General features: G+C 46.3%; 4 protein-coding genes across 5 annotated transcripts; 2 read left to right on the forward strand and 2 right to left on the reverse strand.

The window, feature by feature from the left end:
• Positions 1–2,707: 2,707 nt before the first annotated feature.
• On the forward strand, positions 2,708–3,560 carry LOC121168050 (coiled-coil domain-containing protein 70-like). The gene has a single exon (XM_040997822.1). It carries the CDS (start codon positions 2,729–2,731, stop codon positions 3,440–3,442), a length of 714 nt encoding a protein of 237 aa, XP_040853756.1. The 5' UTR covers positions 2,708–2,728; the 3' UTR covers positions 3,443–3,560.
• Positions 3,561–13,164: 9,604 nt separating this feature from the next.
• Positions 13,165–74,520, reverse strand: LOC121168038 (copper-transporting ATPase 2-like). Its single transcript, XM_040997805.1, has 22 exons — positions 74,073–74,520; positions 73,745–73,851; positions 52,719–53,964; positions 43,380–43,625; positions 41,261–41,424; positions 36,246–36,407; positions 35,301–35,377; positions 33,732–33,906; positions 32,364–32,597; positions 31,813–31,904; positions 27,886–28,013; positions 27,621–27,775; positions 27,295–27,429; positions 24,414–24,608; positions 22,581–22,763; positions 21,365–21,533; positions 20,107–20,250; positions 17,590–17,732; positions 16,218–16,421; positions 16,016–16,133; positions 14,025–14,127; positions 13,165–13,530 (listed from the first exon to the last, which is right to left on the reverse strand). Exons 1-22 carry the CDS (start codon positions 74,518–74,520, stop codon positions 13,254–13,256), a joined length of 4,905 nt encoding a protein of 1,634 aa, XP_040853739.1. The 3' UTR covers positions 13,165–13,253.
• Positions 74,521–74,757: 237 nt separating this feature from the next.
• On the forward strand, positions 74,758–85,597 carry LOC121168045 (GDP-Man:Man(3)GlcNAc(2)-PP-Dol alpha-1,2-mannosyltransferase). 2 transcript variants are annotated; one of them, XM_040997814.1, is made up of 4 exons: positions 74,758–74,827; positions 77,393–77,620; positions 79,913–80,844; positions 85,214–85,597. In XM_040997814.1, exons 1-4 carry the CDS (start codon positions 74,784–74,786, stop codon positions 85,483–85,485), a joined length of 1,476 nt encoding a protein of 491 aa, XP_040853748.1. In that variant the 5' UTR covers positions 74,758–74,783; the 3' UTR covers positions 85,486–85,597. The 2 variants fall into 2 exon arrangements, with proteins under 2 accessions (XP_040853748.1, XP_040853749.1); XM_040997815.1 differs by having other exon boundaries at positions 80,039–80,844.
• A 3,597-nt stretch (positions 85,598–89,194) lies between these two features.
• On the reverse strand, positions 89,195–109,109 carry LOC121168043 (serine/threonine-protein kinase Nek3-like). The gene is made up of 15 exons (XM_040997809.1): positions 108,958–109,109; positions 107,066–107,159; positions 106,889–106,986; positions 105,260–105,343; positions 104,403–104,470; positions 104,213–104,299; positions 102,464–102,518; positions 98,230–98,430; positions 97,384–97,453; positions 96,389–96,435; positions 94,305–94,407; positions 92,917–93,066; positions 92,245–92,390; positions 89,937–90,064; positions 89,195–89,495 (listed from the first exon to the last, which is right to left on the reverse strand). The coding sequence occupies exons 1-15, from the start codon at positions 109,072–109,074 to the stop codon at positions 89,369–89,371; spliced, it is 1,575 nt and encodes a 524-aa protein (XP_040853743.1). The 5' UTR covers positions 109,075–109,109; the 3' UTR covers positions 89,195–89,368.
• Between the last annotated feature and the right edge of the window lie 417 nt (positions 109,110–109,526).

A 109,526-nucleotide genomic window follows, 5' to 3' on the forward strand; every position in this document is an offset into this window, starting at 1 on the left:
TCTTCTTATTAATAATATGTCCTGGGATCTCTCTAAATTTGCATAAAGGAACCTGTTTTGTACTCCTGCTCCCTACCCCCTCCACCACACCGTTCATTCGCATAATACTGCTGTTGAACCTGCCATCATTTAGTTCATTCAAGCAGCACCTGGGTTAAGTGTTTGCTTGCAATGCTGGCACTCCGTATCAGTGTTGCTTTGAGTTCCTGATGCTTGTGATCCAGCTCCCAGATAACCAGCTGCGGAAGCATCAGGTGACGGCCCGAGTGCATGGGCTCCTGCCTCTCCTGTGGGAGAACTGGATGGAGTGGCACAGTGACAGTTGTTAAGCCACTGTTAAGGATCCCTGCATCCCATGGCAGGTTGCTAGGTTTGAGACCTCTTCCACTGCCAGTACAGCTTCCTGCTCATATGTACCCCTGCACTCTCGTGGGAGGGCAGCAAATGATGGCTCATGCACTTGGGACACTGTCACCCATATGGGAGACCCAGACGGAGTTCCTGGCTCCTGGCTCCTAGCTACGGCCTGGCCTAACCCAGTAAAACAGAGAGTGGTAGTAAAACAGAGAGTGGATGATCTTTCTCTTTCTCTCTCAACCTTAAATAACAACAAAAACTAACAGCCAAAGGCAAGCAGAGATATTTGATAGGAGGAAAGGACGTCTCTGACATGTGACCCCCAGGGTTCACAGAGACAATCCAGATGGAATCTGAGGTCACAGTCATTTGTGAGTCATCAACAGCCCAACCCTTTGAGTGACGTCAAGGATTGAAGATGGCTGAGGGTCTTGAAGCTTCCCAGCACTCTCTTCTTTCCTAAGTCTTTTGTCTGTCAGAGTTTCTTGTCTGGGGCCCCATCTGGGCCCTCCCCATCCTGAGAGCGAGAATCAAGAGGGCCCTAAGTGGTCACTGGCAGCAGTGCAGTGGTGGGATAAATCTGTGAAAAAGCATCCCTGGAGGAATTTGACCGACAATGCCTGCCTGTTGCTGGAGGGCTACTGCTGTCCCTCTGGGAGACAACTAAGCAGTAAGTAACTGTGGGCTGTAGAGGATACTGTGTTTATTCTAAGCAGCAAGCCATTTAGGACATTTCCCTGGAACAATTAAGTTCCACCTCTTAAAGTCATCAACAAGATGAGGGGTGTTTTTTTTTAAGGCAAGCTTTTATATCTAATAGGTTCACATCTACACTTTTATATTATGCTTTATACCAAAATACACATCCACCTGTCTGATATGGTGGTATCTTGATTTGTTTCACAAAGATAATGCAATAGAAACTGGAGGAGGAGAACCTGGCAATGAATTTTACCCAACATTCTAAACCAGAAAGCTGCCACCTATTCCATCGACATCTTCTGACCATCTGCTATGGGTGCCGGATATTGTGTTGTATACAGAGACACAAGATGAGGTGTTCCTGGTGGGGCAGGAGAGCCAGACACGCAGGTGAGGGGATTAGAACAGGCTGCTTGGAGGAGGTAACTTCTTAGCTGAGGCTGCAGGGCTCTCCACACTAACTAACCTAAGAGTAAGCAAAGCTGTCCAGAGAGAGACCAACACAGCATGGAAGGGAGCTTGGGAGATTGGAAAGTCCTCTCCAGACAGAGAGCCATAATACAACATAGAAAATCAAAGTTCCAAAATTCAGTTAACCAGCTTATCTAAATCCTCCCTCTGTGTCTAGCTTCCTACTAAGAGGTAGCAAGGGAAATATGGCCACACCCATTTTGTCAGGCTGACAAGTAACAATAGGAATGTGAAGAGACAGTAGCCTTGGGGACATGGTGAGAAACTCTGCAGCTTCTGAATAGCTCCCACTGGGGAGGGGATGGGCAGGAATTCCAGCACACAACAGGAAGAAGAGGTAAGGGGCAAGGGGACTCCTGGTTGTCTGTTAGGAAGCTCAGATCTGGAGTGGACTGGTGACTAAGTGGGGAAGTTCAGGGAGAGGCAAGCAGGGGTCAGGCACAGAGGACCTTGTGAAGGTCTTCGGCTCCAATCTCAGAGCTTCGGGGTCTGAAAGGTCTGAAAACAGAAGTAATGTCATATGAAACACAGTCTGGGAAGCTTCCCTGGGGCTACAGTGAAAGGAGTGGATGGAGGGGTCAGAACAATGCCAGGGAATCAGGTGGATGGTTACTGGCATCCTGGCCAGAACTGGCTGTGGCCAGAGATGCAGTATGGACATGGTTAAAAGAAGTCTTAAGGACCTTGCTGCTGGGTCTGATGGTTGATGAAGTTTGGTGAGGGTGAGGAAGGTGTCAAGGATGAGCCCCCAGGTTCCTGATTTTCTGACCTTATGGGTGGGAACGCAGCCAGCTGCCATTGTGTAGTTCCTGACACCTCATGGGATCCCCTAAATGCACACACACACACACACACACACACAGCAGCTAAGTGTCTTCCTTCTTCCCCACCCCCTGTTCCCACAAGGTAAGCCAAGAAAATCTCCCTCAGAGGCTTGGTGAGGGCCCTGAGCGGGGCCAGAAAGCACAGAGGGGAAACCAATGCCCTTCCCATGTGCCCCAAGCCAGGGCAGCCCACCATGTCCCAAAGCTTGTCCCTCATTAACACCATGGGGTTGGGGCATTGATGGAAAGGGGTAACCACCAAGAGAGATACGATCAGGTCCTCCCCTGACACATGGCACTCACGGCCGTCTTCTCTCTGGTGTCCCACAGGGTTGGCCCAGCTAACCTGGACTTGGCCGACAGCCCTGGCCTCCATGACAGCTGCCCGCTCCTGGCCCTCCCCATTCTGGCTCTTCAGGAAGATGTTTCCCTTCAAGGTGGGCAAGGTGGCCCTTGCTCGCTTCTGCCCACTGGCGGCCTCCTCTGCCAGTGTTCACAGGAAGAAGCTAATCCGCAAGCTTCAGGAGGAAAAGGCTTTCCTGGCTGAGATGAAACTGTTCCATGAGAAAATTCAAGACTTCAGGGAGCAGATGTGGAGTTTCCGGGGCAAGATCCGTGCTTTCCAGGGTCAAATCTTGGGCTTCTGGGAAGAGGAGAAACCTTTCTGGGAAGAGGAGAAAACCTTCTGGAAAGAAGAGAAAAACTTCTGGGAAGTGGAGAAATCTTTCCGGGAAGAGGAGAAGACCTTTTGGAGAAAGTATCACACTTTCTGGAAGGAGGACAAGGTCTTCTGGAAAGAGGACAATGCCTTGTGGGAAAGAGACCGGAACTTGCTCCAGGAGGATAAAGCCCTATGGGAGGAGGAGAAGGCGCTGTGGGTGGAGGAGAGCGAGCTACTGGAGGAGGAGAAAGCCCTCTGGGAAGACAAGAAATCCCTCTGGGAGGAGGAGAACGCGCTGTGGGAGCAAGAAAGGGCCTTCTGGGTGGAAGGTGGTGGCCAGGGGGCCGGGGCGCAGATGCTGGGTGAAGAGCTTCCTGACGGCAATGGTGGGCAACAATTGCTCAAGGTCTCTAGGGCGAGGGCATAGCAGGGCCAGAGCCGGAGCACACACACACCCTTCCGGCTAGTCCTAAAGCCCAGGGTGGCCCCATGCACCGGAGGGGTAGACAGGCGCTGGGCTCCTTGCTTGGAACAATCTAATAAAGTCCTGAGAAGAGGCTAGGGAAACCAACTCTTCAAGGGAGGTGGGCTGCTGTGGTTCCCCACTGTCGGTCAGTGGGTGGATGGGTCAGGGTTGGGTTGAGCACCTGCATAGTCACTGTGGTTCTTTGCATGTGAACCCTTACACAGATGGGCACACAGAGAACTGGAGAAGCAGAGACTGCACATGGCCCAGCTAGGAGCAAATGGAAGGAAGGGCTAGGACTGGAACCCTATAGGCTGCACCTAACATGACCCAGGTAGAGGGCCCACAGGGGACACAGGGGACAGTCCCTTGCCTGATCATGGCAGCAACCCTGGAGGAGCTTTAAAAAGGTTTGGGATTTCCCTGTGAGTTGTGGTGGTGGAGAGATGGTAAGAACAAGGGACTCTACAAAGCTCCCTCGATTAGGAGACCATTCCTGGCACCCAACCCTGTAGCAGTGAAGTCTAGATGACACCAGGCCCTGCCAGGCCTCTGGGTTTCAGAGGCATGGGAGCCTAGAGCTGTGGGAACAGTATGATCCTTGGTCACAGGCCCAGCTCCCCAGGGTTTCCAGGTCAAGACTTCCATAATCATGAGGAGTGCCAGACCTGGGGTTGAGCATCAAGTCCCACAGAGAATGCCTGGCCCACCCTCAAGATCTGTCCAACAGGGGGCGCTCTAATGGAAGGTGTCTGTACAGGAGAAGCAGCTGACTCCACAGGCGTAGGGGGTCCTGCCGGAGACAAAATCACATGACCCACAAGTGTCCTCAAGATCAAAGAAATAACCCCAGCTAGGGCAGGAGCTGGGAATGTGCAGTGGATCAAAGCGGTCCCCTTAACAGCATCTGAAAGGATGCCCCAGAAACACAGCCACCCCTTGATGGTGGGTTCGAGGTGCTGCCCAGAAGAGAGGCATCCCTCCCTGCATCCTTCCCTGGCAAACAGCTGTGGACATTCTCAGGTCCTCTTAGGTGCAGGTGAGAAGATGGCAGGTGAACAGGTGCACTGCGAGGCAGTGATGGAGGAGACAGAGCCATAGTGTTCGTTGGTGCCTTTTAGCCCCCACTGTGAGCCAAGGGTGAGTGGAGAGGGATCTGGTGAGGTTTCCTGGAGGCGGCACTGGGTAGAGGAACCTAACAGGACTGAGAGATTAGAAGGCAGGCAGAGGGAACAATGTAGACAAGCGATGGGGAAAGCTGCAGACACGACGGGACTGTTGAGGGGGATACAACGTGCTGGGCTCCTGGCAGAAGCCACAGGGACCCACAATGGAGTGTCAAGGGAGGGAGTGGCAGCTTTAAGCTTTAGGAACATCATCTGGTTGCTCCCCATGATCGACAGATTAACAGCACTGGCCTTAGCATTGAGCCTGCCAGAGCTCAACACAGGCCCCACTCTGCTCTGTGGAATCAGGCCCTGTGTGTTGACAAGGTCTCCAAGAGACTTGTTGGGCCTTGGGGGTGGAGATGCATGTCTGCAAAGTGAGTGGGTACAGGAGCCGGCAGGGGAGACACAGATCATTCAGCAGGTGATGGAAGAGTCTGGGTGCCCTCCCCTGGGAAGCAGTGAGATGCTTGGGACGAGGAGTCCCGGGGGCTGGCAGAGGCCATTGGCAGGGGATGGACTGGACATGAGCCATGCAGGAAAGGCAGGTGGCTCAGTGACAAGTAGGTGCATTCCAACACAATGAGGGGGTGGCTATGCCTGTCACCAAGAGAAAGCCAAGAAACAGGAAGAGGAGGAGGGTTTGGGGGAGAAGTGACAAGTATAGTCTGGGATATGCAAGACTATAAACACCCCTTCTCTGCTAAGGTGAACAGGTCCTCTGAGCTCAGCCAAGGTTGCTCCTCGTGCACTGCCATCCAGCAAGAAGCCACACCCTGCACACACACTGGTTACGTCATTTATTCAGCAATTATGTCATCACCCATGTATTCATCCATCTGCCACAGTGCCTTGCTGAGACTATGGAAGTCTGGAAGTCAGTTGTTTCCTGGCTCTGTGAAACTTACAGAACAGCAGGGGGTGGAGATCATATCAGCAAAACTGGCCAAATGCTAGGGAGGCAGAGGTGTCTGGCGGGAAGACCCCTGGGAGAGCAGCAGGTGGGACACCACGATGGAACACGATGCCTACTGATGAAGACGTCACCTAGGGACATCCCAGCTGGGCACAGCAGCCACAGGGAGTCCCTAGATGCCAGGGGTGGGCTCCTAGACACAGGGGAGGAGGCAGGTCATGGCCGAAGGGTCTTCTACTTCCTGCGTTAATCCTGCAACCAATGTGAGCTGGAGAGTTAATGTCACTGATAATGTCTTGGTGAGTGGGCCTTTGACAATTTACACACAGGAGCACAATTAAGCCCATGCCATTTCTGGACACCTTATTGGGTACTTAACCATTGCCTCAGAATCTGGCCCAGACATGTAGCACACCTTCTGGGAAAGGGCTTGATAAATATCCTAAATATTAATGCAAGTGATGGGAGTGAGAGCTGAAACTGCTATGGCAATAAACATAGTTACTGTGGTTCCAAAGGCTAGCCTGTCTTTGCAGTTTCTTTGGAGCCACTTTCATAATTTTTAGCTAGAGGAATTAAGGATGCTTTTATTAAAGAAATATGCTTTTAATTATTGATTGTTTATGGGGTTGTAGAGCCTATAGTTGTAGGGGGAATTTAACATTTGAAACTTTTGTCTTGGATTTTTATGTTTTTTCCTTGTGACATATTTTTCCCATTAAATGATGGGTAAATTGTAGAAATAGAAATGTGGTAGGAATGTATTACTGATTAGCAGGTAATCACATGTGCCTTGGCCTTGGAGTCCTGGCTGTCGCTCCACGACTACTACTGAAGAATGAATAATGGCTTGCTTTGAAGAATATGAATACAGTATTTTGCAGAATTATCTTTAGGGGCACCTGCTTAGCCCTGAAGTACAGACAGAATGACCAAATGTCTGTGCATGCCCCCTTAGTCTTGAAGTAAAAATAGAACAATTAGTTGTTTGTGTAGAAGCTTGTGATGTGTCTGAGTAAATAAAAAAGGACAGCTTCTTGAGCTGTTGCGAGAGGGCACCAAGTGACAGTGTCCATGTCTTTCTTTATCACCAACTCCACGCACCCTTCCTGAGCTCCGAACTCGGCTGGAGCTGGTCTCTGGCACTGGTTCATGTTACCACTGCTCCACTTCCAATTCAGCTCTCTGCTTGTGGCCTGGGAAAGCAGTGGAAGATGGTCCAAAGCCCTGGGACCCTGTACCCACAAGGGACATCCAGAAGAATCTCCTGGCTTTCAATCAGCTCAGCATTGGCCACTGCAGCCATGTGGGAAGTGAACTAGTGGATTGGAAATATTTCTCTGTGTCTCTTCTTCTCTCTGTAAATCTGCCTTTCCAATAAAAATAAGCAAATCTTTAAACAAAACCTCGGACCCTTGCAGGATGTACTCGTATAGATAAATCAGTTGTGAGGGGCCCTGGAAGGCTGGGGCACAGGTAGGCATGTGCATGGATTATAAAATGCTTTATGTCCAAGTCAGCTTACCTTTAAATTCCTTTCCAAGAACTTCCTGAAGTAGCCTGGGACAGGTATTAGGCACAGAGGCATCCACAGGCCAGGACCAGCCTTCAGGTTCTCTTCCCCTTCTTAGTGCTCTCACAATCACATGCATTTGCATCTCTAGATGCAAGAGAACCTGGCAGAGAGAAACTGGGCTCAGCTGGGAAGTTGTCTTGGTCAGGGATACTTGGTGGCTCATGAAACAAACCACATGGTCCTGTTGGAGGCCCCCTGTGCTGCCCCTTCTATGGGGGGCCCAACACATGTCAGGAGCTGAGCCTCTTCTGGCCAGGGGTGCCAGGAAGCCACTTTGGGAGCACAAGATGAGGATGTGCTTTGGGGGTGGAGCCATGTGGATCTGAAAGCCCCAGCAGTTGGCTCGGTGACCCCAGGGCCTGGCTTAGGAAATGGGAAAGCATGCCATAACAGCTGCACAGGACATGTAAGGTGAGAGAGGGAGGCAGCCACACCTCATGGCAACCCGGCAGTTGAATGTTGCATCACATGATCTCGCTGGACTCAGGGCCATCAGTTCACAGCAGGTGCATCCTGGGACTCAGTTGTGGGGACAGCAAGGTTTTCTCCATGTCCTGAGATGGTTCCTCCACCAGGGGGTGCCCTGCCACAGTCATGCTGGCAGGAGGGGAGGGAGACTCCCTTGAGGTTGCCATGGGACACTACAGGGGTGCATCTGCCTACCCTATTTCTGTATGTTTAACATTTTAAAAGTCGTTACGATGTTGAGGTTAAGACTTCACAGCCAATTCCAATTCAGAAAAAAAGATGAGCTTCCATCAACTCTTGTTTTCATGGTAGTCCTTAGGTGTTTTTACATCTGTTTATTCATCTTTCCTGAATAGAATGAAAGCAGCTCTGGGATTTCACAGCACTACTTAACCTTCTCATATTCTATCCTGTAATTTCAACCGCCATCATTGTCCTCACACAAAGCGAAAACAGCGGACGGGCAGACATCTCCTTTCTGGAATGGAGTCAAACAGTGGTGTTGATGTCCCTGCCCAAGCTGAGTTCAGGAATGAATAAAGCGGGGTGGCTTCATTCCTAGAGCCACCCAGGATTTCTCAATAGCAACTCCCCTTTCCCACACGCCTGGGGAACCTGGGAACAGGCCTGGCCGAAAGACACAACTGACAACACGGTGCAGGAAACTCAAAACTGTTTTAGCTCAAGAATTCATAAACATTATAGAATCCAGTTACCAAGATACTGACATAAATTTTTTGAAGGAAAAAAAAAATCTTCCTGTGGTTCAATCTTTCCCTTTAATTAGACTATTTGGCTGGTTTTGATCTATGCTGGGTTTTCTTAAAATAAAAGTCACCTTTATTAATTTCAGCTCCTTAGTGAACTTGCAGAATGACTTGGAGAGCTATGCTTTTTGGACATGTCAACTTCCAGTGCCATTTAAAAAAAATAACTAGAATCACCATCATTTTTCAAGATGTGTTTTATTTATTGGAAAGGCAGTTACAGAGAGAGTGAGTGAGAGAGAGAGAGAGAGAGAGAGAGAGAGAGAGAGAGAGAGAAGTCTTCATCCACTGGTTCACACCCCAATAGCTAGAACTGGGCCGGTCAAAAGCCAGGAACCAAGAGCTTCTTTTGGGTGTCCCACGTAGGTGCAGGGGCCCAAGGACTCAGACTATCTTCTGCTGCTTTCCCAGGCACATTAGTAGAGAGCTGGATCAGAAGTGGAACAGCCGGGACATGAGCCAGTGCCCATATGGGATGCTGGCACTGTAGGTAGCAGCTTATGCCACTATACCACAGCGCTGGCCCCAGAATTAGTTTTTGCTTAAGATTAGTTATTTATCTGAAAGGCAGAGTTAGAGAGAGAGGGAAAGAAAGAAAGGCGAGGTGATGTCAATAAACCATATTCGTTCCCCGTACTGTGTAGTCTGACAACAAGGAGCTGCGTATTCTCTCCCCTCCCCATCTCCCCTCTCCCCTCCCCCACCGCTGTCAACTGCAGGCACATCTCTCTCCCCTCCTCCCATCCCTGCCAGAGGTCCACGTGGGTCTGCAATCCCCATTTCCCACCTCTGTAATGATCATTTTAAAAAAAACAACAGTTAAAAATAAATTTTAAAAAAGAGGAAAGGGCTTTTCCATCCACTGGTTCATCCCCAAATGGCTACAATGGCTAGTTCTGGTCCAGGCTGAAGCCAGAAGCCTGGAACTCCATCCAGGGTCTCCCATGTTGGTGGCAGTTGGTTGGCTCAGGACTTGAGCCATCTTCTGCTGCTTTCCCAGGCATATCACCAGGGAACTGGTTCAGAAGTGGTGCAGCCAGGCCTAAACCAGTGCTCACATGAGATGCTGGCACTGCAGGAGGCGGCTTAACTTGCTGTGCCACAGTGCTTGACCCCAAAAATCAGAATCATGTTCATTTATTAAAACAGTAACCTCATCATAGTCCTTTATTAAGGTCTTAAAGAGTGGGGAAAAAATGCATCAGTAACAGATAGATGGGAACCCTAGCAAGGGGATGGGCAGCTTTCTCCTGAAGAAACCAAATCTCAGACATTGCACTACAGCCGGCTAAGCTGCTGCCTGCGGCTGGGATCCTATTTCAGTGTCAGTCCAACCGACTTTCGACCCAACTTCCTACTACCGAGTTTGAAAGGAGAGCAGCAGCAGGTGGCCTCTGCCACGTATGTGGGAGACAACGATGGAGCTCCTGGTTTTGGCCTGGCCCACACCTCATTGTTGTGGCCATTTATGGAGACAGACAAGGTGGATGGATGCTCACTTGCTAGCTCTGTTGCTTTGCCTTTCAAATAAATAACTTTTTAATGATTTATTTACTTTTATTGGAAAGCCAAATCAGATTTATACAGAGAAGAGCAAAGACAGAGAGAAAGATCTTCTGTCCACTGATTCACTCCCCAAGTGGCTGCAATGGCTGGAGCTGAGACAATCCAAAGCCAGGAGCCAGGAGCCTTTTCTGGGTCTCCCACGCAGGTGCAGGGTTCCAAGGCTTTGGGCCATCCTCTGCTGCTTTCGCAGGCCACAAGCAGGGAAGTGGAGCAGCTGGGACACAAACCGGCACCCATATGGAATCCCAGCATGTACAAGGTGAGAATTTAGCCATTGAGCCATTGCATCATGCCCTCAAAATAAATAATGTTTTAAAAAAAGATTCTCCTGTGAGGTCTGTCAACCCTTCCTTCCCTGAGGCACAGGAAGAGAGCATCCCTGGGCCCGTGATCCCCTGAGGCAGACACTGCACTGCCCCCTGTATGTGGCACAAGCCAGGGCTGGCCAAGGGGTCACACCAAACCCGAGAGCATCACTTCAACACTTCAACAAAGGCTGCTGTCAGGACACAAATGTATCATAATGCAACTGATGAGTGCTTCTGCAAGCTTGTCTGCAGGTGACAATTGGGGCCAAATCCTCCAGTAGATAATTCGTTTTAAAGATGACTTCACACCATCTGCCTTGTTAAGGAAGATGCCCACATGTGCGAGCTTGCCTAGGAAGCCCTGGCTCAGACCAGCTGTCCAGGCCCAGCTAGTAACAGCGCCTCTTTGTTCTCTTGGATGACAAATCACACTGTCACTTGCTTAGGGCCCCCTGCTTCCTCAAGATGCTCTGAAAACTTTCCCCAGGGAGCACCTTGGTCTAGATCTTTGCATTTACCTCACCACTCCTCTGGGTCGAGGAATCCAGAAGAGGCATCCTGGGGAAGGAGTGTCTGAGAACAGCCTTGTACAGACAGAGGCCCTCATGCAGAGGATGAGCAGTGTCGCCCTTGCGTTGGCTCTAGCACCCTTTCCCAGCTACCAACACTGGAGGATGGCCAAGGCTCTTACTCAGATAGCACACCATTGGCATTTACCTTCGTGCCTTTCAATCACCTCTTGGTTATTTATAATGCCCAATCAGTGCCTACACAACACTTCACACACACACACACACACACACACACACACACACACACACGTCAGATAAGTTAGTACACAGCACATTCACATCTTGCTTCTTGCAACTTCCTGGAATGTTTTTTCCCCTGGAATTATTTCTAATCTGAGGTTGAGTGACTCTATAATGTACAAGCTGCAGACACAGATGACTGATTGCAACTGGTGTAATTCAAGCCAGCCAGCATGGTGGGGCAGTTCTCTCTTCTCAGGGCACCACAGAGGTGGGCCACAGCGAGGCAAGCCGCTGGAGCCAGTGCTGGGGAGGCCATTCACCTGGGCGCAGGACACCCTCACGTCCCCTGCTCTGCAAGGCCCGTGCCCACTGGCTGCTTCACAAGGCACTGGGCTAAGCCAGAGCTTGGCTCTCCACTCACAGACAGAGCCCCCAGAGGCAGCCTTTCAGATGAAGAAAAATAAACTTTTATTCTAATATCATATGGAAAGTGTTTGAAGTAGAAATTGTTACAACCAAAAAAAATATCTTTTATTTTGAACATCTATAAAAGGTTATTTTCTGTACAGTTATATAAATATTTCAACATCTATATAGGAACATGATGCCTATGGTCCTAAAAGCTTTAAAAAAAAATCATTACGATTAGATGTTTAAGACAATGATTGGCCTTGTGGAAAACCAATGTTCTCTGAGGCTAAAACGAAGGGAGGACTGGACTGGGGACACACAGCAGGAAGGGCCTGGGACAGGGCTGAAAACAGTGAAAACACAACAGAGACCCTGCGCTTGGACTGCGGGAGATAGACCTTGGCTATGACCACCTCACACGTGAGAGGAAGGAGGGATGGCCACTGACGAAGTGCTCTTGAAGCTGACATAACTGACACCTGCACGTCACCCATCACATCTGTTCCTCGGGGAGAAAGACCTTTTCCTTGCTTACTCTCCCCAGGTGCGGGTCTGAGCACAGGACTAAGCCAGGCCCTCGGAGGTGACAGCCATGATACACTCAACACTAGCAGATAGGTTTGTTTCCCTGCCTGGGAAATGAGATCAAAAAGGCTGGCTTGCTGGGCGGTCAGAGCTATCTGCTGTAAGCGCTAATACCACCCTTGACGAACTGCTGACCCTTAATAACAAACTAGAATCGTCTGGTGTGTGACACGGGGCTGCACCCAGGACTCGGCTAGCTTTTCCTAGGCTGCTCCCCAGTGGTCTGTCACAGAATCTCTCATCCTGGAGGCATTTCTGTCCCTCTGATGACACATACTCACAGGCAGGGACACACAGCCTTTGGGAAACTGCAGCCATTCCTGTCCTAAGGGGCCTGATCAATGTGCAGAGAGCAGGTTCACAAAGTATGGTGCCCTCCTGGTACTGGGCAACCCCATTCCCTCCAACCACATGTTGCCAGGCAGCCCCGGGCATGGACTTTCTACTGGACTCTGAACTGCCGGGCACACAAAGACCATGCGAGTGAAGCTCCAAGGCCCACGTGGGGAGGTCCCTGGCAGGGGGCACCTGCTTCAAAGCACCGTAAGTTGGGTAGGGACACACAAAATTGCATGTCTGTAGGACTGCCCGAGAGAGAGAACAAGCTGATTCCAGAGGATACACACATGGGCAAGTTTGTAGAACTGCCCGAGAGCTGTGGCTACAGGGACCATGAAGACACAAGTCCTGCCCTAGAGATAATGGCTGAGGTGGGACTTTGGGGTGCACCCTTATGCCAAGTACACAGAACATAAAGGACAGACACTGAGCCACAGGAAACAACAGGTGCCCTTGAGGTAAGCCGGGGTGTCAGAAATGGAGACAGGAAAAGGGCTCAGGAGCACGTTTATGGAAGTTCCTGGGAGGGCCCCAGCTGGGTTTTTTGGGTTTTTTGTTCCTGATGAGCTTGTTTTTCAACAGCAGCAGTCATGCCTGAGAGCAGAGGCCACGTCTGTGAGGAGGATGGACTCTGCCCTGTCTCGAGTCCAGGCCAATCACCCAACAAAGCCCCCGGCCCAGCGGGACCCAGGCAGGGTGATCCTATCCAGGTGGACGCTCAGCCTCAGCTGTGCAAGGCCATGTGATGCAAGGTGAGATGGCTAGAAAAGCCATCCAAGGCCACAGGCAAGCTTGGCCCACCCTGATGCTGCCTACTGGTGCTATGTCTGTTTAGGTCAACCACAGCGAGGGGCCATGAGTCCCCGTGGAGACTCGCCCAGGCCCCAAGGAGCTGGAGCCCTCTGCCCGGGGCTGTCAGATGTACTGCTCCTCATCCCCGTCGTTTAGGAGCAGAGACCACTTGTCCCCACCAGCGTCCACTGTGGGGTTGTGCCGAGACAGCCTATCAGATGTCAAGGAGGACAGAGACACCTGGCTGACATAGCTGACCTGGTCCCAGGATGTGGGCTTGGGTGAGTCGCCGCGCCGCCGGTCATCCATGCCGACGTGCACACTGACCTGGGATGCACTCAGGGGCTTCATGCGCCCATGGGCCTGGGCCTCATACCTCTCTAGGTCAGGCTTCTTGTAGCTGCAAAGCAAGGGTTTCAGAGCAGCTCAGTCATTGCAGATCTTAGCCTTGAGTGCTCGAAGCCCAGCGGAGCCGCTTACCTCGGTCCACCAATGGCACGCAGGGGCAGTCCCCAAACCCTCACCCCAGGCTGATAGGGAAAGAGCAGCACACTGCTGGGTGTTAGGGCAGGTTCACCCTGTTGGGAGACTTTCTGTGTACACTGAACAGGCTGCCGTGCTGCCAAGTGGATGCACAAATAAGAGCAGCCTTATCAAGAAGCCAGCCTGATCCGGCACAGGGACCTGGGTTTGTGTGACATCACAGAAACGGCCCTTGAGTGAAGCCGGCCAGGGCATGGTGACTATCAGGCAGAACATGCCTTGTTAGTGTTCTGACATTCCCGAGACACTCCCTCAGGAGTGTAGATAGGGAGCAGGCATGCACATCTGTACCCCAGGAAAGGCACCAGTGTCTCAAGTGTGGGGAGAGGGAATGGGCCTGGGGGGGCTCACCACTTGAGCTGCAGAGAAGAGAGCACCACAGACACGGAGGAGGCCGCCATGGCTGCCGAGCCCATCCACGGCTGCAGCACGATGCCGATGGGCATGAAGATACCTGGAAGGGAGGACACATAATCACAACACTACCTGGGGTGGAGCCAGGGGAGGCCCTGGGCCAAGGCCAGCAGCCCCAGCTCCCCTATAGACTCTGCCTCGGGGTGTTCAGACAACTTCGTGCTGTGGGTAGCTAAGCTGTCCCGGAAGGCTGCACTGTGGCGAGGTCCTGGCTTTCCCCTGCCCTCTCTGCCGTTCTCACAACAGTACACATGAGCGTCCCCATCACCCATTCTGGGGAGAGCTGCAAAGAAGCAGGCACCCACAGGCAAAGAGGGGCAGGCCAGGGGGAGAGGCAGTGCAGCAGCAGGCCCTGGAGCTGGCTGGCCTGCAGCTACAGTCCCACTGAGGTCAGCACTCTATTGCACATATCATCCGGCCTCCACAACTTCATGGCACCTTCTCCAAGGGAGATCAATCAGATGCCAGGAGAGAGTCAGGAGATGCCAGCCTGGGATGGGCAACTCTCAGAGGGGCGGGCACTCAGCCTGTGAGTTGGCCCTGGGCAAAGAAAGCGGCCTGCATAATTCACTGGGCACAGAAAGTTACAGGGGACTTGTCAATTGCTGTTGGACGAGTCACTATAAAGCCCTCGGACACACATGACAGAGGAAAGATGCCATATCCAACAACTTCAGGGCGGGGCAGGTATCTGGCCTAGTGGATGCTAGTGGATGCCCTAGAGATGCTGGGGGCGGGGGGAGCCTGCATTCCACTTCAGCCTGTGTTTGAGCCCTCGGTCTACTCCGAGGCCCAGTTTCCTGCTAACATACCCCTGGGGAGGCAGCAGCCAGACGTCAGTAATTGGATCTCCAACATTCACATGGTGACCTAAATTTTGCCCCAGGATCTTGGCCACTGTGAGCATCTGATGTGTGACTCTGCAGAAGACGGACTCTGTCCATCTCTCTGTCTCATTGCTTCTCAAATAGGTAAACATTTAAAACATTCTTTCAGTGGAAAATAAAATGTCAAGTCTCCTTAGCCCATGGAGGAATGCTGCCTTGCAGAGGGGTCTGGAATTTTCCATGGCTGGTTGCACAGGATCTGAGGGGGGGAAGGCAGGAGGGGAAGATACAAGAACCATGGCTGTTTTCTGCCTGTGATCATGTCTGTGACTCAGGGTGCAGTCTGGGTGGGATTCGTGTGGAAGAGAAGGCTCTAAAACACCCATCACTGTGCCTCGCATGTGATGGGTAACCCAAAACTTCCAATATTCTTTTTCAGACCATGTCCTCACAAACAGATCAGAAAATCAGGCTGTGGGAGAGAACAGTCAAGCATCTCACCTGGCCTTTTTAGAAAGGGCCAGGGTAAATGAAGGGGCAGGGGATTCTTACAAAGTCAATGGAAAATGGAATCAAATTAAAACGTGTTTTTCCATCAACTTTTTTGATGGGAATGAAGCAAGGTGTGCAACACATCACCCTTCTAAAATACTTCCAGAGGACTTGGGCTTTGCATAGCACATTAAGCTGCACCTGAAAGGCTGCCATGCCATGTAGGTGCTGGTTTAAGTCCCAGCTGCTCCATTTTTGATCCAGCTCACTACTAAAGTCACTGCGAAAGCAGCAGGTAGTTGACCAGGGACTTGAGCCCCTGCCACCCACATGGGAGACTCAGATGGAGTTTCTCCTGGCTTGGCCTAGCCCAGCCCCAGCTGTGGCAACCATCTGCAGGAACAAACCAATGGATGGAAGATGCACTCATCTCTCCCTCCCTCCTCTAACTCTGCCTTAAAGAGATACATCACTCACTCACTCACACGATTCTAGTTGGCCCGCCAGCAAGGGGGTGTCCTCACCCACATTAGCTGGGATTCAGCAAAGAGAATGTTTCTGGTCTCAGCTGGGAATAAAGGTGACGCTACAGGGGAAAGTTGCCCTTACCTGCCGCGACAGGTATCCCAACTAGGTTATAGATAAGCGCCAGCACCAGATTGACTCGTATCCTCCGGACGGTCCTCTTGGAAAGGTGAATGCTGGCCACCACGTCGAGCAAGTCATTCTGCGGGAGAGGCATGTGCTTAGTGAGGGAGGGGACGTCTTGTGGCCCTCGCCACCCCAACGGCCTGGGTGGGGCTCAACTTACTCTGATGAGGACAACATCAGCCGCCTCGATGGCAACGTCGGTGCCAGTGCCGATGGCGATGCCCACGTCAGCCTGTGCCAGGGCTGGGGAGTCATTGACACCGTCTCCCACCATGGCAACCCTCTTCCCCTCGCCCTGGAGCTCCTGGACCTTGGCCACTTTGTGAGAAGGTAGCACCTCCGCAAAGACTTTGTTGATGCCAACCTGAAAGAAAAGGAAAACAGCACTTGGGACTGGGACAAGACCTTGAGCACTAACTGAAGCCCGTGAGTCACCACAGTCCCCGACTCCCCTATGCTGGCAGGTCCCACACTGCGCGCCAATCACAGCCGGCAGGACATGGGCAAGTGTCTGCCCTGCCCCCACCCAACTCCCTGTCCTGGTATTGCAAACAGCCACCCGCTGTCCTGCCATCTCTGGTCGCGTCACTCTTCCTGCTTCTAGTCCTTCAGCAGCCCCATCCTCCTCCCTAGGGAGCGACTCTGGGCTTTCAGGGTTCCACCTTCCCACCTGCCCCTGGGTGTGGCCTCAGCCCTGTGGCCCGCAGCTGGTGACACAGTACCATCCAGCAACTGTTGGCTTCTCCAGGCCCCCTGCTTCTCCAGATGCCCAGGGGCTGCTCCCGCAGCTTGTGCTATCCTGGGAAGGCCTCATGGCTGACTAGGTCCCCCTCCCCTGCAGCCTGGGAGGTGAGGGGCTCCCAGGGAACTGCCCACCCTCCATGCAGGACCACAGGCCCTCTTCACTCTTTTCTGCCTGGCACTGTGCCTGTCAGTCACGGGGTGTGGTGTTTAATAAGTGCTTGTCAAATGGAAGAACAAGTTTTAACCTGGAAAAACTCAGCAAGTCCACCACGAAGCAAGCAAGGTCATGCTTATCAGGGGTACTGCTGCTTCCCTGAGAAGCAAATGGCTTTCCACACCCGTGGGCAGAGGTGGCAGGAGGTGCAGGAACCCATTCGCGAGCCAGCGCTCTCCAGCAGCTCTCCGCAGCACTGCCATCAGATCAGGCTGGCAGAAGACCTGCCAGGAGCAGCTCATTGGCCTCGGGTATGCGGGTGAGGGGAGCTGAGAGGCAGACAGTCCCTGAATAGGAGGGTCAGGAAGTGTCTATGCTGGCCCTCAAGCCTGGCCCTTTCTGGAAGACAGAGAACCCTGGTGGCGCTCTTCCCAGGTGTGCTGCTGGTCCAAGGCCCACCAGCTGCCAGCTTCTGCGGGGTACAAGGAGGAAATCTCCAGCCAGGCCAAACATCAGAAACAGAATCGGTGCCTGAGGCACTGGCACTGATGTTTGTCCCTGCACGATTCCTGTGAGCTGATCGTCATTTCTTGAGTTTAAAGGGGGGAAGAGGCCCTCCAGCCCTGGGCTGTACCTGCGTGGCGATGGCTCTGGCTGTCTTGTGGTTGTCCCCTGTGATCAGAACCACGTCCACACCCATGCTTTTCAGCGTGTGCACGGCCAGGGCGGCCTCAGGCTTGACAGAATCTGCAATGGCGATCATGCCGCACAGCACACCTGCAGCAAACGAACCCAGTCAGCGACAGAGCACAGTGCTGTGGCAGGAAGAGCTGTCATCACTTAAAAAGACCAGAGTGGCCCAGTGTATGCACCATGCTGTGGTTTTAATTCTCTTGAAAAACACTGTGCTCTTACAGAGGCATTCAGAAGCATGGCTGGCAAACCATAACGCTCACAGTGGCTTTCTGAGGGATACAATCATGAATGTCTTCCCTTTTCTGTTTTTTTTTTTCTTGCAAAATTTTTGATTTGGTTTTATTTATTTTATAAGGAGGGAAACAGACAAAGACAGAACAAAATATTCCATCCATTGCTTCACTCCTCAAATACCTCCCAGCAGTCAGGAATGGGCCCGGCTGAAGCTAGGAGCCCGAATCCCACTCTAGGCGTGCCATGTTAGTGGCAGGGACCCACATGCTTCAGCTCCCACCTGCTGTTTCTCAGGCTGCACATTAGCAGGCAGCTGGAACGGGAGAAGCGCACAAGAACAGGCCGGGCAGTGACTCCCCAGATGCACTTACGCCCCTGCTCTGAATCTTCCCAATTTCCTACAAGCAACAAAGCTACCTGACCCAAAACAAGAACTCAATACATACTAGCTATTAAAATATGAGGATGGGCCCAGAGCAGTGACCTAGTGGCTCAAGTCCTCGCCTTGAACACTCCAGGATTCCATATGGGTGCTGGTTCTAATCCTGGCTGCCCTGCTTCCCATCCAGCTCCCTGCTCGTGGCCTGGGAAAGCAGTCTAGGATGGCCCAAAGCCTTGGGACCCTACACCTGTGTGGGAGACCTGGAAGAAGCTCCTGACTCCTGGCTTCGGATTGGCGCAGCACTGGCCATTGCAGTCACTTAGGGAGTGAATCATCGGACAGAAGATCTTCCTCTCTGTCTCTCCTCCTCTCTGTATATCTGACTTTGCAATAAAAATAAATCTTTAAAAAAATGAGGATCAGGGGCTGGTTTGGGACAAAGGGGGTTGAGCTGTCCCTTACAATGTTAGCATCCCATACACAAGTGCCAGCACAAGTATGGTCTGCTCTTCTTCCAATTTAACTCCCTGGTAATGTATCTGGAGAAGCAGGGGAAGATGGTCTAAATGCTGAGGTCTCTGCTACCCAGGAGTTGACCTGGGTAGAGTCCTGGGCTCCTGGCTACAGCCGGTCCAGCCCCACCCCTGTGGTCACCTGGGGAGTGAACCAGCAGATGGGTGATCTCTGTCTCTCCCTCACTCTGGCACTCTTTCTTTCAAATAAATAAATGCTGCTTTTTTTTTTCTTAAAGAGAAATATAACAAGCATCACTTTAAAGAGATCAATTTCCAAATTAGAAAATAATCCTTCTTTCTTGTCTCCTCCCGTGGAAGCCGTGTCTGAGTGGCTCTTTAGACACAAAAGCAGGAGGGTTTTAAACAGAGGCGTGAATGGGAGCATGTGAACAATGTGTGATAGGACACGACTCCTCTCATGTTGATTTTGGTGTGATCTCTGCCTGGGGCATCCAAAATAAAGTGTTGTTCATTATTTCTTATTTGTGCACAATTGTAGTGACACTAACAATGCAAAGCTGAGATGAGAATCCTGGAGTGCTAAGGTACACATACACAGAGACCTGTGAAGTTCTGTGTGCACCAATCTAAGAAGCTGGACCAGGACAAGCTGCAGAGAGCTCGTTATTCAGGGTCTTTTGGGAAGTGAATTTCTGTTCTGTTTGCAGCAACAAGTGAGAAGGGTGACTCTGGAAGGATGATGACAGAAGCAAGGATGGTTAAGGGTTTAGAATTCCAAGAGTAAGGGGCCAGTGCTGTAGTATAGCAGGTAAAACTGCCACCTGTGATGCCAGCATCCCAAATGGGCGCTGATTAGAGTTCCAGGTGCTCCATTTCTGACCCCACTCCCTACTAATATGACTGACACAGCAGCCAACATGATGGTCCAAATGCTCAGGCCTCTGTACTCATTCGGAGACCTCAGAGGAAGCTTCTGGCCATTGTATCCATTTAGGGAATAAATTCACAGATGGAAGATCTCTCTCTGTCTCTCTCTCTCTCTCCTTGTATCTCCCTCACTATCTCTAATTCTGCCTTTCAAATAAATAATCTTTGTTTTTTAGAAGAAGTCCAAGAATAAGAGGGCAATGACAGAGCAGAGTTGGCCGTGGCAAGAGGGAGAGGGGGTGAGAGAAAGGACCTTAGGACTGGGAATCAAGTGAAAAGATACCAAGACCACCTTCTGGAAAACAGACAAAAAATAAACAGAGAGCAAGATTCATTAAACGGAATTTAAAAGTTGTAGACAGTGGCCCTTTGTCGGTTTGCCCTTGCCCAGGACATCGTACTTCTGAGCAGAAGAAAGGCGGGAGAGGAGAGATACCATCAATCGCCACCAGGATGGCTGTCTGTCCTTTCATCTCGTGGTCTGTCATGGCGTCGCTGATGTCACTGGAGATGGTTAAGCCATTGCGCCTCATCCACTCGCGGTTTCCGATCAGCACAGAGAAAGTCTGGGAGGTAGCAACTATTGCAAAGATACCACAGTTACTCCCAAACAGCCCCAGTTTCACCATGAACCAATAGCCAGTGAATCTTCTCAGCTGCAAGCTATTTAACCATTCTGAAAAACTGTAACCCAGTAAGTGCCTCATGTAACACTATCCTAGAACCTGGAGTGAAACCGACGTGAAGAACACATGGGTGTGAGTTCAAGTGGGGCACATAATAGTACACACTCTATGTGTGAAAAAGTTAGAAACACACTGAGCACCACTGGTGTCCGTATTTGCCTTCAGTGTTAGTGTTTTCTGCTGACTGTTCTTTACCCGGGATTTGAGCAGATTCAAGGCAAAAGGGCTGATCAGACTCAGGATTGTTTGGTTCAGATGACCCATGCTGAATCAACAAATCCTCATACAAGTCCAGGTCAATGACAGGATCCTCTCACCTGCCACTCTCTAGTAGCAAGTGTCACTGGTGGAGGAGTCTGTGCACTGACTCAGAGGATGGTCATCCTGGGCTTGAGATTCCTCACAGGGGCAGGTGGCTTCTAACATCACTCATCTGTCAACATGCCCTAGGGAAAAAATACTAGGACCAAAGTTTTAAAGTTCTGATTGTTTTCTACCCACTCAAACTGATGGCTACCAAGGTTTCCTTAAACCAAGAAAGGTAGTGGCCAGTCCAAGCAGTGTCCCTCGAGGGCCTGAACTGAGTGTTCCCCTGGCTTTTTCTGCCACCACTGTAACACTACACATCCCATCAGTCTTAGACTACATGAGAGAGAGAGAGAGACAGGAAGAACAAAAGCAGAATTACTACCAGTCTGCTTTGTAGCTTACAGCCAGTATGATCAATTTGAAGTAACCAAGAGAAAAACCAAAATTATACATCAGCTAGGACAACACTCAATAAACTTACATCACACACTGGAGCAGTATCGAAACTCAGGTGTACTGAGAAACCCAGGGATGCAGGTGAGGGGTGCCTGGCCCCGAGCCACCTCTCTCCCCAGGAGGGGTGTCCCACAGGCAGGCCTGGCATGCTGCTGTCCCCTGTGGCCTGGCTTGTCTCCACTCTGACCCAGGCAGGACCAGCCACTCACAGATCCAGTGGCAGAGAAACAGAAGCACTGATACCTTTTTCCTCAGGAATGGAGCCAAGCCCATTCACGTGTCCAGCTGGTTCATTCGGCGAGCGTTCACCGCGAGCCAGAAGGCCTTCCACACTGCTAACTTTGCAGCCAATTCCACAGCCTGGCACGGCCTGGAAGTCTGTGCAGTATCCCAAGGTCTCAGTTCCAAGTTCCTGGGAAGGGCGGAAGATGGGAGAGGAGGCAGATCACAGGGCAAAGCAGAAGGGAAGTAGGCCAGAGAGCCAAGGTGAGGAGTGAGAGGGCACCACAGAGCAGGAAATGAGAAAGAAAGGAAGGAAAGGAGAATGAGAGGGAAGGTTAGGAGAGCAAGGGTTAACTCAGCAATTATTTTTCTCTCCTGTGATAAAGGTATGACCATTATTAAGTTGAACACAATTAGGCTGCTCAGACTCTGCCAAGCATAAGGCTCACACAGCAGACAGGAAAGGCAGTTCACAGTGAACACCTCCCATCCCAGGGCCACAGCCACCAAACGGGAAAGACTGCACAGAAGTGATGGAATTGGTGGTAACCCAGCTGCCTGAGGATGAAGGCCACATGCCCAGAAAAAGGACAACAGATGGTAAAACGACAAATGACAGGTGATTAGGGGCAGTGGAACTCTGCCCAACAGGTCAGGAGTGCTGACATGGAACATGGCCTGTTTAATCCCTTTCAAAGGATGAAATGCAAAAGGGTCCAGGTAGGGTTGCCAACTTTTTTCAACATATCTAGATCACCTTTTTATTTTTAGTAATAACAGAATTTACTTAAGGTCATTTAAAATTTGTCAGGGAAAAATTCTAGCACATTCTACTCCCTGTATATTCTGATGGAAGACACTTAAAACAAAAAGGTCCTTTCGTGTAGACAGAACTAAGGAGGGCAAAGCTGTGGTCACTACGGCTTCCCTCGCAGGCTCCTCTCCCTGAAGTGGAGCGCGTGTCTTGCTCTCTCACTCCAACATGCCCATGTGATTCCCCTAGCGACAGGCACTGACTGGAGCTGAGTTTCTAGCCACCTATCTCACCCCCAGGCTGCAGGCTTCCAGAGGGCAGAGTGCAGGTCTCCTGCATTTTGGTGTCCTGAGCCCAGATGCTCAGCAAGTAGCTGGAACGAGAGTCTTTGGCCCTCTCTCCACCTGCTCTAGAACAGCCTGCTGAGGCTCCCAGGAGGCTGGGGGTGCGCGGGGCAGAGGGAGCAATACGGGGTCAACCTACCTCTTTACAGTATTTGGTGACTGCCACACCCAAGGGGTGTTCACTACTGGCCTCCGCAGTCCCCACCACAGCCAGAACCTTCCTGAGGGGTAGTGTGGCCTTGTCGACGAGCAGCAGGACCCGCATGACTTTGGGGACCCCGTGGGTAATGGTGCCAGTTTTGTCAAACATCACAGTTTTAATCTGCAAAACCAAAGATATGCATACACACACACAAAAAAAAAAAAGATGGAAAAAAACTTTCAGAGTCTGCAGAGCCTTGAAGCAGAACTTCTTCACTCAGGCCAACCTTGGACAAACAAGGAAACTTCCCTGGTACCTTCCGCACCAAACCCTCTGCAGTCAACACTGGTTCAACAGCTCCAACTACAAAAACTACCCAGACACCCCCACAGGGCATAACCCTGACCAGGCAGTCTCCGGGACAAGAGCAGCAGCCACTCCTCAAGGCAGGCCAGGTCCTGCTGACTTCCGTGCGCTGCTACCTGTGGAGTCCCCTCGGCGTGCTCTCCTGCCCACCTCGGCTCGAATGAAGCCTCCCACGCCAAGTGCCTGAGCCACTGCCACAAATCACAGCAAGTGACCGGGGAGTCAGTTTTCAGCCTGCAACACCAGGTCAATGGCAGCTTTGTGCCATCTCCACATGTGTGGCCAGCCCACTGGCGGCAGCCACGCTCAGACCTGCTGCTCCGTGGCCAGAGGCCAGTGACTCCACAAACCTCATGCTCCCTGAACTGCACACTTTCCCAAACCCTATCTAAAGCCAGCAGGTTGTTCTGCTGGGAGTGTGGCTCTTGCGTGTTTGTAAACAGTATATCCAGCTTCCTGTTACCAACCCCACATGCCAGACCTGTCCTTGACACGAGTGACTGATCTCCCTCCACAGGTCCTTCCTTCCCACTACAGCCAGAGACACATTCCCAACAGCAACCTAGTCACAGAGGCGCCCCACACCCCTCTTAGTTTGTCATTCTCAAGGTCAAGTTCAGACTCCTTTACCGAGCCTTCCAGCCCTTTGCAATCTGCGCCCCCTCAACAGCCTCATCTCATGTTTTTTTCCTTTTCCATCTCTCTTGGTGACTTTATCCCGTTTTCTATTTACTCAGCAAATAACCTGAGTGCTTCTGACATGTCAGGCACTGAGCTGAAGGCTTGGAGGGGGGAACAACGGTGGAGAGAAAACTCACCCCTGATTTTATGGTGCCTGTCGTAGAGCAAGCAACACAGCCTCCCAGGTCCTCTCACTGTTCCCCATTGCTGGAACATTCTTCTGTCATCTGGCTGACTCTCACTCACTATGCCCTCCCGACGCCTTTCCCTGACCACCTGTTGCACCATGTAACTCCCGGGTCTAGGCCAGGCCTCTCTCAGTGTCCTCCTGATACCGTCCGCTCTCCTGTGACCCCCAGCATTCATTGTTGGCATACTCCATTGATATTAATTGTACGCGCTCAATCTCGACCATCTCCAAAACCTAGCACAGGGCCCACACACGACTGTTCACCATGAATAAATAAACCTGAGGCGGAAGGTCAGGGGTGGCATGCTGGCCCAAAGACCAGCTGCAGTGGTAGCTGTGGTTCTGTAATCCACTCCTCATGACTAATCCCAAAGATGCAGAGTGAGCACTTTTCTGTTTGACTATGATGAGGCTGTGAATTCTTGCTAGCTGCAGGCATTGTAGCAAGTCATCTAACACCCCCTGCTGCCGTTTTCTCATTTGTAAAATGAGAATAGCAAGCACCTATCACAAAGACTAAGTAAGTAACTATCTATGAAGAAGAATTTTTAAAGCCTCCACAGGCAGGTGGGAGAGCCAGACCAAGGACTCACCTTGTGGGCCATCTCCAGAGGCTTGCCTCCCTTGATGAGCACGCCATTCTGGGCGGCCACCCCAGTGCCCACCATGACCGCCGTGGGCGTGGCCAGCCCCAGGGAACAGGGGCAGGCAATGCACAGCACTGTGATGGACGTCTGGAACGCAAACCGGAGGATGACCTCTGTCTGGGAGATGCGCTTGTGGGGCTTCTGAAAAGAGGAGAGGCAGGCAGTGAGTCCACTGAGGATCTGCACTCAATGCTAATCACAAAAGAGCATTTTGGTGGGGAGAGGGGACGGAGTGGGTATGCCGTGCTGGGGTTTAGGACACATCATCACATTCCGCACTTCTTTAGTGGTCCAGTTCACTTCACTGCTCTACAAGCTTAGCTCTCAACATCGATCCCACAGGCTCCCTTCCAACAGGCACTGCAGGAGCAGAACCACAATCCCCGACAGGATAAAGGACACACATCTTGAAGTCAGGCCAGGCAGTTCCTTCTCCTGGTGCTTGGTGCCCAGTCCCCTTCCACACAAAATGGTAATGATTATATCCAGATCACAGGCTGCACTAAGGATTAAACCAGGAAATACACAAATAAATATACAAACACACATGGTACATGAAGAAAATCATTATTATTGCATTATTATTTTTTCATTATAAAAGCTTTAGCTATAATTTATCTATAAGAAATATATTCTAGGGAAACAATCATATAAGTGGGAAAGCATACAAATATACTTATCATAGTATTTTGTTCTTACAGTTGCAAACAACTGAAAACAACCAACAGAGAACTGGTTAACTAACAGTGAGTAATAAAATATTATGCAATTGTTGGAGGATATCAGATATGTAGCAGAATTTTAAAAGCATATACTGTGATTTACTCATGCAAAACTCTATGTTCCAAATGTACACACGACATTTCAACAAATACTGGGAAAAATATGCACCAAAGTAGAAAACTGGTTACTTCTTGGGATATGATTTGAAACCATCTTTATTTTCTTCTCTATATTTTTCACTATTGTTTTCTTTGTAAACCCAAAGTACATAAACAAAATGTGGGTCTACTTCCTGATACTTGGTGGCAAGTATCATTTGCATTCTCAGATTTTTGAGATTCTTTGATTTATTTTTCAAAATGACTGCTGGCTATGGACAACAATCCAGAGATATTGCATTCTCTTAATTAGAATAAAAAGTATGCTTTCTAAATCAAAGCAAACAGATCACAATCTCTTTAGATTCCAACTACTCTTTATTCTTTGATTTTTAAAGGCAAGGGTTCTAAATAAGGCTTTTTATTAAAAGATCAGTTATGTCTCAAGGGAATAACTGTGTTTATGTAGAAACATGATGTTTAAGATACAATGTGATGTTTAGAAATAAAGATCATGTGATTTAGAATCCAGTAACTTTGGTCTAAACAGCAGCTGGTATTCTGGTGGGACTGGGTAGACTTCTAGAAGTAAACATGAACCTTTCCCTACAAATGCTTTTGTGCAGCAGAGGAATGACAGTGCCTTAAAGGAATATGCAGTACCTCATTTGCCAGCATCTTCCCTGATAATGTAGATAAAAACAAAGGAAGCCAAAGTAAGACAGAGAAGCATGGCAGAGCAAAGGCCGTATTTTCCAACTCATTTAGGACTGAATCTTCTCATAGTCATAGCCAATCAATGGTCACTGGCAAATTCAAGGAACATATCCACACGTTACACCGAAAGCACGAAGGCTTCCTCAGAGGTTAGAAAACATTTAAGTGGGTAATTTTTAAAATTTAAGACAGGAAATTTGAGCGAGAAAATGTCAATCATGTACAACTCAAGAATATATGATGTATACAGAAATTTTCTATAGAGAAAAATAATCTATTTCACATTTACAGTTTTTATCCTATGGCTCTTTGGTAATGTACGCATTACAGCAGACTAGGTATGGGATAGGGGAAAATGCTGTCCCATGTTGATGCATACAGTTTTAATTTCTTGAATAGATAACTTTTCTAATGAATGGATTATATATTCAATCATCACCCTTTTTTTTTAAAGATTTATTTATTTTTATTGGAAAGGCAGATATATATAGTAAGGAGGAAAGACAGAGAAATATCTTCCGTCCAATGATTCACTCCCAAGTGACTGCAATGGCCGGTGCTGTGCCGATCCAAAGCCAGGAGCCAGGAACTTCCTCCAGGTCTCCCACACAGGTGCAGGGTCCCAAGGTTTTGGGCCATCCTGGACTGCTTTCCCAGGCCACAAGCAGGGAGCTGGATGGGAAGCAGGGCAGCCAGGATTAAAACCAGTGCCCATATGGGATCCTGGAGTGTTCAAGGAGAGGACTTTAGCTGCTAGACTCAACTTGCTTCTTTTGAAGTTTGATGAAACAATATTTTGCAAAAGACAGTGCCTTTCATTCACTTAAAACTCAAAACCATTCAATTCATTGCTCACATGTAATATTAATAAATATTATTAAAAAGCTACTAGTATAGCTTGGGAGGCTAGGATGCTTAAGATGGCATTGGTGGATCTAAGGAACAAGAACAATCTTCTGCCAAGCCATCAAGACTATAAAGAGACTTGCCTAATAATCTCAAAAATGGCCAGTTCTACACACTATAAATGCTCTGAATGTTACAGCCTGAGCCAGCTGATGCCTGTGGAAAATTACTTCATGAGAGAGCAAAGGACAACTTTAACAAAAACCTGCAGAAATAGAGGGACTGTCTTATTATGACTTAGACTTTGCTGCCAATAAGTGAAGCAAGCACATAAAAATGTAACAAATAATTAAAGCTCAGTGAACCCGAGGAATTAACACAGGATTAATTGTAATGGATTCTTTTAAACACAACAATCATTTTGCCCAAGGCATTTAACTTACAGGAAAGTATTTCTGAACAACACCAAAATCGATAAAACCGATTATAATCCATGCCACCAACGTCAAGGTTGAAATGATGATTATAAATGGAACAAAATATCCACTGAACCGGTCAGCCAATTGCTGAATCGGTGCCTATGAAAATAAAAGAACAAGATCATGGGGAATTACGATTCAGGAAGAAATAAAACACAAGTACGGGTAAGGATTAAGGTTCTCTCTCCACGTTTACTAATCAATCTCTACTCAGGTTGTGCCTGATTCTATAACACTCTACATAATTTCTAAAGTGAGGGAACAGGTTGATATTTTACGTTTTCCTTTACCTTTGACATCTGAGCCTCTTCTACCAATTTCACAATCTGAGCCAAAGTGGTATCGTTGCCCACATGGGTGGCTGTAATAAGTACAGAACCATGTGCATTTATAGATCCAGCGATCACGATGCTCCCTGGCTTCTTAGTGACGGGCATGGCTTCTCCTGGAGGCCGAGGAAAGGGACACCCGTCACTTGCCAGACCCATTCAACATTCGCATGGCCCGACAGCTGCCATGACATAACCAAAGCAAGCATGAAACAAGCCACTTCACCTGTGATAAGGGATTCATCAGCCATGGTGTTGCCTTCTAGGACCTTCCCATCCACTGGGAACTTCCCTCCGGGGACAACCTTGATGATATCACCGCGCTGTACCAGCTCCATGGGTACCTGCTCCTCTCTGCAATGAACATCACTCAAGTCAACACACATGGCAACTCACAGCTCCCTAGCTCCGTACCTGATGGTTCCACAACCCTGGAACCCTTAGCCAACTGTGGACTGAAAACAAACAAACAAAAGAAAAATGCTGTGTCTGTAGTAAACATGTAAAGGCTTTTTTTCTTCACCATTATTCCCTAAATAATGGCATAACTACTGTTTACACACATTTACACTGTGTTGGGTCCAGGGCCCTTCCGAGGCCTCCTCCGTGCACCCTAGAGATTCACCACCAAGGGCAGGAGAAGCCTGTGCAGGAAGACCACCCACTGCCCTTCAGAAACAAAAGGTGCCAGGACAACAGGGCAGATCCTGCCTCCAGCAAAACCTCATGTAACCCTCAGAGAGGGTTAAAGGAAAGATGCATAATGTGGACATCCTCGAAGGGTTCCCTTCTAAGAAATCTTTAGTAATACTGATCTCTGCTTAATCTGACGTGGGACTTCATCTCTGATCTGAGTTAACATCTTTCTACCTCGGAGCAACTTAATTTAAGGTGAATGGTCCTTTACGGCAGTTAACATGTCTCCTTCTGTATTTACTGCCCAGAGTACCTGTTCTTCAGGAGCTAAGGTCTGCCTGCCTCCGCCCCAGAATACTGAGTAGTAATAACCTTAACTCAAAGACAGGGTTTGGGGGTTTTCCCCTTAGTGACTCTTCAGATTGAAGTTTCTGCCAGCAGCTGTGAGCCTCACTTTCATCCTCGCTTTCCCTCCTCAGTAATTATAAACTGGCAAGCAGAAAACCTACAATAGCCACTGTGTTTGATAAATTCGGTGATTTTACTTCCCACCCTAATTACATAGGAACAGAAAACCCTCAAGCGGGAAAGTGGGGACCAAGACATGCAAGTCTTTTAATGTCAAGCCCATGCATGCGTGCAGTATTTGTCTTTAACATATGAGAGTAGATGGGCCTGGCGTGGTAGCCTAGTGGCTAAAGTCCTCACTTTGCATGCGCTGGGAACCCATATGGGTGCTGGTTTATAACCCAGCTGCTCCTCTTCCCATCCAGCTCCCTGCCTATGGCCTGGGAAAGCCTTGTGACCTTGCACCTGTGTGGGAGATCCAGAAGAAACTGGTTCCTGGCTTCAGATCCAACTATTGTGGCCACTTGGGGAGTGAGTCAGCGGATGGAAGATCTGTCTTGACATCAAGCCACGACCTGAGGACCAGGAGTCAGGCAAGGGGGAATCTATAGGCAGGAGAGCTTTCTGGGATTCTTCAATGGCACAGAGAGGCTATATTGAAGGGCTGAGCTCAGAAGATGCTAATCTCACTGTCCTCTAAAGGAACACCGGGGCCAGGCATTCAGGCACAAGGGATCGATCTGCTTGCAATACTACATCCCATATCAGAGCATCAGTCTGAATCCTGGCTATTTCACTTCTAATTCAGCTCCCTGCTAACATGCCTGGGATGGTGGTCCAAGTACTTGGGTTTCTGCCACCACGTGGGAGATCAGGATGCAATTCCTGGCTCCTAGCTTTGGCTTGGCCCAATCACAGTTTTTCTGTCCATTTGAGGAACAAACCAGTAGATGGAGGAGCATTCTCTGTGTTTGGGTGAGTTGATCTTTCAAACAAACAAATCAATCCTTCAAGAAATGAAGAAAGAGGAAGTTCATTCTCAGGACAACTGGTAATTGTTGAAGCATCTTCTGCTACAGAGTAATAGAAGTAACTTCAGAATAGTTTGCGGAAAATGCATTAAAATTTTTTTCATAACATGCATTTTCTGTGAACTTTTGGGAGATCCTACATAAAACTGATTTTGTGCTTTCTGAAAGGTCACTAGTTTGAATATGAGAAGAACATTTTGAAGGAGATAAGGCTGGAAGCAGGCCGGCAAGGAGATGACTGCTTTAGGGAGAAGTTCAAGGTGGCCTGAACAGCTGCAGCAGCAATCGCGCCCTGAAGGTGCAGCAGCACTCAAGGGTTCTGAGCTTGGAAGCAGAGGTGCCACAGAGGACCCCAGGCTGTCCCTGAGGATCTGGCATGCCCAAAACCCACAGGCACTGGGAGAAGAGGACGATGTGGAACACAGCAGGGAAGCAGATAAGGGCAAGATGCACTGGGCTGGGCCTCAGTTGCTGGGAATCCCCAAAAGAAAGGCTGTGGGTGGTGGGGGAAATCTCAGGACCCAGAGGTAGAATTGGGAAAGGCCTGCATACCCGGTCACTCAGAGCACTGCAGAGATGCTCCATTCCAGCCACAGCTTGTTCCCCACAACAACAAAGGGGTCAATACTAAACCCCCAAGGAGTAGCCATGATTAAGTGCAGAGAATGAAGAAATCCCACAGGGGAGACAGAGTAGCAACAGCAAGGGGAAGAATAACACACTACAGATGTGCTCAGCCCCCAGACTGGGGTAAAGAGGAAGGGCAGGTATCCCGGCAAAGGCCTCGGGGAGGAAAGGCCAGAACCTTGCTGTGACAAGCCAGCTGATGTGGGCAACTCCAGTGAGCACAGTGGGCACCACTGACCTCTCTACATGGGCAGAGGCTCACATAGGAGAGCAATGCAGGAGACAAAGGGACTGGGCAGCCTGGCACACAGCCCACTCCATATTACAGCACATCTATACCCCTTAAGGGAGGCCAATGGCCCAGGGAGGGAGTGACTGAGGGCCACAAGCATCTTGTCGGGAGGCAGGCAGGAATGAATACCCTGAAGTGTGCAAGACAGGCATTAATCGTCAGATGCACCCCAGCCACACAGCTCACAGGAGACAGCCAGAATGGACTCTGGTCTTCTGACTGCCAGCTTGAAAAATGGTGCCACCTTGTTGTGACAGCAGGAGGAACTCAATCTGAGTCACCATCTTTGGAAAACAACTGTTGGGGCAGGGTCAGCTCACATGCCTTCACCTTTCAGCTGGTTTGTGCCTTCAGGCAAAGACGTCTGTCTGCTGGTGTTCAGCTCACTGGAGCAGTTACACACAACTGCAGCTCATGCCAACAAGAGCACCTCACCCTGAAAAGCAGTCTAGCAAGATGAGTGGGAAAGACATAAGTCAGAACAAGCGCAGCTGCAGGATGATTTGCTTCCCCCTGAACATTTCCACATCTCAGAAACACTCATGTTGTTAATTCATAGACAAAATAAAATGAGTCAAGGCACAGAATACGGCAAAGCCACCAAGGCGGTCAAGGGTGGGAGGCAGTCCCGAGGGCAGGCATGGTGCTGCATGCTAGCTCAAGGAAGGCTCTGGGCCTGATCCCAGCTCTGCCACGGGCCCACCATGGCCTGGACAAGCTGCCTCGTCTCACAGACCTGCACACTCTTCCTACTCCAAACATAGAGAAAGACAGCACCCACTTATAGGAGGGGCATCAGGATTAAATCAGACAATGTGTGTGAACAGCTGAGAAGTGTCTGGTAGACACCAAGTCATCACTAAAACTGTCTCTGTGATTTAAAAACCAGCATCTAGAGAATAAAGAAAATCAGAGGTGCCTGCACTAGTCAGCATTGCTTCCCATATCCTCAGTCACTGCCTCAATTACTTGCCAAAGACCGCTGTGCACCAGCCATGGAGACCCTTGCAGGACAGCCCTCGAGGGGTCTGTCACTTAGCCTACGGCCCACCTCCAGCTCCAACTCTTGCTCTTGTTCACAGAACACTGAAGGGTGGGCTCTCCCTGTGTCTGCACCCAGCCCTCACAAGGTCTAGTGCAACTACACAATGGGAGTTCGATGCCTGTTACCCAGGCTGACAGAAATTAACTTCGGGCACTTCAGATGAACAAAACCCACCTGATGATGAGATTGTCATTACCAAGGGTCACAACGGTGGCCTCTGTGGCTTGGAGTGACATGAGTTTGGCCAGGGCTTCTGAGGTTTTGCTCTAGGAAATAACCAAAATGGGGAAAAAATGTTCCTATTTGTATTTTTTTTTTTTAGGTTCAACTTTAATTTGTTGTATAATCCATACCCCTCTCTTATAGAACACATCACAATGCTAGGTTTAATGCAGAGTTTTAACGATGGCTTTGTGGACCGATGAAGTCAAGCTAACACTCAGTGGTGCACTGAGACACGGTGTGGGCTCTTACCTAAAGCCCAGGGTTCTTTCCCTGACACAGTGCACCTGAACAAAAGTTTTAATAATTAATCAGATTAGCTGGGATTACAGAAGTAGCAACTAATTCAGAGATTAGTAAGCAGAGAAGCTAATCACATAGACGTTTCATATTCCTTAAAGAGTTCTCTAGACCATGTACAATTAGTAATTCTAAACACGGTGCTCAGATCAACTGGAATTCGTATCACTCAAAGAACAACTCTTAACCAGAGCTGCAGTTACCTTTGCCACGTGCTCCAGCCACCGCCCCAGGGCAATGAACACGAACAGCATGGGTGGGGTGTCAAAAAACGTCACCGGGCTCCTATCCGCTTGCTCAGCAACTGCAACCACCAGGATGACCAGGGAGTAGACGTAAGCGACGGTGGTGGCCAGTACAATGAGCACATCCATGTTGGCCGACCTGTGTCTCAGAGATTTGTAGGCCTGCACATAGAAGTACCACCCGCCGAGGAACTGGAAGACAAAGAACAAAGGCTACCAACAAGCAAGGCAGGGAGTTTCAGGAACAAGCATGGGCCCTCAGGATGACAAATACTCTAAGTTTGTTCCTAATCTCGATGACACTTTTTCCTCTGTGACAATGTTTCTGATTCAGAGGACTACTGACCATGGATGATCAATCAAGGGAGTGCAAGCAATCAGCAGAAATCAACCCAGAGCAATTAACGGCAATGTCCGTCAACAGGAGGATGATGGGAAGACACAGGGTTCATTTTGCTGTGGACCATGCCACACAGTCCCTGAAGAGAATGTGTTCAACTATGACCACTGCCATGAACTGCTCACCACAAATGGTTAAGTCAGTGTATCAGTGTGTCAGCCTGTGTCTGCATTATGTGGTGGACATATACATGCCCACATGTGTGTTCTATCTATAAATGAAGACCTGGAAAGACACATGCCCAACAAGTAATAAAACTGTAGTAACTGTAGTAAGACTGGGCTAGAGGTGAGTCTTCCTGCTTTTTTGTTATACTTCAATATGGCTTGAACTTCTCACAATGTTATACTGGCAATTAAAACGAAAACATAGGGAGAAAAAAAATAGCCCACAAATTCTTGCCCCCAAATAGTCCTGCATGTTCCAACATGAAGTCAGGAGTTTATATTCCACAATACAGACACAGAGGGCACACTTCCCAACAGAAATGCAACTAGTGTTCCTTATTATCTGTACTGTAGAGTTTGTACTACTACAGTACACACTCCGTGACAGCCATCTCTCTTGGATTATTATTTACTCAAAGATAAAGAACCTATGCTGCTCCAGGAGAAGCATGAACTCTAGTTTGAGCTGGCTGCTGCTTCTAAAGCAAAGGTAAACTAAACTAAGCAATGAGCAAACTGGAGCCATACAGGTTCACTCATTCCCTGCAGCAGGCAGGGCTATTGTTCAGCTGGAGTTACAAACAACTACGCAACACAGTGAAACCAGGCCCTTCTTGTCCCCCATGCTGAAGGCCATACCACCCCTGTCCCCTCACTAGTCATAAGGTAGGGAGGAAAAGCAGCAATTATCTGGGGCAGTTTCCACTGGTCACACACAGATACAGAGGGTAGAGTTTTGCTCAACTTTCCAATACACACCTGGACAAAGGTACACAAGATAAAGAAGATGAGGTTTAGAATGGACAGTCCTCCAATGATGTTGTGGTCCAGGATCATAGACTCGTGGGTCCCATTGCTGGGTATCAACATGTAGATCATTAACCCCATAACAGGGATGCCAAACACCAGGCTGCACAGGAAAGACTTCTTCCACCTGGAAAGCAATTGTATCAATCAGGCCAGGCCTCTTTTATCACACTTGAGACAAACTACTTAGGGTTAAAATGCAGAAACATAAAAGGCCTGCACCAGGCTACGAGGGTATTCTGGAGAAGATTAGGCCCAGCCCTCGCCTTCACACAGCTGACAGGTTACCCTCAATTTATATGTGAGCCAATGGAAGTCCCAAAGAGTTTTAACATTCTCACTCCACAACTCTCTACTCAAAATGTAATCACATAGAACCTCCAAGAAGGAACCAGATACAGTAGGATTTTATTCTCACTCCACAACTCTCTATTCAAAATGCAATCCCATAGAACCTCCAAGAAGGAACCAGATAAAAGTAGGATTTTATTGGTAAAATAAATGTTCCATTCAATTTTAAACATTCAACTTCTAAACAATTACTTTTAAAATTGAGTCAGTGGGAAGAGTGAAACCGAAGTCCAAAAGTCAGGAGTGACAGCTGAGGTCTCCTACTAGCTATAGCTGCCAGGAAATTTCAACCAAGTGACTGAGGCAGCTCTCATGAACGTTAGCATTGCCTGCGAGCCACTGGCCTGCACTGCTTGGCTGCTGCCTGCTCAAGGCTCCCGGAGAGTCACTGCTTTCCAGATGCCTCTTCCGCCGGTCCCTTTGCACCCCAGCACACTAATCATGCCAAGCAACAGAGGCTTCCTGGAGCCCTTCCCCTCTTCCTCCTCCAATCCCATCTCCTTCAGCTCAATTAACTTCTACTCATTCTCGGATGCTCAGATTTTGCATCCTCCACTTCAAAGTTTCCTAAACCTTCTAGAACCTACCTGTCACTGGTTCACTCATACTTTCCATGTCAGACTACATGCCCTTTTAAGTTGGGGATGACATTCTATTCAGCCCCAGCACTTGGCACAAAGGCTAGTTACAACAGCAACCTTTAAGGTTGCTGAATGAATAAGTGACCCCTGAAACAAAGTTATTCCAGACCTCCTCCAAGTCCATCTCCCTTTCTTTAGCCATGATTCCTGGCCTTAAATTGTAGTTATAGAATCCAAGCAAATACTGAAAAAGAAGCCTATATTCCTGCCTTCCCAATCTGAATGGTACACATCTGTGGTTGAATTAAAATTACATAAAACTTTAAAACTTGTTACACAGTTACATGAGGTGCAGTGCAAGTGCTCACTAACTGCACCTGACAATAGGCAGATGTAGAAGCTGACATCATCACAGAAACTTCTACTGGACAACACCATTTCTGAGGGTTACCATTAGGAGGGTACAAAGGTCCCAGCCAAGTCAAGGGCAGTGGGGACACTGACAAGCCGGGGGCATTTGCACAGCATGTGCCATGCACTTGGATCCACGGACACGGAGACACTTGGTTATCCTCTGTGTTCTACCTACTGCTTTATCTCCACTTTGTGGTCCAAGTGATGAGCATTGGGGTTTCTCTGGGCCAGGGAAGCTTGAAAGCCAATCTCCTAAAACGAGAGGAGCAAGAAACAAGGAGGAAGGTTCTTAGTTAAAACAATCATTGGTAGAAAGTACCTCACAGCTTTAGAAATTAGAACACGAATCTAAAAGAGGTCACAGGAATGTAGGTGTACCTAGATTACCTCACAAATCCTGCTCAGAGATTCTGTACCCATCCATAATTAGAGACTGCATCACCCCTGAAGAGGTGGCCCCTTGGCCTGTTCCCTCTGTTGGCCAAGGCCATGGATTCTGAGGTCACTCTACCAGACTCCAAAGCTAAACAGTGGTAACTCTGAAATTCAAGGGTTTTTTTTTTTAAATGTATGCTTTCATTTAAGTTTTATTTTATTTATTCAAAAGGCAAGAGATAGATAATCAGATTGAGATCTTCCAATAATGCTGTGGCTTTGAGCAAAGTATTGAACTCTCAACCTTCAGCTTCTTCATTCATTCAGGTATCTGGAATTCTTCCAGTCGGAAGTTTCCTGCGTTGGGGGATGAGCAGCTGGCACAGCAGTAAAGGCATTGTTTAGGATGTCTGACTCCCAGATCCAGAAGGGGAGTCATGAAAGCCAGTCAGCTTTACCCCTTGGGTTGCAGCAACCCACTCACTGCTTCCCACGGTTTGCATTAGCAGAACACAGAGTCAGGAGCTAGAGATGGGTAATGAACTCAGACACTGAATATGAGATGTGGGTATCTTCAGTGCTAAGCCAAATGCCCACCCTCAAGTTATTTCACATGGGAAAGTTGAAGGACTTCAGGTGCATTTCACGCCTTCATTTTACTTAGCTATACTTCCTCATTTTTCTTCAATGACTGCATATTGCTATTTTTACAAAGGTGGGTATAATTTTTTCAAGGAATGCCTACCTCAATAAGTTTCACAATATCCCTTGGACCAATAATTTCTGGATCAAACTTCACGTGGGCTTTACTGGTGGCGAGGGCCACAGAGGCGTAGGTGATGCCATTCATCCTTGTGAGCCTGGACTCTATGTTGTGAACACAGGAAGCACACGTCATCCCTGTGATCTGAAACACAGGACAAAACCCACTCAGGATTGAGAGAGCCTGCTCAAAGCACGCTGGGGAGTCATGGCCTGCACCCCTCCCAGAACCCTGCCCAAAACTCTGGATTCCCACCTCCAAACTCCATGTACAAGATTCTCAGTCCTTCCTCTTTTACACAGTCATGCTGAGCCACTGCTCCTGCCTGGAATCAGGCCACAGCGGCCTCGGGCCACATCTGCTGCCTCCTCACCACAGATCCACAACAGTGAGCAAGCTTTGGACCTTTGTGAAACTGTGTAAGCAGGATCTGAGCTTTCTGTACATTGAGGAAATGCACTTCCTGAGAAAGTAGATCAGTACGGCTTAGGGTAGGAAAGAAGTGTCACCTGTTTCTCACAAAGTCAAACCAGAAAACACAAAGAAAGAAAAAATAGCCATAAGGAAGAGGAAAACAAAGATGAGAAGATATCAAGTGAAGAAAGTGATCTAGAAATGGACAACGAAGGTATAACTGAACTAGACACTGGTACCCCTCAAGAAATGGGAGTTGAAAATGCAGAGAAAATTGAGATGATTAGGCAGTAGAAGAGAGGCTGCCATTGAAGCCCTAAATAATGATCAACATCAGAACGTCACTGACTCTCACAGATGCCGTCAAACTAACTCTTGGCCAAGACATCCAGGGTCATCATCAAACTGCAGAAGCTGAATGCTGCTATCCGAGATTGTGACAGAGCCACTGCAATAAAACCTACTGCATTTCAATGCTGCAATTGGTAAGAGAAAGCACACAGACTTCTGGATCACTGGGAATAAGCAGCCCCTGATCTTCCCTTGCCTGTAAACCAAGGGTCCAGAAAAGTATGACATCAGAAACAAATATGAACAAAGAACAGGGTTGAGTAGGTCCAACAGGAACACTCCAGAGCCCAGCAGGAGCAAGAAGTCAGAGGGCAGCTAGGAGCTCAGTGTGGCTCTGCTCCCATGGTTTCCCAGAGGGGATGGACATTTTCCTGGAGGAATCCCTGGAATGGGAGGCAGTAGGCCTGGAAGGGTAGGGATGCCTGGGTTCAAAGACATTCTTACTGATGCAGACATTTTTTTGCATTCAGGCAGGACCCTGAAATCATGGTGGCTTTCCAAATGTGGCCCAGAACCCAAGAAAATATGTGAAAATATCAGAACAGACCCAAGGTTATTAAAAGAGCTACTGAACTCATATTTTGCAAATGGGACTATATCAAACTAAGAAGCTTCTGTTTGGCAAAGGAAATGATCAAAAAATGCAAAAGAAGCAACCAACAGAATGGGAGAAAATCTTTGCACACTACACAACCAATAGGGGACTAATATCCAGGATTTACAAAGAGCTTCAGAAACAACTGCAAAACAAACAAGAAATGGGCTAAGGAAATGAACAGATGTTTTTCAAAAGAACAAATTCAAATGGCTAATAGACATATGAAGAAATGCTCAGGCTTCCCAGCTATCAGGGAAATACAAATGAAAACCACACTGAGGTTCTACCTAACACCAATGAGACTGGCCTACATTCAGAACTCTACTAAGAACACCTGCTGATGTGGATGTAAAAAGAAAGGTACCCTCCTTCACCGATACTGTGAGTATAGGCTAGTATAACCACTATAGAAACCAGCGCAGCGAGTACCAAGAGAACTGAAAAATGACCTGCTACATGACCCGGCTCTATTTATACATTTATTTGAATGGCTGAGTTACAGAGGCAGGGAGAGACAGAGACCAATTATCTGTTGATTCTCTCCCCAGATGACCATGATGGCCAGAATGGGCCAGACCAGAACCAGGATTCAGGAGCTTCTTCTGGGTCTCCCATATTGGTGCAGATTCCAAACATTTGGGCCATCTTCGGCTGCCTTTCCAAGCAGATTAGTAGGGAGCTGGGTCAGGCTGGTACCTATATGGGTGCCAGTACTGTGGATAGGAGCTTAACATGTGGTATCACAATGCTGGCCCTTTTAATGCTTTATTTTTTAGAATGCAAAACCATCTATGTGGTCTGGAACATAGCAAGCTTGTTGCTGTCCTGCCGGACATGTCCGGACCCTCTCCATGTCCTGCTCAAATAGTGCAGGACAGCAACAAGCTTGCTATGTTCCAGACCACATGCACCCTGGAGCAGATTGCACTAACACCTCACAGATGGTACAGGGTGTATTTTTGGGTAATGCTACAACAGAGTTGTATCATTCAGCTCTGCTCTTGTCTAACATATCAGGTAAATGTTTCACGTTAGTGCCACCGCTGGCACCCCTCAGCAGCTTCTGGGATATAAAGAATAGTTCTTGCCTAATCCAAGCACAGGAGGAGGCGGCCGATCACTAAGCAGACAACCACAGCCCTAGGTGTGACTTCTGGCTCTAATAGTGTGGGGCTTCTGTAAGTGTCTGTCCTCTCACAGCTGTCTGACCAGCAACACCGAGATCACTGCCTTCAAGGGTAGGACATGCACCTCTGCTCAACCCTTGTAACTGCTGCAAGACTCCCACCCTGCCAAGTGCTGCTGTGGTCCAGGCTGCAGCAACAGCTCCCAGGGTGACAACACCTTACTGCGTTTACCAACAGGAGGAAAATATTTAGGAAGAAGATTCTGTCAGAGACATGCAATCTGAGGGGATCCCAAAACATGGAGAGGGTGCTGATGGTTAAAGACAAGAGTAACAGAGTGGGAAACATGGGGCAGATAGCATGAGGTGCTCAGGCACCCATCAACAGCCAATCTTGACTGTGCACAAGACGTGCAAGAGGAAGAGGCAAGTCCACAGTGACAGCTGGGCCCCCAGCCCATTACTAACCACACGGCAATACAGACCCACTGACTGGCAATGAACATTGCTGGGATGACATGACAGGAACTGCCTCCCAAAAGTAATCCCAGACCACACAGAGGGTACCATCAGGACCTGAGGAAGAACAGAGGTACTCCTCTGTGATCAATGTGCATTCCACTTGGCTGGGGACCCAAAGACAAGACAGGGAAGTGAGGACCATCAGGCAAACTTCGTAGAATCTCTGAGTCTGAGAACAGACCAATGGTGCTTCTGACCTATCCTTTGCTTTTTAACAAGAATAATATGAACAGGTAGCATTGACTGTGCTCTTACCATGTGCCAGGTGCTCTCCTAGTGACTGAACTGCTCACACCACTCCTATGAGGCAGGTCTCAAAACAACAGTGCCTCAGAGCTAACTTCCCAAACAAACACACCCAGCAAGGGGCAGGGCTGCAGCAGCAACCCAGAGAGCCTGGCTCTTGGGCCTGCTGTGAGCCACTGCTGTCCACCTCATGAGTCATCACAGACAAGGCCACAGCCAGAATTCAGACCTAGCCTGAGCCTACCCCACTTCTGCCACGCCATGCTGTACTTTCTGCCAGGAGACAAAAGGAACCAGAGGTGTGATGTGCCATTCCTGGAATCTGGCTTAGGTAAATCACGCTGTTCTCTCTTCTATCAGTAACAAATTAATGAAACACCAAAGATCACATGAAAGGTCTGTCAGCACATGAGGACAGCATAGCTATTGATGTTTATCATTTTTGAAAATCAGAACACACCACAATGGAATAGTTTTTCACCTTTTGCAACAACATGCTTAATTCCAGTTCTGCACACAGTACCTGAGCAGGCAGAGATGTCTGCATGGGGACCTACAGGCTGCAGCAGGGATGGTCCGAGTGCTGACTTTGTCCCTCGGCACAGAAAGGCATACACTACAGGCACTGTGGTTTATGGGACCTCAATGTGCTACTCCTGTCCTGACATTCTTTCTTCAAACATTTACTCACACTAATGGCAGTGACTAAGCGCACAAGTCCCTTTTACCTCAGCGAAGCAGGATTACTCAATGCTTTGAGAGTTTCTTCTAAGTCCCTCTTTATTTACACAGAAGAGCTTTCTTTGTACAAAAAGTGCTTTTGAAACAGCATGGTGTTAGTACTAAATGACAGGCTGTTCTCAACAATAATTGTTGTTATTTGAAGCTAGTAACTATGGGACAACAGAAACAACACTTCCCCACCCAGAACATGCTGGCAACAGCAACACCTAGGGCATTCACCTTAGACTGGGTACTTTGGGGTCATTAATCACTTTGTGCCTACAAACAAGCCCACTTCATCTGTTTATATGTATTACACACTTATTTATAATGAAACAGACAATGGAGACATCTCCCACCTGTTGTCTTACTCCCCAAATGCCCCAACAGTAAGGGTTGGGGCTGGCTGGAACCAGGAGACTGATTCTGCAGCCAGATTCAGAGACACAATTTGGGTCTCTCAAATGGGTGGCAGGGACAGAATAATTTAGGCCATCACTGCTGCCTGCCTCTTGGGATACATGTCAGCACGGAGCTGGAACTGGAAGCAGAGCCAGACTCAAACCGAGCCACAGCGACACAGAAGGCAGGAGTCCCAAGTGGTATTTAAACTGCCATGCCACACTCACTCCTGTTCATGGGGTTCAGCACCACATGGACTCCTCTGCCTTAGGAGACACCTGCAGGTGTTCTAGCTGCTTTTCAGGCATGAATGGCTGTGTTCAAATTCAACTGCCCCCAAACTACAACACAGTCTCAATTGCTTCTTCTTGAATACTCTTGACTGTACATGACCGAATTCCCTCCTCTGATTTTTTGAAATAAACTGCCCTTCCTACATAAAATAAAGTGATCATTGGTGTTAAGACTCAAAGCAAAGCCAAACAACACTCACCAGCAAAAATGGGTTATATCCACAATGGGTGGAAAATTTACTGATGACAAAGATGGCCACTGTTAGAAGTCAGCTGTAAACTTTCCAAAGCCTGCATTCTCTCAGGTAGTAAGGATACTTACGATCAACTCGATGTCACCATCTGAGCCTGTGATGTCCTCCATGACTGTAGCCTCAAAGCCAAGGTCCTGGATGAGCTGAGCTATCCCGGAGGGCTGGATGACTTCCGGGTTGTACTTGATTTCAGCTTTTCCCGCCATCAATGCAACGAGCACAGATAGAACACCTGAAACCAAAAGGTCATGGTTATAGCACTCTGGGCAAGGCCCCAGAGAGGGTGTGGCCAACAGAACCTAATAAAGACACCTCGAGAAAAATGGTTCTGAAACCAATCACAATACATGACCCCTAACCCAGACCAATTGATCAGACATATTTTTTGAAAATTGCCAAAGTGAATCTAATACATGGTCAGGTTTGAGAATTATTTCTAGAGCAATACTCTCCAAACTGTACGAGTCAAATAGGTCACCTAAGGATCTTGCTGGACCAGACTCTGGCACACTCGATCTGGGTGATGTGATGTAGCCAGCAGAGTAAATCGCTAGAAGATCCCAAAATAAATCCAGGCACTGGATATTGTCTGCTGCTATCACCTAGCGTCACAGAAAGGAGATAACGTACTTTTCTCTCCAAACCTGAAATTTTTCAAAAGAGGTTCTCCTTATCCCTTTTCAGTTTCTAATGGTTTTTGAGGAGTAAAAAAAAAAACAGAAATCTCACAGACTACCTTGGTTATACTATTATGTTAGTTTAAGAGAGTTAAATGACAGGCATGATCTACTTTAGACAGTACGGCAGGAGGGATAAAATGAGGCATGAAAGTCAGCACAGAAGCATGGGCACTAAAAGATTATAGGTTAACTGAAGCTATAGTGCATAAAGAACAAGAAGCTGGAAGAACATCACCCCTGAATTTAGCTGATTCTAATAGCGTAGGGAGGTGAGGAAGCAAAGAGCATGAAAGGTAGATACATACCAAGCAAAAGATTAAGATAAGACTTTGGTTGAACTTTCAGGTTTAGGGGACAGTGCTGGGGGCTGGTGTCAAGGCACAGCGCTTTAAGCTGCCACCTGTGACACCACATCACATCTGCGTGCTGGTTTAAGTCCTGGTTGCTCCACTTCCAATTCAGCTCCCTGCTAATGTGCCTGGGAAAGCAGAACAAGATAACCCAAGTACTTAGGCCCCTATCACCCACATGGGAAACCCAGCAGGAGTTCCAAGCTCCTGCCTTCATTCTCCTCAATGTGGCCATTTGGGAAATAAACCAACAGATAGGAGGTATCTCTCCCTGTTACTCTCTCCTCCCAGGCCCCTGTCATTCTCTCTCTCCCATTCACACACACATAAACACACATACACATGGTCTGCATTTCAAACAAATAAGTAAGCCTTTTTTTTTTCCAAAGAGGAAAACAAAGAGACAGTATTAGAAATACAGTTTGGAAGACAAAACCTTGACAATTTTACAATCCTCTATGGTTTACAAGCACAATAGGACAACTAATCGAAATTGAAAGTCCTCCACAAAATGTAAATAATTTACTCATTTTATAGAAAGGAAGGAAGGAAGAAAATATACGATAATATGGGGAAGAGTTAACTGAAAAGACTAACCAGAGACTCTGCCTTTAAATTGGACTTGTCATGGCTAACTTGGAGATATCATCTAGCCAAGAATGTTAACAGCTCAGGCCAAGCATAGAGCCTAATGGCTAAAGTCCTTGCCTTGCACATGGCAGGATCCCATATGGGCTCTGGTTTGTGTCTTGGTGGTCCTGCTTCCCATCCAGCTCCCTGCTTGTGGCCTGGGAAAGCAGTCAAGGGCAGTCCAAAGCTTTGGGACCCTGCACCCATGTGGGAGACCCAGAAGAGCATCCAGGCTCCTAGCTGCAGCCGTTGCAGCCACTTGGGAAGTGAATCGTTGGACAGAAGATCTTCCTCTCTATCTCTCCTCCTCTCTGTATATCTGACTTTCCAATGAAAATGAAAATAAATCTTTAAAAAAAAAAAAAAGAATGCCAACAGCTCAAGAACTTCAGACAAAGATCTGTAATGGCATATGATGGACTTGTGACCAACTATCGGGGCTGTTGAGAAACACAGTTAAAGAAGTAGGGAGGACCGACAGCCTCTACGCAGCATTGCCAAGTTCCACAAGGGTGTAGCTCTCTTACCAGCTTCTTTCTGAAGATTTCTTTCGATGTTAGATACACAGGATGCACAGGTCATGCCTCTGATCTGTATAAAGCATTTTTGTGGAGCCACTGTTGATGTGGACGATGGGGACTTTGATGAGCGGCCAGGGTGTTGGTTTTCAGGGTGCTCCCCATTGGGGACAGCAAGCTCTGACACGGACACAGGTGCAGCATTTTTAGTTTGCACGGTGGAACTCTCAACAGCAAGGCTGGCTGAGTCACTTTCTAGGATAAAATATCAGAAATAACTCAAATTAGAAGAACAAAGAATAGTATTATTTCTTTTCAGAACCAGGAGGTACAAGCCAGACATTTAGATTAAAGCTCCTAGGAAAGCCACAGTGGGGTCAGTGTATTTCTGAATATCCCCATAATAAGACAGAGGTATACATTCACAGATACCCGACAATATAACAGGATTTCAAGAATGATTACAAAGAATAGGTCAAATGTTCAACTTAGATAGCGATGACAGCAGTGATAACTCACAGGCATTCTGCTAAGCACTTATGTGTATGATCTCCTTTAATTCTTACAGTGACCCTACATGGTGACTGTGTATCTCCACCTCAGAGATGAGGAAATGAGTCACAAGCAGTTCATTAGCCTCCAAATAGTGACATTCGTGTCTAAGAAATGTCTGCTTACTCCAGAGTCCAGCCCTTTTGCAACAACTACATTCTAGTTGGCACAGATTACATTTCTTCCCCATGAAAATCACACCATTATGGGTTGGCCTGCCCTTTTATTGTTGTTTGTAGAAGTTCTAGATATACTCAAGATATGAATGCCTTGTCGTTTGTACACACTGCAAACAGCTCCTCCCAGGCTGTGGTTTGTGTTCTTTTTCCTAATGGTATCTTGATCAAAAGAAGTTCTTAATGTTAATAAAGCCTAATGTGCCAGCCTTTTAATAAAGAAACTAGCACTTTTTATGCTACCTTAACAGACTGCACACCCAAACACTGGGAAAATATTCATGGTACTATCTTCTAAACGCTCAACTATTTTAACCAGCATCCACATTCAACTCTTTGACACATTCCCATTGTATATCTGTGCTGAGGTAAGAGTTAAGGTGAATCTCTTTCCAGCTGACTATGTGAATGGTTATCCCAATCATCCAGCACCACAGGCTGAAAAGACCCAGTCCCTGTGGCACTTTTGCTGCCCTCTGTGTCCCTGTGGCACTTTTGTCATAGATCAGGGAAGCCACATAGGTCGGCACTTATTTCTAGGCTCATTGACCTTATCTACCCTTTTGCCAGTACCACATTGTCTGCCTGTCTCTCTAATGCATAATTTACTCAGAATAAGATGCATAGAGACAATGAGATGGTGCAGCAAGTAAAGCCGCCACTGGCAATGCCAGCATCTTAAATGGGCTCTACTTCCAATTCAGATCCCTGCTAATAGGCTGGGAATATTAGTGGAAGACGGTCCAAGTGCTTGGGGCCAGGCCATTTACATGGAAGATCCAAAAAAAGCCCCTGGCTTCCGGCTTCAGCCTGCCAGAGCCTCAGCCCTTATCTGAAATCATATCTTTCAAGTAAATAAAAATAAATTAAAATAATAATAATAATCACAGGAGCCAATATGGTGACATAATAGGCTAACACTTCACCTATGGCACCAGTTTCTGACTGACCCTTCTATTTCTGATCCAGCTACCTGCTAATGGCCTGGGGAGGTAATGGAGGATGGATCAAGACCTCGGGTCCCTGTGCCCATGTGAGATACCCAAAAGAAGCTCCTGGCTTTGGACCACCCCAGCTCTGGCCATTGCAGCTATTTGAGAAGTGAACCAACAGATGGGCTATCTCTCTCTGTAACTATGACTTTAAAGGAAAATAAACAGATCTTTTTTTCAGTTGTAATTTGGCCTCATTATCATACTCAAATGCGAAAGCCCACTGACTCCATCACCAAGCCAAGCGCACCGTCAACCCCTCTGGCACAGACCTCCTCCACACAGTGGCCTTTCAGAACCCCTCCTTCCCGATACAGAGATTATCACATTACCCAGGTTCACTCTGCGGACTTTGTTGTTGTTCAAAATGATTCTTTCTTTAGATCTCAAAGTTGAAAAATCTATTTTGTGGCTATGAGCTTCAAACACCCCTCCTCCCCTACCCATTACTCTTGTGCACATGTTCAACCTTCCCTTTCTCAGCCCTTCAGCTGCCTGCTGGATTTACCTGTGTCTTTATCTAAAATCCAGCTAAATTCTAGACTTCCTGGAGAGTATTAAAGTTGAAAACAATCACAAAATCCTTACAAAGCAATGATACTGGATCCTTTCTCAATTTATGCTAATGTGACAAGTGGCTATGCAAGCATGGGAATTCAACTTCTACTTTTATATTTATTTATTTATTTGGAAGTCAGAGTTATAGGAAGAGGGAGAAGGAGAGAGAGCATGTGAGAAAGAGAAAGGGAGAGCTCTTCCATCTGTTTGTTCATTCCCCAAGTGACTACAATTTCCAGGGTGAAGCCAAGCAGAAGCCAGAAGCTTCATTTGGGTCTCCTGTATGTGTGTAGGAGGCGCACTGACCCAAGCACTTGGACCATCTTCCACTGCTTTTTCCAGGCCATTAATAGGGAGCTGAATCAGACTGAAGCTACCAGGACACAACAGGCACCCATAAGGGACACTGGCATTGCAAGCAGCAGCTTTACCTGCTCTACCACAATATCAACCTCAATTTTGCTTTTGAAAGTCAGTTTGCTATTATCAAAAATTGTGACCTAAACTGCTTGGCACTTAACAGATTTTTTTTTTTAACTTAAAAAGGCAGATATATACAGAGAGAAAGAATGACAGAGAGAAAGATCTTCCATCCACTGGTTCATTCCCCAACTGGCCGCAATGGCTGGAGCTGAGCCTATCCAAAGCCAGGAGCCAGGAGCTTCTTCCAGGTCTCCCCTGCAAGTGCAGGGTCCCAAGGTTTTGGGTTGTCCTCAACTGCTTTCCCAGGCCACAAGCAAGGAGCTGGATGGCAAATGGAACAGTCGGGACATGAACAGTCACCCCAAATGGAGGGATCCCGGAGGATGCAAGTCAAGGATTTCTCTACTAGCTTACTGTGCTGGGCCCAACAGAGCCTAATTTTTTAGTAATTAGGTAAATGCCTCGATTTAGCCTCAATGTTAACCCATCAATGTTATTTATAATCACATATACACAGACTAGATGGGAGCAGTGGCTGGAAGAAACTGAAGAAACAACAGGAGGTCCCTGTGATCAAATGCTACGTAGCTCCTAAAGGTGAGACTGCAGACACTCTCACAGATGTAAAGATCTGCTTGTGATGAAGCACAGACTGCAGAGGAGGCTACAGGTCAATATACAGCACAAACCTACACACTGCTAAATACAAGGAAACATATTTAGCAAAGTCTGTAGGACCTCAGCTGAAAATAAGGAAGTGGGCCATGAGGATTACAGAGTGGGCACAGGGTACAAAAAGAAAGCCTGATACGGGGAAGATAGGGGCAGAGAAAGTTAGTGTGTGAGGGAGGAAGCTTCCAGACTTCTGAAAGACTTTACCTCTGGTCTCTGTTTGTTTTAAGATGTACTCTGTTTATACAAAAAGCAGTAGCAGAGGAAAAGATAGAGAAATCTTCTGTCTGGTCTGCTCGTTTACTCCATAAATATCTACAACAGTAAGGGCTGGGCTAGGCTGTGGCTTCATCCAGGTCTCCTACTTTGAGTGCAGATCCCAAACGCTTATTCTTCCCTCTGTTGCTTTTCCCAGGGCATGAGCGGGCAGCTGGATCAGACATAGAGCAGCTGGGCCTCAACCCAGCACCCCTATGGGAAGCCGGCACTGCAGGCAGCAGTCTAACTTATTATGCCACACAGGACTTCCCCTTTTACAATGTGAAATGGGAGGGTATCAGCAAAGCAATAGTAAACAGCTCTGAATGCTGGGTAAGGCACAGACTACAGAGCTGACAGGCAGAAAGCAGAGACACCAGTTGAGGACCTCTTTCAGGACTGAAGGAAGCAAGAAGTGGTTTTGAACCACTGATCCTGGCCTTTCTGAGCTCCTGTCACTCACACCTGATGTTCCCTCTCTGCCATGTAGTGCACCCAGCAGACTCCTGCCTGCAGCAGTGTTTATCTCTCTGGTGCACAGACCTGCCCAAACCTGATGAAACAGTACCACCCCAGTCCAGATCCAATACCACGTCTACCATCAACCCCACTGACAGATGCAACATTTCCTCATTTCTGAAGCCCGAGCACTTTATTTTTTCCTTGTTGATTTTAGCCTAACACTTCCTGGTTGATGAGTTTCTGTGACCTGCTTTGCCTTGTGAGTGTGAACCACACACGGGAAGGTGCACTTCACACAACATCAGGGACTCGGCAGACCCTCAGGACATGGCCGGATGAAGGAATGATGAATGATGAATACATCAATGGGTGACATCATCTGTTTGTCATGATGGTTGGCCCACCTCCCCTTTCACTACAATTCTGTATTCATTCACGCACTCACTCAAAAAAATATTCACCATGTAAACCAATAAACAAATGCAGAGCTCTCTCCTAGGTAAAAGCAGGTCTAACTGTAGTTTTAGTTAAGTAAAATCCAGTAGCTGCCATTGGTCTGCCTGCTCTCAAACTGTTCCTCTTCTCCTGGTTGAGCTATCACAGAGGGCCAACCCTAAACACACTGTTCCCAGGCCCTCTTGCCAACTGAGATCTGATTCAATTTGGCCCATGGGAGGTAACAAACAGGAACCTGTAGGGCAGAAAAGGATCAAAACCAAGCTGTTTGCCCATCTATCTACAGAGACCCCCAGCTCCCACAAATGGGCTCTTTCTTCCTGGGCCCACAAGGTCTGGTTCCTAGCAGGAAACCTAAGCCACCAGGTTCTGGTAGCTCCTTTGCACAAACACTCTAGACCTGGAGACGGTGAGTGATGGCTCAAGTAATTGGGTCTCTGTCACCCTTTGTGGAAGACTCAGATGAAGGTTGTGACTCCCACTTTCTGCCTGGCAAAAACCCGACTGTTAGGGGCATTCGGGGCTTGAAACTGTGGTGGAAGATCTGCCTATAACTCTGCTTTCCAAATTGGAAAAAGAAGATAGTTACCTGTGCACTAATGGTTTATCCTAAATTAAAGTTGCCAGACAAAATACAGGACACGTGGGTTCAGTGCAACAGTCTAGTGGTTAAATCCTCACCTTGCCAGGATCACACATAGGTACCAGTTCTTGTCCAATATGTTCCACTTCCCATCCAGCTCCCTGCTTGTGGCCTAAGAAAGCAGTGGAGAATAGCTCAAAGACCTAGGATTCTGAACCCACATGGGAGACCTTGAGGAAGCTCCTGGCTTCAGATTGGGACAGTTCCAATTATTGTGGCTAATTGGGGAGTGAACCAGCAGATGGAAGATCTTTGTCTGTCCTTCTCTCTATAAATCTGACTTTAAAATAAAAAGAAATAAATCTTTAAAAAAAAAAATACAGCATAGTAGCCTAGCAGGTAAAGTCCTTGCATTGCACACACAGGAATCCCTTATGGGCACAAGCTCTAATCCCAGTAGCTCCACTTCCCATCCAGCTCCCTGCTTGTGGCCTGGGAAAGCAGTTGAGGATGACCCAAAGCCTTGGGACCCTGCCCCCACGTGGGAGACCCAGAAGAGGCTCAGTTCCAGCCATTATGGCCAATTAGGGAGTGAATCAACGGATGGCAGTTCTTACTCTCTATATATCTGACTTTTCAATAAAAATAAATAAAAATCTTTAAAAAAAAAAGGACACCCACATAACCTGATTTTTAGATAATTTTTAGTAATAGTATATGTCAAATATTACACAGGACATTTACAGTATAAAACATTTATTATTATTTATCCAAAATTCAAATGGAAGTGGATGTCAAATCTTTATTTGCTAAATCTGATACTCTAAGTACCTCTTGAGCTAATTGTAATTTCATGTTTCTGCCCCATCCCCCCAAAATAATCACTTTTTTCCTCCTTTGGTTTAATCAGTCAAATATATTTATTCTGTATTATGTAATTTAGTGTTTGTTTCCAATACCCATTGCTTGACTGTACTGTTCTAAGACTTAATCTCACACAAATACAGATATGGATCATACACGGCATTTCTTTTGTCCTATTATATTTTCTGTATTGATTTTTGCTTTAGAAAAAAAAAAGTCTCCTTCCTGAAACCTGGTACAAAAGACAAAGAATGTGGCTGAGCCACTGCATAAGACTTCCCCACTCCCTTCAACAGAGGGTGTGCTGTGTGTACAGAGGGAAGGCAGGGAAGAGTCACAATGCAGTGAACCTGTCAAGGATGTAAATTTTATCTCAAGGGGCACAAAAAGAATGGCATGTGAAAAAGCTGGAGCCAGAAGCAGCTCTTCCTGGTGGTGGGCCTGCCACTCACCTCCTTCCCACAGACCCAAAGCTGCTAAGGCAGGCCACATCCTGGGCCAGCCCACAGGTCCACAGGGATGGACAGGGGCAACACACTTCAAAGACGGTTCCATCCAGAGTTGTTTCTCACAAAAAAGCATTCCTTGCTTCCTGATCCTCAGCCTCTCATCTACTGGGGTCCGTGCAGTGGATGTGGATGACACGAAGGTGTGAAGAGAACAGCTCTCCTGTTGGCAGGGCCACGAGGAGTAAGGCCGGACGGATGTCTCTCCAACCAATCACTTCAACACAGTCTCACTCCCTTTATGCATGGACAAAAAAGCACCCCACTAAGAATTCTGTAACTTATTGAGGCATTGTTGTTTGTCCCTGTGAGATGGTTTGACAACCGATGAGAGCTTGGGAGCTAATGTTGCTGATAATGTCTTGGTGGGTGGGCCTTTAACCACAAACAGGAGTACAATTAAGCCCTGGACATCTTATTATATGTCTACTCACTGCCCTGAAATCTGGTCCAGACATTTAGCATGCCTTCTGGAAAATGGCCTGGTAAGAATCTTATAAACTAATGGAGGTGATGGGAGTATGAGCTGAAATTGCTATGGAAAAAAATAGTTACTGTGACCCTAAAGGTTAGCCTGGCTTTGCAACTCTTTAGAGCATAGAAAATTTAGCTTTTTTTTTTTTTATTCACTTTTATAATTTTTTTTAACTAGAGGAATTTGGGGGTGATTTTTTAGTATTATAGAGACACGCTTTTAATTATTGTTTGACTGTTTATGGGGTTGTAGAGCCTGCAGTTGTAGGGGGATTTAATGTTTGAAACCTTTTGTCTTGGATCTTTACACTTTTCCCTTTTGATGTATTTCTCCCATTAAGTGATAAATTGTAGAAACAGAAATATTAGTGGGAATGTATTATTAATTAGTAGGTAACCACATGTGCCTTGTCCTTGGAGTCCTGTCTGTCTGTCACCTAATGGCTACTAATGAAGAATGAACAATGGCTTGCTTTGAAAAACTGATTATAGTAACTCACAGAATTATCTTTACCAGCACCTGATTGACCATGAAGTAAAAATTAATTAATTAATTGAACATCTGTGCAGGGGGCTTAGTTCTGAAGTTAAAGACAGTAAAAGCAGGGCCTGGTGGCGTGCCCTAGCGGCTAAAGTCCTCGCCTTGAATGCGCCAGGATCCCATATGAGTGCCAGTTCTAATCCTGGCAGCCCTGCTTCCCATCCAGCTCCCTGCTTGTGGCCTGGGAAAGCAGTCAAGGACAGCTCAAAGCCTTGGGATCCTGCACCCGTATGGGAGATCCGGAAGAGGCTCCTGGCTCCTGGCTTTGATTTGGTTCAGCTCCAACCATTGCAGCCACTTGGGAAGTGAATCAATGGATGGAAGATCTTCTCTGTCTCTCCTCCTCTCTATATATCTGACTTTGCAATAAAAATAAATAAATCTTTAAAAAATATATAGTAAAATCAAACGTTTGTGCAGAGGTTTGTGATGTGTCTAATAAAAAGGACAGCTTCTTCTTGAGCTGTTACAAGAGGGCACCAAGTGACAGTGTCCATGTCTTTCCTTATCGCCAACTCCACACACCCTTTTTGAGCTCCAAACTCGGCCTCTGGCACTCAGCCACTTCTCCCTGGCTATTGCCCTCCAAATTCTCCCTGCCCCCAGCTGCTGGCCGTCTTCACTCCCACCGTCCTCCCCACAATGCAGGTCAGCAGTGTTGAGACAGCCGAGCCTCGGCAGCCCCCCTGTAACTTCTGGAGTCTGAGAGAGGTTCCCCCTCTGCACATGCCTCCTCCACCTGCTGCTCTTTTTCCACACTCTGCCTGGACACCTCCTACACCAAGACTTGCATCTCCAGCCTGCACAGTCCTCCAGCATCTCGGTGGGGAGTCCCCCTCAAGGCTCTGTCCTTCCTCCGGGACTCCCCCGCCACACACATTCCTTAACCTGAGCCCGTGCTGGGCAGATCTGACCTCCTGTATGTCTTTCATATCCACTTCTTGCTCTCCAGCCCCACATCATCTCTCACTCAGTACCACATGGCATCACTGCCTCTAGGCATACTGCACCCTAACACCAGACTAGTCTTCATTTTAGGAGTCTGACCCAGGCTTCCTCTGTTTAAAATTCACCTGCATCTATGATGGATATATGACTGTGTATGAAGAACTATATGTTAGTAATGATATAGAGGAACTAGGTGGGGGGGAGGGAGTTGGGGAGGGGATAAGAGAATATGGAACTGTATAATAAAATGATAATAATAATAATAAAATGTTAAAAAAGGTAAAAAAAAAAAAAGAAAGAAATTCACCTGTGTCTACCCTCACATTTATAGGAAAGCCCAAGGAAAGGCCACCAGGGCTAAGGGAGAGCAGGGAACATCACCATTCTGGAATTTGTCTAGTGGCATGACACAGGACCTTGTATTCTGAAGACAGTTAACCTCACAAAGAAAGCAAAGGAATCCATAGTTAACTCCTGACTCAATAGCCCCTTTTCCCAGAGTACTCTCTTAGTGCTGAGCCCAATGCTCTGTTGCTTTTATTAGTTCACATTAATTAGCAGAGAACTCTTAGGGAGTAATAGGGGTTCGTTGGCTACAAAGGGCCTGGTGCTCCCACAGTGCTGATTTTTAAGATACAAACTCAGAATTCTCTTAGAAAAGCTCAAGTCTGAGGAGTCTGGCATTAAGTCCCAGATACATGAGAGTCAAAAACATTGCAAAATCCATTCCCTCTATTCTGACAAATTTAAACATAAGATAAAAGATTGCCAAATTTTACTCAATTGTGAACTTGCTAAAGCAGTGAGCAGGCCTGAAACTGGTTACAATACAGAGAGAAAAGGTGAGCCCTGGACATGCTTGTAACAAACATCAGCTACATACCAGGAACGACTGAAGCCTCAAATCCCATGTCTTCCACAGCAGCTCTAATCTCTTCTGGGCTTATTACAGAGGGCTCATAGAAAACTGTCCCAGTCCCTTCAGCCAAAGAGATTGATATTCGCTGCACCCCTTCCCGCTGGGAGATCACACCTTCGATGGACTGGGCACAGGACATACAGGTCATGCCAGCAATGGTGAGCATCACGGTACTGCATGCACCCTGTACCTGGTTTCTCTGGGGGGAGTCAAGAGAATGACCACTGGAAGTCCTATTCTCCATCCCACTCACTTCTGCTCCATCTGAAAGAAAAACTTTGAAGTTGCCAGGTGGAAGTGCTTCAATGGCCTTCTGCAGAGACACCGGGGTGACACGGGAAGGGTCATACCATACTTGCGCAGTTCTGTTCTCCAAGGACACTTGGATATTTTGAACCCCAGGAAGTTGGCCTATATTTTCTTCAATGTTCAAGACACAAGACTTACAGCGCATTCCATCTACTCTCAGGTTCAGGGTGGCACCCTGGCTTCCAGCGTTTCCTGGAATAATAATTCCTGAGGTTTCAGAATTATTACAATTCTGGTTTGTAGAAACTGGAGGTCTCTTGAGGTTAGCTCTTTGCAGCCGTGCAATATCAATTGGTCCCAAGCTTAAGGGAGTCATTTTGTTCTTGATGGCAGCTTCAAATCCCATGTCAATTACATGGTCCCTGAGATCTTCGGGTTGGATAAGGTAAGGCTGGTATGTGATGACTGCCTCCTGGTTGCCAAGGGAGACTCTGACTCTTACTACACCTTGCAGTTTCCCAATCTTGCCTTCGATGGAGCTGACACAGGACTGGCAGGTCATACCCTCCACCCTCAGCTTGACCACAGCCTCCTGAGGAGGCAAAGACCTGGAGGGCCAAGATGCGGCCTTCCCTTCTGTGATACTGGCCTCAAAGCCCATGTCCCCAACATGATGACAAATCTGCTGCAAGCTCATGAGTGATGGTACGTATTTCACAGTTGCATTTCCTTGTTCCAGGGAAACCTTAATGCTCACGATACCTTTCAAACTAGAAATCCTGCCTTCAATGGATTTCACACATGACTGGCAAGTCATGCCCAAAATCCTGATTGTGCCAGTGGTCGTTGGGGAAGGGCACATGTCATCCAGAGTATCTTCAAAACCAACATTGTCAAAGGCAAAACGCTGCTTCATTGCTGCTTCCCAGGTATGAGTGGGCAGAGCCAACTTGGATAAAATCTAAAAGAAAAAGAAATAACATTCTTATACTTAACACTAAATATTTTGTATCACATTTCAGCATGCCTGGCACTGAGAACATGGGAAAACAATGTCAATGTTAAAACACTCCACAGGGATAAGAGCATAATATTCAGAGAAAACTGAAGAAATCACACATCAAACAGGCTCCTGTAATTCCTCTGAGCTCCAACTTTCTGTGACTCTGAACCTAAAAGTTAACTCTACCCATCTTAGTGAAATGTCTTTCTTACCCAGCTAACTTCTAAAGGATTTCTAAAGGACAGACAGAAGACCTAGTGCAGTTTTAAACACAGAACACAGTGTGGCTGGTACAGACGATGGCAGAGAACACAGGAACCTACATGAAAAGGTACAGACAGTAGGAGAGTCTGCCCAACCCCAGCTAAGACCTCCCTGGCAGGGCTTGGTCCTTTCAGCTCAAACTCTGGCAGTCCTGATGAAATGCAAATCCCAGAGAGGAAACCCCTTCATTCCAGGTCTCTTTTTATGCATATCTATCTGATTCTCCTGGCAGGGACTAAATGTATTTAGCTACCTTTGGGCTCAGGCTCAGGCTCTAAATGCTGACCTTCTAGGCCTGAAATGCTGGCAACCCACACAGACCATGTGCCTACATGGAAAGATCTGGAGGTCAGCTCTCTGAGTGATGGAAAATGAGCAACAGTGGTTGGGACAAGGGTGAGGAGGGAAAAGCCGGGAGTGCAGGGGATCAGTTTAACAAGGATTTCTACAGGCTGCCCTGGGCTGAGCATCACTGCCCTCCCACAAGCCCCACAACATGTTCCGGTAGGGCAAATGTCATAACCTAGAATTTCAGGTGCATCGCCACACTTAATGGGTTTGTTTTCTTAATCCACCACAGGTAGAGCAATACTTCCTCATTCCTACACATAACAGTCGGTCTCAGCCATTCTGTTAAGGAGACCAAATCTGTCTTCCATGGGCTTCTGGCCTTGCACTCTCCTAATCACATACAATTTTTATACCAGTTCTATCATACTTCAAAAATTTGGAAACAGAGCTTTATGACACATGATTAAAAGCTTGTTTCTCCCTATTCAGATACAACCTTAACTATCTTCAGATAGATCTCAGTAACTGGCTTGATCTCCACACCCCTGTGCATCAGACACACACCTTTCCAATGGTGACTTTTTGAGCAGCTTCAGGTATATTTCAAGCTATCTACTGCTGAATGACAAATCAAAGGCAGTGGCTTACAATGGCAGCTCACTTTTCTAAATGTTTAAAATGAAAACTATAAATGTTCATTTTGGGATTCACAAAGGAAACTATAAGCTATTCCGGGATTAATAATTTTGGAACTGCAGTGTTTTTTCCTCAACATTCACAGTAGAGGGAAGCATTGTTCTAGCATTTAATGACACTAATTGGGGCCCGGTGCAATGACTCAGTGGCTAAATTCTCACCTTTAATGTGCCAGGATCCCTTACAGGCACTGATTCATGACCTGACTACTCCACCTCCCATCCAGCTCCCTGCCTGTGGCCTGGGGAAGCAGTAGAGGATAGCCCAATGTCTCGGGACCCTGAATCCACCTGGGAGACCTGGAAGAAACTCCTGACTGGGGATAGGTTCAGATCTAGCCATTATAGCCACTTGGGGGGAGTGAAACAGTAGATAAAAGATCTTTCTCTCTCCTTATCTCTATTAATCTGTCTTTCCAATAAAAATAAATAAATCTTTTAAAAAAAGACACCAACTGGGATGGGTACATTCCACACTGATATGCCTAGGTTTAACTTCTGGCTTTAGCTTCTAATTCCAACTTCCGGGAACACACACCCTGAAAAGAAGCAGTGATGGCTCAAGTGACGGTACCTACCACCTAGGTCACAGACCATGACTGAGTTTCTGCTTCTCAGTTTAAACCCAGACCTGCCATGGAAATCCATTACTAGGGGATAAGCTAGTAGATGGGAGCTATACTCAAAATAAATACAAATTTAAAAAAATATTTACAATAGTATCTCCTAAGATAGCAGATTTTTTTAAAGGGGGGATAATTATGTAATTAATGGGATAAATAAAAAATATACTGAAATTATCTGTAGTATAAATATGGAATGATGGAATGTAGTATATAAGGATGGTACGGGAAACCATACTAATGAACAACTGGTTGCTCTCTTCAAAAACCTACTTTAAAAATTTTTTATCTAGGTCAAGAGTTTTTAGGTAGATCAAAGATTGTAGAAAAGAAAATAATAAAATATTAGAAAAAATAGGAAAACAATAGGAAAAATCTAAATACATCAAACAAAACAAAACCAAGAAAATCCAAAGGTTACAAAAGTAAGGACATAATTGACTGAATAAGGAAAAAAATTACTAGAACCAAGTCAAAAGCTAAATAATAAAATGAGGGGGAAGTCTGCTTTAGAGAGCACACATTAAGAGTTCACTTCTTGGGCCTGGCGGCGTGGCCTAGCAGCTAAAGTCCTTGCCTTGAACACACCAGGATCCCATATGGGCACCAGTTCTAATCCTGGCAGCTCCACTTCCCATCCAGCTCCCTGCTTGTGGCCTAGGAAAGCAGTTGAGGACGGCCCAAAGCCTTGGGACCCTGCACCCGCGTGGGAGACTTAGAGGAGGTTCCTGCTTCCTGGCCTCAGATCGGTGTAGCACCAGTTGATGCGGTCACTTGGGGAGTGAATCATCAGACTGAAGATCTTCTCTCTGTTTCTCCTCCTCTCTATATCTGACTTTGCAATAGAAATAAAATAAATCTTAAAAAAAAAAGAGTTCATTTCTTTAACATTGTAGGGCTCCTCCAAAGACAAAAATGATCAACCATTTCACGGAAACAGGACACTTCATCAAAAGAAAATTCAAATAGATTTTAAATAATTAAAATGTTCAAGGAAATGGAACATTACAACCAGTCAGGCTGTCCCCTTTGGACAGAGCAGGTCCCTCCTACACAGGTAGTGGGAACAGAACTTCTCTAGAGGGCAATACCTATTAAAATTACAAATTCATATACTCTTTGAACCAGAAATACTACTTCTAGGGATTTTCCAATAAATACATTGTTCACATGCAAAAGAAAACATGTTAAGATATTAAATGCCAGAAATTGGGGAAATAACCAGTAAGAAGATAACTACACAGTTATACAACAAAATACTATCCAGCTCTTACAGTCAATGAGGTAGCTCTGTACAAAATGAATTAGACTGATATCTGAAATATTATTAAAGTTAAAAAGAAAAGGCACAGCATGTATAGTATATTTGGTATGTGTTTCAGTTACCTATTGCTGTGTGATGATGCAAAGTTAGTGGCTTATAACAGCAGCTCAGTTTCCTAATTTGAACAAAGCTCATCTCTGCTACATACAGCATCATTTGGGGCAGCCTGAATGGGGCTGGCAGTTGTACTTTCAACAAAATCTTTCATTCATCACATGATCACCAAATTGATATTGGCTGACAGCTGGTGGCTCTGGTTCTTATCTGTGTAACTTGCTATATTATTAGGTGAAGACCTCATAGATGACGGCTTCGTAGGTTCTGAGGAGTGTCACAATGGCAAGCATTCCCAGAGTATAAGGTCCACTGTGCAGACAGCAATACAAATTCTCATTGGCCAAAGTCAGTCAATAGGCTGAGCAAGTAAGTTGGTGTGGAACAGAATTACACAGGGTTTGAACACAAGGGGGTATACACAGCTCATGGAGATTGACACCAAGACAAGTCCATCAAAGTTTGCTAACACAATCTGTGTAAATCAAGAGAACAGGGCACAAAGGGACACCTGCACAGACATGGATTAGTTCTAGGAGAACGCTTAAGAAACCAGTACAAAGTTTAAGGAGGTTTGGGCAGCAGAAAGGATCAGCTGGGAAATAACAAAGAGAAAGCTATTTTCACTGTACAACAGTGTACAATGCACATTTATTACCATATTCTAAAAATTATAGTTCAAAATTTTTTATTATTATTTTATTTTGATGATCTTTACATAGTTGATTAGGGCACAAAGAGTCAAAGGCTAGAGGAAAGTGGGTAAAACCACTGTTTCCACATTATTATTTTTTCTTCTGTATGTGGGGTGAGGGGAAAGATAAAAGAAGAAGCCTACCTAGCCTCCCAACCATCCCAGGGTCCCCAATGTAGGGCATGCTCCGAGGGCACTGTTCAAATGGTTTTGATAGTTCAACAGTTCTGAATTGCTGCCAATCTTGCCATTCCAAGCACAATGAAATCTCAAATCCACTGGCTGACATAGTCTACCTTAGAGTCTCCGTTTGCCCAGATTTTCACTGTCAACACATGGCTGGGTAGTTGATAGATTTGTTCTTTCCTCTGTCCTCTGTTGTGGTACCAGCTGTCCTCTGCAGGGTCCTGTTAAATGTTTGAATTAGAGGGTCCTCATTGTGGTGTGGTGGGCTAAGCCATCCTACACGACACCAGCATGCCATGTGAGTGCTGACTGAAGTCCCAGTTACTCCCCTCCAGATCCAGCTCCCTGCTAATACACCTGGAAAGGCAGCAGCTGAAGGTTCAAGTGTTTGGCTCCTGTCACCCACATGAGTATAGCTCTTTGCCCGACCAAGGCCCCATCTCCAGCCCTCCTTTCTGAAGGGGCTCCCCTAGCCAGTTCAGGTTGCTTCCTTACCACACAGCATTAAACAGCACTAACATTGGTCATCCATTCCCAAACCTCACACAAAGGCTGCAATATGTAAGGCAATAGTTTCAACGTTTTAAAGAAATGTTTTCAAGCATTTCCCTCTGGAAAATGTTTCATATGTTACTACTCTTGAAGATTTGGCTAAAAATGCAAATGTTGATCATATATTACACACATGGGCAAGATATGAAAAGCCACATTAAATACTTTTTCACTCAAGTAAAACATGTTATTTTAATTACTGGTTTAATTCAGTTCAAAGAAATGTATTTTAGAAGCACAGCCACTGAGGTTCCCAGTCCAAGGAGTCTGTAGTATGGTTATCATCTTGCCTCTTCCCCACCAAAAAACTTTGACCCCTCAACTTCTTGTAAAAGTTTCTCAAACTGGCAGCCACTAACATAATTCTACACCTCCTGTGACTAAACTTCCCTGGGAAGAAATTTTTAAACAGTCTCTTGGAATTTTCCACAGATTCACAGACAAAATATATTTAATATCTTAAGATAGGTATCTTAAGTACCTATTTATACACTAGTTAAAAACACTTCATAACAAAATGCAGGATATTTAAATACTCAAAAGAAGTTTCTGTCTTCAATATCCAAGCATCAGGTGACTTCAACGTATCCATATTTCAGAAACCTCTTCAAAAAAAAAATCTTCCTGTGGTTTTGGGGACTTTTTACACAAGGAACATAGGAACAAGTCTTAAAGAAGGCAAAGTACTTGAGGAAACTTTCCTTTGCGGATTAACTATCAGATGCCTTCAAAGTACTTTTTTCACCTTGTGTGTCTATGAAATAAACCTCAGACAGACCACCAGCTTTACTTGGCAATGCCACTTAAAGGTGCCACTGTCAAGAAGGGCCTACAAACTCACCAGGGGATTAACAAAACTTATTTGCATGAAAAAAACAGCTTCACTTTGCAGCAACACTGGCAAAAAGTTCATTTAGTTAAATTTCCAGGTTAGTGATATAAGGTAAACATTTAAAAAAATTAAAAAGGAGAAAAAAACCTACTTACATCTAGCTTGCATTTTGGAAAAATCTACACTTCACAGAGGCTTACAAAACACCCTGAAAATAGGAAAGAAGGCCCATCCTTCACTGCAGCTACATCAACCTGAACCCCAACAGGAGACACCAGGAGAAGCCTCTGCTGATGAGAATGGCGGCCAAGAACCTCTGGCTTTTCAGCCTCTCTGCAATTGCACTGACCTGGTTAGAACCTGGTTTGGTTCCATCCCAAACCCTCTGTGGAGATTCCGCTTTCCCTGATGAGAGAGAGCCTTCCTCTTCCAAAGACAGTGGTCCACCCGAGCACCGGACAGACAGTGGGATCACTTCGGGGTCACCCAGAGCTGCCAGGAAGGACTGCTTGTGGCTCTGGGGCACCTCACCCCCAGTATCCTCCATTATGTCCCAGACACACCTTCACTTCCTACTAAAGCGCTTCACCTTCTCCGGCCTGCTTAGCCGGGTGTTAGAAGGAAATGCTTCCAAGACGTCCTCATTAGCGGGAGGGCGGGGGCAGGCACCCTTCCGCCCCCGAGGTGGCCAGTTGCCCAGCGGGTTTTTAGTCTGGCAGCAGGCTTCAGGAACTTGAGCGGGTGGCACACCACAACATATCTATTTGCTTTTGTTTACCATGCCCATCCCACCAACTGGCACACTCTCACTCATCACATTGCATACAACGATTTTGCACATGGCCTACACACACACATACACACTCCTCCTTTGCTACCTGTATCTATGAAGCCAGGATTAACTCAACTCCCAAAGTAAAGTTTAGCCATGTGCACTCCCAGAAACCCTGTCTCCGGGGAAGGGGAAATTAGGCCTCTTCCTTTTATTGCAAGACTGTGAGCATTTTCTTAAAATAACTTCAGCTGCCTCTCCCAGACATCCAAGACTGGCCGGGGGCCAAATATTCGGTCCAAGAAGTATTTCCCAGGCACCAGGACTTGCATGTTCAAGAAGGCATAAGAAAAGTCCATACTGTCTATAGCTCTACTTTCCCTTGGACCACGGGCTTGACTTCAGGAAGAACCAACTGCACAAGCTCACTGGTTAACAAGCCACATTCATTTTTTTGAGGCCCAACAGCCAGGAACTAAGGCACAATTCAGGCTTCTCCAGCTACCTGTTGCTCCATAGAAGGATTAACAGGAGACACATAGCAAGGTTGCAATCCATGAAGTGAGCCAGTTGCTTGGCCTCCCTCCCACCCCCTGTCCTATCCCAGCCCTCCAGCTTAGAGAAGGTGACTTTATCCCTGTGGGAGGAAGAGCTCAGTCAGTCACTAACCCTGGACACACCTCCCGCCACAACTGCATGTGCAATGCCCACACTAGGGACTCAGTGTAGTCAGTTAGAAATAAAAACAAAAAAAACCCTTATTCAAGAGTCTTGGCTCCAGTCTCGTCTCCTCCATTTCAGCAAATGATGGTTCAAGTACATGTGTCCCTGCAAAACATGTGAAAGATCAAGACTGAGTTCTGGGCTCCCAGATTCAGCCTCATCTTGTCCTGGTTCTTACAGGAATTTGGGAAGTGAACCAGAAGATAAGATATATCTGTGTTTCTGTCCCTCTGCCTTTCAAATAAATATAATTTTTTAAAAAGGAACATGGATCCTCACGGTCATTGAGGGAATCCATCACCTACCCCAGATGATCCCTGCTCTCCACGTCTCCTGCTCCTCACTGGTCCACGAGGCCCTTTATCTTACCTAACTGCTGTCAATTTACTCCACAGGGATCTGACCACTTTTTGCTACCACTGCTGGAACACCAAAAGTGGCCAACTCCTCCAGAAGGTTCTAGCTGGAATCTTACCTTCCAAGCACTACTCCAAAAACAGAACCTGCCTCAATTTCCAAGAACACAGCATTTGAACCAGTCCCTCACAAAGGAAAAGCACATTTGATGCTAAGGGACTAGGGCCTTAAACTCAGCAATCGGCTCTGAAGGAGGCAGCAGGCCCATCTGATACACCCGAGTGCTTCCTTGAGATTACCAAGTTTTATCTGCAATTCCTGCTCCCTGATAGAATCTACTGGCACCTCCACATGCCCTGTGACCAACTCCCATTAACTGAGCAATATAAGTGAGTTTCCCAGATAAGCTTATCTTGCTTAGCACTAAAATGTTTTCAAACTTTAGCCACTTTAGGTCAAAGTCATCCCTAAACTGTCTTTTATCTTTCTGCTGCCTTTTAAAATAGGAGCTATTGAACATATTTTAAATCCTCCTTGGTGCTACAGGTTCATTACAAATGGCTCTTGTGTGCTGCCTAATAACTATATCGGGATCATATGTCCAAACAGTTTTAAATACTTTATCCTGTTAGTTCCACCAATAAGGGAAAGTTTCAATACTTTATGTCAAACTACTTCTGGAACATAACTAGAAAGGGCTGGCACTAGGTTTGGAAAGGCCAAGAAGGCTAGGCCTTTTCCTGCAGATAATAATCACTGGAAGCTTTTAAGCTGAGGTTTTGTAAGATTTATCTGTAATCTAGAGATAGAGTTTGAGTAGTAACTACAATGAAGACTCAGAGGAAGGGGCATTTGCAGGGCTTACCAAGGGGCAGGGAAAATTAAAATAGAGCTTCAACAAATGAGGAGGACCTCCAAGCTTCATGACCAACAGCTCACAGAAGTGACACGAAGTGAGGCCTGGAGATGACACCTGTCATTTCCAGACTGGCAGACAGAGCACTTGGTGCCACATACTCCAAGACTGAAGAATGAAAAAAGCAAGTTTAAGAGAGAAAACTGCACGTGCCTTTGTTTCCACAGAACACAGGGGAGCTATGAAATAGCCAACATGCAAGCCAGTCTTCCTGGCAGACTATCCTCCTTGCTCATGCCTGCCTCCAACTTCCTGCCTAATCCTCTTTATCCTTCAAGTTCTGCTCTTTGCACAGTTGCCTCCAACCAGCCCAGGGCAGGGCTCTCCCTTTACCATTCTCAGGGGAGACATCTTTGTCCCCAAGGCTGCAATCAAATCAGACCATACCAGTTACTGATGTCTAGCCGTGTTCAGGTCTGAAAACACAGCAAACTCCTGGGACATAAGGCTTCTACACATGAGCTGCTCCCACACCTAACATGGTAACGAGCAGGTAACAGATGTTCAACACCCCAGGCCAGAATGCCAGTTGGAAACCTGCCTCTTCTGTTTTTGATCAGGCTTTCTGCTAATGCATTCTGAGAGAGAACAGATGATGGTTCAAGATGATGGTCCCTGCTTCCCACAAGGGAGACCTGAATGGAGTCCCTGGCTCCTGGTTTCAGCCTGGCCCAGGCTGGCTGCTGTGGTCACTTAAGAACCAAAAAAGCAGATGAAAGATCTCTCACTTTTTCTGTCACTCTGCATTTCAAATAAATAAAAGTGAATATATATATGTATGATATACATAATGAATATTCATATATATGCATATTTGAAACTAGTTGAACTATACAGATTAGAGTGTACTTCCCATGTAGAATTTCACATTTTGCTCCCTTATCACAATGCAAGCCCAAATTCTATTATTCGCTCCCATTTCTTCTAAAATTAGTCACCAAGGGTCTCCCTGCACCACATTACTTTATTTTTCATATGTGCAAATTTCATGAGCCATTTTCCAGAATAAAATTCATCTGATTTCTTTGCCATTCAGCAGCTTCTCAATCTTTCAAGTTCTATGTAAAAAAAAAAAAAAAAAAAAGAAAGAAATCCAAATCCCCATTTGGTGTCCTAAACAATCCCTGGGCAACCTGAGAAGGCCAGGCCCCAGGGTGAAGGGCAGCTCAGGTTTCCCTGACCCCCTAGGATATCCACCCCATTTAACAGAAGCACATCCAGCTAAAACACTTCAGTACTCATGAAGATTACCTGCTCAACTCAACGGGCTCACAAGGGCTGGGCTTCCCAGAAAAAAGCCCTAGGGCCAGCCCTGGCGAGATAGGCAAGGACTGTCCCAGATGCCATGACAGGACATGAAAGCGCAACCTGACACTAAGCTGCACACTGGAAAGCAGTGGCCCACAAGCTTCTCAAGCACTGACTGTGAGTAGCACAAACAGCACATGCACCCATAGTTAGGACTCCCCAGCCCATCCTTCACAGCAGAAGCAAATGTTACATGACCATTACTTGGAGTCTTGGGAGCCAAATATGTAGCACAAGCCCTATTCTGTTCGAAGGAGTTTCACAGCAAGTTAGGAGAGAGGAACAGTAGAGGGCAGCATTAAAGCATCAAAAGAAAATTATTCAAATGTTAGGTTTGGGGTGGTGGTGGGAAGGATTGCTGCACACCAAAGTGCTTCTGGAAGACAGGCCAGAGAAGGCAGGCTGGGCTTGGAAAGCCACTCAACTTCTTACACAACTGGGGGAGAATGATTTCCAAGATTTAAATGGTTAGCTCTAATTTATCAATAGGAAACATAAACAAACAAAAATACCTAGGCAAGCTTACTGGAGAGTTCTTAAATAAAAATGCACTGGGTGGAACAGCCTGGAATGAAAATACTTAAGTCTTCTATATTATAAAAAGACCAGGTAGAGCCAAAAAGAGAAAAACTGGGATTATTAAAAAGTAGAAGCACTTCATTTGATTTCACTCTTAATTTTTTAGTCCAATTTCCCTGATGGGCCTCATAACCCAGCACTTTGTTGCAAAATTCCAAATGTCTTTTTTTCCAAGCTCTCTTGTGGGAATCCAAGTCTCCCCTTGGAAAGCCCCCAGCTGGACTTAGTCCAGAGGCAAGTCTTCCCATGTGTAGCAGTACAATTCCTAAAGTGCACATCGTGATTTCCAGGGAGGTATCACAGGGGCCGTGCTGAGCCCATAGTTACGCCAAAAGGGCATGGAGTATGACGGGATTAGGGTGGTGAGAGACTCTGTGTTGACAGTCCTTAGTTCCCGACAGCTCACTTGCATCCCAACTGCCACCCACATCAGTTCCACCCCAGCTGAGAGATGGGATAGAGCACACACCTGTACAGGCTTGCTGTGCACTTGTATTCACTAACATTCACCTGTATAAGACCTTAGGTCCTCTACCTCTTCACTCTCTACTCCACTAGACAACATCCCATGCCCACGGAGGATCCAGCTTCCTGCTAAACTTACAACATGATAGCAATTACAAGACAGTTAAGACACACTCCCATACCTCACTTCCAAGCACTCACATTGTCCCTCTCATAGCCTAGGGTAATCCATCCTTACTCCCTAGATCAGCTTCCAGGCTACCACACCTTTTCCTCCAACCTCACCGCCCAACAGTTTCAACTCAGACTCCTCCTGGTTTCTAGACTTTTAAGTGCCAGAGTGGATCCTGGCACAGCCCCTGGATGGTTCTTCTGTCTGTATTCATTCCTTGGCAGTTGCATGCAGTCCAGTGGAAACACCACCTCTCTCAGTCTCCTCAAGCTGCCCACAGTGCCTGCATATGGTGTGGGGTAGCTCTCGCCTTTAAACGCAGCACTGTCCAGATGTATCCTCCCACGATGGGAGAGCAAAGAGGTCCTTCAAGCCTCTATTGTAAGGATGCTAAATCCCACTCACAGCGGCAGAGCCCTCAGGGCCTGATCAACAAGCAAAGGTCCCATCTCCTGACACACTTATCACCTTAAGGCTCCGGTTCTAATGTAAACGGTGAGGAGACAATGTACTGATAATGACAACTAGCGGTGAGGGTGGGGAGAAATCAGAACCCTTCTCACCGCTGGACAGAATGTAGACTGGAACAGCCTGGTTGGAAGTCAGGCAAGTCCTCAGTGAAGCATGACACTGCAATACCAATGCTGGAGACACTGATGAGAAATGAAATCACACGTCCATAAAACCTGGCACAGCACTATTCATAACAGCCAAAAGATGGAAACAACAATAATGCCCATATGTTGGTGAATATGTTGGTAGATAGCAAAACTGTACAATGGAACATTTTGCAGCATTAAAAACGAAGAACTGATACGTGTAACAATGTAGATGAACCCTGAGAACACTATGCTGAAAAAAAGCAATCACAAAAGGTTAAACATTACATTATATCAACATGGACAAATCAATAGAGTAAATCAGCAGCTCTTTAAGCCCAGGGAGTCATGGAGTGATAGCTAAACGGTACAGAGCTTTTGTTTTGTTTTGTACACATCTGTTAAGCTATTATATCTCAATAAAGCTGTTCTTGCTTTATTAAATGCAGAGACTATATATGCTGCTACATATCATAGAAATTATTTTTATATTTTAAAATAGATTATACATAACAGAAACTTCTCGAGTTACAGAGAAGAGATTATCTAGATGTAAGCTGGCAAGTTCAGTGTTCAGGTGAGGGCCTATTCCTCAGAGATGGCATCAGAGGGGAGAGAAGGGAGAAGTTAAATCCTTGGTCATGTCCCAAGGCTATTAGGGCAGTGATTCCATTTTTGAGGGCTCTGCCTGGATAATGGAATCACCTACTGAATGCCACACTTCCTAATACTATTATATTATGGTTTCAGTTTCAACAAGAACTCTGGAAAAGATGAAAACTGAAAATCAAAAGGTTGGTGCTATGGCTCAGTGGATTAAGCCTGCAATGCCAGCTTCCCTTATGGGTACTGGTAGCGTTCCAGCTGTTCTTTCGGTCCAGGTCCCTGCTAATGCACAGGGAAAAGCAGCAGTGGATGGTCCAAGTACTTGACACTTCTGTCTCCTGGCTTTGACCGGGCCCAGCCCTAACTGCTGCAGCCACCTGGGGAGTCAACCAATGGATGAACAAGATTCTCTCTGCAATTCTGCCTCTCAATAATTAAATAAGTAAATAAATCTTGAAACAAAAATCCTGAAATCATAGCATTCTATCACTGATCTCTCCAAATTCATATCTTGCTTTCATATAAAAGATGTGCATTTGATCTCAGTAGCCCCCAGTCTTAACTTGCTGTAGCACCAACTGAAGTCTGAAGTCCAAAGTCTTATCTAAATGCCATTTAAATCAGACATGGCTGAGTCAAAGGTATTTCATCTAACTGCTCTCCAACCCTAACTGTGGGAAGTCAAAACAAGTTGCTTCTAAAATACAATAGTGGACATGACAGACATTTCCCTTCCAAAAGGGAGAAGCAGCAAAGAAGCAACTGGTCCCAGCTAAACACCTGGTGAAGAAGCAGTCAACATGAGTACTCTTCCTGGACTACAGGCCACACCTAGGACACTCCGGGGTGGAGGCTCTGCCTCCCTGGCTTCACTCCCTGGGCATCCCTGGCTTTGCCCACTCCCTCCCATGAGCCAGAGTCTGGTGCCCATAGCTATCCTGGCTAGTAGACACTCCAGGGGCGGCCCTGGACACTCCATAAGTGGGGGTTCTCTGCAGATCTGCCTAGGGCCCCGAAGTATCCCAAGACATCTTTCAAAATCTAACTGGAGGCAACACCTGCACACTGCACACCTATAAACTTTATGCCACGAAGACAGTGCCAGGGTTTATAGTCTGTACCTTCAAGAGCACCTGACCTTATTTCACTTATACCTGACATAGCCAAAATGTGTTGTGTGGAAATATAGACAACAGAGATTTTCAGCAGCTTTGGTTAGGCAACCCCAAAGTCCCAGGTGTATTCTGGGCCCTTCCATTGAAAGCCTTCTGCTCTCAAGGTCCTGGCACTCTGGACTGGTGGTGGTAACAGTATCTTCAAAGATCTCTGAAATGCATGCACACCATTCTTTTCCCACTATGAATAGCATCTGTCCTCCTTCTATCCATATCTGTCTTCCTATTAAATGTTCACTGGGCCATATGCTTGAGGCATCTCTCCAAACTTATCTTCTTTAAGGTTTGTGGTTTCTTCTTGCATTTTCCCATACAAAGCCGCAAAGTACCCTGTACACTTTGTTTAGATATTTGTTTGCCCAAGTACATTAGCTAGTAGTTCAAGTTCTGATCACACAAATTGTTATGGCTCAAACAAAATTTACCCAGATTTTTTTGTCTTTTGTAAAAAGCACAGCCTTTCTACCAGTTTCCATTTAGATATTCTTTCAGGGGCCCGGCGACATGGTCTAGCAGCTAAAATCCTCACCTTGAATGCGCCAGGATCCCATATGAGCACCAGTTCTAATCTCAGCAGCTCCACTTCCCATCCAGATCCCTGCTTGTGGCCTGGGAAAGCAGTCAAGGATGGCCCAAAGCTTTGGGACCCTGCACCCATCTGGGATGCCCGGAAGAAGCTCCTAGATCCTGGCTTCGGATCGGCATAGCATCAGCCATTGCGCTGACTTGGGGAATGAATCATCAGACGGAAGATCTTCCTCTCTGTCTCTCCTCCTCTCTGTATATCTGTCTTTCCAATACATAAATAAATCTTAAAAAAAAAAAAAAAGAACCATGTCTAATGAGAAAAGCTAGGTCTTTAAAATTAATCACATTGTTGTATTTATATATCAGCTCAGGAATGAAGTAATGTAGCATTTGGGCAATACATACATATAAATGGTAAAACTTGGCCAATAAATAAATAAATAAAAAGCTGAGATACACAAATACAAAGTTGCCTAGCAGTGGATGCTCCTGTGAGTCATGCAAAAAGGAGAGATGAGTGGATGTCAAAGTGTTGAGGATGCTTCCGGATCTTGGGTCAGGAGCGCGCAGTGTTCTCTGTGTTATCATGGTTATAACCAGACCGGGTGTAGGTACAAATCTCCCTTTATAGCCAGTAAACTGGTAAATAAAAAAAAACCCTTAATGTCAATGGAAGGATGCAAAGAGTAACTGCAGGCTATTATTCCAACAAGGCTAAGACAGAAAGGGGAGAAATAGTCTAACATATAGTGGGAGACTCCAGGTAAAGGGGAAAGGGCTTTAACAGGCAGAGAGGGCCAACAGAGGCTAGCGGGCAGGCAGAGAGGAAGGCACCAAGGGCAGCACTGGCAGAGGAGATGACCTCGAAATGGAGTCAGGCCTGGCTGCTGATTCTACAGAGGAGATAAAAAGAGATTATGATGGGTCTAAATAAAAATCTGTAAGTGAGTAGAACAGGCAGAAAGTTGAAAAGCAGTCTCTTGGAGGCAAGAAGTGAGGTCCCCTGTGGAAAGGTGAGCCTCTGGCAACAGCAGAAAGCTTGTAGGAGTCACATCACGTTGACAAAGGCCAAGACAGACACCGGAAGGTCCAACTGACACCAGAAACGGGAAGCTGCTGGCACCACCAGCGATGCCGTTGCCTGAAATTCCTCCAACAAAAAGGCTACCATCTGAAAACAACAGGTTTCACAATTCCTGGGATTTTAAAAGTCGTATTTGCTATGTAACTTATATCACAATAAAGATTTCCTGCCAAATGACCTTTAATCTGGTCAGATTTTCCCCTTAGTTTAAAAAAAAAAAAATCCAAACCAAAACTGTGACAGTCATTTCAGAAATCACTTGGTTAAGAATTCCAACTTTCTCCTATAAATAAAAATGACACATAAGGACATAACTTTGATATGTGTGCTGTGGTACTGGTGAGCACTGATCAATCATATCATCAGGCCATTTCCACCCCTCCAAATGACAGGATGATCAGGCAAAACAACAGGGAAAATCCCATCCTGTCACTCCAGTTATGTAGATACTTGCTGACACTTGGCTTCTAACACTCTAGAAAGTTCTAAGTTTAGAACAAAACAGTTTCTCTGCTGAGAAGACAATTCCACATAATGAGTCAGAGTAGAAAAGTCAATTTCCAGTTCTCAGAGTCTTGTGCAAGTGGGGGAGGGGGTCATTTTGTTTGTTTAATTTTCACTTCATTTAAACAGACAGACAGAAGTACCTTCTGTCATTAATTCTACTCTGCAAATACCTGCACCAACTAGGCAGGCTGAACCAGACGGAAGCAAGGCGCCTGGAACTCCATTTGGGTTGCCCACATGGGTGGCAGGGACCATCACCTGTTGCCCACCCAGGATGTACATCAGCAGGAAACTGCATTGGAGGCGGGGTAGGTGGGACTCAGATGTGGGATGTAGGTATCCCAAGCAGATTTAATCACTGCAAAAAACAGTGGCCCTTGGGCGTGATCACTTGTGGCCTGGTCTCCCAGCAGCTCCTTCCCAAGGTCACCTCCCACCTGGGAGGAGGGTCTCAGACTCTCTGGTTCTCAGGTAGACTCCCAACTCTCAGGCTGATAAACAGAGCCTTCCACAAGCACTCTTCCAGCCTTGCCTAATTCCTCTCGCCTCTCCCCACATGCACCTATTTCTAAGCCTCCAGACCTCTGTAGATACTGGTGTCTTGCCACCCCAATCTCCCACCCCCGCGCCCTTCCCTCTGTGCTGCCCTCTGTATCCAACCAACACCTAGTCTCCCTTCAGGCTCCACCTGACACTGCCTCCTCCTCCTCAAGTTCTTTCTGTGTGCCTTCCTCCCAGGCAAGGCAGATGACACCCTCTTGTGAGGACCACACCATGCAGTCCCCTCTGCTCCAGCACTTCTTGAGCTCTGGGGCTGGCCTCCACTCATCCTGGCACTGCCCTGACTGGCCCAGCAGCAGGCAAACAGAAGATAGCCCCAAATGTTTGTGAACCGAAGGTTGAATGACCCAGGTCACCTGGTCACAGCTGCCTGAGAGAGGTTTCTGAAGAGAAAAGAACATGCGAAAATTATGCTGCAATTTCTTCATTTGAGAACTGTAGTGGGATAGCAACAGACACTGTGGCATGTGCATCTTATGGGTGGAGTGGCCGCTGGAGACTGGTTTGAGTCTCAGCTACTCCACTTTTAACCTGGTGCCCTGATCATGCACCTGAGAGACAGCAGGTGATGTTGTAAGTACCCCTGAGTCCTGGACACTCACCTGGGAGACCCATACGGTGCCCTTGGCTTTGGCCTGACCCAGCCCCAGACACTGCAGCCATTTGGGAAGTGAACCAAAAAATGAAAGATTGTTCTTTGTGTGGCTCTGCCTTTCAGATAAACAGCTCTAAACAAAAAAATAATATAAAAAACAGAGTTGCAGAGAAAAGCTATATTATTTTAAATAATCATACCAGGTAGTATGACCCAGTGTCAAGTTACTTTAGAATTTGTACCTCAGAAAAGCTAGGCATTCCTGGCTAGGACTCAATCCTCATCGGCCTCTTATTAGCAAGGTAGTCTGGGCAAGTGACTGCTTCTGCCTCAGTTTCCCCACCCATGAAGCAATGATAGCATATTCCCAGTCCCACCCTAATTCCTCTTTCCAATGTTTCTCATACGCTAAGGTCACTTCTGTATCATTTCCATTCACAACACTTCTGACACAAAATGTGTGGGGCTTTTCTTTATATCAACTAATTCCCCAACATTCTGGATGGCAACTAGGTACCCTACAATTCAGTTCTTAAAGTAATACCTTCCCGGAGTCTGTACGATCGCAGGGTGCAACGGCTCAGTTCCACAGGATGGCCTCTGCTACCCATGTCACGCACTGCCGACCAGCTGGCTGCTGCTCTCAGGCGCATCACTAACTAGCAGGGCTCACAGAACTCAGCAACGTGCTTCATTTACTATCACCAGTCAACTATAAAGGATACAGCTCAGAGAGACAGGACAAGTTACGGGGATGGGGGATGTTCATCAAGCCAGAAGCCTTCCAAAGCCCAACATTAAAGGTCTGTATCCAAGTTCAGTTCAGCAGGCAGAGTTGATTACACTGTCACTGCTGGTGCTGGGATCACCGCTACTGGCAATGAAGTCATTCCCCAGTCCCTCTTGGGTCCCAACTCCTTAACTGCAAGACTGGATTCTCCAGCAAACTACCTGCCACCTCATTAGCATGAACTCAGACGAGTAAGGAGACTTGTGAAGAATAACCAAAGGTCAACTTCAGAGTGACTCAAGATGTCCTGAAGCTTTTCAAAGGTCTGTGACCTCCAACTCAGGGCAAAGACCAACTTATATATCTTAGGGTAACTCTCGGGCCTAAGGACTTTGACACTCTGTGGTTTCTCCACCTACAATACTCCTAGAAAGGTGATTCACTCAGCTCTCTAGTCAGATGCCACCTCCCCAGAGAAGGGCCAGCAACTAAAAGAATCTTCCATCCCTGCGCTTCTCCACTGCCCTATCCTTCTTCATGTTCTTCAGCACACTTGCCAGGACCCTAAATAACACTGTTTGTCTACCCTTTGTCCTCACATCTACCAGGACATAAATTCCCTGAGGGGAGGGCCTGATCTCACCTCAGTCCCCAGCACCAAGAATGCCTGAGGCACACAAGCTCAGGAAAACAAACAAAACACACTTGCCGAACGAATGGCATAACCAGACAGTAACACCTTCAACAAAGAGTTTTATAGAGCTTGAATGAGAGGGTACACATAGAGGGATGGAAAATGCTTAATGCAACACCTTGCACATGGTTATCAATTGTGGCTGACACTTTATCAATACAATCCAGAAGAGGGTGAGGCCAACGCAGGCAGAAGCAGTTACAGGAGTTTCAAGGAGGGGTGGGGTAGAGCTTCATCTAGAAGGATAAATAATTCTCCCTCTGGGTGGGGACAGGGGCAAGGGTCCGAGTGTCTCCCTGGCACTAGCCACCTCTCCCCAGGGTGTGCTGTCTTCATACTCAGGTTTCAAATGCCGAGTCATCACCCAGCCAGAATCAACTGCTGAATCATTTCTCTGCCCATCCACTGATCTACCTGGCCAGGAAACAGCATTCAGCATTGTCGCTGAATTCATTTCAGAAATCTGCAGCAATGGGAGAGCCCACTCCCCACCCCAGCAATCCAGTCTTGGGTGTCTGGCCAAAAGAAATCCCCAAGCCATCACTAAAAATGCGGGTGAAACAATAAGCAAGCAAAGAGAATGTCCACCCCAGCAAACAGCAAGCTCTGGTGCAACCACTCTGCATAAAAATTATACTGAGTGAAACGGCACTCAAGAAGAGAACCTTGAAAAGGTCTTGTAAAAGGGGGTTGGGGGGCGCCCAGCGCAATAGCATAGTGGTTAAGGTCCTCGCCTTCAACATGCCGGGATGCCGTATGGGTGCCGGTTCTAAATCCCTGCCTGTGGCCTGGGAAAGCAGTCAGGACGGCCCAAAGCTTTGGGGCTCTGCACCCACGTGGGAGACCTGGAAGAAGTTCCTGGCTTCGGATTGGCACAGTTCCAGCCATTGTGGCCATTTTGGGGGTGAACCATTGGAGGGAAGATCTTCCTCTGTCTCTCCTCTCTGTGTATCTGCCTTTCCAGTAAAAAAAAAAGGGGGGGGGGTGGGCTCTGGGGAAAGAATTGCAGAATACACACTATTTGATCTCATTTTGAAAAACGAAAAATTTAAACACATACACACACAAGACAATGTGTGCAGGAATTAGGATTTTTCCAAAAGGTCACAAAAAATGTCATTCAAAGATAACTTTATTTTGATGCAAAAATCACATTGGGAGATCCAAGACCTACCTTTTTCCTAAGATGCACTTTTCTATTAACTTTTTCCAAATGACCCCCTCCCCATAGCTACGACTTGAAATACCTTTTGCATCAAAGTAAGTTTGTACACTCCATTTCCAAGGACGTCCTGCATACCCGTGTAGTCCTCTACCGATCCTTTGTTTAACCGCCCTTTCTACTTTCCAGCATTGTGATCCAAAGGTAGGTTTCAACAAATATTTGCTGAACTCAAGAAACAAACCATTTGTACCCAAAACAAGGACTGTGGAAGACGTGTGCCTCTCATGCTATATATTGCCATCTCTATTTTAAAGAGATTGCTTTAATGACTGTTTACATAAGTAGAATGATTCAAAAGAAAAACATGGCAGGACCTAGACGTATTGTAAAAAGGTCCAGGCTGCCTAAGAAACTAATCTGTTGTAAGCAAGCTTCACCACTACACGTCTCCAGCACCAGACCCCGCAGAGCACAAAGAGGAACAGACCCGCGCTGGTTTCCAGTTGTTCCCCAAACAACTGACCCTTGATGACTGACCCTTCCTATAAGGCGCTTGCGTCCCAAGCCCCGATCCCTCCAAAGCCTTGTCTCCCCGGCGCACGCCCGTGACCCCAGGCAGGACAGCAGGTGAGGAGGGTGGACCCACACGTGCGCCCACGCCGGGGCACCGACGCGAAGGAAACTTACTTTCTCATCGGCCCCTTCCGCGGCTGAGACCTGTCGCTCCTGTTCCGGCATCTCGCCCGGAGGACACCGATTTCCTCTCCTGTTCCAGCCCAAAGCCCAAAGGTCACCTGTTCAGCAAAGGAGAAAAAGCGCGGTATTAACAGGCAGGGCTGGGGAGGCATCCATGTGGCCCCTGGAGGGGCCTGGGATCAGGGAATCCGCAAACCCCATCCACTCAGGGGAGGACTCCAAGGTGCGCGCAGCCGTAGCCCCAGCCCTGGGGCGCACGGGGGGGATGAGAACGCTAAGGGACGCCGGGCCTCGAACCCGCACCCGAACCCGCCGGTGCCTGCCGGTGCCTCAGTATCCTCTCCCGTTCGGAACCGCAGCGCGGGGGCCCGTCCTCCCTTCCCGGCTCTCCGCCTCAGCGAGTCGGTGCGCGCGGGACTTGGTGCTGGGACCCCGATCCCAGCCAGCCGCGCAGCCGGGGCGGTATCGGCAGACCCCCTAGGCTGGCCTACCGTCTGAGGGAAAGGTGCGGCGAGGCGTGGCGTCGGGTCCGCTCGGCGCAGCACCCTTCGCGAACTCCGCGTCCGTCCGACCTCCTGGGTGCCGCCGATCCCGAGCACCGCCGCGGCGCGGGAGTGAACTCTGCACCTGGAAAATCGACCCGCGACGCGCAGGGAGCCTGCGCTCCGGTCCCCAACGGGCGGCGGGCTCCGGGCTGGGGGACGAGGGAGCCTCGGGGGCAGGGGCTTCCAGTGGGCGGGGCCGAGGCGGGAGCGCCGGCTGTCCATCACAGGCCACGCCCCCCAGGTCCACCTCCTGCCGCGCTCCGGCCCCCAGGAGGCGGAACCCGCGTGCGCCAGCCAGAAAAAAAAAAACTCGTCTACGCCTCTATAGAGTCTAATTGGCCGGGAGGCCGTGGGAAGCTGCCACTGAAAGCCAATGGGATCACGCGATCGGCCTGGGAGGGCGGGGGGAAGTAGCGTACTGTTCCTGAGGAGCCAATAGGCGAAGGGGACGCAGAAACGCTTCCTGATTCGGGGGTCGGCGCAACATGGCGGCTGCCAGAGGGGCTTGGCTGGTGGGCGAGTTGTTGAGGTGAGCGGCGTGTGGCGGGGGGGTTGCAGGTGTTAGTTGACTTGCCTGTCTCGTGAAGCCCAAGCGTACGGGGAGATGGCCGTGCACGTCATTAGCTTGTTTTCTTAGACCAGCGAACGGGCTTTGGGATCCGCTGGAGCTGACCAGGGATTAAAACCTCAGTTGACTGCATTTCCTTCGCCCATGGCGTTGCTGATTTCTATAGACTCGAATTCCTCTTGTTGCTTCAGCTTTTTCTTTCTCGTCTTCACAGGCCAGCTAGTGATCATAAGTCCTACTTAGTTTTCGTATTTCTTTACGATTGACTCTCTTTCCCACCTAGAGTGTCTCTATTGCAAAGAAGTCCCCGGATCTTCCTTCTCTCTTAGCTTCTCACGAACTTAGTGAAACTGCCTTTGTTAGCACCTGTCATTTCTGCATAAAGTATATGCTGACTCTTCTGTTTCTTGATTGTCTTATTGACTTATTTTTTAAATTGGCGTAAGAAATAGATATTTTAAAAAAAAACCCTGATACACGGGCATATGTTTTATCACAATAATGTATTGTTTCTTCTGGGGAAGTTAAATAGTTGTGTAAAAGAAAAACTCGTGAAGCATGCTGTGTTTTGACGTTAACCACTGTTAGATTTCAGTGAAGAATCGCCCGGATTTTTGTCCACCTTGGATGGTGCCTTACCCTACTAAGAAAATCACACCTTAGTATATTCTACTAACCAAGTTCTTTTTAACACCTACATATTTTTTGCGCAGGTTGAAAGTCTGTATTGACACAGTAGCTTCCTGAATATTAGTATATACATATTTCCTCCAAAATTAAAGCATTTTATCCTCATTTTTTTATCTCTTCTTTAAATTCTATAATGATTATTTAAAATACTAGAAATCTGCTCAATTGCTTCTCAGCCTTTTGGCTAAGATCAAAAGTAGAAAATCTATGCTCAAAGCCTTCCTCTTCCCCTGCGATGTGGATTATCTCTCGCTAGCGCTCTGTACGTTAGAATTGTTAAATATTTGCTGAATTAAAGATTCACTGTTGATGATAATTGTCAAGGCTTTTTATATAAGCATTGGTATGCATTGTAAAATGGCCCATATTTTAAATGATAAATTCTTTAAAGAGTAATTTAGATACACAAGTACTATGGGGTACTTAATGAACTTTTATAGAAGCTGTAAAAATGGTAGTCAAACAACTGGTTTAACTTTAATCGTTTTTTTGGGGGGGGGTGTCTGATCTTTTAAAAATTAATTTATTTTCATTTTATTTGAAAGGCCGAAAGACAGAGCGAGACTGCCACAGAGAGATCTTCCATCTGCTGCCTCAACTGCCCAGATACCCACTGAAACCAAGGCTGGGCCAGGCAAAAAACCTGGCACTCACTCTGGGTCTCCCTTGCTGGTGTCAGGGACCCAAGATGTTGGAGCCATCTCCTGCCACGCAGGTTGCACAGAAGCAGGAGGCTGGATCAGCCGCAGAGGAGCCTAGGTGCAAGCAAGGCTCTCCCCTGTCAGGTGGAAGGATGTCGCTAGTGGAGACTTCATGGTAGCACCAAATGCCTGCCCACCTCCTGTTCTCTCCCGGTGTTCTAAATCATTTTGGAAATCCCATCGCATGTGTTTCTCACCTAAGTCACTTGAAAGAATTGTCACAAAAATGCTTGTATCCAAAAACCTGTAAAGCAAGCGTTGAATGCTTGTCCTTGTAAAGCAAACTGTCCTACACAGTGTTGCTTTTCCATGAACTCGGGTATTGCTAATGCCAAGGAAATGGCAGGTCTTTTTACTTTCCAGAAATTACTCATCCCTTAGGGTGTACTTTCTCAACATGCTGGCCTTGGACCCATGCAGCCTTAAGACTCTTTCATTGAGCCCTGGCCAAATGGTTTTTACAATACTGTTAAATGTTACATACACACTGAATAGGAGAAAGGTAGCTCAAGGTTGATTTTTACTGCTGATTTAAATATGTTAAATTGCTGGCGTGTTGGGGCTAACTTCTTGACCCAATGGATTAAGCCGCTACCTTCCATGCAGGCATCCTATGTTAGAGAACCAGGTACTGGTCCAGGCTCCTCTGCTCCTGATCCAAGCCCCTTCTGATGTACCTGGGGAAAGGTAACAAATGATGGCCCAAGGACTTGAGCCCCTGCCACCCTCAGGGGAGACCTGGATGGAGTTCCAGGCTCCAGCCTGCCCCAGGTCCATCCTCAGCCATCGTGGCCAGCTGGAAAATGAGCCAGCAGAAGCAAAATTTCTTGTCTTTGCCTCTGTCTCACTTTACTTTGCAAATCAATGGAATAAAAATTTTTGGGGGGGAGGAGTAAAAATGGTACCATGCAATTGAAGAAAGACTGGAATTAAAGATTACAAACTTTTGACATTGGATGTTCATTAAAAACCTGTAATTAATAAATGCATTTTAGTAATTATTGTGTTAGTCAACTTGCAAGCTACTAAAATTCTCTCTTTACTAATAATATATAGAAGAGATAGGCAAGAGTAGATTTCAACTTTCTTGTTTTTTAACAGGCATCACATCAACTTCCATTTTCTCTCATTTCAGGTTTTTTTATTCACTGTTTGTCCCTGGACTAATTGTGTGTGGCATTTTATGTGTGTGTGTGGCTGTTGTCCTGTGGATAATCAGACTGCTACTTCAGAAAAAGAAAAAATCAGTGTCAAGCAAAAATGGAAAAAATCAGATGGTGATTGCATTTTTTCATCCCTATTGCAATGCCGGTGGTGGAGGAGAAAGAGTTCTTTGGTGTGCCTTAAGAGCCCTGCAGAAAAAGTAGGTATGCATCATGCTAACTAATTTCCTGTGTTGTCTTCCTTTTTTTTTTTTAACCATTATCCAGAAATTTACCTTTTCTTTGCTTACCTTTTTTTGTTCATGACCAGCTTCTTTTCTTAATCTTCAAAAAGAAAATATTTTTTTCATATGTTTAACTCCCTTGTAAGATCCTATTGCAGTTGGGCCCGGCGCGGTGGTGCAAGTGGTTAAGGTCCTCGCCTTGCACACCTGGGATCCCATATGGGCGCCGGTTCTATCCCAGCAGCCCCGCTTCCCTTCCAGCTCCCTGCCTGTGGCCCGGGAAGGCAGTCGAGGATGGCCCAAAGCTTTGGGACCCTGTACCCGCGTGGGAGACCCGGAAGAGGCTCCTGGCTTCGGATCGGCATAGTATTGGCCGTTGCACTCACTTGGGGAGTGAATCATCGGACAGAAGATCTTCCTCTCTGTCTCTCCTCTCTGTATATCCACCTTTCCAATAAAAAAATAATAATAAAAATAAATCTTTAAAAAAAAAAAGATCCTATTGCAGTTTAGTTGCTATGGTTAAAAAAAAAAAAAACACACAGGGAAATTACATGCAGTTTTAAAAATATTTATTTATTTTGAAAGTTAGTTACGCAAAGAATCTGTTGGTCGACTCCCCAGATGGCCACACCAGCCAGGGCTGGGCCAAGCTGATGTGAGGAGCTTCAGCTAAGTCTCCCACGTGGAGTGCTGGAGCCCAACATTTGAGCCGTCTTCCGCTACTTCTCCCAGGTTTTTAGCAGGCAGCTGGGCTGGAGGTGGAGCAAGCAGAGACATGAGCTGGCATCCATATGGGATGCTGGCATCACAGGCAGTGGCTTTACATGCTATGCCACAATGCATTTTTATGAGTTTTATGAGGAGAATCAGTCATGTTGGGCAAATGTACACGAAAGAGGTTAATTTATGAACAGGAATGTACCAGGTATCGCAGAGCCCTTTGAACCTGAGTGCTTTCAGTCAGCGAAGGAACATAGCTGTAATGCCTGTGAAAGCATGCATACACTGATTCTAACTGGGATGTCATTCACAGTTGGATGAGCTTAATTACATCATCTGATGTGTTAGGCTTCCTCATCCCCATCACTTGCATCTTTAAAATATTCATGATTCTTACAGAGGAAAATGCAGAGTAATATACAGGTTCCATCATTGCTTTATCATGTGAGGAAAATGATTACCCTATTGAAAACTAGCTTAAATTCAGCTTCCTTGAAGCCTTCCCTAATTTAATTAATACTGTTTTCATAATCGTACATTAACTTTCTCTTTCTGACCAGACATTTGTCCTAGCAGTGAAGACATCAGTCAACAGTCCCTCCTTGTTGGATACCGGAGGACACCATCAGGTTGCTAACACAGATGCTGGGAGACAGCAGTGATGGCTCAATGGTTGGGTTTCTACCACCCTCATGGGAGCCCTGGATTGAGTCCTTAATTCAGGGCCTGATCAAGATTTGCTGTGGCAATTTGGAGATCGAACCAAGAGATAGGACGACCCTCTCTTTCAGAGTTACTGAGAGAGGGAGAGACAGAGAGCAAACAAGATCTTCCTTCTGCTAGTTTACTCTGCACATGACCACAACAGCTGGGATGGCCAGATTAATGCCTAAACCAGGAAGTTCTTCCACATTGGTAGCAGGGGCCTAAACACTTGGACCATCTTCTGCCTTACCAGACTGTTAACAGGATGGGAAGTGGAGCAGCTAAGACTCAAACTAGTGTCCATGTGGGATGCCAACAATCTTATTTTGTCTATGTGTATCTGTCTACCTTTAGTAAATAGAATAATACTTTAGGGAGCTGGATGAGAAGTGGAGCAATCGGGACACAAACCGGCACCCATATGGGATCCAGGCACATGCAAGGCCAGGATTTGGCTCCAGGCCATCACTCTGGGCCCAGTCACTGTGCCTTCCAAATACATGATGGTGCTAATCCCATTCATCTCATTAAGAGGCCCCTCCCCTTCAGACCACCACCATGGACCTAGGGAGTAGACAACATATAAGCAATTGTGAGGGGACACAAGCATTCATGCCGTAACACACAGTCATGAAGGACTGGTCATTTTAGTTGTTTTCATTGAGCTGTAGTAGGTTCATGAAAGCATGGGGTCAGTAGTTCAGCTACAGTTAATGCAAAACAGTGGAAATCATTATTTAATGTAAAAAACAAATTCATGTTCATGAGAAAATTTTCTACAACTTTTCATTTGGTTTTCGCCTAAGTTAGTGATATCTTTACTATAATACTCTGTTTTAGATATCCTGAAGCAGTTTATGCTGTTTATACTGGGGATACTAACGTCACCGGGGAACAGATACTAGAAGGCGCCTTCAGAAGGTTTAACATCAGATTGAGTCACCCAGTGCGCTTCGTTTTCTTAAGGAAACGCTATCTAGTGGAAGATTCCCGATATCCCCACTTCACACTGCTGGGCCAAAGTCTTGGCTCCATTTTTCTTGGTTGGGAAGCTCTGATGCAGTGTGTCCCTGACGTCTACATCGATTCCATGGGATATGCTTTCATACTTCCTCTCTTCAAGTACCTAGGGGGTTGCCGAGTCGGCAGCTATGTTCACTACCCCACCATCAGCACTGACATGTTGGCCGTGGTGAGGAATCAGAATGTCGGATTCAACAACGCAGCCTTTATCACCCGGAACCCGGTCCTCAGCCAAGCCAAGCTCATCTACTACCACCTGTTTGCTTTCCTGTATGGGCTTGCTGGCTCATGCAGTGACACAGTCATGGTCAACTCCTCCTGGACCCTGAACCACATCCTGTCCCTTTGGAAGGTGGGGGACTGCACAAGCGTTGTTTATCCGCCCTGTGACGTGCAGACATTTCTAGACATTCCCTTGGACGAGGAAGAGCCGCCTGCAGAGCGTCTGCTGGTTTCCATCGGGCAGTTCCGGCCCGAGAAGAACCATCCTTTGCAGATCAGAGCTTTTGCTAAGTTGCTCAGTAAGAAAGTGGCAGAGTCGCCTGCAGCACTGAAGCTTGTCCTCATTGGAGGCTGCCGGAACAAGGATGACGAGCTGAGGGTGAACCAGCTGAGAAAGCTGACTGAGGAGTTAGGCGTTCAAGGAGATGTGGAATTTAAAGTAAACATCCCATTTGACGAACTGAAGAAGTACTTGTCCAAAGCAACAATCGGCCTGCATACCATGTGGAATGAGCATTTTGGGATTGGTAAGTCTGTCCTAGGTAAACAACTTGGTGGTGCCATGAGATTCTAGCTTTCTCTGACAAAATAATAATTTTCTGGAAGTCTGTGACAAGCTCTCATTCTCCTGTAATTCCCAAGGATGCTTTTCTCATTTGACACTCTGTAAGACACGTAATAACAGCTGCTGTCTATTGACCTCTTGCTGCATGCAGGTCATCGTTTTTCTATGAATAGTATGTAATGTTAATACTCCCTAAAATGCTATTTGCTAAGCATTACAGTTATTTTTATACATAAGGAAACTGAGGCACACAGCAGTTTAGAAATTGGTCAAAGGGTTAAGTAACTGGTAGCAGCATCCAGGTAGCCTTGGTTTTTTTTCCTCTTTTTAAAGACTGGTTTGAGGGCCTAGCACAAAGCCTCAATGGCTAAATACTCACCTTGCAAGCCCAGGATCCCATATAGGCACCTTCTATATGTGTCCTGGCTGCTCCACTTCCCATCCAGCTCCCTGCCTGTGGCCTGGGAAAGCAGTCAAGGGCAGCCCAAAGCCTTGAGAGCCTGCACCCACATGGGAGATCCAGGAGAAGTTCCTGGCTTCTGGCCTCAGATCACCTTGGCTCTAGCTGTTGCGGCTGCTTGGGGAGTGAATCAATGGATGGAAGATCTTCCTCTCTGTCTTCTTTCTCTCTGTACATGTTACTTTCCGATAAAAATAAATCTTTAAAATAATATTAGTAATAATAAAATTTTTAAAAAGAGACTGATTTGAAAAGCAGAGTGATGGGTGGAAGGAGTGAGAAAGAGGCAGCTGCTGGCTGACTCTCCAGGTGCCCATAGCACTCACAGCAGGCCAGAGCCCAGACCAGGACTTTCATCCAATCTTCTGATGTGGCTGGCAAGAAACAAGGACTTGGGCCTTACCTGCTGCCTCCCTGGCACATTAGCAGAAGTGCAGGCACTTCTGTATAGAATCCTGTTCTCCTACAATAGCATGATGCCTGCCACCCCATTCTCTTTTCCTTTTTTTGTTAAGATTTTTTTTTTAAATGGAAACAGTTTTACAGAGAGGAGAAACAGAGAGGAAGATCTTCCATCTGCTGGTTCAATCCCCAAGTGACTGCAATGTCCAGAGCTGAGCTGATCCAAAACCAGGAACTTCCTGGTCTCCCACACGGGTACAGGGTCCCAAGGTTTTGTGCCATTCTCCCCCGCCCTCTAAGGCCACAAACAGGGAGCTGGATGGGATGTGGAGCATATGTGACACAGACTGGCACTGATATGGGATCCTGGTGTTTGCAAGGGGAACATTAGCCAATTGAACCATCATACCAAGACCCTCACTCCCCATCTTTTTAAGATTTTTTTTTATTATTTTTTATTGTAAAGGCTAATTTACAGAGATGGAGATACAGAAAGATCTTCCCGTCCACTGGTTCACTCAGGTGACCACAACAGCTGGAGCTGAGTTGATCTAATCTAATCTGAAGCCAGAGCCAGGCAGGAGCTTCTTCTGGGTCTCCCACACGGGTGCAGGATCCCAAGGCTTAGGGCCACCTTTTACTGCTTTCCCAAGCCACAAGCAGAGAGCTGGAAGGGGAGTGGAGCAGCCAGGACACAAACCGGAGCCCTTAGGAGATCCCGGTGCATGCAAGGCAAGGAATTTAGCCAATAGACTTTCATGCTAGGCCCTTTACTCCCTTTTACCCCATCTTTGTAATGGTGCAGAATCCCAACCCTAATCAAACTTATGAATGGCCAAATCAGAGTCAATAGGTGATGCCCAGGTACAAGTGTTTCGCTCATCAGAAGCTAAGGCTTTCACAGTAATTCCTTTCATCCTTTATTGTCTATACTCACTCTTTCAGTCGCCTCCTCTCTGTTCTGTGCCAAATCCCACTGTAAGTTTTCGACTTAAGTATTCCTACGATTGGCCACAGCGTCGGCCCGTTGCAGGTATTTCTCTCGTGCCTACTTTGGCCTCACAATGCTGGTTCTTAGGGGGAAGCAGGAACATCATATGAAGTTTTCTTCGTATAATTAGCACTACAGTTTCACTTATGCTTGTTTTTAGTTAGCAGCACAGTACTATGCCAGAGGTTCAACAAGACACCCGTCGAAGCAATTTCCTGCCTGGGTCTGACCACCTGGACTTCGCTCCACAGATACTTACTGGGCATGCTTCCTGTGCTGGGCTTCCAGGCAGGAAGTCTGTCTGCAATGGAAGGCACTCTTGCCTTCAGAGGCTTCTAGCTGTGGGGTTGTAGCGCCCAGCCATGAGTATCTGCTGCGCAGGGTGCCAGCTGCTGTGCTGACGAGAGCCAGGGTGATGAGGACAGACAAAGCCTGGACACATGGGGCAGGGTCCCTTTCCCCAGGAGGTGATGTGATTCTCAAACAGGGCTGGGCTGGAGCAGTAAGTAGAACAATTAGACAGGAACTAGGCAAGTGAGGAGAATATGGGGCAGAAGCAACAGCCCCAGGATAGAAGTGACAACCACAGGAGCAGCCGCCGGCACAACAAAGGGACCAAGAGTTCAGCTTGCTCCAAGCCTGAAGGAGAAACCACGGGACAGTGGAGAGGCCATCTGACAGGTCAAGCCAGGAGACAGGAATGGAAGGATTTTTATTATTGCATTTCAAAGCTTTCTGTTTCCAAAGTGTGGGAAGAAGCAACGATCACACGTCTGTGCAGCTAGGATGCCAGCTCTGAGTCGCTGAAAACATTTCCGCAAGCACCTGATGCATCTCTTGGAACCCACCTGGTAGGGGCTCGGGTGTGTTCAAGGAAAGATGGGGAGTGAAGCATAGCAGCAGGTGGAAACTGCTCAGTTTCCAAGGGGGCTTCGAACACTGCCTGGAAATGCCTGGAATGCGTGTTACCTGTTGTCAACCTGTCCTTTAATCCCATTTTCCACAGGCTTTCGGAAGCCCCCTGTCATTTGGCAGTAAATGATTATTTCCATTTAGTTCAGCACTGCTATTGGGCACACAGTGCTCTGAAATATGGGGGAAATCCAGGCTCGTACACCAGCACTGTCCATCTGCAGTGCCTCACTAAGGCGAACTACAGTTCTTTTTCCCACTAACATAACTTAAGATCTTAAGATTTTGCTTTTGATACCTTTCTTTTGTGTTTCTGAGCTGATCAAAGTCTAGCACCTTTTTCAGTTTGCTTATTTATTGGAGAGAGACCACTCCAGGCTTCCAGGCCACTCCCCAAAGGCCCGCAACAGCCAGGATTGGGCTGGGCCAATGCGGAAACGGGGTTTGGGGGTTGCTGAGAATCACTGTGTTGGCTCTGCCACGTGAGTGGTGGGAACCCAACCATTTCAGCACTCACTGCTGCCTCCCCCAGTCCACATTAGCAGACAGCTGGAGTCAGGAGCCAGGACCAGGAATCAAACCCTAGCACTCTGGTCCAGAGGATGTGAGCATGCCCACCAGCATCATAACCACTAGGCCAAATGCCCTCCCTGCTGAGCTGTTCAGTTAAGAACAAAGAAGGACTATTATGAAACTTTGAAAAGTCAAAAACTCAGAATTCTTTTATTTTGTACCAAAAAAAATTAGATGAGCTGATTTATGAACATATAAGGTGTTTTTTGTTTGTTTGTTTTTAAGAATGAACTCTTTGGCCTGATGCGGTAATCTAGTGGCTAAAGTCCTTGCCTTGCATGCACCAGGATCCCATATGGACTCCAGTTCTAATCCCAGCAGCTCCACTTCCCATCCAGCTCCCTGCTTGTGGCCTGAGAAAGCAGTCAAGGATGGCCCAAATCTTGGGTCCCTGCACCCACGTGGCAGACCTGGAAGAGGCTCCTAGCTTCTGGCTTCGAATTGGCTCAGCTCCAGCCATTGTAGTCGCTTGGGGAGTGAATCAGCAGATGGAAGATCTTTGTCTCTCCTCTTCTCTGTATATCTGTCTTTCCAATAAAAATAAATCTTAAAAAAAAAAAAAGAGTTCTTTGTTTGAAAACTCAGATTTAGACAGAGAGAGGCACAGGCAGAGAGAGAGTTCTTTCACTCACCAGTTCACTCCCAAAAAGCCACCAGTGGCTGGGTCTGGGCCTGGCCAAAGCTAGCAGCCTGGGGCTTGCTGCAGGTCTCCCACATAGATACGGGAGACAGGCCTTTGACCCATCCTCTGCTGGTTGTCCAGGCACATCAGCAGGAACCTGGTTCAGCAGTGCAGGCACCTGGACTCAGACATCACCCACATGGCATGCCAGCACCGGACCTACATGGGGTTCAGTGCTGTGTCGCAACGTCAGCCTCAGGGATACACGTGTGGAATTAGATTCTCAGGAGTTTAACGTATTTTAACTGCCCATCCTTGTTCTTAGGAACCCGTACAGAAGTGTCATAGACTACATTTCGTTTCTTTCTCAGGGATTGTGGAGTGTATGGCAGCTGGCACAGTCATCCTGGCACACAACTCGGGGGGCCCGAAGCTTGACATTGTCGTTCCTCATGAAGGAGACATAACTGGATTTCTCGCTGAGACCGAGGAAGGCTATGCTGACACGATGGCTCATATTCTTTCCCTGTCTGCAGAAGAGAGACTCCGAATCAGGAGCAATGCCCGGGCGTCTGTAAGCAGATTTTCTGACCAGGAGTTCGAAACCACATTCCTGTCATCGGTGGAAAAGTTACTTAAATAAGGCTATCTGTGCAAATCAGAAAAACTTGCTAGCAAACTTTACAGCAGCCTATGTAAATACTTTTTCTCATAAACTCATTCCCTATTATAATAAAGTCAGCCTGAGCAATGTTCTCAGTGGTATGTGTATGGACAGGTGTTTATTTCAATGAAAAAGGCAAAATTACTTCAGTGGAAGAGTTTACAGTTTACACATTAAAAAGCGGATAGCAAGTTTGCTCTCAGTTTCTGAATTTGCTTTCAATTTTCTGAAAAATAGGGACCTAAGGAAAAATGTATTTTTAAATGCTTATTTATTGGAAAGGCAGAATTACAAAAGATGAGGAGGAAGAGAGAGCTTGTCCATCCGCTGTCACTCCCAAGATGGCCGCAGCAGCTGGATTTGCATCTGGCCCAAACCAGAAGCCTGGAGGTCTGTACAGCTCTCCCACGTGCATAGCAGGGGCCATCTGCTGCTGCTTTGCACAAGCACCTTAGCAGGAAGCTGGATTGAAACAGGGGCAACCAGGACTTGAACCAGCACTCAGGTGGGATGTAGGAGTTCATGCAGTGACTTGACCCACTGTTCCACAATACCAACACCAAGAAAAATGATCTTGAATTTAAATATCCAAGTTTTTTTCAAATCCTGTTTATTGAATCTTGTTAGAAAATAGGAAAGAGGGCCCAGCATGGTAGCCTAGCAGCTAATGTCCTCGCCTTGTATATGCTGGAATCCCATATGGGCACTGGTTCTGATCCCGGTGGCCCCCTTCCCATCCAGCTCCCTGCTTGTGGCCTGGGAAAGCAGTTGAGGATGCCCAAAAGGTAGCAGAGCAAATGGTCCAGGGTGTCCTGACATCCCGACAAAGCTTTGTGTTGCAGATTATTTGGTTTAGAAAAGGAAGATATGGGCCCAGTGAGGTAGCCGAGTGGCTAGAGTCCTCGCCCTGCACACACCTGGTTTCCATATGGGTGCAGATTCTGGTTCCAGTGTTCCCGCTTTCCCTCCAGCTCCCTACTTTTGACCTGGGAAAGCAGTCAGGGATGGCCCAAAGCTTTGGGACCCTGTACCCACGTGGGAGACCCAGAAGAAGCTCCTGGCTCCTGGCTTCTTATCAGCTCAGCTCCAGCCGAGGCTGCTACTTGAGGGAGTGAATCAATGGACGGAAGATCTTCCTCTCTCTGTATGTCTAATTTCCAATAAAAATAAATAAATCTTAAAAAAAAACCCTCAATACATATTTCAAACAAGATAATATAGTGCTTCATACATTTTAGTAACTTTCAGGGCATTATGTAAAGTCATTTTTTTTTAGGTTTATTTATTTTGATTGAAAAAGCAGATTCACAGAAAGAAGGAGAGCAAGAGCAAAGGATCTTTCATCTGCTAGTTTCACTCCCCAAGTGGCCACAATGGCCGCATCTGAGCTGATCTGAAGTCAGGCCAGGAGCTTCTGGGTCTCCCATGCAGGTGCAGGGTCCCAAGGCTTTGGATCATCCTTTGCTACTTTTCCCAGGCCAAAGCAGGGAGCTGGATGAAAAGTGGAGCAGCCAGGACACGATATAGACTATTACAAATGATTCCAAAATATTTGTTTTTCAATTATGTAATGTGACCTAAACTCTTTGGGACTGTAATGAATAAAAGTGTGTCTTTTTAAATCTTTGCATAACCGAAAAGTTACTTCTATTACATAACTGCAAAGAATAAGTTATTCAGGTTTCTAGAAACAAATTATGTCCTTGTAATTTTCCTCACCACACCCATCCCGGTCCCATTGTTTACCTGCTTCTTCCTCCTCCCCACCCCCGCACTCCCAAATCCGTGGCTGTCACTGGCTTTGGAGAAGCATCAGTTTCAGTGATCTTGTGCTGAGTATTCACTTGGACTGTATGTAAATGTTGAAGAACTCATGCATGTTAGTACCATTTAAAGAATAATCTTCGATCGCTATCACACACCAAGTTGAAATAAACTTCAAACAGTCATTGATGAAAGAAATGGAAGAGGACAAACAGAAATGGAAAGACATCCCATGTTCATGGATTGGAAGAATCAGTATTGTTCAAATGTACGCACTGTCCATATCAGGGTGTGCATTAGGAAGCTGTAATGGAGAACACAGAAAGGATTTGCACCACGGCCTCCAATGAGCAGTAGCTTCACTGCTGTGCTAAACACCTGTCCTGAACCACATCATTTTGTCTGTTGCATAAAGTACTTCATTTGAATATATATATATATATTTTTTTTTAATTTGAAAACCAAGTTATAAAAGAGCACAGGGAGAAAGACAGAAAGGTGTTCCATTTTCTGGTTCACTCCTCCAAATAGGTACAGCTCCCAGAGCTGGCCCAGGCCAAAAGCAGGAGTTTTGCTGGATCTCCCACGTGAGTGCAAAAGCCCAAAGAGTTAGGCCATTCACTGCTGTTTTTCCAGGCATATTAGCACGGAGCTAGAGCAGAAATGGAACAGCTGAGACTTAAGCAGTTACCCATATGTGATGCCAGCACTGCAGGTAGTGGCTTAATCCTCTATGCCACACATAGACCCTCACATAAGTTACTTAGACGTGTTCTTACTATAAAATTTTTGGTGAAAAATTAATATTTATACTCAAAATTAGTTCTGTTGTCTAAGCTGAAAGGAAAATTAATAAAGCCTTGGGATAACTAAAGTCTTACCAATAAATTAATATCTAAAAACAGAATAACCACACCAGTGTATTAACTGGGTATTAATGATCGCTGGGCTTCATTAACAGCACAGATCGAGAGGGAAGTAGAGACGCTCCCTAAACCTTCATTTTATTGACATCTCAGCATACTTCTCCCCTCTCCTCCTAATTGTTCAGCATCCGTATAGGAACTAGAATCCTCTTCCTTCCTCTTTGTCTTCCTCTGTGAAAATTTCGAGCTTTTCTAGGGATTCTACAACTTCCTCTCCCAGCTCATCTTCAGATTCTTCAAAGTTTCTGAACTAATAATAAATAAATAAATAATAATAAAATCAAAATCATGTTATGAAATCACTGAAGAAAACGAGTTTTCCTTTTCATTTTCTACCCCCACTTGGACAATATGAAAGTGACTTTTTTTTTTAAGTTGAAAGTGACATTTTCATCTGCATAATAAATTATATCACTTTAAGGGTTTTTTTTTTTTTTACATTTTTTAAATTTATTTGAAAGGTATAGAAACAGAGATGGCTCTTCCATCCCTGACTCATCCCCCAAATGCCTAACAGCTGAACTGGGCGAGGCTAAAGCTAGGAGTCTGAAACTCAATCGAGCTTCTGTATTTGTGCCAGAGACCCGGATCCTTAGGCCATTCCTGGTGCTCCCAGGGTGCACATCAGCAGGAAGCTGGAAGCTGACGCAGAGCTGGTCCTTGAGCTCCAGCATAGGAAGCAGGTGTCCCAAGCTGCACCTTAACTTTGGTGCCAAAGCCTGTGCCTAATGGGATGATTACAGGCCACCTGTGTACTTCTAGAGTCCCAGGTCATAAGAACAGAGGAGGACCCAAGAAAGCAAACAATCTGTTAGATAGTTAAGAGCACAGGATGGGAAGGAAAGGAAGAAGAAAATGCCCTTAAAGCCTCCAAAATGACAAAACTCCAAAACACTGGAATAAATCCAATGCTAAGGCAAATGGGCACAAAATGGAGGAGGAAGAAAGGGGAGAGGCAGAACAGGAACACACCACACAGCACCAAGCTCTCACCCATTCTGCTGGGCCTTCTTCCCTGAGATCAAACACACACAGGAGTTCCAAAAACACATATTTTGATTGTGCTTTATCCATCAGGAATCGCTTTAGGCATTGCTGAAGTCTTCTTTCTGCTTGCAGATACGCAGCCCAGGAGCTGACTGCCGTGACAGCCTGCAGAAGTGTGATTATTCTCACATGAGTTCCTCGTGTACAGTGTCTCCTTCCTGTGACGTGGAGTGGCCCCCTTGGGTCTGGTGCATCAGACACTTCTTCAGCTCTGACACCCAATCAGGGTTGTCCCCATCTTCCTCAAAGTCCCTGTGGGAACACAGTCGGATGATTAGCATCAGGTTAAGAGTGCAGGAAGCATTTGAGAATGGAGTGCCAGCATAAGACTACTGTAGCAATCTTTGTAGCTCTGAAAAATGAGTTCCCTAAGGCAAGTGAACACAGGAAAAGACCATCTTCCCGAAAATGATTCCCTTCACTTTTGGCAATGTAAAATATAGTATATTTAAAAAGTAACAAGCCCTAAAAAAAAGAAAGTAACAAGTCCAGGCTGAAACATTATGTGTAGGGCTCAGCCAGGAGTTGTGTCATTATATCGAAACTTACTATCCTTCTCAGACAAAAGCAAGATAGAAATATTCCTTCATGATGAACAGGAATATTACAAGCCCTACTAAGCCAGCAATTGCCATGGTCTAATTTCATTTGTATCTCCCGGCCCACCCACTCCCCAGGACCACCACAACGCACGTGTCCTCGCCTTCTAGCCAGGGCTCCAACCTCTCAGGGTCTGGCGCGACAGCCTCGTCCCCTCCGTCGACACTGTCCGGCGCGTCTGTGCCTTCAGACAGGGGGCCTTTCAAGAACCCTTCTGAATTCTCAGGGGAATCGTTAACAGGAAAAAAAAAAATGATGTAAACAGCATTCACTCAGCATGCTGCCTGGCATCACCAGGGCCCAAGAGGCATCAGTATATGGAGGAAATTACAAAATGTGGCAAGCGCTGTGGTCACCTCCTGGGCCCCCACTTTCCACACTGGAAAGCTGGTTCCGTTCTCAGATCCTCTGCTTCCTATCCACCTTCCTGCTAATGTGCAACCTGGGAGGCAACAGAGCAGGGTCAGGCTCCAGGACCACTTTCACTCACATGGGAGTCCTGCTGTTGACCTCGCCCTTCTCATTGAAGGGTGAAAAAAAAAGTAATGAATTAAAGGGTATCCACATGCTTTTGAAAAAAACAATGTTTTTTTGTTTTGAATTAGAAAGGCAAAGCAACAGAGGAAGGGAGAGAGATCTGTCATCTGCTAGTTCACTTCCTAAACGGCCACAGAAAGCAGGCTGGGTCATTCCAAAGCCAGGAACGTAGGACTCCATCCAAGCCTCCCACATGAGTGGCAGGGGCCCAAGAACTTGGGCCATCCTCTGCTGCTGTCCCAGGAGCATTAGCAGAGAGTTGGCTGAGAAGCATAGAAGCCAGGGCTCGAGGCAGCACACTGATGCAAGATGACAGCATCCCAAACAGAGGCTTAACCTACCACGCCACAGCACTGGCTCCTACATGCATGCTTTTTTTTTTTCCTTTTAAAATATTTATTTATTTGAAAGGCAGAGTTAGAGAGACATAGAGAGAAAGAGATCTTCTATCCACTTGCTTACTCCCCAAATGGCCACAACAGTTAGGACTGGGCCAGGCTGAACCTAGGAGCCAGGGACTCTATTCTGGTCTCCCAAGTGGGTGGCAGGAGCCCATGTACTTAGGCCAGCTTCTGTTGCTTTACCAGGCACATTAACAGGGAGATATAGTGAAAGTGAAGCAGCCGGAACTCAAACCAGTGTTCATACAGGATGGTGGCACCTCAGGCAGCTGCTTCACTCTCTGTGCCACAGTGCTAGCCCCATGCACATGTTATAAAAAGCTCCTAGGGAAGGGGTGTGTGGTGCAATGGTTAAGTGCTTAGGGTGCCCACACTCTGTGTCAGAGTGCCTGCTTTGAATCTTGGCTTTTGTGGTTCTGATTCAGCTTTCCAGTAGTGTACCCTGGGAGGCAAAAGTAATAGTTCAAGTATACAAGTGTTGCTGTGACCCAAGCAGGAGACCTAGACTGAGTTCCTGGCTTCAGCCTGGCCCAACCCTGGCTACTGGGGGGCATTTGAGGAGAGACCCCATACATGAAAGATCTTTCTCTATCTATGACATAAAAACAAAATATCTAATTTTAAAAACGTTTCAACATAGTGATTGTGCCTAGGTGAACTAAAACTTTATTATTTTTTTTAATTTATTTATTGGAAAGTCAGATATACAGAGAGGAGGAGAGACAGAGAGGAAGATCTTCCATCCAATGATTCACTCCCCAAGTGAGCACAACAGCCGATGCTGTGCCAATCCGAAGCCAGGGTGGCACTACGGCACAGCGGGTTAAGCTACTGACTGACATGCCAGCATCCCCCATTGAAATGCTGGTTGAAGAACTGGCTGCTTGGCTTCCAATCCAGCTTCCCAGCAATGAGCTTGGGGAGGTAGCGGATGACAGCCCAAGTGCTTGGTCCCTTGCCATCAGGTGGGGGACCAAGATGCAGTTCTTAGCTCCTGTGTTTTGCTGGGCTCAGCCCTGTCCATTGTAGCCATTTGGGGAGTGACTCAGTAGATGGAAGATAGACAGATCTCTCTCTCTCTCTCTCTCTCTCTCTCTCTCTCTTGCTCTGATTTCAAATAAATAAATCTTTATATATATGTACGCATAATAAGCATGTGTAACATAGCCCTATGTAGCCCTAATTGCAGCTTCAGACTGCTTGAAAAGATTTCAAGACCATCTCAGAATACAATGGTGAGAAGTAACTGCTGGGTTCCTCAGAAGGGAGAACGGGGAAGTACCATTTAAGCAGAAGAGTTTCACTGTCTGCAGGTGAGAAAAGTTCTCCGTGGGAGTTTGGCGGTGCCTGCACAACATGAACACTCTGCCTTGCTGAGCTGTACTAACATGGGTAAGAGGGCGCGTGACGGCACAGACGCTATACACAACTTGTAAGACATCCAAGGGTTCCCGCAGGTGCACGCACAAGCTACCTGGTCTGTATATGGTGTAGGTCTGAAACGCCAGGCTGAGATCAGCATTCTTGAGCAGGTTCAGCAAGGTGCCCGGCGGCTCCTTGAGCCACTGCTTGCGGCTATTCAGCTCGCTGTACTTTCTCACAGAGCCACCTGTTGGGAAAAGAGAAAGATGAGCACCAGATTCACGAAGACGTCCTGTCTTCCCCATCAGACGGCAGGCAATGTTACCCTGAACTCTACTCAGATCGATTTCACTTGATGGGCATGAGTAGTGTTCTCACACGTGTCTCCACACATCAAAGTGGCATTAAAAAACACTTAGCACAAATATCTATCAGAGAATGTTCTATAACAAAATAATGACATTCGATCTCCTACAGTCATTGCTCTGCACCTGTGAATTCTACCATCTGTGCATCAGAAATATATACGTATTTTAAATAACCATTGAACAAAAAGAAACATTTTTCCCTTGTCACGATTCATTCAATAACACAGAATAACAACTATTTAAGTGGCATGTGCCCTATATTACAAAGTAATCCAGAGATTATTTCAAGTATATGGGAGGACACTTTACATTTTACACAAGGGACCTGAATATGTCCACCTTTTGGCATCTCCGGAGGGTCCTGGAACCAGCCCCGCAGGGAGGCTGAGGGCCCAGCGTGCTCACCTCTGTCGTCCTCTGCCGGTGAACTGGCAGCGAGTATGGCCGCGTCTCCCAGGGCCCTCAGAGCTGTGCTGGGCGCGTTTTTCTCCCACTGCCGCCTGCGGGTACCGGGTGAGCTGGTGTCCCTCTGCCACGCTGACTTCTTGTCCGATTCTAACACGTAGAGAGGAATGCAAAGCCCATTATTTCTTCATCTACAGCTACAAAAACTCTCTCACACTTCAGCAACACTTTCTTTTCCAAATTCATGTCTAGCAACAAAGCTTTTTCCAACCGAAGTAGCAAAGGAAGTGAGGGGAAAAAAAAAGTGAACAGGTCAAGCTAATCATTAAAGTGCTTGAGTCTGGGGGGCCGGTGTTGTGATGTGACAGGCAATGCCAGCTCCCGTGAGGCCAGTGTCCCCTATGAGTGTCGGTTCCTGGCTGGCTGTTCCACTTCAGATCCAGCTTCCTTGCTAATGCAGCCAGCAAATGCGGCAGAAGATGGCCCAAGTGTTGGGCCCCTGCCACTCATGTGGGAGAACATGTGGGGCTCCTTGCTCCTGGCTTCATCTTGGCCCAGTGTTGGCCATTGCAACCATCTGGAGGAATGAACCAGAGGACGGAGATTCTGCATCTCCCTCTCTTTCTCTGCAATTCTTTCAAAATAAGTTAATTTCTTTAAATGACTTCACTTCAAAAATAATATGTAGTTACAAGTCATGCAATGTACAAGGATACTCCAGGAGGACTCCACGACCCACAACAGCCTGTGCTTTCGACAGTGACACTGCATTTCTTAATGGCTCTTTAGTGCTAGACACTGTTCTCGCTCTTTTAAAAAGAATATATATTCTTTAAGAAGTTTCTATTTGCTGATTTATTTGAAAGGCAGAGTTGACAGCAAGAGAAAGAGACACAGAGAGGGGGGAATAAGGAGAAAGAGAGAAATAGGGGAGGGGGAGAGAAAGAGCGAGGCGGCAGGGAGCAGGGGAGCGCTGTCTGCTATACGCAGGCTCACTCACTAGATGCCTACCGCAGCCAGTGGAGCCACGCCCAAGCCAGGAACCAGTAAACACCCCGTGGGTCCCCCACGTGGACGGCAGGGTCTCAGGTACTTGCGTCCTGTCTGCTGCCTCCCAGGGTACACAGACACGAGAGCTGGACTGGAGCAGGGTGGGAAGAACTCTAACCAAGCACTCCGTAAGGAATGTGGGCGTCCCAAATGTTGGCTTAACCTGCTGTGTCACAGTGCCCGCCCCGTCAATAAAATATTATTGTAATATTAAATTACTGGATAAGCAAATATTTACCCATCACTTGATACCTAACACCCAGCAATGTGAAAGCTGCCATTCCTTCCACACTTGCCAGCTCCCCACCCAAGCAATGGTGAGAGTTCGTGTAACTAACCTTTTTCTTCTCGACTGACTCTCTTCATTGAATGTTCAGCTGAATTATATTTAATGTTTTCTATGTCAGCGTGGCTATATTTTCCACCTTGTTGTTCCTGTTGCTTTCAACAGATTAAAAATATAGATCAGATGATGTTTGAATTGCTACAAATAAGTAAATAAGCAAAGTTAATTTTAAAATAAAGTTAGAGAGTTAAAACCATGAAGTCAAAAAATCCCCAATTTATGCTAACTTTCACATATAGCATGTGTATTATATACGTATATGCACATATATTCACAATCATAAGACTTATACACGGATATTAATAGCTGCATGTATTAACTGCCAGCAAAATAAATTGTTGTAAAAATGAAAAGGATATATATATAAAACCAACAGCTATGTGACAGGTATTTATTGAGGGAAACAGTAATAAGAATTTTCAATAGGACTGGTTGTCATAAGCTTTTTATTGTGCTAAGTCTTTTTTTTAAAGACATTTATTTTTACTGGCAAGGCAGATTCACAGAGACAAAGATCTTCCATTTACTGGGTTTACTCCCCAAGCCAAAAGCTTCTTCTGGGTCTCCCACATGGGTGCAGGGTCCCAAGATTTTGGGCCATCTCTACTGTTTTCCCAGGCCACAAGCAGGGAGCTTGATGGGAAGTGGAGCCGCCAGGATTAGAACCAGTGCCCGTATGAGATACTGGTGCTTGTAAGGTGAGGGAGGATTTAGCCAATGGACCATTACACCAGGCCCCAGGTTTTTAAAAAATATTTCAAGTATTTATTTGAAAAGAACAGAAAATAAATACAGAGATCTTCCATGACATCTAAGGCCAGGCCAAGGCCAAGGCCAGGAGTCTGCAACTGTACCAGGGGCTCCCGGTGCTTACAGCACCCTAAGCACTTCTGCTGCGTTCCCAGGCACCTCAGCAGGAACGGTCAGCATTCACAGGCCATGCTGACACTGTAGGTGGCACCCTAACTTGCTGCACCACAATGCCCATCCCCTTGTTGTCATCTTAAAACCAGACATTTCATGAAGCTATTATTGCTGGGGCTCTTAACACAATATGCTCCTTTGAATAAAGGACGTCAAGGACCCCTGAGAGGCAGCCTCATAATCAAGATCTCTCTGACCCCCTTCTGCCCTCCTGCAGCACACATCTTTCCTCCCCAAAGTTAGTCATAGAAACCAGAATTCTTCTATAACGTGGCATGGAAACAAGAACCCTTTTCCCCACGCAAGCTACAACAGCTATAAGCCTTAAAGTATCCATCTAACCCTCCCATCTTCGTGCCTAGGAACTGGCCTTTAAGGCATTCTCTGATATATCCCTGGCCTTAGACTATCAGTCCAGATGAGGAGTCCTGTCCCAGAGCTGGGAAGAAGCAGTATTAACACAGACAGCCCAAGAAGTCTGAACAGGCAGGCCCGGCTGGGATTCCCAACTCAGCCCATCACCATGCAGCCACAGCCCACGCCACAGTCAGTCACATTTCTTTTTTCTTTTCTTTCTTTCTTCATTTCTCTTTTTCTCTCCTTCTTTCTTCTCTTCTTTCTCTTTCTCTGTTTCTCTTTTGCTCTCTTTCTCTGTCCTCTTTCTCTCTCGTTCATCTTCTCTTTCTATCTCTTTTTACTTCTGTCTCTCCCTGGTGCTTTCTCTTTCTCTCCTCTCTTTCATCTCTCCCTCTTTTTCTATTTCTCTGTCTTCCTCTTTATTTCTCGTTCTTTATATACATATATATTCTCATTCTCTTTCCTGTTCTCTTATTTTCTCTTCACATATATATATGTGTGTGTGTATCCTTCTCTTTTGCTCTCTTTGTACTTCTGTTTCTTTCTCTTCCTCATTCCTTCTCTTTCTCGTTCTCTTCCTCTCTCTTTTCTCTTCCTTTATTTCTCTCTTTCTTTCTCTTTCACTCTCTCTTTCTTATGCTCTTTCTCTTTCTTTCTTTTTCTCTCTCAGCAGTGATAGTCAAGAACTACTTAATCACAGGGACCAGGGTTACAGTCTTTAAATACTCCAAAGCACATGAGGGCAGTTACTGCTGGCAGATGGATGTTTTATAAATCTAATTTAAAAGCACTTACCATGGAGCTGGCTTCATTTCCCAAAGCTATCCTGATCCTGCCGCTGTCTGATTAAAAAGAAAAAGTGGACAGAGAAAGCACATGAAGCTCCACCTGATGAGGTCCCTAACGGGATCAGCACACAGCCTGAGACAAGTCAAAGCACCAAAGCATCAGCCTCAACAGGGATACTGAGCTTTATCACACAGTTCACACTGCACCTGTTCAAGGAGGCGATTTCTGCTGTCAATTCCTAACGTTAAACGCTAAGAGTTAAAGAAACAGCTCTGGGCACTTGATCTCTCCCTCCTCTGTCACCTTGGCTTTCAGATAAATAAATATTTTTAAATTGTTATTTTGATAATCTCTACATAGTTGATTAGGACAGAGGGTGAAGGGCTACTGGGAAGTGGGTAATACCATTGTTTCCACATTATTACTTTAATTTTTTTTTCTAGATCTGGGATAAGGGGAGAATAAAAGGAGAAGCCCCACCCAGCCTCCCACCCATCCCAGGTCCCTGATGTGGGGCATGCTCTGAGGGTCCTATCAAGTGGTTTTGATAGTCCAACAGTTCTGAATTGCTGCCAATCTCACCATTCCAAACACAATGAAATTTCTCCAGAATCCACTGATTACACAGTCTACCTTAGAGTCTCTGTTAATCCAGAATTGAGATTAATAAATATATAAATATTAAAAAAAAATTTAAAAACTTGCTCTTGTGCCCAGCAGTTAAGATGTCAGTTACAACACCTGTGTCCCGTCTAAGAGTGCTTGAGTTCCACTCCAGCCTCAGGCTCCTCACGCCACCTTCCTGTTAATGTGGGTGCTGGGTTCCTGCTGCCCGTGTAGGACACCTGGACTGTGCTCCAGCCTCCTAGCTGTGGCCTGGCCCAGCCCTGGACGCTGCGAGCATTTGGGGAATGAACCAGTGGATAAAAGACCTCTCTGTCTCTATTTCTACCTTTCAAATAAGTAAACTAAATTGGAAAAGAAATTTACAGAATTCTTACCATTTTTTCTTGGTGCACTATGAGATTTTTTAGTTTCTTCTAATATCTGTTCACCATATTCTGCGATGACCTAGACATTAAAAAGTTGAGAATTTAAAGTTATGATATTCGTCTCTGCAGACACTGTCACAATGTTATTATCAACCATCTTCAGTACAATATTTAAATTTGAAAAATAAAAATGACATTTAAAAATACATGTAGTTTACTCAAAGATAAATATAAATTGTTGCTGTATTTATGTATAAATAAACATAAAAGAGATATGAAAGACAACACAAACTGCAGCTGAGCTGGTACTTGGAAAACAGGATCACAGGAAGAAGAAGGGAAGGAAGCATTAATGTGTATTTTAACACAGTTCTGCATCACTTGAATTTTTAAAGATCTATTTATTTGTTTGAAAGGCAGAGTTAGAGAGAGAGCATTATCTTTCCTCCACCGGTCCATCTCCTTAAATGGCCAGAATAACCAGGGCTGAGCCTGATGGAAATCGGAGCCAGGAGCTTCTTCCAGGTCTCCCATGTGGGTGCAGGAGCCCAAGCACTTGGACCATCTTCTGCTGCTTTCCCAGGTGGACTAACAGGAAATTCGATCAGAAATGGAGCCGCTGAGTCTCGACCAGTGCCCACATGGGATGCCAGCGCTGCAGGTGGCAGCCTTATTTGTTAAAACACAGCGTGGGCCCCCTCGCCCCAAAATTTTAAAAAATACACCTGTAACTGTGTTTCATAGGGTTCCCATATTAAACAGTTTAAAAGCATTCTTGCAAATGTGTTAACAAGATAGCAAACACTTAAATGAAGCCTGGGAAACAGCTGGTTGCTGTGCGGGCACACATCCTACCTCTGGAGGCAGACACTCCTGCACCAGCGGGGCCAGACAGCCCCTGCACAGGAGTGTTGTGGCTGAAGGGCGATGCAGGGGATTCCTCTTGAACATCTGCTTGATCAGAAACTGCAGCTCGTAGGAGTAATGGGACGGCAGTGGCTTGATGAACCCTCCACATATTTTAAGAATAAGACTTTTCCAGCTATTTGCCTGAAACTGAAAAGCAAAAACTGAACATTACATACAGAAACGGGAAGAAAATGAGAAATTAGAAAATGAATACCCATAAACCATTTTCAGTTCATAAATATACCTGGGGCTGGATCCTTTTTTTTTTTTTCTAGAAATGTCCTGAAGATACTACTGTAAGAGCTCACGTTGTGGTGAAACAGGTTAAGCCACTGTCTGCCACTGGGCATGCTGGTCCAAGTCTCGGCTGCTTCACTTACAATCCAGCTCCCTGCCATTGTGCCTGGGAATGCAGCAGTAGATGGCCTATGTGCTTAGGCCCCTGAACCCATACAGAAGACCGGGAGGAAGCTGTTGGCTTCAGTCTGGCCCAGTCCTGGCTGTCACAGCCATTTGAGAAGTAAGCCACTAGATGGAATCTCCCCCTCTCTCTCCCTGCAGCACACACCTTCCCCAGGTAACCCTGATCTTCAAATAATAACTCTCTCTCTCTTTTTAAAGATGCAGGTGTTTGGCGTAGTGGCCACAACAGAGTGCTTCAGCTTGACATCCACTTTTAGTTCCCAACTCCAGCTTCCTGCTCAGGTGGATACTGGGAAGTAGATAGAGGTGTTGGTTCAAGAAATGGGGCTCCTGCCACCCACCTGGGAGCCCTACACTGACCTTCCAATTCCTGGTCCTGGCTGCTGCAGTCTTCTGGGGGGTGAACCAGTGGACAGAAGCTCTGTCTCCCTTCACTCCCTCATATAAAATATAAAATTTAACAAGATACTATTCTACAACCTTCTGGTAGTTCAGGAGAAAGGTCAACATGAATAGTAAGAAACTCCCCTACCTTGAGAAACTCTTCCCATCTGGGTCTGCTTTGTCTACTTTTAAGTAAAACATCAGTGCTGTACAGGCATTTTTAATATATTTTGAAAATCAATATGTATACTGTGACTTTTAAAAAAAATGATAAAGCAAGCATAATAGTCTTTTGTTCCATGCTCCTCCAGAAACACTAAGGCTCATGTTGTAACAGCATGCACTTTAGACCTTTTCAGATTTAAATTTCCACAGCAAAATTCTTACCATTCAAGCCATTAAAGTAGCTATTAAACTTTGACAAGTAATAAAGTGGGATATAAAATGACAGAGTAGAATAGCATCTTAGAAGTTTTTCACGTCTAACAAATTTATTGGAACATGCATGAGCTGTCAGCCTGGGCAATGCTTATTTAAAAACATGTCAGCATGTGGCCTTGAAAGTGTATTACCCTATTACTAAAATGTACAAGTGAAAATATGAAAACCCTGCACACATAATAGAGGAAAAATTCACATAATGAAAAGAGAGTTTGAGTCTGCTTTGCCTCCAGCTTTTAAACCATTCTATCACATGTCTACATTTCCTAAAGGTTTGGGGACAACTCTTTCAAAAACATGTTTATTTCTTAAAATTTCTTTATTTGAAATGCAGAGAGACCCATACAGAAAGAGACAGATCTTCCATTCCCGGTTCAATGCCCACCAGAGCTGGCGCTGGGACAGGCTGAATGTAGGAAGAGTCTGGAACTCAAATCTGACTCTCCCCATGGGTGGCAGAGCCCTAACCATTGGGCTATCATCCGCTGTCTGTCAGGGTGGGCATTCACAGGGAGCTAGAATTGGAACTAGAACTAAGACTCAAACCTAAGCACTCCAGCATGGGACATAGGTATCCCAAACAACAAGCTAACACTGTGCCATACACCTGCACCCTCCTCAAAAAAAAAAAAAAAACAGAAACAAAAAACAAACAAACAAAAAAAACTTAACCTTAAAGCAGGTAAGAGATGACAGACTATGTCCTAAATAATCTGGACCCTATAGGCCACACTATGTATTCTTGCTAGCAGAAAGAATGAATATATTTAAGTTTATGCAAAGTATCTTTAAAGATATCCCTAAGATGTTAGAATTTAAATAACAATTTTGTTTGTAATAAACAGCAGTTCTCAAGCTGCACATAAGGATTACTTGATTATTTTTTTAATTAATTGATTTTATTTGAAATGAAGAGTCACTGAGACGCAGGGGAGTGAGAGAGAGGTCTTTCATCCACTGCTTCATTCCCCTAATAGTGCAACAGCCAGGGCTAGGCCATGCTGAAGCCTGGAGCCTGAAGCTTCTTCTAGGTCTCCCATGTGAGTGGCAGGGACCCAAGCATTTGGGCCACCTTCCAAGTTTCCCTAGACGCATGAGCAGGGAGCTGGATCTGAAGTGGAGGAGCCAAGACAAGGACAGCTGCCCACATGGGATGACGGTGTCACAGTAAGTGGTTTAACGCATTGTGCCACAATGTCAGCTCCTCCAGAGTAACCTCTATTAAAAATATTAATGCCCGGGCCCGGCAGCATGGCCTAGCAGCTAAAGTCCTCGCCTTGAACGTGCCAGGATCCCATATGGGCATTCCTACAGGTTCTCTCACATGTTCTAACTGTATGAGAAGCCACAGGTTCAAAAAAAAAGATATCTCATTTACAGCACATATCTTCAGTTCACACTATTTTCACCTAGTGGTGCCAATGGAGTTTTCTCAACCATTCACTCTCCTGAGCGCTCTGGGCTCTCAAACACATCTGTATATTAGCTTGGTAGAGCTCATTTACACAAGCAAAGAAGAGAATTTATCTCTATGCAAAGCAAGGACTAACAGAAATCAATTCTATAATTGCTGTTCTTTGAAACAAAATATTAGTAAACAAAAAGGATGAGGTATGTAACTTCTATTTTGTTTAATTTTTAAAAATTTTATTAATTTAACTTGAAAGTCAAAGTTACAGAGAAAAGAGAGGGAGAGACAGAGAGAGAGAGAGATTCCATCCACTGGTTCACACCCCAAATGGTTACAAAGGCAATGGCCAGGGCTGGGCTGGCCCAAAGCTGGGAGTCAGGAGTTTCTGGTGTTCCATGTAGATACACGAGCCCAAAGCTTTGGGCTATCCTCCACTACTCTCTCGGGCCATTAGCAGTAGGAGCTAGACCAGCACCCATGTGGGATGCCAGCACTGCAGGCGGAGGATTAGCTAGCTAAGGCATCACTTGGCCCCTGTTTAATTATTTAAATATAGATTTTTATTTAGAAAAACAACACCATGTGGCTAACTTTTTTCCTATATTTCAACTATAGAGGCAGCACACATGACAAGTAAAATCTACCTGCAAAAAGGTGGGTGCAAACATGGTATAGACATTCTGGAAAAAGTCTGGCAGTTCCTGGGAAAGCTACACATGTAACGATCACATTATACAGCCAATTTTACTCTTGGGTATACTCCTCAAAAACAGGAATCAGAGAATCTAGCAGACACTGGTACACCTATGTTCACATCAGCTTTATACTCAACAGCCAAAAAGCAGAAACGACCCGAGTGTGCACAAATGGGCAGGCAAACAAATCATGATGTAGACACACACTGGACCAGATGTCAGGCACCAAAGCAAATGGAATTCTCATTGAGAACACTACACCAATGGAAGAAACCAGACGTAAATGGACAAAAAGTCCATTATCTCACTTACATGACACATCTACAATGTGCAAACTCAGAGATAGAGGGTAGACTAGAGGCAACCAGCAGCTGGGGGGAGAGAGGAACAAGGAGTAATTATTCAGTGGGTACAGAGTTTCTGTTAGGGATGAAAGAGATGGGTCCCAAGTAGATATTAGTGAGGATGATGCAACGCTGAGAATATAATTAATACCACTGGACGTACGTGTAAAAAATGGCCAGTAACAACACTTTTTGCATCATATGTATTTTTCTCAAAACCTTAAACAGTAGGAACAATGTGGCAAGAAGAAAGAAAGAAAAGCTAAATATAGACTCACAGAAACTAAATAACAGGTATTTCCTATTGGCAGACATCACAACAGTGGCTCCTGGCATGGACAATGATGACAACATAAGACAACTTTTCATAATGAATTCATCCTAGTAAGCAAACTGTCAGATGGAACTGGCTGTATTACTTCAGATGTGGTCAGAGAGAACCAAGCACAAACGCCCAGTTGTGTTTTGCACAGCATACTCACCGGATGCTTCAGGGTACAGAGTTCATACAGAATGCATCCCAAGGACCAGATATCGCTGGGAACATAAGAACACAAGAACAAGCAGACTGTGAGTTACTGCACAAAAAGAGATGCCTTTTCAAATTAAGATATGAAAAATCACCATGCCTTTATGACAAAGAGGAATATGATCAGTAATTCCTAGGTATTTAAGTAAGACGTGCAGTAATCTTGATTTAGTACTTAGATCCTAAGAATTATGATTGCAGAGAGAGCCCCATCTTCCGCCCCTCCCAGTCAGGCTGCTTCAGGAATCTTCTCCGCAGTGTCTGAGGATTCAGGAGCAGGAGGACCAAGTATCTGCTGGGTCATTCCCCAAATGGCTACAACAGCCAGGGCAGGGGCAGGCTGAAGTCAGGAGTCCCGACGTGGGTAGCAGGGTTCCTAGGACTTGGGCAATCACCAGCTGCCTCCCCAGGCACAAGAGCAGGAAGCTAGACTGGAAGCGGAGCATCTGGAACACGAGCCAGCACTCAAATGTGATGCCGACACCGCAAGCAGCAAGCTTAACCTCTAGCACCACAGTGCCAGCTGGGACACTCTTTTTTATTTTTGCTGTTTCCTTCAATTTTAAGCTTCTCAAATTTCAGGACTCCAGAAAACTCCCAGAGGCCCACTGGCCCTCAGCCAGGTTCCCCATTTGCTGTGTCCATATGCTATCCCTGGATTTTGAGAAAAGACCAACTTCCGGCAATCATTAAACCCATCCATCAAGTGATTGTTACCTAGTCCTGTAAAGGTTAACTCAGTGACATCACAAAGGTTCTTGCATGCTAGAATCACTTGAAAAATTGTTGACGCCCACTTCCCACCCCCTGATGTTAAGCTTTAACTGCCATAGATGCAACCTGGGATTTAGAATTTTTTAAAGTAGAAGCAGGAACTGGCATTGTGGTGCAGCACCTTAAGTTGCTGCTTGTAAAGTCAGCATCCAATAGGGGTGGGTCTGTTCAGCTCCTGACTACTCCACTTCTGAGTCAACTCTCTGCTAATACACCTGGGAAAGCAGCTGAAGATGTTCCAGTTACTTGAGACCCTGTCACACGTATGAGAGACTAGATGGAGTTCCTGGATCTTGGTCCAGATCTGGCTATTGTAGCCTTTTGGAGAATGAATCAACAGATGGAAGTTCTGTCTCTTCCCATCTCTTTCTCTCAAAAAACTAAAAAATTAATGGTCAGTACAGTAGCTCAACAGGCTAATCCTCCACCTATATGTGCCAGCATCCCATATGAGCACCAGTTTGTATTCCAGTTGCTTCACTTTCCTTTCAGCTCTCTGTTTGTGGCCTGGGAAAGCAGCGAAGGATGGCCCAGGTCTTTGGGCCATCATATGGGAGACCCAGAGGAGGCGCCTGGCTCCTGGCTTCAGATCAGCTCAGCTCCAGCTGTTGGCACTGTTTGGGGAGTGAATCTTTTCAATAAAATTAACTAAATCTTTTAAAAAATTAATTCATTAAAACATTGTGCAAAAAGTAGGAGCAGCAAAGTATGGGAACCAGTGATACAGTTCATACTGTTTCTATAAATAGTTAGGCTTTCTTTGGGTGTTTATGATGAGTTCTTAATTCTGATTAAAACAGAGAGCTTTGACATTCATCTAGACGCTCCATGTATTTGCCTGAAAGTGGTGCCAACTCTAGTGTCCCATGTAGACTATGATGCCAGTCTCCAAAGGGTTCCCCCAGCACAAAACAAGAACACTGCTCACCTTTTATTGTTGTAAGGTAGGTTCTCCCAAATTTCTGGAGGCACATAATAAGGTGTTCCCACATACGTGCAAGCCAATGCCACAGGGCTGAAAACCAGAGAAAGGCAAAGAATGGTCACAGCACATCCCTGAAAACGCAGCCCGGTTTGATTCTTGTCACCACAACAGGAGAACAGAGATAAAAACGTACTTGGACAGAAGACGAGCAGATCCAAAATCTCCCAGTTTTACTTTTCCATTTTGGGTGAGAAAGACGTTCTGCATTTAAACCACACACAAAAAAACTTAGGTTATATCTTCTTCACTCAAACAAAAGGCAAAATGAGGCTGACATTGCGAGGCTGCTGCCTTCAGCAGTTAAGGATAGAACAGCTGCTAGCTGAGTCTGCAGGGATACAGGTACCTTCCTGACAGGTGCACATGCTGCTGGCTTGGGAATACAGGAGGACGGCAGTGACGTTCTACCAGCAGCCCCGACGGACTGGGAACCTGTGTCAGGGTCGCCAACCTGGCAGGCTGAGGCATCAACTACTTTCTATCTGAGAGCATGTAGACATAGTAAACATGGGGCTGAGAGAGCTGGGAACGTTAGCATACAGCCCAACAAGCACTGCAATCACTCCTTTGCAGGCAGTAACTTATTCTGCTTATATTGGTTCAAAGGGTGCAAAGCCCCAGTTAGCAACAGTGGGCAATAATGTGCAGTGTATTTGGTACTGCTAAGCCAATAGATCCTAAACATTCTTACCACCAAAAAAAAAGGGTCCGTATAGCAGGTGATGGATATGTTCATTAGTTCAATCTCATCATTCCAGAATGCATACATACATTTAAAAAATCACAATTTGCATCGTAACTATGCATTTTTATTTGCATCTTAATAAAGTTGAGGGAAAGCTTTTTAATTAAATAAAGGTACACAAATAAATACCAAACTGAAAAACATTTTTTAAATAAATAATTTCCCCAAAAGAAAAATGGAATAACAGAAGAAAAAATCCGTATTATTGTGGATTTTCTTAAAGATCCAAAATATATTCTACTCACCTTGGACTTGATATCTCTGTGTAGCACCCGTTTCCTGTGAATGTGATTTACTCCAAGGCACAGTTGTGTAAACCAATTTAGGATCTGCAAGAAAATATGCAAAATCCACAAGGCTATAATATCTTGTAATACAAATTCAAAATTCCAAAGAATCACTTCTAGGATATAGTTAACCAAGATTTTAACACAATGTGAGTACAAAACCCCTGTACTCACCTTAGTTCAATTCAGATTTCTCCCTGATTCTCACATCCATTTTAGTAGGATTCAAAACGTCATGTATGTTACAGTAGTTTATGTACTGGTTTACTTTTACTTCAAAGGCAGAGAAACAGCGAGAAACAGAATCAGAGGGAGGGAAGAAAGATCTGCCATTTGCCGGTTCACTCCCAATTGCCGGTAACTGGGGCTGGGTAGGACTGAGCTTCAGCTCTGGCTCCCACGTGGGAAGCAGAGACCCAGTGACTCGATCCGTCACCTGCTGAATGATGCACCTTCCCACCAGCACAGACCCACAGCAGCAGTGTGAGGGCACTAGTGATGGCTGCAGGAACTGGGCTCCTGCCATCCATGGCTTTGATGAAGCCCGGTCCTGGCCACTGTGGCTATTTTGAGAATGAACAAACAGATGGGACTCTTGTCTGTCCGTCTCTCTTTGCATCTCAAATAATAAATAAAAGTTAAAATAAGATTAAAACAAGATTTCAGTGCAATTAAAATAAAGAGTTAATTATCTAGTACAAGGCACAATGAGTCATACAATTTTGTCTTAGGCATGGAAGTCTTATTCTTTCATAATTTACAGCCACCATATTGGTCTTACTTTCTAAAAATATTTTTTAAGACTTATTTATTTCACTTGCAACTCAGAATTACATTGACAGAGAGAGATGGAGATTTTCCATCTACTGGTTTACTCCTCAAATGGCCACCACAAACACTGATGAGATGGTCCAAAGCTGGGAGCCAGGAGCTTCTTCCAACTCTCTCATATGGGCACAGGAGTCCAAGCCCTTGGGCCATCCTCCACTGCTTTCCCAGGCCATTAGCAAGGAGCTAGGTCAGAAGTGGAGCAGCCAGAACATGAACCAGTGCCCATATAGGATGCTGGCACCACAGGCAGAGGATTAGCATGATGAGCCACTGCTCGGCCCCCATTGTCTAAATATACTTTGGTCGGTAACTTCCTGAGGACGCTACTCAGTAACAGTGATAAAGCAATCGGTTGTTGGAGCCGACACAGACAGCTGCAGGTTCAAATCATACCTGCTTCACTTCTGATCCAGTTGCCTGTGAACGAACCTGGGAAGGCAGCATCATGACCTAAGTGCTTGGGCCTCCACACCCATGCAGGAGACTGTGACAAAGCTCCTGGCTCCTGGCTTCAACCTGGCTCAGCCCCAGCTGTTGCAGCCAACTGGGTAACCAAAGGTTACAAGATCTCTCTCTGCTTTTCCCTCCCTCTCTGTAACTCTGCCTTTCAAATAAGTAGAGAAATCACTAAAACAAAATGTTTCTAATTAGGGTGCTGGGTAACCACAGATCCCAATGCTTTAACTAACTGATAGAAAGGTCATGAGAAAATTCACTTCTGAATCTCCAGCCAACCACGTAAGTCAAATCTCTTACCACATCTTCAGGAAATAACTTCCCCTTTCGCTGCTTAATCTTTTGCATTAGATCCCCTCCATCACAATATTCCATCACAATATACAGATGACCTTCAGCTAAAACAAACGCAAGCGTCTTTAGCAAAGTTGCAGTGGACACAGATATATTCACAGGTCCAGGGGACTTTATACTCACCTTCAAATGATTCTTTAAAGGCAACAATATTTGGGTGTTTCATTTTGGCCAACAGAACAGCCTCCTTTCTAGAATTCTGTGTCTCAAAGAAAGACTGAAAGAGATTTAAAATAAATGATCAATTCATATTGCATTTTGATCTTTAGACTTACTTATTTTAAAGGTAGAGTGGTGGAGACAGGGGGAGAGAGAGAAAAAAAGAATTATCTTCCATCCACTGGTTTACTCTCCAAATGGCCACAACAACTAGGACTGAGCGAGGCTGAAGCCACAAGTCAGGAAGTCCACCCAGTTCTTCCACATGGGTGTCAGGAACTCAGCCATCACCCAGTAGGGAGCGCGACTGTACAAAGAACAGCTGAGATTTGAACTTTTACTATGTTATGGAATGCCAGTGTCACAAATGACAGCTTAACATGCTGCACCACAATACCCAATCCTAATGTTACATTTTAAAATGGCATCATAATAATTTAAAGTGATTATTTCTATTATTTAACATTAAGTATGCTAATATCTACTATTGATGTTAATTTAATCAATATGAATGTTTATGTATTGAATTATATTATAATATTTAATACAGTATGAATAATATTTCAGCATTAGGTGTAGTTTTATAAAATTGCACTTGGACCCAAGTTAAACTTATCCAACTCAGCCCCCAAGACAACTATGGCTATATTTTGTAAGCTGAGAGCTGACCATTTTACTGGATTTATATATTCTTTTTCCATTTCTTACATGTACAGAATGTAAATGAAGTACTTTTCCCTATAATTTTTCTCTTCTTGATTTCTAACATTTTACCAGTCCTGTAGCCAAGGTAAAAGAAAAGAGTACATTACTGCATCCAAGATGGACAAAGATGCGACATAAAGTCAGTTTCCAGATTTGTCTATTGCTTACCCCAAGGATTAACTCTATTCTGCATGACCTGACCATCCAGAACTTGCCACTGAAAAGGTTCTGGGACAATGTTCTCACAGCAGCAGCAGCAACACCAACCAAGGACTTGTTAAACATGCACATTCTCAGGCTCACCCAGAACTCGTCAGAAGCACAAGCGAGGCACAGCAACCTGTTTCCAGTCTTCCAGACAAATATGCATGTCACTGAAGAAGCTGAGGAATGCGGTGGTGTGGGAGCTCAGCACAGCATCCATACCAAAGTGCCTGGGTTCAAGTCCCTGCCCCACTTGTGCTCCAGCTTCCTGCTAATGCAGCCGGGCAGCCGGCGGACAATGCTTGGCACCCATGTGACACACCCAGATGGGGTCCCTGGCTCCTGATTTCTGATCAGCTCTGCGCTGGCTGGTGCAGGCCTTTGGGAAATAAACCAGCAAATGGAAGGTCTCTCAATCTCTGTTTCTCCCTTTCTCTCTGTCACTCTGCCTTTCGAGTAGATAAATGAATCTTTGAAAAAACAAGTTTGACAGTATAGCAGGTACTGTGTCACAGGACAACCGTGATATGTAGTAATGAGGACTAGTGGGAATAAAACTTGTCCAGTGCTCCAGAGGGCCGTTTCCCTGATACTAAGGGTGGGCAGACCAGACCTTGGTTCTTCACATTTCATGAACCTTCCTCATCAACACTGCATATGAATTGCTTTGGCAAAGATCTGCTACACTGTTAAGTAGACACAATTGGAAATTATTCCTGATTATACCGTGGGATAAAATAAATAATAATCACTATCTGAATACAGCCCAGGTTTTTTTTCTTCTGTTAACTGCAAGGCCCTTCTTAGGTCCTTCATGATTACAGATTCATAAAGCTAATGAATAAATTGATTGTATCTTTTGCACAAGGAGAAAGCCTATGCTGAGCCTCAAGAATTAGTGTCTTAGCAACCACAAGCACATGTTCACTATGGCCGAGCGTGCTGACCTTAGGCAGCCTTATCTCCTTCATGGCGAACAGCTGGCTACTGCTTTCCCGCCGAACCAGAAGAGCTCGGCCGAAGGAGCCCTCGCCGATTGTGCGCAGGACGGTGTAGTCATCCATGCTGGGCTCCACCAGGGTGGTCTCCAGGGACCCGTCAGATCTACAATCAAAAGCAGAAGCACATGTACTTTCAGAAAGCACAATCCAGCCTGTTCAGGCTAAAAGTGACCATCCCCAAATGCGGCAGGAATTTTTTCTCCTTTTTGCATGCTGAGCAATTTAACCAAAACAAAAATTTAAAAATCTTAAAAGCAACTCCAGGTCAAGGTCCTTCTAACCTTCTTTTCACCCTTCAAGTGCAAGGAGAGGTTTTCTGCAAAGCTCCTTGACCTATAGAGTTCCTTGGGACACGGCAAAGACACCAGTAATTTGGGTCTCTTCCTGAGCAGCCCAGGCAGAAAAATGACAGTGAAACAAAATAGGTGTTTTATTAAAAAAAAAAATCATACAAGGGTCAGCTGTGTGATGTGGCACGTTATTCTGCAGCCCACAAACCCGGCACTGGCATCCCA

This window comes from Ochotona curzoniae, unplaced genomic scaffold (genome assembly GCF_017591425.1).
Source record: "Ochotona curzoniae isolate NIBS_2020 unplaced genomic scaffold, NIBS_Ocur_1.0 patch47, whole genome shotgun sequence".
In the NCBI taxonomy this organism is placed as follows: Eukaryota; Metazoa; Chordata; class Mammalia; order Lagomorpha; family Ochotonidae; genus Ochotona; species Ochotona curzoniae.

What these genes read in the sequence shown, in the direction of transcription:
- LOC121168043 (XM_040997809.1), bottom strand. Translation starts at nt 109,074, where the DNA reads ATGGATGACTACACCGTCCTGCGCACAATCGGCGAGGGCTCCTTCGGC. An exon ending in ACAGAGATATCAAGTCCAAG is followed by an intron (nt 104,471 to 105,259) that starts GTGAGTAGAATA and finishes GTTTAAATGCAG; the next exon opens with AACGTCTTTCTCACCCAAAA. An exon ending in GAAATGAAGCCAGCTCCATG is followed by an intron (nt 94,408 to 96,388) that starts GTAAGTGCTTTT and finishes ATCTGTTGAAAG; the next exon opens with CAACAGGAACAACAAGGTGG.
- LOC121168045 (XM_040997814.1), top strand. Translation starts at nt 74,784, where the DNA reads ATGGCGGCTGCCAGAGGGGCTTGGCTGGTGGGCGAGTTGTTGAG. An exon ending in CTGGTGGGCGAGTTGTTGAG is followed by an intron (nt 74,828 to 77,392) that starts GTGAGCGGCGTG and finishes CTCTCATTTCAG; the next exon opens with GTTTTTTTATTCACTGTTTG. An exon ending in TTAAGAGCCCTGCAGAAAAA is followed by an intron (nt 77,621 to 79,912) that starts GTAGGTATGCAT and finishes ACTCTGTTTTAG; the next exon opens with ATATCCTGAAGCAGTTTATG.
- LOC121168038 (XM_040997805.1), bottom strand. Translation starts at nt 74,520, where the DNA reads ATGGACAGCCGGCGCTCCCGCCTCGGCCCCGCCCACTGGAAGCCCCTG. An exon ending in ATATTGTGAAACTTATTGAG is followed by an intron (nt 35,378 to 36,245) that starts GTAGGCATTCCT and finishes CTCTCGTTTTAG; the next exon opens with GAGATTGGCTTTCAAGCTTC. An exon ending in TGATGAATCCCTTATCACAG is followed by an intron (nt 27,776 to 27,885) that starts GTGAAGTGGCTT and finishes CTCGGCCTCCAG; the next exon opens with GAGAAGCCATGCCCGTCACT.
- LOC121168050 (XM_040997822.1), top strand. Translation starts at nt 2,729, where the DNA reads ATGACAGCTGCCCGCTCCTGGCCCTCCCCATTCTGGCTCTTCAGGAAG.